Source organism: Archocentrus centrarchus, chromosome 15, assembly GCF_007364275.1.
Source record: "Archocentrus centrarchus isolate MPI-CPG fArcCen1 chromosome 15, fArcCen1, whole genome shotgun sequence".
Classification (NCBI taxonomy): Eukaryota; Metazoa; Chordata; class Actinopteri; order Cichliformes; family Cichlidae; genus Archocentrus; species Archocentrus centrarchus.
The window spans coordinates 1,881,334-2,003,229 of NC_044360.1; the positions used below are offsets into that span (position 1 = coordinate 1,881,334).

The 121,896-nt window shown below is 43.5% G+C and overlaps 1 protein-coding gene across 1 annotated transcript; it reads right to left on the bottom strand.

Annotated features, from left to right (window-relative positions):
- Positions 1-56,310: 56,310 nt before the first annotated feature.
- slc30a6 (solute carrier family 30 member 6) lies at positions 56,311-119,937 on the bottom strand. Its single transcript, XM_030748064.1, has 15 exons — positions 119,754-119,937; positions 118,296-118,342; positions 116,442-116,528; positions 110,252-110,336; positions 91,217-91,259; positions 90,563-90,628; positions 84,228-84,308; positions 80,318-80,353; positions 76,999-77,093; positions 72,627-72,675; positions 61,935-62,054; positions 60,342-60,444; positions 60,191-60,238; positions 59,868-59,936; positions 56,311-57,310 (listed from the first exon to the last, which is right to left on the bottom strand). The coding sequence occupies exons 1-15, from the start codon at positions 119,935-119,937 to the stop codon at positions 56,675-56,677; spliced, it is 1,749 nt and encodes a 582-aa protein (XP_030603924.1). The 3' UTR covers positions 56,311-56,674.
- Between the last annotated feature and the right edge of the window lie 1,959 nt (positions 119,938-121,896).

Below are 121,896 nucleotides of genomic sequence, written 5' to 3' on the forward strand. Positions count from 1 at the left end.
TTCTACTCAACCTGCTCAGGAGAGCAAAGAAAACACAAGTGATCTGGGTCAAACGGACAACCAAAATGAAAGTGACTGTTCAGGAAGACCTGTCAGAGACAGAAAAACCGACTAAAAGACTGACTTATCCTGAGCTAGGAAACCCGTTGGTTACAATAGTTCAGTCCTTATTTCAAACCTTGAGTGATGTGTTTACAGATTCTCTTGAAGAACCTAGCTTTCCAAAAACTCCTAGAGTTATGACAGTATAAATTCAAAATGCACAGGGACGTGCATTAGGTAAAGAGGGGAGGATGTAACCCATGTTAAAATCTGACATAAAAAAGAATAAACAGTTGATTAAAAGTCTGCAGACAGAAAATAACGTCACTGCCCCTTTAAGGAACTAGCGTTACAGACGCAGCACCTGAGTGACGCTGCAGTACACAGACCGGAGGGAGAGAGCAGAGGAGGAGTCGGAGAGAAGAGCGGTGATTAATTAACAGGAAAAAGTTAATATTATGGTGAAAAAAACATAATCTACCTGGTCGGGAACTGACGGGGATTTTATGAGAACTAAGCTACATCGGGTTTGGTCAGGTTTTTTGCTTGGTTGGAAGCTCGGTCGGAGCGAGGATTGGTTTGCCGTGTGCGACGTGCACATTCACAGACGGGATTCAAGATGGCGAGCCAGACCCAGACCTTCAATTCATCTTCTCCATCGCATTAGGGAGGGATTCTCCTGCGTGTGGTAATTCGCTGCCGGAGCGGTAGGAATATCAGGAACTAGTTCGAACTGAACTGACCAGAACTGAGAACTGATTGAATTATTATCCTTTTTGGACTGAGTCAAACTGAAGCTTTTCACTGAACTGAGTACCTGAATTTACATTTTGACTTGAACTTGAATTTAAAGTGCCATACTTTGATTTTCATATGTTTATGTGTCTGAATGTGATTTGAATAGTTGTGGTCCACTTTGATTTAATTGTGTTTGAAGGTATTTTTCTTACCTCTAAAAGAAAGGAGATTGAGTTAACTCAGGAAGAAAAATAGGAATCTTAAAATAGATGCAACCTAGGAAAAAAAGACTGGTTTAACTAACTCAAATTAGTCTTATTAAAATAAGCTAGGTAAACTAAAGAGCAAAAAGAAAGAGTGACATACTCTTTATTTTTTTTCCTTTTCAATTATATTTGCCTCCTTATTAAGAACCTGCAGGGTAATTTTTGTTTCATGTATTGTATTTTATGTGTGTGTTTTTGCATTCAGTAAATTACCGGCCTGTTCCACTTAAAGCAGCGGTCTCTGGTGGTGTTATTCTTGCTCCCCACTCCTTAGAGCCTAGAACTGGTCCAGTGGCGCAGTTAGCGGTGTGACACCGGTGCTACATAGTGTTTACATTTACTGTAACTTTTGATCAATATATAATTTATTTGTTTTGTGTGTGTGAAGGAATCACTGAAAATAGACTGGGGGGGTTGTGAATGAAGGCCTAACAGTTTCCTTCTTTTACAAATTAGGGCAACCTCTGATTTATATGTCTATAATTACAATTAATTTGTACTATCAGTAACTTTGTGTATATCAGAGGATTCCTCAGGGTAGTATCTTTGATTAGAGCCTCATTGATGACTGTATGTTGAAGCATTGATGAGTTACAGCCATTTGAAGTTTGTACAACAAAGGCTGCTCACATGTGGCACTTGGCCATCTCCAAATGGCACAAGCAAGACCACACCTGAGATCAACACACAAAAACCTTTACAAAACAGTAGGTTTTTGTGCTATCTTGATAAAATTTGAAATCCACGGTAAAAAGACTTCATTCTACAGCTTCATTATATTTTCCAATCCATACCTTCTACACTCTGTGTAATTAGATAAAAACTAACAGGAAAAATCCAGCCGAGGTAAAAATTGTCTAATTTTTCTGTGTTCCAAACTTAATAGCTACATACTCATTACAGTTACAGCATTTTTGACTGCAGAAACGAAAAATATAGCTTGTCTTCTTTACAAAGAGACCAAGCTTTTGCATGTACTCCAAAGAGTTCAGGAACAGCAGCTGATTTAATTTGGGTATGCTTTTTCAGGCGTTTTTGCTGATTTATCAGCTGCCAGTTAAGGGGTTAAAGAAAAGAAACTACCCCATTCTATGACCCAAGCAGTTATCACAGTACTACATAAAAAGGGCAAAGATCCCTGTGATTGCGGTTCTTATAGACCAATTAGCCTACTAGACTGTGACTACAAAATACTTACAAAAGTACTGTCCAGACGTCTTGAAGTAATTGTTCCCAAAATTATTGATCCAGATCAAACCGGCTTTATACCCGGTCGACAATCATTCTACAATATGCGACGTTTATTCAACATAGTATACTCTACACACTCCACTCAAGATGCGTAAATTGCAATCTCACTTGATGCTGAGAAAGCGGGTGGAGTGGGAATATCTCTTTACTACTTTGGAAAAATTTTGTTTCGGCCCATCTTTTATCTCTTGGATTAAAATAATCTATTCCTCACCAGTAGCGGCAGTTTGCACTAATTCAATGACATCAAACTACTTCCCATTACACCGTGGCACAAGACAAGGTTGTTGCCTATCTCCTTTCCTTTTTGATCTGGCCATAGAACCGTTAGCCATGACTCTTAGGAAAGATGACAGGATCAGTGGAGTGGTCAGAAATGGGAAAAGACACAAAGTATCTTTATATGCCGACGACCTTCTAATATTGCTATCAAACCCAGGCCAATCCTTACCAGCTCTTATTAACATATTCCAGACCTACAGTAAGATTTCAGGTTACAAATTAAACTTCTCTAAAAGTACTCTTTTCCCCATCAATAACTTAGCATTGTCAACGGATTTTAGCTCCTTCCCCTTTGCTCAGGCGGAAGAACTGACCTACCTAGGAGTTAAAATTACACGTTCCTACACAGATCTTTATAAGCACAACTTTAAAACTGTACTGGATAAAACAAAACAGGATCTGAACAGATGGTCACTTTTGCCCACCTCCCTGGTTGGAAAGGTAAACACAATTAAAATGACGGTATTGCCTCGTTTTCTGTATTTTTTCCAAATGATCCCTTACTTTCTACCTAGGTCTGTATTCAGTGAAATCGACAAACTAATTTCCTCATACATATGGAACAAATCTGTCCCACGAATGAAAAAGAGGTTTCTGGAGGAGCCAAAAGCAACAGGAGGCTTAGGCCTGCCTAGTTTCATTTATTCCTATTGGGCTGCAAACATCAGTAAAACCATGTTTTGGACAACCCTTTGGAAGACTAATCAAGGCCCCCTATGGGCTAGTATGGAAGTTGACAGTGATCCAGTGATCCCCCTTATGTCATTACTGAGTTCATCAATACCTGCAGGCCAACACCCCCCAATATTCAACCCTGTTGTACGTCACACTCTGAAAATATGGTACCAGTTTAGGAGGCACTTTCATCTAAAACAGCTAAGCCTGTTTTCACCCCTAGTAAATAACCATCTTTTCCAGCCTTCCAAAAATAATGTAGCATTCCAACACTGGCATAAAAAAGGTGTGGTCTTTCTTAAAGATTTGTTTGACAAGGATGCGCTCATACCCTTTGATAAGTTGCAGAAATGCAATGGTATCCCAAAATCTCACTTTTTTAGATTCTACAACTCAGAAGTTTTGTCAGTAAGCATTTCTCTCTCTCGCCCCCCCCCATAAAAAATGCAGTGGATGAGATACTTGCATTAAACCCCTATGCAAAGAAAAACATTGCAAAAATATATGCTATAACTCAGAGTATCAATCCATCGCATTGGGAGAACACAAGATTAGCCTGGGAACGAGATCTGGATGAGAGCCTACCGAAAGATTACTGGCAACGCTGTTTAGAAAGTATTCACACTTCCTCCATCTGCATTAGACAGTGCCTAATACAGTTCAAGTTTCTGCACCGTCTGCACTATTCTAATGATAAACTCTCTAGGATATACTTCAACGTGAACCCGGCGTGTCCAAGATGCCATGCGGACCGAGCTACCTTAGGCCATATGTTTTGGAACTGTCAACTATTAAATAGTTTCTGGGTAGGAATCTTCAGGGTTATTTCTCACATGTGCGGGAGAACGCTAACACCTTCTCCCCATGTGGGGGTCTTTGGGATTTTCCCCTCAGAAATTAGAGTCCCTAAAACACAAACTTTAAGCAATAGCTTTTGCCTCTTTAATGGCTCGCAGACTCATTCTTCTCCAGTGGAAGCCTAAGAACCCCCCTTCTTTTGAAAGTTGGATTAAAGAGATGCTATCCACGCTGCAGCTAGAAAAAATTAGGTTACAGTTAAAAGAGATGCCACGAAAAATTCACAGAGACCTGGTCTTCGTTTACTGAGTTTGTAAAAAATACAAACATTTCATAAAACTACAAAAAGTTTTATAAGATAATTTTGCAGTCTCGACTAATTTAGTGGTTGCCCATACCTATGCATGCACTATGGAGGTTCCTGCCCCTTCCCCTCTCCACCCTCCCTTTTTTTCCTTTTTTTTTTCCTCCTTCTCTCTTTAATTACAGCTACATATGTATACACATTTACGTATCTCACTAACTTTGTTTCTTCTGCCTTCTTCCTTTCTACTTGGGTTTCATTCTCTCTCTGAGAGTTTGAATATGGGGTTGCTCTGTTCAAGTTCTGCAAATATGCTGACTGTATTCATTACTTTTCTGTATGTTAAATTGAAATTATACAAATAAAGTTTTAATAAAGTATAAAGTATTAAAAAAAAAAAAAAAAAGCATTGGGAAACTGTAAAGATTTGTAGATTCATGTGACTACCTGACGACCAAAATAACTGTGTGTGCTCAGTAAAGAGATGAAAAGTGTGTTATGAGTTTAGTCTGAGTGTGTCTGCCTATAATGATCAGGTAGATGAAGATCAGATTTCCCAGAAAACTGTCATAAACTTTTTCCTTTAACTGTGGACGAGCTTCAGCAGCCCTGCAGGGATCAAACCGCCTGGAAGCACCAACGGTAAAAATATCTTTTTGTTTACGAATGAGTCGGTGGAAGCAGACCTGTCGCTCAGAAGCTCGCTGCATTAGCGCAGCTCTGAGGGAACATCATATTTTCTGTTTACTCATTAACCTGCAGATTGGCCTGACTCCTGCACACAGGCTCACAGGTCAGCCAGGTTAGGCCCTCCTCAGGGATAATGCTGCCCGATAACAGGAGGCTTTACTGCTCTGCTTAATCCTGTGTACCAACATTAAGAGCTGCGTTTGGCCACAGAGTCCACAGCCAACAGCTGCATTAACACAGTAGAGCTCGAGGGGATGAGTCATATTTTTGTTGATGTATGAAGGATAGCATGACTTTTTGTGTGTGGGATGTGCAGTGGGTACAGGAAGTTAGACTGTTTATGCACCCAGAATTTTTTTTTTTTTGGTGAAATCAGGGACAGATTTGGTCACAAATGACACAAACTAAATCCCCCAGTGGAAACAGGAATGTGGGACAAAGCTAGAATGGGTTGTGTTTAGCATAGCTTAGCATAAAAGCATAGCATAGCATGGGGAAACAGTGACTGATTGAGACAGGTATCTAATGGAATATCGTTCTCTTGGATTAAAAGCACATAAATGCCCTGATATAGTAGACTAAACAGCTTCAGGCCATGACATTTATCTGGTAATTATGTTAAATTACTGAGCTGAAGTGCCAAGATCTGCAGTTCCTCTGATGTCCACTAGAGGCTCCAGCAGTGAGTCAGTCCCCATAGACTCCCATGTTAAAACTTCACAGTAGAAGTATGTTTACAGCCTGATACAAAAACTGTTTTGGGCTCTATGGCTAATTTCCCCCTTCTAAACAACTGCATTTGGATTTTGTTAAGACTTGAAGTCAGGGATGTGGTAGCGTTCAATGGCGACACAGGCGGATGTAGATGCTAGCTGTCTGCTAGGCTTCCCCTCAGCTAACTGGAGTCCCTGAACTGGACCTCTGCACCGTGTTTGTGCTTTTGGAGCATTTTTAATGCAGTTATCTGACCAATAATATGGCTGCTGTGCAGTTAATTGTACTAACAGACAAGGATCAAGGATTTTATTTGGATGTTATTGTTGCTTATTAGCAGGTATTTGCATCTGTGTGATTCTCCCTTACAGTCTGTGGATGCAGCTTGTTAGCTAAGCTTGCAGGCATAATTTAGCACACCACTCCTTGTCCTAATATGGACACATCTAGACAGTGAAGACTTTTGTTAGTCACTACCTGCTAGCATATGCTACCATCAGTGACGTGCAGTCAGGGGAGGCAGGTGAGGCACGGCCTCACCTGTCATCGTGGAAATATAAAATTAAAAAATAAATTAAATGGTTATATTCATTCAGTGATTTGTATTTTAAAGTTCTTTTCCATTTAACTACACCATTTTTAGATTAGTTTTTTCAAAATCGCTGAATTTTCGCATTTGCCGGTCAAATACTAAGAGACGAACGGTGAGGCACCAGCCCGGCGAGCCGCACCACGGATTGCGCAATCCGTGGTGCGGCTCAGTATAGTCATTGCCAATGACTACTAACTGTGCTGGCATGCTATGCAGTGAGACCGGATTACTTTCCCTTTGCATGTGGCTATTAAAATGTTCTAACACTTTTACTATATGAACTAAATTTCTATATTTTAGCTGGTGTATATAATGCACAGTTTTTTTTTTTGTTTTTTTTCATTAACAACTGTATGTGTGTGTAATGCATTCTTGTGTTGAGCGATCATGAAACTGCTGCGAAGAGACACTAGGTGAGGCACGCAGTTCTCGTGCCTCATGGTAGGGGGCGCTGGTGATCCCAGGGACTCTACGACTCCTCGGCGGCAAGCTACCATAAACAGTTAGCAAGGCCAGTTAGTTTTTCCTGTTGCTTGGCCTTATGTTCAACATGGAAGATTACATAACTCAACTGAAAGAATTTTCTAAACTGGACTTTCAATCGAAGCAGAAGATAATAATTAAAGGAAGACCAACACCGGAGCTAAAAGGTTTGCTTCAGACTATGTTAATGTTAAACAAAACAACTGTTGCCAATCAAATGGTGAATAAGCTATATGTTTGTAAATCTGATGTGATGACGTCAGTGCCTCACCAGTCACGACCCTCACCGCACGTCACTGGCTACCATCATACCATACCATCTAGCAATGATGGGCGCATTTTGACCATCACACTGTATTAACCCTTTTCATTATCACCCACGTATTAAGGGGACACCTTTTTTTCATTTTAAGTAACAGTGACCTTGATCTTGACCCCAGTGACCCCATATACAATCCCAAACTTGTTTTGGTCATAAGCTTCCTACCCATGAAGTTTGGTAAATGGAGGCCGACACTTAAGTGGACGCGTATAAAAAAAAGTCATAGTGGCCAAAACACCAACACTGAGGCTTGTATAGTTCAGAACTAATGTGTGCCATCATGGTAGCTACACCCATCTTTTATTTACTGTCTATGCTTTCAGACAGCGGATGAAGTGAGGGGCTTCACTGAGGTAAAGTATAAGATAAATATAGATTACTTTGAGCTGTGAATCATGCAAAGCTGCTTTAGCAGAATCCAAAAATGAAACAATGAGCAGCACAGATCCACTTTAACTGTTGAAATTACAGTTTGTACAGCAGCTGCTGTCCTGGAGCTGATTGGTCCTTGAAATCAAAAGTAAAGTAAAGGAGAGCGCTTCATTTATTCAAAAACAATGATAGAAGAATGATGAGAGCTCATCCCGCCTTACAGACACTCTACAGTTAGACGCATTCAGTGGAGTTTACATGTCACTGATTCTGACAGCGCCTTTGAGACAACACGGAGAAGGAAATGTGAAAGTGCACGTTCATCTTTGCCCAAACTTTTTAACCGAACAAACTTCCTGTTTAAACCCTGGCAGAGGAGAAAGTGGAGATCAGGATTTCACAGGCATTTCCTCCATAGCCAACCATACATTTGGCACAAGGGAAAACCCGTCCAGTCCAAATCCCTGGCGTGCTTGATGACATGTGATGTAATTGAGGTAACGACACGGCGTGGGAAGCGAGAGGAGGAGGGCTTTGTGGGACTGTATGAGAGCGGGAGGGAGCAACAGGAGAGGAGATGGATGAGAAGAACAAGAAGAAGAAGAGGAGGAGGAGGAGGAGTGAGGACGTCCTGCTGGCCTTGACCTCTCCTCAGGGGTTGGGTGAAGAGGTTAAGCAAACAGGTCATGGGCTCTGACAATAATCACGGCTGCTCTGTCGGTGATTATCCCAACGGCGGGCATCCCAACGGCTTTCAGCAGCGCTCTTCAAAGAGTACAGTTGTTGTAAGGACGCGGGGGGGAGCGTGGACGACCTCCTTCACCCCATTACTCCCTCCATCACCACCACATGAACACCGTCAGAGGACTGTTAGCCTCCACTGAACATCTTCCTGTGTGGAATAAAACATTTTGTCCACAGTGGGAGTGTTTCTTTCTGCCACTTCAGATGATAATTGTTATTATTTCAGTTTGTTTTCAGGAAAAGTATCAATTAAATCAAAACCAGTGACCTAAAAGGAAAAGAAAGCTTTTATTTTTATCCACAACACTTTAACCAGTCTCTGCCTTTAAAGTTCAAACTGCTCATTAGCTTTTAGTCCATTCTTTCCACAGTAGCAGCAGTAGTACTAGTAGTACTAGTAGTATTTCCTACAGCAGCAGATCATAGTACAAACCTGTTTCTGAAAAAACCGGGACGTCTGTGCGACATACTAAAAATCAAACAGTCGGTGCTCAAATACTGAAATTATATATTATTTTTAATTATCTGTGCCTTTTTAATTAGAGCTGCACTGATCAAAAAGTTGGTAACAGAGGGTGTTTAATTTTAACTAACAGGTTGACCTCCTAACCTGTTCAGGGACGGGGTCAGGATTATGGAAGTCTGCACGGCCAAAACTCATATAAGAGACTTTATTCGTCAGGTTTTATCTTCTAATTTTTGAAACTGTTATCGGTTAGCATGTGGCTAAAATGCAGCCTAAGCCCATTCACCGCTGATCGGGTGAACGTTGCGATATTAATTATTTGGATGATTGTGGATAAAAACAGCATCCCCAAGACGAGCAAAGACTGTGAAGGGATCAGCCCTGTGAAAGATTATGTGGGGATTTAGTGCAACAATTTAAAAATAAAGTTTTTCAATGTAAACGATTTTTTGGATTGTGTCGTCTGTGCTTCATAATGTCATTAAAAGATTTAGAGAATCCACAGAAATCTCCACACACAAGGGACGGGGCTGAAAACCTGATCGAGGTGTTGTTCGGGCCCTCGGGCGGAGCTGTGTTACAAACAGCTGATTCTGGGGTGGAAATCACTGCTTGGGCTCAGGAACCTGTCTGAAATTCACGGGTGGTGAACGCAGCTCAGGATCCGGGGGTCCTGGACGAAGGGCTTTGAGTTTTTGTAGGTTCGTGATTCTGTTTGATTATTGGGATCATTTGTGTTTCAGTTTTGTTCCTTGTTTCTGTTATATCAGTTATCTCTGGGTCGGGTCTCTCAGCTGGTCACTATTTACTTTTCTATTGATAGAATTGTAGTTTTTATTTCCCTTGTGTTTGCAAGCCTCGTTTATCTTCTAATGTTTTTATGGTTTATTTTCTAGTCTAGATATTTGACTCTTCTGTTTTTAGGTTTAGTTACTGTCAGATAGCATCAGGTTGGTTCTCTTTGGTGTTCCGTTCGGTTCTAGTTCGGTTCTGTGTTCCCCGCCTGTTTCCACGTCCCTCATTACCTCTTGTATATATTGTCTCAGTCTCATTGCCCTTTGTTGCATCAGCTGTGTTCCCTCACTCTGAATTTCCAGTCTTTCCGAGTATTCTTAGAGTTCTCTGATTTTGCATTTCCTGAGGTTTTTGCCTCCTGCAGCTCGGTCTGAAACGTACTTCCACATAGCTAACTCTGAGACAGAAATGCTGTGTTCTTCAGTATAGCTTGTTCTTAGTTCTGAGTTGCTTTAGTTGGATTCTTTCTTCAGTGCATTTGGCTTGTCCCTCATCTCGCGTGCTTCACGTCCAGCTTTCCTTCCTCTCGTCCTGTCTTGTCTAATTACGCCCAGCTGTGTTTCCACCTGTTCCTGATCCTCTCGTTACTGTGTTGGTATTTAAGCCCCGAGTTTCCTCTGCTCGTTGTCGTGTCGTCTGTTGTCGCTGCTGCTGTGTGCGCTCCTGTCTGTAACTAGTTCTGTTCAAGTGAGTTTTCTCATTTGTTATGCTGGCTGGAGTTTTACAGTGAATAAAAGCTGATGTCAAAGTTCAGTCCTGCACTGGGTCCCCAAACCTGCCTGACACAGCGTTTCCCGATGCTGTGGGAGAATTGGGATGGCAGTAGAACCATAACTGTGGGGCAATGGGGCATGAGTGACTTTCACATCTGTGAAGGTCCCATTAATCCTGAATGTCACATGTGCAGGCTTTGGACTAACACACACTGCCCTTCAGATGACGCCTTTTTCAGAGAAAGTCTTGGTGCTAAACCACAGTCTGCAGGTACTCGGCCATCATGACTCCATATTAGAGGAGTCCAGTCACCCACTGAAAACATCTGGCACATTACAAACCAAAAATCCAACAAAAAAAAGGCTCAAAACATTTGAGCAGCTGAGCAAGAAGAGCAAACATTTAGCTTCAAAGCTCTTTTGTTTGGCGCCGTCTTGTTTCCCTAAAGATGCCCAGATGGTCTCTTTACTTCCCAAAGGAAGCGTTTCCCCGTTCCAGCTGTTTTATAACGTGTTGGTGGCATACAACAATTACTGCGTTTGTCTTTGTATTAATTAATTACTAACCACTGCAAATAATAATTAAATATCTTTAAAGGATGCATAAATCATTTCATTCTGGTTTTATGTATTTTTTTACTTTCATAGCAAACATTTGTCAGACTGGAGGAAAAAGTGAATTTGTGTGGAAGTGCAGAGCATGAAGGCCGGTCTGGTGCTCTGCTCTGTATTTCTGACAGTGTGATTCACTCTGTGCTGTTTCTGTGATACAGATCAAAGTCCGTGCACCACCATAAAAAAAGACTTTAAATGCTCGTGAAAGCAAACAAAACCTCATGTGAAAAGATGATGATACATCACTGGATGACACCCAGTTAATCAACACATCAGCTATTCCATAATATAATATTGTGTAAGTGAATCGAAGCATTTCGGCTTTGACTTTTCCGGGTGCTGCCCGCATGGATCCTCTCACCTCCCAGTTCAGGTTTTTCTTCTTCTATGACCTGAAAATGAGCTGTGCCAACATGGCGGGAGCAAAGGCTGAAAGCAGGATTGCAAAACGTGTGAAATGTGAGACGGGAGGCAGATTTTAAATGCGTATCGGTGCTACGCTACACTGACCGGGCCAACTTTGCTAATGGTCTCTCTGGCTTCTCGCCAATACGTCTCCCCTCAGCAAGCTCCTATTTTTCCACTTTTCCTTTAGGTTAGTTACTCTCCAGTCCGAGATGTTTAGCCTGACCTCCGCCTCGTGTCCTTTCACCCCCCCTTTTCCTGTCTCTTAATTTAACTTTATCTACCCACCCTTTTGTTCTTTTCTGAGAATTGCATTGAATTAAGGCTGACCTTTAGTCTCCTTTCTCACTTTGGTCAGCTTCCTTTGTGTAACTTGGTCTGTTTGTCTCTGTGCGGCTGAACAGAGAAGAGGTTTAAGTCTTCCTGGATTAAGGACCCCTGTGGTGCAGTGAAGGCACAAAAGACAGAGGAGAGGATACGCTGATGCTGACACTCCTGGGTTCGTCCTTTACCTCGTCTGAAGATTTACTAAAAGGCAAAAAATCATTTCTTAAAATTTCAGGAACCAACCCAAAGAGATGGCCCCAACCTGAAGCCTGGACTCAGACTTAAACTTGACAGATGGAAAGTAAAGAAAAAGCTGAGCGGGTCTATCGATGTACTGAGTCAGATTAGTGTTTTTTCCTTTGCTGCAGTGTTCTGGGTTCAGATCTCCCTCGGCTCAGTGCTTTCAGTAGTAAATCTGACCTCTGACATGAAAGCCTTGCCGTCCTCGTCCAGTGATCATGATAACTCTGTCAGGAATTCGTCCTGGGCGGAGCGGCGGTCACGCCTGGTCAAACCTCTTTGCTGGTCTTTCTGCTCCCTCTGTCAGTGGCTTCACTGAGCCAAGACGAGCTGTTCAAGGTAGAAAATTGCACACAATTAAGATTTATTCCAGCATCAGCTGCTGGAAGTGCTCGTTGTCAGAAGGTCAAGCTGCAGATATGATGCTAATAAAAACAAATACGGTATAATAAAAGGACTGCGCTAAGTTTAGCTGAACATAAACACATTTATATTCTTAAATGCGGGTAAAATATTAATCTTATCCTCTCCAGTTTGACTTCATACTGCCAACAACAGACTGCCTTTAAAGTGAAGGCTTGTACTGCGTGCTGCAGCAGCGTCAATGTGCTAATCTAACTTTTGTTGTTCTGTTTTGAGCATGTGAAGCTTTCAGGCAGATGCAGCAAAGCCATAAATAACAGAGGTCCAACTTTATGATGCACTGGTTTGGAAACCTACCAATGAAAAACAGAGCAGACGCTACGCCAGGAGCAGACGCAACAAGCAACCGCAACTCAGACGAGCAGCACTCGCACACTAAAGTCAGAATAAGCTCAACAGTTGAGATGCTTATCTGCATCAGTAACATCAAAAAATAAGTAATCATTGTTTTTAAATTGTTTCTCAGGAATGCTCAACAAAGCGACGCATTCATGAGTCACCATCAGTCCACTGTTAGACCACAGTGCTGGACGCACTCATGGCATACAGACAGCTAAAACTAGTTTGGTTTGATCCCTGAACTCACACACGGGCACACTCTGTGCCACTTCAGCTGGTGTCAGTGGGTCTAAGGCTGGTCTGGCCTGCATCCTGCTTCCTCTCATCTTCCTCATTTCCATAAAAGTGACTTCACCTCTGGCTGTGTGTTGATGGTCTGTTAAGAAAAGATGACTCTCTGCATGCTTTGTTTCCAACAGGCACACAATGTGCCGCTTCCAGGGAAAAAACTCCGGGGAACAAACTGTCCAGATAGGATCAGACAGACCTGATGTGTCCGGATCGAACTGATGGCACAGATGTTTTCTTTAGATATAAGATTTAGACTGTGATGGACTGCTTCGTATCATCTGCACTAATTTAAGTCTGTATCCTTGGACTCCTAGGTACGTCTGCTTGGCATTTCTCGTGGTCAGATCATATGACTGCATTGTAAATAGAGGCAGTTGGAGAGGTAATCACCAAGAGTTCATCTGCAGATAATTTGATCAGATCAGATTTCTCAGATTCAGTGGTTTTCAGCCCATCCGAGAGCCTGTGAGGACTGATGCTTTTCAGGCAGCTACTTTTCAAATTATGCAACAGATTTGATGTCCAGAAGATGGAGATGTGCTAAGAAGGCCTCATGATAAGCTAGCTCCACTTGGATTAGAGCAAAACTGGCTGGTGGAGGTGTTACTTCACAGTCAGCGACAGGTTTACTGCTTCAGCTCTGATGTCACAAATCAAGAAATTTTCTTCTGGGTTAACCCTAACCCATTCTGGATAAAATAAAGTTCCAAAAGTCACTTTTAAGGTAACTAAAAATACATTTGTATGTGAATGAAAAGCCAAAATGTACAGAAAACGCTGCCATTTGAAAAATACCTGAGAGCGTCTCTAAAACAAACTGGAGAACACTGCAGTTACTAAAAATGGTTTTATGGTGGACTGAATTATATTTGCCAAATATTTCTAAGCTTTTTTCTCCGACATCACTTTAAATACATTATGGGGCAGAACATTAGGAACACTTAAAGGGAAAACGGGGCTTTAGAGATTTTCTTTGTAGCTTTTTGTCTGAAGAGTTTAAACATTTAGAAAAACTCAGTGTTAGGATATTTATGTGCTTACTGACAGCACTGAAGGGTTTTTTACTGTGAAGCAGTTTGTTACCTATACATCACACTCTTAAAATAATGGCCAAAGTCATTTTTTTTAATGTTATTTTTGCAAAAATCACATTTTCTATATTTGGTTCTGTTTTTTGTCACCTGAAAAAAACAGCTATTATTTTAAGAGGATGATGATCTGCTGGTTTCCAGTAAAAGAAATAAAGAAATTTGAATTTCCCATCTACTTCTATGATTTTTACTTGACTTGAAATAAACTGAAAACACACTTTTTATTCAGGTTGCTGACAAATCCACAAAACAAAGTCCACAAAGTGAGGGCCAAAACCTGGCAGGGAACCCACCAACGACACCACAGAGGCACCAAGACAAAGACTAGAGGGAAGGACAGGACTATTTATACACATGAAGGTAATCAGGGGAGTGTGATGGGACACGGCTGAAGAAAATAAAGGCAATGCAACAATAGGAGGGAAGTAAAATGAAACAATACACAGGAGCTCAGTAACTACCAAAATAAAACAGGAAGTGAGGATGACTAAATGGGGAAACACTGAGGGAATAAATAAACTAAAACAAAAAGAAACTAAGAACCAAAACTCAAGCGGCTAAGAAAAAAAAAATAACCAAGCAAAGAACCAATCAGAGAAAATCTTATAATTAAAAAGAATCAGTAAGAATTAAACTCCCCAAAACTCAAAAAGTGTCAAGGCCGGGGAGGAAACGGGCGAGGAAGGGCAAACATGAAGGACTCCAGAGAATGACATAACTTAAAAGGGTATTTATTTAGGTAGGGGAGGAATCAAATACAAAAAACCCTGGAAGGGAGACGAAGGGCAGACACTGGGAGCACAGGAACACACGGGCACAAAACGTCAACGACGCGACAACAGGCAGAGAAAACGCAGGACTTAAATACACAGAAGGGCTGATGAGGGAAGAGGAAACAGGTGGGAACACAGGTGACACTGATAACTAAGACGAGACCAGAGGGAAGCAAAACTGAATACAACAGACAGGGGCTGGATGGATATCAAAATAAAACAGGAAGTATGACAAGGGAACAGAGATGCAAACCTGACAAAGAATACAGAGAGACACAAGGAACTAGAAATAACTGAAGGCAACTATAACAGATAATAAAACAACCTGAGAAAACGGAAACCATACCAAGAAAACATAAAACACTGGGCCACCGGCCCAGGAGATGACAAAAAGTCTGAGAACAGACCAGCGACCCGACCAGGATTTAGTGTTTTATCTGCTGCCCGCTTTTGTCTCTCTGTAACATCCATCTGATTGAAAGGAGTTTAAAACAGCTTTAAGCTTTAACCCCGCTGACCCGCAGAACGTTCGTGGTGCTGTTGCAGCAGATATACGACCAACGTATCTCACAACTGCTGCGATCAGAAATAATCCAAAGTATTGGGAAACCTCTTAACACAACTGAGGCTGATTTGAATGATAGAAAAACGGAATCACGTTACAGAAACCCACCAAAAACAGTTAACCCTCTGAAAAAGTCCCAGGATATAAAATTTTCCCATCCCACCTGGTTCTCTGTGTAAATGAATGCTTTTCCTCTTGTGTACAAACAGCACAGAGACACATCTGGATTTTTAAAAACATCACGTGTACACGCAGCAATCTCTGCACCCAAACACGTTCTGCCATCAGCTGATTCCTCACGGGAACATTTCGAGCTGTTAGTGGAAAAAAAAAATCATTGTCTCTGGTCTGACTGCAGCCTAAATTTATAGCACAAAAATCATGCAGTCACATTTACTTCATATTAGAAATCTTTCAGAAATAAGATCTGTTCCAACACTAAGACTATTTTACATATTTTTATTGCTTCAGGGCTAGATTACTGCAGCAGCCTTTTTACCTCCTTGAATATGCAGCTGAGAGATGGCATCACATCACCATCATTTTAGTTATTTAATTTTACGATTTCACTGATTACTTTTAAGGCACTTCATGGCCTGCCAGGTACACCTCTGACTTCTTGCACCTGTGCATACTCCTTTGAGGTCCTTTGAGGGCTGTGGTCTGTTCCAGGAGCCTGGCTGAAAGCCTCTGTAATGACCTGCCTGAAGGAATCAGGTCAGCTGCAGTCACTTCCTTTAAGTCGCATTTTAAAACATACTTTGATGAGAAGGCCATCCCTGATTTTATCTGAGCTCATTTTATCACTTTAGTTTTATTCTGTTGCTCCTGAGAAACACTCTGTAACATGTATTTCATGATCCTGAAATGACAGTTTCTTGTTTTTGTTTTGTTTTTGTGATGACTACACAAATTAATCCATAAGCGGAAACCGTGAGGAATGACTGATGTGGGAAATGTGTTTTATGGTACTGCTGATGAACTCTGACATATTTTTCCTGGGCAGGACTGAGACCTTATTTTCCAGCCTGGGCTCCACCAGGCAGTGTACAGGACCATCTGTCCTGCAGGGATTTACTGCGGTTTACTGGTCAGGATTTTACAGGCTGCGTTCAATAAACATGTTCAAACATTTTCAAACAGCACGCAGCGATCTCTGCGTCCCGTGGAAGGCAACTTAATGCATCTGCGGCCTGAACAGGCAGCTTAATGTCGGCGTCTTTCTCAGCTGTAATTACAGTCGTGTTTCCACAGCCATTGTCTCTGGTTACAAAATGCGGCAGGAAGCAAAGCAGCAACTAATCAGCTGTAATGGAGGAAAGAGCTGGGAGATTAAAGGCTGCTCACGATCAATATGGCCGACGTTTTTACATGTCATCACCATCAGGGAAAGCCTTACATGGCAACAGAAACACTTTGAAAATCATCCGAGCAATCGGTTTTCTAAAGGATTAAAACTTAACTGTTTTTATGATGTTTATGATGTAAAGTTGATCTTCTGTAGATAAAGTTGATATTTCTTTAGATAAAGTTGATGTTTCTACAGATGAAGTTGATGTTTCTGTAGATAAAGTAGATGTTTCTTTAGATAAAGTTGATCTTCTGTAGATAAAGTTGATGTTTCTTTAGATAAAGTTGATGTTTCTACAGATGAAGTTGATGTTTCTTTAGATAAAGTTGATGTTTCTGCAGATAAAGTTGATTTTTCTGTAGATAACGTTGATGTTTCTGTTGATAAAGTTGATGTTTATGTAGATAACGTTGATTTTTCTGTAGATAACGATGTTTCTTTAAATAACGTTGATGTTTCTTTAGATAAAGTTGATGTTCCTGCAGATGAAGTTGATGTTTCTGTAGATAACGATGTTTCTTGAGATGAAGTTGATGTTTCTGTAGATAACGATGTTTCTTTAGATAAAGTTGATGTTTCTGTAGATAAAGTAGATGTTTCTTTAGATAATAATGATCTTCTGTAGATAAAGTTGATGTTTCTTTAGATAAAGTTGATGTTTCTACAGATGAAGTTGATGTTTCTTTAGATAAAGTTGATGTTTCTGCAGATAAAGTTGATTTTTCTGTAGATAACGTTGATGTTTCTGTGGATACAGTTGATGTTTCTGTAGATAAAGTTGATCTTCTGTAGATAAAGTTGATTTTTCTGTAGATAACGATGTTTCTGTAGATAAAGTTGATGTTTCTTTAGATAAAGTTGATGTTTCTGTAGATAAAGATGTTTCTTTAGATAAAGTTGATGTTTCTTTAGATAAAGTTGATTTTTCTGTAGATAACGTTGATGTTTCTGTAGATAAAGTTGATGTTTCTTTAGATAAAGTTGATCTTCTGTAGATAAAGTTGATGTTTCTTTAAATAACGTTGATGTTTCTGTAGATAAAGTTGATGTTTCTTTAGATAAAGTTGATCTTCTGTAGATAAAGTTGATGTTTCTGTAGATGAAGTTGTTGTTTCTGTAGATAACACTGATGTTTCTTTAGATAAAGTTGATGTTTCTGTAGATAAAGTTGGTGTTTCCGTAGATAAAGTTGATGTTTCTGTAGATAACGTTGATGTTTCTTTAGATAAAGTTGATGTTTCTGTAAATAAAGTTGGTGTTTCCGTAGATAAAGTTGATGTTTCTGTAGATAACGTTGATGTTTCTTTAGATAAAGTTGATGTTTCTGTAGATAAAGTTGATGTTTCTTTAGATAAAGTTGATGTTTCTTTAGATAAAGTTGATGTTTGTAGATAAAGTTGATGTTTCTGTAGATAAAGTTGATGTTCTTTAGATAAAGTTGATGTTTCTGTAGATAAAGTTGATGTTTCTTTAGATAACATTGATTTTTCTTTAGATAAAGTTGATGTTTCTGTAGATAAAGTTGATGTTTCTGTAGATAAAGTTGATGTTTCTGTAGATAAAGTTGATGTTTCTTTAGGTAAAGATGATGTTTCTGTAGATGAAGTTGATGTTTCCGCAGATGAAGTTGATGTTTTTGTAGATAAAGTTGATGTGCATTTCTTTATGTTGTCACAGCAGACAGTGATACAGCAAAAGGTGCATTTTGTGCAGTGAGTCAGCCTGAAAACCTCTGTTTTGTTTAGTAAGAGGATGATCAGAAGTATCATCTACTACCAGTGATGGTTGATGATCTCATCTACGATCTGGGATCTGCTGAACTCTTTGATAAAATACGGCTGAATGGTCACAAAGTATCTGAATATTGATATCTGCTGACTCCGAACATGGAAACTTTTTAAGCTCTCAAGAAGACACAGGTGGGAAAGTGACTGAAACGCAATGACAAAGAATGGGATAGGATGTCTATTAGGAACATTAAAATAATGTTAAGGGAAACAGTACAACTTATTCAGTTTAAGGCACTGCATCACTTTTATCGGACACCACACAGGTCGTTCAGATTTGGGTTCAAAGATTAACCACCAAACCTCTGGTGATGTAACACCATGTATAATAAAGTTCAGGAGGTTTGGACACAAATATATAGCATGAAAACATTTCTGATATTTTAGAAATATTTTCAGTCCCATGATGATGATGATGATGATGATGATGATGATGGTGCAGAATTAGAGGCAGAAGATAAACTCATTACATCCAAACTATCATCACCAGAGACAGAAGGATTCTCCTTTGAAGGTGGAACTTTGAGGGGGTCCACTTGGTGCAATATTGGACCATAACGGAGCTTGCATGGGATGTAGAATTTGAAAAGATGTCTCACAAATATCTGACAGATTGGATATTTTAGAAAATAATATATATATATATTTTCAGGACTCTTTGCCAGAAGCTATGGAGAGATCTTTGTTATGAAGTAATGGAGACAAAACGTGTCCATCAAGTTAAGTGTGTCCAAACTTTTGACTGATACTATAAACAAAAACTGTTTAATGTCCAAAAATGTCTGGGCTGTATGATTTATGAATCAGATAACCAAACTCCTCCACAGTCATGTGACAGACTGATGAAGTCACACAGGAAACATCACTGCAGCTTATTGCTGCTGAAGGAAGTCCGACAAGCTGCTGCATCACAGCAAGAACTAATGTGAATTGTAGGACACACAGTTGTATTTACTGTACGGCTGCTGAGGCTTACAGTCTGCCTGGTAACTGGCCTGATAATCAGGCATCTGGAAATAATGACAATCAGAGAACAGGAAGAGCTCAATCAATGAGACAGGACCATGTATGATTATAGTGCACATTCAGAAAACATATCAACACACATCGAAGCTCACAGAAGATGGACTTCAGCAGCCACACCTGCTGCTTCATGCAAACACACACAGACGGTACCGTCCTCCAATCACAGCAGGTAATAATCATAACGAGGAGCAGACGATCACAGACAAACCACTTCAACCGGTGACAAATCCGCGGAAACCAGAGCAGGCGAAAGTAAACCTGCAGCCCAAACCGAGGCACCCACTTCATTACGTCAGCTCTAATCGTATCACATCACCACAAATGATTTTTATGCTGGTTTCCCCTCCAATGGGAGGCTAAAATTAGATCTGTGTATTGATTCCACGGGGAAGGTCTGAGGTTTAAACCGGGAACAAAGTGGAGTTTTTTCCAGCACTGAGACGGTTGGAAAAACATGAAGTCGAAACAGAGACGGGCTAAAATGAAACGCGGTCATTAAAGCAGGTAATTAAAGCAGCAATTAGCAAGATCAGGCATTCACAGGGCTATCCTGAGATATTCAGATCATATGACGGAGACATTAATGAAGATGGAGGAGGAAGATTTTTAAAATTCTTCTGTATTTCAGGATGAAGTCGAATATCAGAGGCAGGATCAGAGAGGAAGGATTTTATTATGATTAATATTTTATTTTTGCACTGTGAGAATAAAAGTCAAACTCTCAGTTCCCTGATTCGAAAATAATATACTGTTTTATTTTTATTTTTTTGCATTTTGAGAACAAAAACAGAACTTTGAGGATTATTACCCCGATCAGGAATCTTTTTTTAGCTTTTAATTTTTTTGTTTTTTTATTTAAATTTAAATTTCAAGACTAAAGTTGAACTTCCAGCCATCCATTTATTCTTTTCAGGGTTGCAATGGGAGCTGAAGCCTATCCCAGCAGTTATTTATTTATTTATTTAATTTTGAGATTCAAAAGTCAAACTTTCCATATTTTTAAGAGAAGATCATTTTTTTATATATTTATTTTGGCATTTCAAGAGTAAGCAGGAGCTTTTATTGTTGGGCTTTTTTCTGTATTTTGAGAGTGAAGTTAAAATTTCAGGAATAAAGCTGAATTTGGTCTGTGTTGTGTTCAGTCATCCAGGCCACGGTGGTCTCTGGAGCTTCAGAAAGACTTCACTGAACTGAAGAAGCCTCTTGGATCAACATTCGGTTGGTGAAATGTTTCAAAAACTTAAACAAGTCCAGCTGCTTTTTTCAAGCTCCTGAGACAAAGTTGAAATACTTTTTTTCCCCAAAATACACTTGAAATGTTGAGTTCAATTACTTGACTTTAAGGTCGGGTTCAATCTCAACATTTCAAATTTATTCTCAAACGTTGTCAGTCAGCAGGTAAGCCCACCTGAAGCTCACTCTAACTGGGTCCATCGTTTGCTAAACAGTCTTTATATTTTAGTAACTAAGACTTGAAACTGCGCCCAGAAAGTAAGCAGGAAGGTGTTTCCTGACGTGATGAATCCGATGGGGTAATTTCTCTGCAGACGTCATACAGTCTGAGGATAATCGGAGATGTCGCCTCCTGCTGGCCATCTGATAGAATACAGGTTTAATGCATTTCAGAACTGGCATACGCTGCATCCATCCTTTATATACAGCTTCTTTCTGTGATGCTGTGGGGCCTTTACCTTATATATAAAGCACCTTCACATGACCACAATTATGAACCAGTGCCATATAAATGAAATGAATCTGAAAATGAAGTTCATTTGAGGAAAAAGCAGTTTCACTCCTGGATCAGAAGCTGGTACATCCCTCTTTAGCCTTTTCATAACCCATCGTTTCTTCTTTCCGAGCCGTTCTTGGTAGTTTCGGTGCATTTACAGTACAACTTAAACTTTTGGACAGATGGCCTCACATTATCTTTAGCTCAGAGGGTTTCCCCCAGCGCACTATAAGCCCGGCGACCCACCAAGCCTAGGTCGACCCCCTGTTGGAGTTAAGCATTGGAGGAATATAAGACATAAATAACAACAGTTAAGTAAGCAGTTCATCTCATTGAACTGCTGCAGACCTGTGCAGACTAGACATTAGATATGGATGCATGAGACTACTGATGGAAATGGAGACCATATAATAACTACGGAGCTATTATTGTTAATATAGGATGTAATGGTGATCTAATACAGGACTGTGTGTTTAAATGTGCATATTAAAATCAATCAATTAAACATCAAGAGATATAAGCTACTGAAATAATGGACACACGGGAGTGAGGACGAGTGTGTGTGTGTGTGTGTGTCACTGTAAACAATGCACAGAATTGCAGATGTTCTTTACCCCAGGAAAACACACACAGTTGCTGATTTATGTGCACGCACACGCACACACACACACACACACACACACACACACACACACACACACACACACACACACACACACACACACACACACACTCACACACACACGCAGGCGTGATGACACACAGCACGTCTTATCTAAACAGAAGAACTGTAGGCCAGGAAATAGCAGATGAGTGCTCTGGGGGGGCAAAAACAGGCCAACTCTCGGTGAACCGCACTGCTAAAAATAACCACAATTAATGCAGCTAATGCTACTGCAGCGCTCACCGCCGCAGTCACGGGGTTAAAAAAGAGTCATCTGCTTGTTGTTGAGTGTTTCTGGGCCCAAATTCTTCTTTCAGGTCCCCAGAAACAAACCGTGAGGCACCAACGAGCTAAAAACAGGCCAGCGAAAGGATCGGTGTGGCTGCAGTTTAGCATCCATGAAAAAGAGACTTTTCAAGGTTTGTCCACTTAGAAGCAGGAAGTTAAAGATGGTATACTGTGATCTGACTGAAGCACTTCTAATAAACTAAAATCTGCAGCTCTGCAAGAATTTTGGACGTAAACAAAATGGAAAAATTAAACGTTTGGAGGGTTGGTGAAGTCGGGATAGCTGACTCTGTAGTAGGAACTACAGAGGGATGAAGCTGATGAGCCACACCATGAAGATCTGGGAGAGATGTTGGGTTAAGGAAAGTGATGCTTAGTGAGCAGCAGGATGGCTTCATGCTGAGAAAGAGGATGTGATGTTTGCTTTGAGAAGGTCAGAAGGAGCTTCACTGAGTCTTTGTAGATCCAGAGAAAGCAGATGAGAGGCTGCTGAGAGAGGAACTGTGGGACTGCATGAGGAGGTCATGTGTGAGGGTGGTGCAGGACATGTATGAGGACAGTGGTGAGGTGTGCGGTAGGAGTGACAGATGGTTTGAAGGTGGGGGTGGGATTACATCAGGGATCTGCTCTGAGCCACTTCCTGTTTCAGTGCTGATGGACAGCCTCACAGATGAGGTCAGCAGGCGTCTCTGTGGACCATGATGTTTGCAGACGACACTGTGATCTGCAGTGAGAGCAAGGAGCAGGTGGAGGAGGGCCTGGAGAGGTGGAGGTATGCTCTGGAGAGAAGAAGAATGAAAGTCAGTAGAAGGCAAAAATAGATGTGTGAATGAGAGGGAGACAGGTGGAAACGAGCACAGATAGTGAAGCTGGATGAGTTTAAATATCTGGGGTCACCCATCCAAAGCAATGGATACAAGAGAGGTGAAGACGAGAGAGTAGGCAGGGCGGAGCGGGTGGAGATGAGTGCCAGGGGTGAAAGGGAATGTTTCCAGGATGGTAGTGAGACCTGCTGCAATGGGTGGTTTGGAGGCCCAGCCGGAGGTGATCAGATGTTCACTGGGAGCAGGATGGATAAAAAACGAGTCCATCAGAGGAACAGCTCAGAGTCAGAGAGGCTGAGAGGGTTTAGACATGTGCAGAGGAAGGAGGGTGGAGATGTTGGACAAAAGATGATGAACATGGAGGTTCATGGATGCAGTGAAGGAGGACATGCAGGTTGGTGTGGATAGGGCGAGATGGAGGCAGGTGATCCACTGTGGTGGATCCGCCTGAGGAACCCTCTTTATCATTTCTGCAGGTTTTGAAGTTGGCACGATGGGACTCTCCATCGTGGCAAACATCAGTGCTCCGCCTCTCTGGCTGCAGTCATATCAGCTGCTGCGGGATAACAGCCACAGGAGGAGGTTGGAGGAGCAGTGATGGTTTAATTTCCAGAGTAAAGAGCACACAGATCCTGATTTAACTCCTGCTGGGAACGTTGTGTTTACACGTGCTTTCTCGTTTGCCCAGGGTCTTCCTTTGACTTCCACTCACTGGTTACATTAAGGTTATGAAAGCTGCTCAGTGAAGGTTAGGGAAAGATTGTGGTTTGGGTTAACAATGATTACAATAATAACCCTGCTCGTTCACAAATGATGCACTGGGAGTGACCAATCACAGTCACCTATGCTAGTGAGTCACAGCACATGCACTCCAAAGGTCACCACAGCAGCACCTTTGAGGAAGCGGCACTGACTGACGCCTCAGCGATTAGCACGGCTGGACACAGGCTCCAAGTTTAGGTGTCCTAAATCGGATCCCAATGAGGGCGTGTTCGCTCTGCTGTGCAACTAAAGCCTCGAAGCAGAAACAGAGACCTAACAAACCAAACAGGCTGCGTCTCCAAACCTCACGGACTGATGTCGCTTTGGCTGCTTTAAAGTTAAACCTCATTTTTGAGTCTCAAAAAGCTTAAATCGAACTTGTCTTAAGCTTCAGGAGCCTCCTTTATCACTGCTGCAGTGAACTGCTGTGAACTCAACATTTTAAACATATAATACTCACTAATTCTCTCTCACACACACACACACACACACACACACACACACACACACACACACACACACACACACAGACTTATGGCTCGCTGCCAGAGTCCCGCCGTACCAGTCATTAATGATCAGTGAAGTGCTGACCACCAATGGACTGGTAATGAACCGGCTCAGACAATGGAAGAAGTGTCTACCAGTCTACCAACACACCAGTGCGTGCGCACACACGCATGCACACACACACACACACACACACACACACACACACACACACACACACACACACACACACAGTTACACTGCATTTAAATGGAACAAGATGGCCGATGCTGGAGCATCAACATAGAGGTCACTGGGTATGTTGGGGGAAAGAGGGAGGCTATTGGGGTGATGGTATGGGGGTGCTGGGTGCGCACACACACACACACACACACACACACAGACACACACGCACTCCTGGGGTTTGTTGTCGTGCAGGTGTTGCCCGCTCGCACACAGAGAGGGCAGCGAAGGAGCTGCCTCCAGCTGCGGCTCCAAACCTTATAGATATATTTTTCCAAGCAGCTCAACTGCAACCAAAACAGTTTGCGGACACAAAATGGCGGCAGTGGCTGGCGGTGCTTTAATCCAACTGTAATGCTGCAGAGGTAGGTGACGCTCACACCTCTTTCTTTGTTTATTTTTGCTCCAAAAAGCACTTTTCCTGCTTCACGTCTTCCTGGTGTCGAGCCCGAGCAGATCCAGGGTTTCCCAGCTGTCTTTTTGTTAAAGGCAGTTGCTTCCAGTCAGAGTCTTTGTCTCGGTGTCTCAGTCCGCGAGCCTCTCAGACGTGTCAACATCAGAGCTGCTTTGGTTTTCTTCATGCATTAAAACACAAAAAGTCGCTGTGGCAGTTTCACGTTACTGAAAAATCCTGAAAGCTGAGATAAAATTGTCCAGATTTCGCTCCTGTTCTCACACTAACCAACATTTTACTACATTTATGTGTAATTTACTCGACTGCAGCGCAGCGGCTCGTACGATCCTATCATCTGCTTTTAAAACATCTTCAGATAAAGGGAATTATATCATCCAGCTCTGATTTTAAGAAGAGTATGAAGGTAAAATATAAGATAAACGGAGGGTTTAAATACGGAGGTTTAAATTTACTGTGAGCAGTGCAGCGAATGGATTTCATATTTCTGCTTTTAAATCAAAGCTTTAATGATAAACTACAGTCTGTTAGTTACACTTTAATTAATTTTGAAGACATTTAATCATATGAATATTTAAATGACAAAGACGTTGGCAGAAAGAGCCGAAAGAAATATTAGAAATAATGAAAAATAAATAACAGAGAAATTTATCAAAGTTGTGTATTTGACTCACACACACACAGCGGCACAAACTAAAGAAATAAAATAAAACCAGGTCTAAATGGACATTAAATAAACGCATTAATATTTGTGTATTTTAACGAGGTGGATATTTCAGGAGGTAATTTTTTACTCCAAAAATGAAAAAAAAATGTAAACATTTCCGTCTCGATCGAGTTTTAATAATAAAAAACAGTCTAAAATAAATAAGCCTTTATTTTTTTCTAATGCTTTGGATTAATTAAAAACTATTAATAGAGTGAAAAATATTTCCCAGCTTCTGACAACACTTGACAATTATTTAAAAATATCACAAGTATTAAAAACATGCAGTCACACCTCCATCATCTCAGCTCAAAGCAGCACGTCAGCAGCAGCTCAGCGTGTTTGTGTCCAGGTCAGAGTTAGTTTGGTCAAAGCAAAGTTTTAAAGAATATTGATCTATACAGCAGGTATGTTATGATGTAAGCAGACGTGTGTTACATATTAACACAGTCAATAAATCTGCATTGTTGTTTTTATTGCTCAGTTTCTGCCTGCTTCCTTATTTGCGCGTCACAGGAAAAAATCATTTTATTTTTACTTCACGTTGATTCTTATGTGCATTGTGGCGTTCCCTTTATTCCTGCAGCGATCCTGTATTTGATCTGTGCAGGAATAAAGGAAAAATCCTAATGATGCATAATGAATACTGGGATTTCTGTGGTTTATGATGCAGAAATGTGGCCAAACGCTGGTGAATAAACAAGTAAATCTGCTTTATGAAGGCAGAATTTAAATTGTTTAGTTGAACTGAATTCTGTTGTAAATAATGGAAGTTAACTAACTGTGAAATGGTGCAAATCCAGGAAAGCAGAATGGAAATTACTTCCTAAATCTAATGAACGAGTGACGATGTTAATTCATCTTTTTTAATAGCTCTTAATAACTCAGTATTTGGTGATGATTCTGTGTGTAAACAGTTGCCCCCACGGTCTCGTACCCTCACAGAAAAGCAGAGACGACAGACGAGGCGCCGTTAAAGCGAAGAACTTCCTGTTCGGAGCTGAAGCCCCGCGTTTAGCGGGACGTCTCATCCTGTTTTCAATCCGGTGTTGTTGTATAAACTCATGTCAGGTTATGTCAACATTAAAGTAATGTTCAGCCATCTGCACTTCCCGGAGAGCACCCGTCAATCTCGCCGCAGAGGCGGGCCCAGTGACATCAGCACGCATAGCCCCGCTCCTCACCCAGCACGAGCCAGGCACTGCGACCCTCTGCCGGACAAAGCGGGTACCGCTGGGTGTGTTTGAGTAGCTCAACATGAGCATCACGTATGAAACATGGAGGTTTCATCAGTGATTTCATGTTACTGCTCTGCTCTCAAACCCCAAAAATAAAATCATCCCACCCATCAAAGCACTTTAATCAATCATCCACAATACAAAAGGATTCAAGGGGAATTTTAGTGGGAAAAAGGGAAGTAGGGCAGCTTTGGGAAGCTCCAAGCGACCAAAACCAAAAAAGCAAGAAACTTAAAAAAAATAAAGTAAACATGGAGGCATCATAAAATTTATAAAATGTAATTAATTCACTTTGGTATTAATCCCCCAATGAATTAATAATCTATTAATGTTGTAATGTTGAACGCACAGACAGACAGTGTGTTGGTTTCTGTCCATCCACCTCCTGCTGAAATCATGAAGAATTAAAAGCCTGCAGAGTAAAGCAGAATATATATTTCTAAAAAATGATAAACCTAAGTAATCAAAAGGGAAAATAAATAAACTGGGGGATTAACATGACTTCATTAATGCCTACATGTATTTATTTTATTGCTTGTGAGTCTTTTACATAATGTTGCTCGTTCTGCCGAGGAGCCGGTGGATCTGATCTGTGGATCCGTCCACACTGAGACCAAAGGAGCTGAAGCAAAGGTGCTGCTGCTTTCACAGAAGGCCACAAAGACCAACTTGTGCTTATAAATGTTATAAATAATATTTATCCTTTACATGAGCCGTACCTTTAACAGTTTCTGTGTTTATCTTTGGTCCCAGCCTGAGATTCCCTCTCAGCCTACGTGTCCCACATTCAGTGTGTGAGGATCCGGTCACCCCGTCAGGGAGGTCATGTGACTGCTCTGGTTTGTCTGCTTCGATGGATTTGTATGAATATTTTGTCAAAGGTGGAGCTCGAATCTGCATCCAGGAATTTTAGGAGGGATTCTTTACCCACTGCAGACATTTGGGATTCACTAAAATGAGAAAAGCTGTGAGGATGCTCTCATGAAAATATGTCAGAGCTCATGCTGGTTTCACAGCCTGAGGTCATGCATGGAGTGGATGACGCCTCAGACTGCCTGAATTCCTTTATTTGTTCTTAATTTCGTCAGTTTGGGCCTTCCATACCCTATCCTGACAGCTTCTCTCCTGGCTGTCCTGACCCCCCCGCCCCCTCAGTGGCTCGGTGCCTCACAGCGTTTCACAGCTGTTCTTCACTTTGTTTCAGTTAAAATACTTGATCAGCTGATGTCTCTTTGATCTTCAAAAAAAAACTAGCTCTGTTCTCGTTTTCAGCGAGAGAGAAACGAGAAAAAGGCTCCTCATGAACAGGATCGACTTTCGATCAGGGCCGTTCTAGGAAATAAGACCTGAATACAGAGCTAGTTAGTTCTAAAGATACATCTGGGAAGTTCATTTGTTACAAACTAACAAAATTGAGAAAAAGAAAGAAGAAATGGAAAAATGTATTTTCCCACAGATGGATCAACTAAAGCAGCTCCTTCCTTAAACACACCCGGGTATTTATTCTAAAGCATTATGTTAATAAATCATCATTTCAGCTGATTTTGCCCCAAAATAAAGTTTCAAACTGATTTTCAGCCCATCGCTGACATGAGGACACCATTTTTCTCTGCCTGATTTTATCATAAATCTATGATTTTAATAGCAACCCTTTTTTGTTTTTGTTTTTTAAATTTTTTACTTTTCACCCTTAGAAAAAAAACTTAAAGGTTTTTATTATTTATTTATTTATTCATAACAAATGTTGAAAATGACCTCCTTCCTCGTCTCCTTATTTATAGATTTTTTATTCATTTATTTATGTATTTTTTGTATCTAAAACATGCGGCCGTTCGCATGTGTGAAAGAACCAGCAGAGAGGAGACCACCCCCCCTGCCTCCTGAACCATGGCGCCCCCTGGATGTACCACGGAGAACAAACCTGACCTGGAGTCTGGACTTTGTTCTCATCTCAAACTTCCCGTTCTTCACGTTTCCAGAGACGCTGAAGCTCGGAGCTGGTTTCCACTCTGCTGCACATCCACACTGGGAGCTGCCCAGTACGAGCACACACACAAGCATGGCTTTAACAATTACCATTCCACAGTATTATGATGTTATAGCTGATACGTCAAATTATGGTTGAATAAGAGAATTAATTTTTTAAAGCAGTTATATATAATATTTTATTATCTGGATATAATGTTAATAAATAAAATAATCATTATTGATCTACACTGCATAAATATTCAAAACTTGTTTTATAATAAAAATTAAATTTGAATAATTTCAAACAATATAAATAAAAATAATATTTACACGTATTTATTTCCAGGAGTTTAAAGCAGTCACATAATTAACTAATGTTTCGTTTTTAATCTACAGCAAATTTATAAATTTGTGAGTTTTTACTTTTACAGCCAGTAAAAGATTCACTTTGAACTCTATTTAAAACACAAACACAGTTTAAATGACCAATCAGAAACCCCTGAATTACAGTAATGATGAGCGCTCCTCGTCGGGCCCTCTCAGAGTCCCTGCAGTGTAAGAGCAGACAGACGGCTGCAGACCGTCTGAGCTCAAACTTGATAAAACTGCTCTGGTGTTGGAGGAAACATATACGGTGGTCTAATGGTGCCAAATCAAACTTTGACACTTGCTTCTTCTCCACTGCAGTGAGATGTTCTTCCTGCAGCTGAGTGAGAACATGATACACTTTCTTATTTATCAAAGGATGCTCGTAGCCAAGAATGAGACTCATCCCAAAGAGCCAAACTGGAAATCTTTCCCCATAATTCATTAAAGCAGCAGCTCTGCAGAACCGATTTGAGCCTTCATATCAAACACTTGTGAGATAAACTGTATGCTTAAATCTTAAACTGTGTCGCTCTGGTGTGACTGCAAACACACGCCAGTAACTGATCACCATCACCGACCCGCTCACATTTATCTCCGAGCCCTCTCCGCTCTCCTAATTATGGGATAATGTGATTTTTGCAGCATCATGGATTCAGCCGCAGAGGAACATAAAGCTTCATTTTTCAGTATTTAACTTAAAAATATTTTGTGTTTGGACTCCGCAGCAGTTCAGAGGGAGGATTAAACCTCTGTGTGTTATCAGCTAAATGTGGTCACGCAACAAAACAGACTTCTGAGGAAATGTTACTGAACGCGATGATTTTGTTTGAGGTAAATATATTAGTGTGCACAGAGCCCATAAACGTACATCTGTGAGTCCAAAGCTTTTGGCCACTTTACATAATTTAAGATTAAGAAACATCAGTTAAACTAATATAAAATAAATTTAAATATGTGAAGAAAAGTGTGATCATTATTACAGGTACGTGTATATTTATAAGTAATTTTAATTCTTTCCATTTGTTTCCATGTTAACGCATTACTGCTAAACGTTATCCCCAATAATTAATAATTAATCATTTATACACATTTTGCTTTTAATTGTCCCGAACGTTTCCTTAACGATCCATTCAAAAGTAAAAATACTCGATTACAACACTCAAACTGTTAAAGTAAAAGTATTTCCAGCAAAATGTACTTTACTACATTTCTGCATCTTTATCTAATTTATGCAATAATTATGCAGCAAAAAATGCCTTTTTTTTTTTAAGGAACCTGTCACAGAAATATTGAAATCGTGCACTTTTACAAGTTTTTAAATATGCTAAGCTAAAGTTAGGCTTTTATCAATAATACTATTGATAAACTCAAATATAAAGAGTAATTATCCAGTAATAAATAGATAGACCGATAGATTCAAGTACAGGACATCGAAATGCAGTAAGCATCTACCAGAAGTGCAAATAGTAGCCTTGTGCAAAGGAGTGCAAATATGAAAACTGTGCAGTTACAGAAAGAGTGCAAAAGTAAAAAGTATTGTGCAATTATGGATAAAGTGCAATTATGACAGAAACGTAAATGCAGAGTCAAACACAGCAATGAATTCAGCCTTCATGTTTTTTCTTGCATGTTTCTGTTAATTAATGGCATGGACAAAATAACAGGAACACCACTGAGCATCCACCAGAAGGGTTAAAAGTATAAATGAAAAACGTCCTGACTCTGATATGCTGTAAATGCACGTTTGCTGCTAAAGCTCACCACAAAGAAAACCACAAAAAAGAGACAAATGTAATGATGAGTGTTTGTTTACAAACACACCTTTAATATTTCTGTCTCCTTGTTTCTTAAACTTCCTCTCAAATCTCAAACAATGTCTTAGTGCAACAACGCAGCCCATTATTTCTGTACACGAGTTACAGTTACAGTGTATCACTTCCAAGGAAAACTGATTATATTATAACTGTAACAAAGGTATAATCACTTACAGGAAAGCTGCAGTGGCAGGGTGTGCCTAATAAACTGGCAGCTGAGTTCCACAGCAAGAGGAGAGAGAGAGAGAGAGTGTGTGTGTGTGTGTGTGTGTGTGTGTGCGTGTGTGTGTAGAGTAAAGGGATCGCTGAACTGTTTCTCTGTCCCAGTTCAGGCTACAATAAAAACATGCAACAATATTTAGGGTCTGCAGAGCTTCTGTGATCTCATTAAGTCTGGAAACCAAACCTGCACTCACACGTGTTTGTCTGCAGCTGCTGAACGACCTCAGCTCGGTCTTAATCCTGTGAAACTTCCTGTTATTTCCAGTTCGTGATCCAGTTTCTCTCATTCAGAACCTCAAACAGCAGCAGCCACATGGCTCTTCTGACTTTATTAGGCCTCCACCTCCACGTTTTAGACTCCACCAAACACACAGGCCGAAACAACCTCAGACCCTCCGGTGGTCCAGCAGGGACTCTACTGCCCCCTCATGGACCCCCGACTGAACAGTTCCCACAGCTGCTTGTTTGCTCCTGTGCTGCTCAGTCGGTACATTTGAAATGAAATGAGGCCGTCTCCTGTAGCTTAGCAGATGTCCGCTGATGATATGATCAAATATCCACACGCTAAACCAACAGAAGGCCCGACAGCCACATTCATGTTCCTGTGAGCACTGAAAACCCAGCTCTGCAGGCTACAGTGGCAGGAAGGAGACTAGCAGCAGTTTCAGTGTCATAAACCTGAAACACAGTCAACAGATTTAATTTAGTTTGGCTAATTTTAGACACATGAGGGAGGATTTCAGTCCTGAGGCCTCAGAGATGTCCATCAGTCCGCTGATTGTGTCTCACATGAAAACACGGGATCAAAAACAGGAACTAAATAGAGTTTCTCCAGCATGGTTACAACTTCTAGTCTTATCTCAGAGTCTCCCTAAATCTGTAAGTCTCTCTTTTTGTGTTGGTCTAGTTGTGTTCTTGTGCTTGTGTGTGTTTTTGTGCTTCCTGCTCTTATCTTTGGGTTTCTCTTACCGTCCACCGATGGCATCAGCCTGCAGGGACTGCGGATAACACCGAGTCTGTGCAGCTGAACTGCGCAGACTTTGAGCCACAGAGCGGCTCCAAAGCAGCTGCCGACCTGTAGCACAAACCTGCCAGGACAGCAGTCAGGTGTCCCTTTTTCATGTGGGACTGCAGCCACATTTTGATGGCATCTAGTATTTAAAAGTCAGCATGTCTTCTGGTTCGTGCTGCTTACACTCAGCAACAGAGCAACAACAATCGGGACGATCATCATCAGTGATGGAGCGACAGTAAAGACGTGAAGCCAGCAGGAGGTAATAAAAACTCTGCAGATGCATCTGTTCTGATACTCAAATATGATTCTGAGAGACAATCATTTCTAATATCCAAAGAGGGAATAAATGAGTGTAAGAAGCCTGCTGAGTAATGCATGTTTATTTAATGCTTATCCAGAGACCTTTAACCTGCAGAGCTCCTGTTTAGTTTTTACAAAGGTCAGAGTTCAGTGAACTCTTCCATCCAGCATCAGATCGAGTCTGCCCTGAATCACACCTGAGCTCCATCTAACTGCTCCCATCCTCCACTGCTTTATGTTCAGTGCTGTCATTAAGGTGCATCTGTGTTAAGCAGTGTTTAAATGTTCTGTTAATCAATAATTAATTAAATATGTCTAAATAAACGGCTCTCATCTGTGCATCTTTGTTTTTATGTAAAGCAGGTTTAAGTGTAATAAAATCTGTTATAATAATCGTGTTTCCATTTCATTTTCATTTCATTTATAAAATCTCACATTTACTTTGCAGTTTTTTTTTATTTCTAATCTTTATTTTAATCTAATGTTTCTGAATTAATTTCATTCATTTGATTTTATTCACTGTTTTTATGTCTCGACCTGCAATTTAAAACTGATGGATAATAATAATTATTATTATTATTAGTAGTAGTAGTATTAGTATTATATGAATAATGAATAGAAGCACACACCCTCGTGCTTTGATCAGTACCCACGAAGCCTAATAACTGAAAACAGTTATTAGTGTTTCTATAAACCAGATTTTTAACATGTTTATTAATATTTAAACACCCACTGACGCTGATTTCATTGGTAAGCATGAAATAAATATTAAATATAAAGTAATTTAAAGTTATTAGTGCCCATCATGAGGCTGTCGGTGTGTTTGTGTACTCAGCAGGGGAAACTGTGAGTTCCAGTCAAATGAAGGTCAGCGTGATGGCGTCAGCAAACTCTTTTCACAGAGCTGAATATGAAGCGAATATAACAAAGTCAGTTGTTATTATGACATAAAGCAGGAAGCCAGAAACCAAACAGGGAGGGAGCAGAGTGGGAGATCTCAGGAGTGAAACAAATGATTCAGCAGGAATTTAAAAAAATAACTGATTTTTCAGTTAGTTGTTGGAGATGCTGCGAGCAGTGCTGCAGCATCCTGCCTCCCACAGCCTTGAACAGTAAACGTGTGATCTTGCTGCCTTTGAAACGGTTGTTTCAAAAATGATGACTGCAGTCAGCTGTCTTCTTTAAAGAGACTTTTAGACATCGAGATGGAACGGCAATAAGACGAGTCAGTCTGCTATCAGTCTGCTATCAGTCTGAGACTGAGCGCGGTCAAGTTGGCACTTACATGCAGTCTGTTTGTGAGTTTGCAAACGTGTTCTGCATACATAGAAATGTGCTTTAAAGAGAAATTCACCTCATAGGTCTGAAACATTAGTTCATAAATTCCTCCACACGTAACACAGATGAATATGTCATAATTATGAATAGGAATATAACCAGAATAAAACCAGCTGGCAGCCAGCTGAGTCGAGTCTCCTGTTGCAAAGACTGAGTTATGCTCATCAGCGCAGACTGGCTCTGTGTTTAGAAATTATTTATTAATTAGTTATTTGCAAACTTTTAACAATCTGTGTGAGAGTCGGTCTGAGCTCGACTGTTTGGAGACGGGTCGCCTCCCACCAGGTGACCTGTGCGATCACCTTGCAATCAAAAATGGTTGCTGCATCAACTCGCATTCGGTCTCTGACAGCAAAAAACTTCAATGGGCAACCACTGAAATGGAGAAGTACAGAAAAAATGGGTTGAAAGTTTTCAGGCTGTATTACAAACTGTAAAGCAGAGAGCTGAACGTCGGCTTCTTGGTGCTTTGAAAGTGGACAAAATGAGGACGAGGTGGACGTGGTAGCAACATGTCAATCAGAAGTAGCACACCCCAAAAACACACCCTCTGTGACAATAAACCAGGGTATGAGGTCATAACTTAATAAATAAACTATTGTTCCAGATCCAGATCAACTTTCTCATAATATATGTATATATATATATCCTGTATCCATGTACTGTATATAAAAGATGGAAAAACTCACTGTGACATCACCCACTGAGCAGTTACTTCCTGTTTCTTTTTTCTTGATTGCTGCTGGTGGTTGCAGAGATAACCTGAACTCTTTAGCTGAGTATCAGCTGTCTCTACTTGCAGTTTAATATTAGCACATTCATTTAAAACGGCAAACTAACGTCACAGGTATCCAGTTTTTAAAAGGTAATCCACACCTTCCAGCCAATCAGAATTCAGGATTTTCAGCAGCATAGCAGCACTGAACTTACCAGCCAGACTAAGCTGAGAGTCAACAGCTGCTGTCTACATGTCAACATGAGCCTTACCTTAAAGCTCTCCGTCACCTGAAGGCACGCTCACTGGATGTTTCTGTTTCCAGGCAGCCAATCAGAGCCAATCCGGTGCCGCTCGTTTAGAGCGGGCCAGCCGAGCCAAACTCCCTCCAAATCTGCTGCTGCTGTGCCACGCCAGACTGAAGACCCACAGAGCAGGAAGTCCAGACAGAGACACCCTCCCCTGCCTCACACAGCAGCCTTCAGGAGTGTACGTGTGGCTGAAACACAAAGGAAGAAAGAGGCCCAGGGCCGCGTGAGTGCTTCAGCGTGCAGAGGAATGTCTTAATGACTGTCCGTCTGTGTATCTAACCTCATGTCGGTCGTCCTGCTGCTCTTTTGTGCTCCAAACTGAGTGTGTGATCTCAGTGCGTGTGAATTAGAGCTTAACCAGACATAAATGAGAAAGTCTGACACACACAATCTTGTCCACATTCAACAGAAAACCTGCAAAAGGTAAAAACATGACTTTTATTTTTGTGCAGGCAGAGAAACACACTTACGTTACACCGATGTACAACAACTGCATTTTACAATACACAACTTTCACTGTAAAATTTAACTAACCATTAACAATATGATATAAATAGTAAAGTGTGATAATGTTACCAACAGCTGTTAGCCTAATATTAGCTTTATGTTAGCTAATTTAACCTTTGCCTCCAATTAATGGAAATATTTCTTTGAACCGTGTTCGTATTTACCATGAGGATGAGGGCCACTGACAAAAATACAGGGGTCTTTTTTAAAGTCAGGATCAATTTTAGCTGAGCTTCCCTTCACTTCCAGTTAAAGCAAATATTCAGTCATAAAGTCATAAAACTCTTAACTTATTAAATGCGCTCATATTAATAAAACAAGTATAGAGTGACTGTTTGATGAGATGACCGATGGGGTGAAGCTACATGTGAAACAGCATTTTTAAATTTGACCTTACCTGTCTGATGATGGATTCTTGCTCCCCAGGTGAGGAAAAATCCTCCTTATTGACGTTACATAGGTGCAATAAATCCAGATACACGTGGTTTTGTGTGCCACACTTTTAAAAGACATTAAATTATATATATATATATATATATATATATATATGAGTATTTCCCTTCTACAGTAAACAGTTGCTATAATTTTACTCTATAATACTTCCACTGTAAAACGTTTAAACTTACAGTGTAAATCTATCAACTTAATAATTGTTTTCCATAGTCCACATAAGATTTTTTTATATTTCTATAAAATTATCTTTGAAAACTTTTCTGTAGTAATAAAAACAAACAGGAAAAATATCCACAGCACCAGATATGAAATCTACTATAATACTACGTATGTTACAATCACTGCATGATAGCCTGGCAGCAGAGTCCGAGCTAACCTGTTTGTAGCCTCGGATAATTCGCTGAAGCGGTTTGCTAAAACCCGGCTTTCTGACCAAATGAAGGTGTGGATTTTCCATGATTTTTTTCCTTTAATGTGGGGGGGGCTCCCCCCCTACAGTCTCTTTTTCGATTTTTTTCTTCTGTCAAGTCTTTTGTTTTGAACGGTTGTTTTTCAAAAACCTCACTGAAGTTAACACTGATGGCACATATGGACATCAATTTGGACGTGTAATTTTATGTTTCAACTTAAAACTGTTAAAGTTTCATCAAGTTTTCTTGATCAGAAAGCAGTTTAATAACGTAAAGAAATGTCTGTTGTCAAAGCAACATTCCATGGTGGTCAATCAACAAATGAAAAAAATATTCAGTTTAGACAAAATGAAACTATTGTTTGTTATAAAGCTGTTTTCTCAGCTCTTACATTTTCTGTTTGCCATCCTTCTGCCTCGCTTTCCTGAAAATTTCCTTCAAATATTGATTTAAAGAAAATGCTAACTTTTCTGCGTGTACTGCACTTTTAAGATCACACTTTTCACGGATTATATGGTAACACAGTGCATGCTAATGGAGTAGTTAATCATCATTATTGTTTGTGCCATTGATGTGGTTTTGGTATCAAAATGTAATTTTTTCCATGCTCTTTCTATCTGCATGTGTTTCAGATGTAACTGAAAATAATGAAAATACCTAATAATACTAATACTGCACAGCCAGCCATGTAATTATCATTTAACCCATGAAATGCAAAACAAGAATTCAGGACATCAGCAAAGAAACCAAACTGGATTTTTTTATTAGGCTGATGGGAAAACATCCATGAACAGTCCAAAGAACAGGCTCGATGAGCAAAGGTGAGTCACAAAGGAGGGAAAACTGACCCAAATACTAACGCTTAACAAGCCGTGCAGACACGCAGGCACCAAATCCAATAAACGTCTGACCAGAAACCATGAAGTCAAACAGCCCGAGACTCAGTCTCAAAATAATAATGGAGCCGTGAACACACAGGACTGCAGAACTCAACAGAATCACAAGAAGTCAAACTCACTGTTAGCTTAAAGAAAAAATACAATCAGGAATTCAAAAACTAAAAAAAATCTGAACAGGAACTCAAAGACTTCCAAAATCAGATGCACAGAAACGCTGAGACCATCACTGAAATAAATCAACAAAAATGAGTTCATGTTAACTCGTTTTTATTGGGAACAATCTCCCAGGAAGACTAACAATGGTCGCAGGCATCCGTCAGTCTCAGGAGACTCTGGAGCCTTTCCAGCAGATTCCCCCCGCTCCACATCTCCACATGATCCGTGGAAAGGTGAACGCTGGGTTCCAGTGCTGTCGCGGGAGATGCCAGATCACTGCTGGACGCACGCAACCATGAGCTGCCTCGGGGACTCAAACTTCAGGTTTTTCCTAGAGGCCTTTCCCACGAATTCCCAAGACAGTCGAGGTTTGAAGTTAGTGTTTCCTTCACTCAGACCACCAACGTTAACATCCACGTCCTCCTGTACACGGACTGAGGTTTAATGTCACAGTCAGGACAAAGTCCACTGATTATGTAGATAAATATTAGTTTATCCTCCACTGCTTGTTCTCCCGATGTGGCTTTGTGTGTTGTGTTTTTCAAAGAGTAAAAATACAACAGCACCACAAAACTACAGATTCAAAAGATCCAAGAAAATACTGCATTCAGAGTGACACCACGTATAATTCCCTCACTGCAGCGCGATCCACAGTTATTACTGAGAAAGATGTGCATAACATGCAGCACCTTCAGAAATACAAATACAGGACATGTAGTATTGTGTGTGTGTGTGTGTGTGTGTGTGTGTGTGTGTGTGTGTGTGTGTGTGTGTGTGTGTGTTGTAGGTGTTGGGACAGAGGGGGCGCCATTGTTGCCGCTCCCAGACAGTCTGGCGTTCAGCCTGGACTGATCGGGGCCCTGAGACGTCCCAGAGAGTGACCCAAGACTCCGCTGTCGCTCCGCATGAGCATCACACACACACACGCGCGCGCGCGCACACACACAGAGCAGCCAGTGGAGTTACTCAGGGGCGGCGATACGTGCCTGTGTGTGTGTGTGTGTCTGTGAGCAGTTTGAAAGGTGGGGGGTATCTGAAGGTAAAGGAGGGGTAAACCCCCCCCACCCCTCTCTCTCTCTCTCTCGCTCTCTCTCTCTTGGCTCCCTCTCTTGGACCAATCACAGACCTACAATCTGATGAAGCTTTAATCACAGAACAACAAACTTCTGCTTCAAATAATCCTTTAAAATAATAAAAATCTGGAGACGCGACTGCAGAAACAACATGATGGAGTCACGCTGTAAGGGCATGAATAAAAACTATTTTATTAGATTACAGAGTTATAAACCCAGACTACACCTGATAATTGCAGCATTTATTGATTTCGATGCGAGACCGTGTGCTCTACCTGCTGTGCTCCTCTTCCTGTTTCTCCTCCATCCGTTTCCCTGTGACCTGAAGTCGGTCTGAGTGCTCCACACTGAAGGGTGTCTCCATCCCTAAAAGCCATCAGGAGTAGAGGTGGCTGCACAGGTGCATCCTTTTCAGAGGTGTTTTTACCTGTGAGGTATAAAAGAGGCGTGGCACACCCACAGAGGTACAGTTAAGATCAACAACATTAGGTAACTGGAACATGAGGTCACCTCGCCAAAATAAAAGTTGTAGATATCGCAAATGTCACGAAGGACAAAAACTGCCAAAACCAAGAGTGAATAACTCAAAAGCAAAAAATAATACAAACACACACCAAAACGTCTTACCAGCGCCTCAGCAGCCTGACTGAAGCACATCTTTCATTTCCTGTTACACAATATCCAGTCAAATCTGAGGAAACTCTTGAATTGATGATACTGCCCATGAAAAGTTTAACTTCTGCCTCCATCTTTGCTGCTCTGTTTCTCTCATGAATTCATATTTCTTTCAGTGCCATCTCCCTTTTTTTATAATATCTCTGCTGCCACGCTGGACATAAAGCAGCAGCGACCACGACCATCACAGTCTACTGTGCATCAGTCCAGAACGACCCCACTGTGAACTCTGCAGACTGCCCCCCTCAGTCTACGTTTACTGTCCTTTATACAATAACATCAAATTATTATAATTTAATCTGTTGTCAGAGATTTCTCAGGATTAAAAGTACATCATGTACAGACCCAGTGTTTTAAAAATCTACCGTGAACGTCACACTTAGGCTTTAAATTTATGCTACTTTGAAAATAATGTGTCGTCTTTCTCCGGCTCTGAGAGTAACGTTATCGCACATCAGCCCTTTTTTCTCCCTGGAACAGCAGAACTAGCTACACACTCAAGTACCGCAACCGAAACTTTATTGACATCTACCGTATGAACGTGTGAGAGGCAGTGTTAATTTTGTTGAAAAACTATTTTTGTCGACTGTTTTTTTCACGATGAAAATGAGACGATAACTAAATAAAAACTACCTAAAATGATAAAAACGATGACAAAATTAATTGACACTTTCGTCAACGAATGAAAACGAGACAAAAATGCTTGGTGGGGACGACATCCAATCAGAACTGATTTAATTTTGTGACAGGGCAGGACAAGTTAGGAAAACATCCAATCAAACGCACAGTTGCACAAATTTGCTCTAAACCCGGGAAGACCAAACTAGCCTGTGATTGGTCGTTCCTTCCGATAGAACTAAGTTATGTAACAAATGTCAGCAGGGAGAAAGAGAAGAGCTGATGTATGGACACATTTGTCCTTTGATGCTGTGACAAACAAAACGATGTGTAAACCATGTGGGGCGACTATCTCGGGTAAAAACACGACAAATCTTAAACATCTGCAAACCAGTCACCCAGATCTCCATGCAAAGGTCAGCATTTTAATGTCCTGCAGGGTAAAGTGTTTTTCCCAGTTTGTGTTCAGAGAAAATCTCCACACCGCGGTGGATTAGCCTTTATAATCTTAGTCCTGAACACTGCCCTGTACCTTTCAGAGCGTCCTGCTGTAAAACGCTCTATTATGTCAGTAAGGTGGTGTTAATGATCAGGTGTGTGGGAAGCAGGTGAAACGCTAATGTTAATATTATTAATAATATTCCATAACTTTGAATAAATGTTTAATTTTGTGTAAGTGTGTATAATGACTAATTCAAGGGAACTGAAGAAAAAGCATTTACATTTTACACCCTTTATATTTTAGTGACTAAATCAACTGTAGATTTAGTCGACTGTATTCTTACCATAATTCGTCGACTAAATCTAAAACTATTCAGATGAATAAATTATGACTAAAACTAAATCAAAATTTGCTGTAAACATTAAGACTGGTGAGAGGAGGCCGTGCAGAGGGTGCAGGTGAGCCTGTGACATTGTTTCCTCCAGAAAAATGATCCCACTGAGTGTTATTGTGTCCTGTCAGGGTTAATTATTCCGTGATAACACCGTTCTGGATCATCCCACTTTAACCCCAGAGCTGCACCTCTCACAGCCAAACTTATGTGAGGTGAGAGTTATAATTTTTACAGGTGTGATCCTGGATTATTTCTCTTAAAGATGAAAGTCTTTGAATCTCTGAAGTTTCACCTGACGCCCCGGAGACACAAACCCCTCCATCGTGATGAGGCAGTGCTTCATGTGTGTGCTTTATTCCCGACTGTTCCCATGTGCTCGTTAAAGATCCGCTTTTTCCTCACCTGAGAATAAAAATATATTTGGAAAACAAACATTTTACCATCCTACCTCCAATTTTCTCCGACAAGCCGCCCGATCATCAAACTGGAGATATTGAGGTCACATTTTCACAGTTCTGACCTCTGGGCCTTGTTTACCCCTTCTCTCTCTCTTTTACACAAACTAACACACACACAGACACACACACCATCCCCCCTCTCAAGCCTCTGGCAGTTATCTGTTGTATGGAAACACAGCTAACCCTGCTGCCCTCTGATTGTTCCTGCTAAACCAGCCAACCAACCCATCTGTCCATCCATCCATCAGTTCATCCACAGTCAATACGTTACCTACTGTTAATCACACACACACACACACACACACGCTGACATTTGCAGCTGAAACACGGTGGAAACTCCAGCTGGTATCGACTTGAAATTTGGAGAGATTTGCTCAGTGCAGCAAACTGCATCCACACACTCAGCTGCTCCCATCTCCACCGCCCGGGGCCCAGACGGCGACATTTCATCTCTCCGACGAGTCGCTGCTGAAAAACCTGAGGATCGATTCATCTGCCAACAAGGAATTATCTATCAATACATCTGAGGATTCATATTAAATCAAGCATGAGCGCTGATAATTAATAAGTGCTTCGTATTCTAATTGAATACATTTGAAAGTGTTTTTCCTGCATCATTAAAGGGGGGGGGTATCATTGACCGTCTAGTGGCCACTGTAATCGTGACTGGAGCGAGGTCCCATTGGCTGGACAGACCAATGGAAATGCTAACCATGATTTTAATTGGTTTAATTGACTTTAGTTTCTCTTCACATCATAAAATGGTTAATACACACTCTCGACCACGTTATTAAGCACACATGTTAAAACTGAGCTTCAAAATGAGGACTAAAGGTGATTCACGTGACTTTGACGGTGGCATGATGTGCTGGTGTTTCAGAAACTGCTGACCTGCTGGGATTTTCCCACAAACATCTCAGGTTTACAGGAAGGGGAAATACCCAGTGAGCAGCCGCTCTGGGAGAACATGCCTGGTCTGATGAGCCTCGATTTCAGCCTTCAGATGGTAGGGTCAGAGTTTGGTGTAAACATCCTGAAAGCATGGATCCACGCTGCCTCATATCAGTGCTTCAGGATGCTGGTCCTGTGATGGTGTGGGGGACATTTTCTTCACACAGTTTGGGCCCCTCAGTACCAGCTGAGCATCATTTATGCACCTCAGCCTACCTGAGTGTTGTTGCTGACCATGTCCATCTGTTCCACAGTGTTCCATCTTCTGATGGTGAACGCACCCCGTCACAAAGGTCAGATCATCTCAATCTGGTTTCTTGAACATGTCAGTGAATTCACTGCACTCTTCAATCCAACAGAGCACCTCTGGGACATGGTGGAACCTCATTGTGGATGGATCCAACACATCTGCAGCAGCTGTGTGACGCTGTGATGTCAACATGGACCAACATCTCTGAGGAACGCCATGAACCCTGGTTTCAACTTGGTACCAGTGAGGTGTACCTAATGAAATCAGTGATTTAAAAAGGTTTATAGGAAGAATACCTCCCATTGTGCAGGAAAGAGAAAGTACTGATAGTGCGGTATTACTACAACCAGCAACCTGATAATAGTACTAATACTGGTTTTAATAATAAAGATGGGGAGCAGGAGTGTCACAGTAACTGTAGGATCAAATACTGGAGTCAGCATTCAGAGACACACACACACACACACACACCCACACACACACACACACACACACACACACACACACACACACACACACACACACCATGCATTGTTAATGGGAGTGAAGCACTCAGTGTTTGACTGTGGCTGAGCGAGGAGGCGGCGGCACGTCAAACAGCATCAGCATCAAAATGAGAGTTCAAATTTGGCTCAACGGCGCCGCCCTGCTGCTGCAGCAGGAGCACTGCACCTCAGCTCAGCTGGTCTGTGTGTTCTCTTTAACTGCTGCAGAAAACAGGCTCAGTTTGAGCTTCGCAACAGTTTGATCTGCTTTATAAACACAACAACAGGGCACATTTAATAAACAATGAATGGTAATGAAAGGAAAGCAGTTTATTCTCACGATAACTCTCAGAAACTACACCGAAGGTGGAGCTAAGAGGTGACGTTATGGGCATTTAGCAGGTTGGTAAGCATGATTTCTCCTTTAAAAAGATTTTAAGGAACACAGTCCACAGCTGCAAATGTAAAAACATCAGCTCCCATCAGCCTGCAGCGGTCTGAATGTGAGCTGAGGCTTGAAGACGTCTCACTGCTGAGAACTTTGATTTCTGCAGGAATACACTGTTTGTGTCTGCGACTTTTTGTTCTGTCACAGCTTCAGATCACACAAGAGCATTTCTGAGGTGGAACGTTTCATCTGCAGACTTTTATTTTTAAAACTGACCAGAAAACGATAGAAACTCCACATCACAGCTGGAACGTGATGCAGCTGTGCTCGGAGTGCTTCAGTATTCCTGTCTTTGTCCTTTATAACTGGCTCATCCCACCTTCACATACAGGTTCTGCTTCAAGCCAAACCAGCCTTGTGTGGAGTCTCCACCGATGCTGCTTACTAACCACGCTCTGAACATGCAGCAACTGCAACGATATGGAGGAAAAGCCACATACTTACAGATAAGAGTGTCATGCATACCCTGGATAATCCTTTTTGACACAGATTTTATATAAAATTACCTCAATATTTATTCAATATAACCCGAAATAAGTGACTGAGCCCATAAACTCACTAGGATGAGTTTCCAGAAGTCGACTGCGAGGGCTGTTTTCCCCACAGACTTCTGTAGGACCGGAAGTCTTTTTGCAGCCACAGCTATCGCCCCCCAGTGGCCATTAAAACTAATGCAGATTCAAGCAGCGGTGCCTGTTTAGCACAAGAATGGTACTGGCTTCAAATCCACCGCCGGCCGGGCGCTTTCTGGAGTTTGAGGTTCTCCCCTTGTCTGCTTGGGTTCTCTGTGGGTACTCCAGGTTCCTCCCACAGCCCAAAGACATGCAGTTTGGTTACTGTTATCCTAATTTGGCTGTAGGAGTGAATAATGGTTGTCTGTCTCAATGAAGACCAGTCTAAGATGTACCCTGCTCCAGCTCCATGACAGCTGGGATAGGCTTAACATGGGAGTCTATGGGGATGGCTCCTCTGCTGGAATGCAGAGGAACTGCAGCTTCTGGTTCTTCAGCCCTGCAGGTTGGAGCTCGGTGCAGAATGATGCCCATTGTATTTGTTAAGCGTTTAAAACATGAAGTTCAGTGCATGAATCAGTAAGTCTGAATATTCCACATTCTGTTATTTATATTTTTAGCGCTTTGATGTCATTGAATGTTATTTCTGTGCCTGTGTGCGCAAACTGGAACACGAGTGTCGGAAATCACATAAAACCTTTAAAAGATTTTTGACAGGAAGAAAAGAAATACAGGATTTAAACAAGTTGACAAATCAACTACAAGAAAAACAACTCTGTGTGTGTGTGTGTGTGTGTGTGTGTGTGTGGTGATAAAAAAAGATTTCGGTTGCTTTCAGAGAGGGGCAGCAGCTGTAAAGTGTGTGTGTTAAACAGACACACCATCTCCATGATTATGGCTCTGATTCTAAGTGTTTCTGTTTGACCCCGGGGGATTAGGTCGCTGACTTTAATGTTCCCGCACCGCTCAGCGTTGTGTGTGTGTGTTGCGTCGGATTAGTCTCTATTTGAAGTGTGAGGTCGCATCTAATCTGCAGGTCGCTGTAAACAGATGCAGTGATCCCGCCTGTCTGAACACAGTGTTCACTGCCAGCGTTACACAACACACGCGGGAGATTAACACAGTGATTTCATTCTGATAACACAACTGCTTCCTGTGGAGGGCGGCGCCGGTTTTTTTAAATGAGGCGGCACAGAAGCCAGAACTGTGAAGCAACTTCCTGCCTCGTTAGGGGGCGGAGCTCCCACGTGTTCATACAGCGGCCATGTTGATCCACAGAATTTAGCCTGATCTGAACACCTGATTCATGTTCTCCTTTGGTTAATAAAACAAAAATAAAACCAATTTTACCCTCACTGTCTAGTGCTTTTATTGTGAAAGGCAACGCTGGGAAGAAGCCCTTTTTTGCACGAGTAGAATAAATTGTGTTTCAGTGATGGATCACACAACATCAGGAGTGAACAGAATGCAGTCTGATCTGATCTGGAGCCAGTTTGAGAAGATTTGATTATAAATGATTGGTTCTCAGCTGGGAAGGGTGGCACGCCCGCCCCGGGTCAGGAGTGAGTTGTTGTTCAGAGTGAGGAGAGTGGCTGATTGGTGCGGCGTCTACAGTGATGCAGACACTGTACTGGTCTGTTGAGGTGAAGCGAGCGTCGAGCATGAAGACGAAGCCGTCGATTTACAGGTTGATCTACATCCTGACCCCCACCTGTGGTGGATGACTGCCCCTCCCTGAGCCTGCTGAAGGTTTCTTCCTCTTAAAGGGAGTTTTTCCTTCCTACTGTCACCAAGTGCTGCTCATAGGGGGTCATTTTGATTGCTGGGTTTTCTCTGTGTTATTGTAGGGTCTTTAGCTTACAGTATAAAGCACCTTGAGGCGACTGTTTGTTGTGATTTGTCCATCCATCCATCCATCCATCCATTCTCTTCCACTTATCCTGTTCAGGGTTGCAGGAGCCTATCCCAGCTGTCACAGGTCACCAGCTTGTCGCAGGGCTAACACAGAGAGACAGACAACATTCACGCCGTTAGAGTGACCAATTAACCTAACCCCAGTAACTGCATGTCTTTGGACTGTTGGAGGAAACCCACACAGACAGGGGGAGAACATGCAAGCTCCAGGCCAAGCTGGAATCGAACTCTGACCTTCTAGATGTCATTATAGCTGTGAGGCGAAGTGCTAACCACCACACCACTGTGCTGCCCTTGTTGTGATTTGGTGTTTTATAAATGAAATAAAATTCAAAACGAGCAACAGAAATGAGCTTCCTTTGGAAAGTGTCTGGGATTAATATCCTCAGCAAGGCTTCAAAAGTAGCCCACCTTTGCAGGAAAACTGCAGATCTGGCAACCCAGCAGTTCAGAGAAGGAAGGTGATGGACCAAACCACTGAGACTCAAAAACACACAATTGTTTTTCATTGCTCGCAATTATTCAATGTTATATTTTATTTTATAAACGAGGACATAAAATGCACCCGTAGAAACCGAATACTGTGATAAACCCGAACAATGGAGGAGTCCTTCACTCAGTCGGCCTTCAATACGTGAACAAAGCATCGACTTTTCAACGGCGGCCTCCTCTGTCGTCACCACAAACCGTGTAAACGATGGATGTTCGAACTTCGTTCTTCTCCACGGCTGACGGACCAACAGCAGCACAAGCCAGAGTTTGGCCTCCATCAACGACAGACGCTCTCTGCGGGTGGACGGGCCGTCTACAGGCTGCCAACGAGCAGCAAAGGTCTCCTATGCAGTTATGTTTTTATCTGAAGGGGAAACTCTGGGTTTGAGCCTGTGATGCTCTTTTCCAGGATGCTGGCGCTGCTTTCCACAGGACACGAGATGCCACCGAATTCTTTAATGAGGATGAAAACGATTCAAAGACATCAGATCTCAACTCAGCTGAACACTGATGGGAGATTTTGAATCTCCCTCATCATAAAAACACCAAATGAGGAGAAAGAACTGCGCTGATGCCTCCAGCAGACTTGGAGAACCAAATCTGCAGCGTGAAACGCTTGATGCTGGGTTTTCCTTTAATCTGTCACCCATATAAATGACACGATCGCCTCTGAAAGTCGATTCAAGCAACCAGACGTCGGTGAGGTCACAGGCCCCGCCCTTCCCCTCCAGTTTTTCTGCTCCAGTTGGCGCAGCTGAGGTCAGGAGCTGTGACCTCAGAGGACCTCTGACATCATTATCATCCCCGCGGCTGCTGCTGCCACGACCGCACTGAGCACGAGCATCAGATCTCTGCTCTTCATGCAGATATCCTTACACGCTGTAATCCTTCTTAACCCAACATATTCCTGAAAGACCAGCAGAGCCTCAGTCACCTCCCTGTAGCCAACTTCCACCTCCAGCACTGTGCCCTACATACGCCGCGCTCCTCCTCCTCCTCCTGTCAGCATGATTCAGGTTTTTTTCCTTCATCCTCAGAAATTACACCAGTGTGGATGATCCTGCTGATTAAAACAGGAAATGGCAATAAATATGCTGCAGGTGATAATTTAATTTGAACTTTTTTTTATTTAATATCCTTCTTTAAAAGTTTTTTACTGTTGTGCAGTTCTAACTGTGATTGCAGTGTCTTCACCCCAAACAAGAAGTGAGCTTTCGCCTCAGGTTCCTCTCATGAGCCCACAAATATTTACTCAGCCAGGAGGACGAGGAATCAAACTACAGTGACCCGTTTTCCCAGGCAGAAAAACCGCTCTGGTATCGGACCTCCTCCTCCTGCATCCTTCATGTGTGTCACAGAGGAGTTTAAACTGCTGTGAACAAACACAAACGCTGAGTTATTTAGGAGACATTATATATCCAGTAATCAAGTTTAAAATAAAAAATCTAGCAAAAAAAGCATTTTTTTCTTCCCCTAATAAAACGTAGCTTCCAGTATCTTACTGACTGATACACATTCAGCCACAAATATCTAATCAGCCAATCACGTGGCAGCGACGGTGCAGTTAGGCACGTTGAATATGAGCTGCTGAAGTTCAAACTGAGCATCAGAAAGATGAAGAAAGGTGATTTAAGTGACTTTGAATGCACAGCGTAGGGTCAGAGTTCGTGTGAACATATAAGCATAGATCCATCCTGCCTCGTATCAATGCTTCAGGCTGCTGCTGTGATGGTGGGGGAGAGATTTTCTTCACACTTTGGGCTCCTCAGTACCAGCAGAGCATCGTTTAAACTCCACCGCCTGCCTGAGTGTTGATGCTGACCGCGTCCGTCCCTTTATGACCGTCCTCTGATGGCTGCTTCCAGCATTTTACTGACTGATACACACACTCACCAGCCACAAATAAAGTACCTTCTGATTGCTGCTTCCAGCACGCCACAAAGCTCAGATCATCTCACTCTGGTTTCTTGAACATGTCGGTGAGGTCACTGGACTCTAATGGCCTCCGCAGTCACAGGTCTGAACACCGTCGGGATGTGGTGGAGCCGGAGATTCTCATCATGGATGCGGCCGACACATCTGCAGCAGCTGTGATGCCGTCACATCAACGTGGACCAAAATCTGTGAGGAAGGTTTCCAGCACCGTGTTGATCCTGAGCCATGAGGAATGAAAGCAGCTGTGAAGGAAGAAGGGGGTCCGACCCGGTGTGGGGTCATTACTTAAAGTAATGCACACACATGAGAAGTAATATACAGTACTTTTTATTTAATTACTCGCTGGCAGAGGTGGCAAAAGTACTGACATTCTGTACTTAAGTAGAAGTACAACTACTTGTGTTAAAAAATACTTTGGTAAAAGTCGAAGTACTGGTTCAACTTCTTTACTTAAGTAAAAGTAAAAAAGTACTGGCTCTGAAATGTACTCAAAGTAAGAAAGTAAAAGTAGCTCTTTGGAGGATGTTTCTACCTGCTATTTTTGTGTAAAGCTAACTGAACCTTATTATATATTATTGTAATAATATAAAATAATACATGAGAACACAAACATTATTCCATCTAAATTTTAATTCTAATGAACGCACTCAGCTTGAATCACAAACTGTGAAAGTGAATTTAAACACAGCTCTGTTCTCTGTGTCCTCCATAGTAGAGGGTGACTGTGCCTCCACCTAAACACCAACATGAGGATCCTCAGGGGTTACAGTGGGATTCAGAAGGTGGAGGAACCCTAAGATCAGCTGTAGTGGCTCTGCATGGGGAGAAGAATCACAGCTTTCTATTGTAGCTGCAGTAAATGATGTTGGTGTGCAGGCTGTGATCAGCTGACCTGCTGCTGCTGCTCTGAGGTTTACTGCTCTGTGTGGATGAACTGAACTCACAAAGATGTAACCCAGTATTTCACAGCTATCTGAGCTGATCTCCATCCCCTACACTGACAGCATACAGGCTGTAGAAATGTTGGATTCAGTGAATGAATCTCAGCATCAGCAGCTTTGATTCAGACTCATCTCTGCTGCACTGATGTAACCTGTAACTCTGACCATGAACACAGCCTCTGTGCACCAACACAGAGCTTTACTGTAAATACAGTACAAGATAACCTGTTTATTACACACTAAACTGCAGTATTTTCATACAATCTTTAAATAACACAAAGTCAGCATACTTCAGTTTGTTTTCCAGTCCTTACCTTTAATTCTAGCCTCTCTTCTTCCTCTCCTGTCCTCTTTCTCCATCTCTGAGTGAACTTCTCTCTCTTTGCTCTCCCTGAAATACAGCAGCTCTTCTTTTAGCTAGCAGACACACTGTGTGACAAACTGCACACACTTTGTGTGTTTGCTGATATTTGTTGAGCATTTAGAAACGTTACTGCCACACGTTACTCCCTTCATGCTCGCTCCTCTTCAGTAGTGCTAGCTAAGCTGTTTATGTGCCGCGAGCATAACTTACGGATTCGGTCCGGCCCGCTGTGACCCCTGATTATAGCGCTATAAATGAGACATTAATTACATGGGTTTGCGTATTTAATCCCTTTGTACCCGATAAGCCGGTGATGGAGGATACTCCAGTACGATTGTCTCTTATATGTTAATATTCCTCCGGCTCAGATCGCTTGATGACTGAAGGCGCACTGACCGAAAACGCAAACTTCTCCCTGACTTGTTAAAAAGTAACGAGTCTGTTTTGAAAATGTAAGAAGTAGAAAGTACAGATACTTGTGTAAAAATGTAGGGAGTAAAAGTAAAAAGTACTCAGAAAAATAAATACTCAAGTAAAGTACAGATACCTAAAAAATCTACTTAAGTACAGTAACGAAGTATTTGTACTTCGTTACTTCCCACCTCTGCTCGCTGGAGAAAGTAATTTGTTACACGACTTGTAACTTTCATGTTACTCTGTGACGCGACCTTTAATAAACATAATTACCCTACAGTCCCACACACACACACACACACACACACACACACACACACACACACACACACACACACACACACACACACACACACACACACACACGCCTATCATGATGAGGGCTCACACCTTTCATTCTTTTAGTTAATGTATGAGCACAAAGCCGACAACATGAAGCAAAGATGAAAACCAGCACAAAGCATCATCTGCTGCAGAAACGCACAGGCAGAAACTCAGGCTGATGCTCATCACTGCCTTTGTTACCTGTTGAAGTTCAGACTCTGGCTGCTGCAGTCTGCACATGCTCAGCATCAGGTGGGAGACAGACGGAGGCTACGCCCACAGGTACACCGGTATTTTTTAAAAGGAGGATTTTTCCATGTTCCTGTTGAAGAAGATCTCCGTCCACATGAAAAACAAAAAACTACCTCAAGCTGTCGAGAGCAACCGTGGTGATGTAACCGTGACGGATAGAAGAGTCAGCCAATCAGAAGCCTGCAAACAATAACAGTCTGACAAAATCTCACTTCCCTTTGTCCACATTTAAACGCTGAAACGGAGTTTCTGAAAAATGTCAAACCTGGAAGGAGTTTTTCTAAAGCACATCGAAAAGGCTGCGTTTACCTGTGGACGCAGCATCTAATAATGAAAACACCATTAAATGACAGCTGTGCCCCCAATGGAGGGAAAAGGACAAAGGCAGGAAGTAAAACTGACCAAAAAACAAAATAAAACAGGAAATGACTAAAACTGAGAGACAAACACAAACAACAATAAAAGTTGTTTTTAATAACAATAAAGCTGTTTATAACATTTAAAATGTGATATGTGTGATGATTACTGAATGAATTAAATGGTAAATGGTAAATGGACTAGTTCTTATATAGCGCTTTTCTACTCAGTCAGAGCACTCAAAGCGGAATAAATACATTTTGTAACAATCAAAATGTATTTATTCCAGAGTCCATAGAAACAAAAGTCACCTGCACTGAGTCATCTCCGTCTCTTCAATAATAACATCACGGCATCATTACATGAAGTTTCCGTAAACTGGTTTTCTTATAATTCGTCCACAGGTGAGCAATAACCCGAGCGAGGGAACAGATTTAATCTTTGCTTTAAATCTCGAAGCTTTACTATATCTGATGAGCTTTTTCAAGGTGAGATCCTTACAGTTTCCTCCTGAAACAGCAGCAGAAGTTTCAGAAATCAGTACAGTAAATGTACCTGTTCTTTCCTCATCAGGTTGCACGTGAGCAGTCAGCTGGTGTGACCTGAGCTGACCGCGGTGCAGGAATTGGCGACCTCAGCGGTGTGAAGCGGCTGTGTCAAATTTGACCCAGAAAGCCGGGGCGCCGCACTGATCCCACTCATTTTGCACGGATTTTTGTCACAGATTACAAAGCCTCTACACCATTTGTTTTGTAACAAGCATGTGAAGTCAACACTAATACAAACGCCGCAGCTCTGAACTTCAAAATGCCGCGGGACCTCGTTAGAGGCTTAAGGGCTGTTGAGCACATCCAGCGCTGAGGGAGCAGAAGCCCTTCTAAGCTTTCGAGAGGCAAAGTACTTCTTTGATTGTTTGGGCAAAATCTCCTCCAAAAGCCACAGAACAAAACCAGAGGACAGATTATCCTCTTTGGAGAGGAAATGAAATTCTTCAGACGAGGCACTTAAACAGGTTCCTGCTTCTGTGAGTGCGTGTTGGGGGAAATACGAGCAGTGCTTCACAACTTGTTAGCTCCAACAATTTGAGGCGTCATCCAAACCCTCCTTAATGAGACTAAAAAGGAGGCTGCAAAGCTCAGTAGAACAGCAGAAAATGCAGCTGTTGGCTCAAACCAAACATCAAACAATGAAGTCAATGAGGAAGGAGAAGCTGCAGTTCCTCTGCAGTCCAGCAGAGGCGCCACAGTCAGTCAGTCCCCACACATCGAAACTTTACAGCAGAAATAAATATTTACAGCCTGATACAGAAAATATGGAAGCTTGTTTTTTTGTTTTTTTTTTGCTATCCACAACTTGAAATTTTGCACTAATAAGTTGAAAGTTCGAGTTAGCTCTGCGAATCACAACGCTCCAAGAAAAAGGTCCTTGTTACCAGAAGCAGATGACGTCAACGCATGCGCACTCAAAATCGGGTCACGACAGCACAGACATGCACACGTGGACGCCGCATTGAGCGCCGAAGCGTACGTCAACATCGCCGCCATATTGGATGTGGCAAACAAACAGAGGTGCGTCACTCAGGTGCTGCGTGGCGTTCAAACCGTTTTACAGTTGAAACTGCATCACGTAGGCTTACCTTTCACGGGTGCGAATGAACAATTGTTTTTATTGTATTCGGCCATTACAACATTTTGAAAACATTTAATTTATGCAGCACTTTATTTACAAAAGTTGGAAACAGCTCTTTTTTAATTTACTTTTTGATCATAACATTTTATTCGACGCAATAAAACACGGATCTATAATTTTATGTCTGTGTAGATTCTCAGTCATCCAGGTCATAGTAGTCTCTGGAGCTTGAAAAAGCGACTGGACTGTGGGCACTACGCCCACAGGAGTTTAAATACCTGGGTCTGTCCACCATTTGGTTGAGAACTGAAGAAGCCTTTGGGATGAGAGATGAAACGTCTTCAAGAAACAAAAAGAAGTCCAGTCGCCTTTTTTCAAGCTCCAGAGACATCTATAATTTTAGTTTCACTGCTAACAGAAAATGAAGTAGATCTGTGTCTACTGGAGTGGTTTATTTTAATTTGCAAACTTTGTTCATTTTTTGTGTTAAAGATTGTCATTAATAATACTTAAATTGATAAAAATCACTGACTATATTTTTTAAATTCAGAAACCTGCAGATCTGGTTATTGTAGACATTTATCATCACAGTAACAGAGTTACAAACATCAGCAGCTGTAAACACTCATAAAAACATTAGAAATACATACACTGGTTTGATGCCTGCACCCTAACATACGTGGAGTATTTACGGTTTATAATTAGCAGGGAAAGTTATGTCATTTTTGGTGCCCATCAGTTTCCGAGTGTATATATTAGTGCATATTTGAATGTGTGAATGAGACGCATTAACTTAAAGAACTTTGTAGAAAGGCGCTTTATGAAGTTCAGATCTACCACATCCAATATGGCGGACAGACTGACGTATCACAGCAGTGGGCCGACCCGGTCAATGCGGCCTCTATGTATGTATGTCTTTGTGCGACATCACAGTTAGCTAGCAGTGTTTAGCAAACATGAACAAACTGTCATCAGGTTTTTGACGTACTTTCACAGAGATTGGCAGAGTTAACTCAAAATTTTGTTATTGCTAGCTTGCTAGCATTAGCTGATAACTTAGCACTCCACCTTCTGGTGCTCAATGTGAACACTTTTGGTAGCAGCTAGAACACTTCTTGACACCACTGGGTCAAGAGATTCCTACAAGGATATGTTGTTTGAGCTCCAGAGACAGTCTGTCATGTTGCACATCAAGCTAACTAGCATTAGCAGTTAACTTCCACACTCTCATTAATTTCTGGCTCCAAAAAGCCAACATGTTTGAGGCCAAAATACTAATACTGAGGCTTCAAAATGTGGAACCTAGAAACCAACGAGTGACTTAATTGTGACAGCGTGGGAGCTACATGCCCATCTTTTATATACAGTCTATGTATTGTAATGTAAGTCAGTTTGAGTCCAGTTTGAGTGACAGTAAAGTGCAGATTTGAACTCTTCTCAGTGTTTCTGACAGATTCAGATTCTGTTTTGTGCTGGTAGTGCAAATGAAGGCACACCTGCCCCCCCGCCCAGTGTTTCATTTCTGCTGCTGAAAATAAATAAAGTTTGGGCGGAGTGCTGCGTCCCAGTCCTACATTTATTTTCCTCGGTGAAAATCTGGAGATTTCCCAGTGATCCTTCATGAAACATGAAGCTCAGGGTGAAAAACGTGAATGTTTTATGGTGAGGGAAGTGCTGTTGTCAGTTTGTTTGCGCCTCAGCGATGCACACAATGTGTTTCTGTGAGAAACGAGGGGTGTGAGCGTCACTGTTTACCACAGGAGAAGCGTGAGAGGGGAAAAGGTTTGCTGGTGAACATTTGGCCGTGTTTGGGACAAAGCTTATGAACATGCACCTCGTTAACTGGCTAAACTCCTGGGAAAACGGCGAGCTTCCCTCCGTGCCTAATCTTCTCCCCCTTGTTGGATTTTAACAAACCCAATGATCAATGTGCACTGCACTGGGAAAAAAGGGAAACTCGGGCCTATTAGTGGTTTTTGGAGCCCAGGCGGGTCCCACAGTAACAGGGTCAGGAGTCGGTTGGCCTCCTAACACGTTCTGACTCCGCCGGACTCGAAGCTGTCTCCTCACTTCATTCTCCTTCTGCGGCCTGCAGCATCTCTCACTCATTTGAATATTTTCTGGGCTGATGAGGATGCGAGGGCAGTGAACTGAGGGCCAAAAGGGTAATGTAATTGCAGGGGACAAAATAATGACCAGTTGCAGCAAAGTTGCTAAAGTGTGTCATTCATTATAATACAAGTGTGTGGCTGAGGCAGAACACGAGGAAGGGACGTTGTCGGGTTTGTGGCCAATAAAGACGCGGGCCGACATCTGACCCCGTTTTCCTCTTAATTAAAAGCTCAGAGCAGAAATAAAATGAACTGGTCATCATTTAGATCAGCCAGAGGACGAGGAAAGGACAGACGGGGGGGGGACAAACAGTAAAATGCTCAGTGTTTAACTGTGTTTCATTCCTACAGCAGCTTATTATAGGAAAGCTCAGACCCTCTGAGATCCAGGCCCTTCAAGGGTTTTGAAAAACGTTTCAGGACCTAACAGGTGCCATTTCAAAGCCACAAACTTTATTTTTTATTAATTTTTTAAATTTAAAACTGGTTCTGTGCTAAGAGCCAAGAAGGATGTTTAAGAGTTTCAGAAAGCTGGAGAGCTGTTGCTCAAGAGCACTTTAGAAAAGCCAGGAACGTCCCGCTGCTCTGGAGCAAAATATAAAGAACTGAGGGGTGGCTCAAAACTTTTGCACATCAGCCACCGATCCCACGTGATGATGTGCACTTTGAAAATGTATCCAGAACGCACACACAGCTCAAACATCCCGGCTACCGACGCTCGCTGCGGTTACGCTACGACATGGTGTGTAAAACTGATCTGGGAGCAGTTTTAACTCAGCTTCAACGTGTTTTTCAGCCCTCAAAGGTTCATAAAGTTTCATGTGGATATCTCCTGTAACTTATGAAGTTATGAGGGATAAAATAATTAAAAAGTACCACATTTTGATCAACCCGTGTGTACTTCCTGCAACACTGGAAAGATTCATAGTGTGAAAGTAAAAATTTGTATGGCTTCATTATTTCATACTAAAGTTTTCACTCAGGAAAATCAGCTGATTCTGAGGCGGTCAGGTGAGAACTTCGGTTCAGGAGCCCATAGTTGGAGTAAATCCTTTTATTGAGCACCTGAGTAGATGAACACACCGTCTTACGGTTTCTATAAAGAGAGCGGGGAGGATCGTCTTTGCAACAGATGCTGAGAGGTCAGAAGGTCACCAGCTTCCAACAGGAGATGATGGGCAGATTCCCGACTGTTCCCGCATTAATGAGCATCACCGCTCTCCTTTAAGTGATGCTGAAAACTAACCTAACACTGATGCTGTACTTCAGGTTCAAAATCAGATCAAATCTACCCATGCTGGCAGCTGATCTCGATATTCCCACCTCGACCGCTGAGCAGCACCAAGACCAGGAATCAGGAACGTTTTCAGTCAACTTCCAGCCTCAAAACAATAAATTTAACAGTTCCAGGCACGTCCAGCTCTGACTGAAGAGGCAAAACTGACCAACTTCAATGATTTGTCTTTAATAATGAGCATCAAGGTGGTTTGATGCTGTCCTGGACCCGTGTTTATTGTTAAGTTTTGGTTTCTGGTTGGTTTTACTGTTTAGGCGTCTGCTGTCAGCGCAGTCAGATCCTCGTATCAGCTCTCCTTCAAACCGCGCCTCGCCCTCGTGACGTTTTCCACCGAGTTGGAGGAATGTGAGGAGGACGACCGAGCCTGAAAACTCTGGAACCTGATTTGAATTTGGAGGATTTCCCCTTCGAGGTCGTCTTTTTGCACCTTCAGTTTAGATTCAGGGTTTAAACCATCAGACTCCTTTAAATCTTTCAGGCCTCAAATCCAGCTCACAAACTGTGGAGATCAGTTCTGCTGTTTTTCTGCTCTCTCCCAGTCACTGAGGTCTATCCTGTGAATTGCAGCCAATGACAGGAAGTGTTTTTCATCTGCCGGAAAGTGGAATAGGCTCTCCTTTGACTGCTTGTTTCATGTAATGCTTGAAAACATCAGACTTAAATGATTCAGACTCAATTCACAATTTTATTTTTTTATAAGGAATGTTTGCAGAAAATCTTTTTCCTCCCGTTACAAAGCGCGCTGCTTCTTTACCGTCAAACCTCCCGATCAGTCCCATAACAAAGAAAACACTCAAAGATAACAAATCGAACCGCAGCCGACGGCGTGGTCCCCTCGTCTGCACAATAAATACATCATCACGCCGGCCGTCGCTCCTCCGAGGTCAGCAGAGCACGATGACATTTAACACCAGAAACCGACGGCGTCGTCAACGCCGTGGCGTCGCCGTCCGACCCGATTTTCCCGGGGAGCTGACCTTCACGGATAAACTTCAAGTATCTGAAAGTCCTGAAACCGCTGGGACACAGTCACGGTCGGTACTGTCTGTACTGCGACTGTGAAGCCAGTGGGTTTCCAAAGCGGAGCGGCGCTGTCGACCCCCCAAACGCAGTTCTGTAGCTCTGAGAGGACGGTGCCCCGCTGTCTCCCACGCCCAGTCCAAATCCCCCCCCCAGGCCCTGCACGCCCAGTCCCATCCCCCCACCAGGCCGTGCCAGGCCCTGATTCAGCATCCCTGTGTAGGGGGTCGAGCCATAGGAGAGCCCCAGGCCTGCGTAGGGCCTGTGGGCGTGGTGTCCCGGAGCGGCGAGGAGCACCGGCTGCACGTTCCTCCCCGGAGTGTCGAAGGAGAACTCTGGAGGAGGACTGCTGGGTTGGGAGGGAGGGGAGGTCAGCGGGTCGAGGTCTGCTCCTGAGGACAAGAGCAGAGGAGGCAGCGAGGAGGGTGAGGAGGAGAGGGCGGCGTAGCCTTCAGCAGCACCCAGAGGCAGGGCAGCAGGTGAGGAGGAGGAGGAGAGGGCCCCGGTGAGGAGAGGCCTGGTCCAGTCATCTTTAAACATCTGGACGGTCAGAGTGGAGACGAGCGGCAGCAGCCTGTTGGTGACGTGAGCCAGAACCAGCTGCTCATTGGCGTCGCGGCGGATACGAACGTGGGCGGAGCCAGCCTGAAACAGAGAAAAGAAATCTGTGAGTTTCAGTGACAGCCAACACTCCATTTAAACTATTTCAGTCAAAATGATTACATAAGAAAAACTGGAGATTTATTTTATTAATCCTGAATATGCACCAAAAGCTGCAGTTCCTCTAATGTCCACTAGAGGCCTACTCCAAAAGTGAGCCACTCCCCACAGACTCCCGTCCATACACTGAACCCAAGCAGTCCACCGATGCCCAAATATGGTCACATCTGGCAACAAAATAACAACACGGGGGCGACAAAAATGCTAATGATGAGGCTTCAAAACACAGAAACCAGCGGGTCACGTTTTTATAATTCTGTGACCTCCTTATCAGTGTAATCTAAGCAGACATGAGACCGACTGACTGATCATCTCACTGTCACAAAATCAAGTAAAAAGTGATGGAACATGGAGATGAACAAAGACATCATTTATCTGAAAATGTGAACTGAAACAAGGATCATAAGATTATTAAAAACTTTTCCCTGAATTTAATTAGACTTTAAAAGCTGCTAAATTCAACCTCTGACCTTAAAACATTAAACCGAGTTTGTCATTTTGTCCTCGTTTCCTAAATTTCCCGTCCTCATGGGAATATTCAGACCTCAAAAGGACAGAAACACACACACACACACACACACACACACACACACACACACACACACACACACACACACACACTCAGAGCGAATTGCCCCATGGGGCAGAAGTGCAGTCAGAGGGTCAAATCAGTTTGGACAGCTGCTTTGTTAGCAGTGGGCCAACAACCAACAGTTGTGTAACTGCAGCTGCATCACAAATGACAACAAGAGGGGCGGCAGCATCGATAGCACAAAAACAAACAATAAAAACAGCATCGAGGCAGGGTAAACACGGGGCGCTGCTCCACCCGGAGGCAGCCGGAGGTACAGCAGCTACGCAAACCTGAGGAACAGCAACATCTACACAAGTTCATGTCATGACTTGTTTCACAGATTTATGAGTCCATAAAGGAGACACACACCTAAGACATAAGGTGGGCACGTCCTTAACCTCTTATCATCCGAACCAAAGAACCACTCAGACCTGAGGTGGGCTGCGTGTCTAACATGCATCATTTGAGAAACTAAAAGACCTTCAATGCTTTACAACAGTTTACAACTCTTCTGTTACAAGATTTCCATTTGGTTTGCAAACCCAGATCCAAACCCTCCACAGGTCACAAGCAACCACGTGAAACCCTCGACCAACGGATACCTCGAATTTTAGCAATCACTGATTTCTGAGGCCGCTATAGGGTAGATAAATTTTACTAAATAAAGCTCACTGCCAGGTTAAAAACTGCAGGCGCTCCCATAAAGAAGCATCCAGGTGATAAGTTAGCTTGAACTTAGCCTCTCGGTGCAGAGCTCCTACAGGGAAGCTGCTAATTTAAGACAGCAATAAAGCAGAACTGAACACTGAATCATAAAGTGCATATCAAAGCTTGTGCATTTAACATTTTTGATTTTAGCCGCGTATGAACTTTGTTGCTTTTCATGAGTGTTTGCAGCCTTTTACTACCTCACCTTGTTTTTAGGATGTTTCAAACACACAGGAAGTGGACAGGAAGTAGTTCTCACGTGAACCTTCGAGCTCAGCAAAAGCACAGTTAAATTACCCATAAATTATAATGAGGGTCTGACCCTGACAGAGGAGTGTGTGTCTGCAAAGACACAGAAACAAGTTGGTGTGTGCTCCTCTCTGTTTGCTTCCTGCCCTGAAAGCCAGCCGGACGTGTTAGCCGTCGTAGCAACAGTGTACAACACAAACGACAACAACAACACACAACCAAAAAAAACGAGGAGGGGGGGGTGGCAGAGAGAGAGAGAGAGGGAGGGAGGGAAAGGGAAGGGGGGGGGGGACAGAGAGAGTGAGGGAGAGAGAGGAAAGGAGAGAGAGAGGGGAGGAGGAAAGTCTCCGCATGAACGACTTGTTCCTTCTTTTCGTCTCGTTGAACAAATCCCTGCAGATCATCGCTTCACTCCAACGAATGACGACGGAACGAGACGGAGGAACGAGACAGAGGAACGAGACAGAGGAACGAGACGGAGAAAACGAGACGGAGGAACGAGACGGAGGAACGAGATGGAGGAGGGAGACGGGACAAACACGGAGACGAAGAAAAACAAAGTAACCGGAGCCCAGAAGAACCATCAGAATTAAACCATCAGGGTTTAATTCATAAACAGACCTCAAGGAACCTTCGATGCCTCTCACACTGAGTCAACTGTAACTAAACTGATTTCTTTAGAATATATCATCCACTTCTGCTCATTAATTTATGCCACACATTTATTTACAAAGACACCTGAACCTGCAGTCAGCTGTGCTCATTCAAGAAGAGGAAGGCTCAGCAGCTTCAGGGTCTTTGAGGAGAGACAGCTCAAGCAGACGTTACAGACAATAATATTCTCATTCTAACATCAGCATTCAGACAGAGACGTCATGAAGGTGGCGATCAAGTTAAATCAGAGTTCATCAGTTCAGCTGCAGTCTGAATACAGAGTGATTAGAAACTTACCAGAGATCCAAAACCAACTGTCCAGAAGTGCTCGTTTCGGACCTCCAGCACTCCGTCCAGAGTCGACACCTGATTGGACGCAAGGAGACACCATTAGCTAATCATAATCAGTCCCCCCCCCCCCCCCCCCCCCCCCCCCCCGGTTAATGAAAATTATGGATGAAAACTGAGGAGCAGAGTTTTTTTCTTCTGGTTAACAGAAGAAAAAAACTCTCCCTCTGACTGCAAGAAGCTTCTCAGTGAAACCTAAAAAACTTCCTGAAGTTTCTCTGCTGCTCTAACTGCTGATGTCGCCATAAAGCTGTGATAAAGCGCTGACTCACCTCTCTCAGAAGCTTGTCCAGCTGGCCGATGATGTGGGAGGGCGTGGTCTGTGGGCGGGAGAGGTTAAATATTTATGATCACACTGCTTCTATACCTGCGTCCTCATGTGGGCTTACAGGTTAAACAGGAACACTCTCCGGTCTGTCTCACCTGCAGCAGCACTTTGCCGCTGTAGACGCTCATGGGATACATGGTGCCGAAGGTCATGAGGGCGATGGCGACTGCTGACGCCGTGTCCACCGCGTTGTAGTTACTGAGCGCAGATAATGGAAACAAAAGAAGAAACTTAGACTTGAAGCGAAGTTTTGTGGTGAACTTCCACATTTCCAGCCTCGTTTGAATCTCTGAGAGCGATGAACTCGTTCATAACTCAAATATTCTGGTTTCATGATCTTTAACTTCCACAGCTGACAGTTTTTGGTTTAGCAGGTGATGGACTTGCTGCCTGAACAGGACCCATCACTGATGGAGATCTCCTCCCTCAATTAATGAAGGTATGAAATAAATGTAGATGACATTACAGCCCGGTTTAATAACAGGAACCCTTCAGCAGCCGTCTGATTACCTCCTGCTAAACTATTCTTCCCTAACCTGTGATCCAAATACTTTCACCTGTGCTCACAAAGACGGAAATGAGCTTCATCTAAAGGGCGTCTGGGATCTCCATTAGAGACTCAGCTACTCCTCCACATGATTCAGCATCTGACCACCATCTGGACGCCTCCTAGGTGAGCTCTTTCAAGCCAACTGGGAGGAGACCACAGGGTGGACTCAGGGCACGCTGGAGAGATCACATCTCTCAGCTGTCTTGAGACACCTCACCTGACAGACCTGGTGGAGGAGGAGGAGGAGGAGGAGGAGGAGGAGAAGAAGTCTAGGCATCCCTCCTCAGACTGCTACCTCAAGAATCGAGTGCATTAAATGGCAGAACACACACGCATCAGCCTGAACTTTATTTTGTAATATGAAGAATGATGATAGTGAATGCTTATAAGTACAAACCTCTGCACAGTAATTCAGATGAACAGCAGAGAATATGGAGCGATCTGTGGTCCAGAATGTGCTTCGCTTTCCTCAGTACTGAAAAGCTTCTGAAAACTTTACCTATGTAATTTAAAGAAGGCTTCCAGCTTATTTTAGCATCTATTATCTATTATGTCCACACCACCTATGCGTATCTGCACTTGTGAGTTTCTCTGAACATTCCCAAATAACCGAATTTTAAGTTTTAATTGGATTTAATGACAGTTTGTTCCTGTTAAACCACTTTTTTTACACTGGACTTTTCTGAGCAGATCAAATCCAGCTGCTGCTTTACAGCATTCCAGCTGCACAGGTCGCTTTATTGAGCAAACGTACTGGAAGCTTTCAGTCACTGAGGATTCGTTTTGTTCGTTTTCCAAGGAAAATGCAGAAGATTTGATGGATTTTAGGTTCTCACTTTAGGGATAACTGATAGTAATAATCGTTATTTCTACCCTTAAAATCCTTCGATCCATAGTGACGTGCAGCCTTACAAAGACTTTAAAATAATAAATAATAATGCTCATGCATGTTTTGCCCGCTCCTTGTTGAAGCTGGTGGACATCTTCATCTCTGTGTGCTTTCAGGACACTCTGAGCTCAGCATCAATAAAGATCAGGCAGTAAAAACAGGGATGGAAATACGGCATCAACAAGGACTGTTAAACAGATCGTGGACGGTGAATTTGGGGATTTACGTCCACTGAGATTAAATTCTTACTTGATCTCGATGAGCATGTAGGTGGTGCACAGGGACAGAGCTCCCGCCATGTTGATCAGGACAAAGGGGTTCATACGAGGCAGCAGGACGCTGCTCAGGCCGGGAACGATGCCGCACAAACTGCAGACACACACACACACGCACGCGCACACAGAGGAAAACAAGCACAAACAGGATCAGTGCACATGATCGCCTCCACATCCTCCTGCTAAACCACAGCAATGCATCTTGAAAAAGTCAAACATTTTAAAATGAGTTTATGTTTTATTGTAGGATCCCTTCTCTATAGTTCTTATATCCTAGTTTTCCTTTCATATTAATTATTTACATTTTAGGATTTTTTAACAATTATTTGTATTGTGGTTATTTTTCCTTGTATTCTTTAATCTTCATGGTTATAAAGTCATTGTTTTATGTATTTTTTAAGTAAAATGACCTTTAACTCGTACGCTGGCAGGAGGTGAAGTACCTGAAACCTCTTAGTTTTGACCTTCTATAAGAACCGAAAAGAAACACACAAACTGTCACTGATGTTGCAGCTCAGCATCCATCACACCTCACACGTAATGTGATCAGTACAGGAAGCTCTGCGTGTTCACCGCTGTACTAAAGACACTTAACATCTACTGACCAAGAGAAACATGACCTTTACCCTTTACCTTCAATACAACCTGGGTCAAGGTAAAGGGTAAAGGTCATGGCCAGAAGAAAACCTCACATACGAAGCATCCAGGAGGCATCCTGGTCAGATGGACCACCTCATCAGGAGTGTAGGAGGAGCAGATCTACTCTAAGCTCCTGCAATCGTGTTGGAAACTAATGAATATTCTTCCCTACGTGCAGACGGGATGAGGAGGATCCCACTTTTCTCCATTTTTTCCAGGAAAAGTGAAGTTTGACTCGTTGAGCTCCAGCTGCCTTTAACCAGCACTAATAATCTCCTCCTCCACATCTGGTGTCGGTACAATTCCTGCTGGTGTTTTTGTTTTGATGCAGCCTGAAGCAAAGTTTCAATATTTTGACTCGTTTCCATTCGCCGCCGCACCGACTCTGCACGTAACCAGGCCGTGCAAACTGTGACCTCTCACCTTCAGGGTTCTTGTCTTACTGATGACGACCTCACAGGGTTAAAAAGCCTCGCCTCATTGGCTCATCAGGACACAGAACAGCACAGGTGCTGCTCGAGGTTTAACTCGTCAATAAAAGTTAAAATTCTCGCTCCTCTCGGACTCTTTTTGCTTTGTAGAGACTTTCTGGGGGCCGTGTATTTTAAACAGGTGTGTGAATTAAAAATGAATTCATAATTTTGCAGTGAAAATACTGACAGAAAACAGCAAAGCAGACATTTTGGGACCATCCTCAGGAATTCCTGGGTGTGTTAGGAACACAGCAGGAGGCCCGAGGCGTCCTCTGCCCGCAGCGCTGAATGCTACGGTGTTTATATTTGCCTTTAGGTTTAGGCCTTTAACCCGATCACACCATCATAATGGACTTTAGAGGGATTTGGACTGGACTTGATGGGATCATTCTTGTTTTGTTTCATGTTATGTTAGTCTAAGCTCCAATCGAGCTGCCGCACACCCGGCCTCAGCTTCAGAGAAGGCCCTCACACAAACAATGGAAAACTCCACCGAATTAATGCCAAACGGGAATGCCGATGATCCCCCAGAGCGGTGATCTAAGGAGTGCTGATCCAGACTCATTAATTATCAGACGAAGATAAAACAATTACAGAGAATGAGGTGGAAATATGATTATTTTATCTTGAATTGTTTTTTTAACTGTTGGTTGGATAGAAGAATAATAAATAAACAAATACAATAAAAGTTTACTTCCAGGTGCTTTTACAGCTCTGGATATTTTATTAGTATGATGCATCTTTAATAATGAGCATTTACTCTGAACTCGTCTGCTTTAACTTTCACCTCCATTTAATTTTTTTACTGCTTCGAAGCAGAAAAGTGTCCGTCTAATAAGAGAAGCCCGCTTGTCCTGCACTTAACATGCATTTATTATATTTTCTGATCATTTAGAGATTCAACATTTTACAGACAACATGAAAAAATGACCTGAATTTTATAATGAAGTGAATCTTTAGTTGCAGGTCTAAAGGAGTCAGACTGGTGGTCAGGTGGTCATTACTCTAATTAAAGCTTTTATTTCTGTGTGAAGCAGCAAAGCTTCTAAACAGCATCGTTAAAGTCGATCATCTTCTCGTCTCCTGCAGGTATGTTTTTGCTCTCTGACCTCCCCCCCCCCCCCCTCTCAGTGGAGCTCAAAGGTCACGGTCACATACAAAGCAGCACCTGTGGGGCCGGGAAAGTTTCAGTTTCTTGCTCAAAGGCACTTCAGCGGAAAACGATGCATCTGACAGGACCTAATGTGATGTGACAGCGTGAGGGTGGCGCGACGTGGTGCGGGACGGCATCCTGACGGAGCGCCGCGTGTTGGGGGCGGGTCTGAAGGCGGTGTGGATGCTGCGCCCGAGAAGCAGGTTTAATCTCAAAGACTCGACTGCTGTCGGTTTAACTGAACGAGGTCACAGAGGACGCTCATCGATAACCCGTCATGCGTAAACGGAGACCAAACACAGCCTGTAGATGGTCTTTAAAAAGGCTTGGCATCATTTTGTAACCAGCCAAAGCAACGCTGAGGGCAGAAATGTTCACTTGAGGACACGCTGCCAAAAATCCTCTTCTACAGAAATGAAACATTGTGTAATCTTCAGACAATAACTAGTATTAAAGCATTAAAATAAAGGATGCCACTGGATTAAGAAAAGCGAGTTATGGGTGCTGAGCAGCTGTGCGTCTTGGCTGATTTCTCTCACAGTTTCACCAGCTGTGACACAAGAAAATGACATCCTCAGTCCTAATCCGGCACAAAAAGCTGCGACTTTCTCTTTATTTTCTTATTTAAAAAAAAAAAAAAAAGTTCCTCAAACCAATCGATGATGTCACAGGAGCGATGACACGTCATTGCTGAATTTTGAGCATCCACAGGATCTGAACACCTTCCTCCTGGGTGGAAGTGCTCCAAATACCCACGTCTTTCTTTCTACACCGACTTGCTACAGGCCCAGAGGAGGTCCAGCAGTCTAGATCCCCCTCAGGCCACTCAAATCTGACCACTGAATGCTTTTGTTTAAATCCAGTATCGCCAAAATCATGATGTCTCTCAGGTACCTTAAAAAGATTCTTTAATTTACACATTCCCATCATTGAGCTGCTCTACTGAACTGTACAGGTGTTCCTAATGAAGTGGACACAGAGTACAGTGAGGACGACAGGAAACACCAAACCAGCAGCGCCGCGGCCGGTCTCGAGCATTCGTCCGGTTCCTCTAAAAGCCCGAACTGAGGCGACCCTGCGCGCCGCCTGGCTGACACACCCCGCCCGCTGTTCCTGGAACAGATTAACGGTCAATGAATGCATCCCGGGCGGTTCGACCCCGCACCGCACTGCACGTCAGATTGAATTCCCAATACGTCAAACGCCGGCACTCTGGAGTCGCTGTCTGGGCTCGGCGCCGTAAGGTGTTTGTCATTAGATAATGTTTAGAAACAAAGCAGCAACATGCATGTCAACACGTAATTAATGTCAAACATGTCATTGAGAGAGTCGCGCGTTCGCCGCGGGCAGAACTGAAGGAGGAGACGTGGAGGGGGAGGGTGCAACAGGACCGTCAAAGGACATTAGGAAGCAAAGCTTTCACCTGCTAATTCATCTGTTTAGCACCAACATTAGAAATGCATGTGCTCTAACTTTAATATCTTCAAGGTCAGCTCAAAGAGCGAACGTGGCCCGATGGTGTCATCAGATCCTGCAGCGGCTCCTCAGACGGGGAATAATGGAAGGACGGGCGGGACCGCGGCGATGTTAGCGGGATACACGAGCGCATGCTGTGATTCACCGCAGGGCGCTCCGTGTTCATATCCGACCCACAGATCCTCGGTGTGGAAACCTGAGCTGTGAGTCACGACACGGGAGCCGCCGGGTTCCCCTCGCCACATTTAGGAGGCTTTCTTCTGTCCCTGCAGGACCTTTGGAGGCTCCTCATCATCATCATCATCATCATCACTGCACGTGACTTAAAGACTGAAAAGATTCGTGAGAAACTAATTTATAGATTTTTTTTCTCCCTTTTTCTAAAACTGAGGGTAAAACAGGAAAACCTTTAGATTAGTGACACCAACTGTGAAATTCAGCCAGCACCATTATTTAAAATAATCTTTCCCAGTGCAGATATTTGTTTATTATGTTATTTCTAACCCGTCTTTCCCAGAAAAACAAAGACATGTATATTATAAAAGATGCTACCTCAAAACCCTGCAAAAAGCTGTTATTATAATCTGTGGATCACAACCAGGGTGGTTCATCAAGGCTTTTAGCCTTAATTATGACAGGACAGTTAAGAGTGGGCAGAAAGCTGGAGAAGACATGCAGCAAATGGCCTGAGGCGCATTCGAACCCGGGTCACTCGCTCACTGGGAGCTACACCCCAAACCGTGACACGTGACTTCAAACAGAGACGGTGACGATGAAGACGATCAGAAACCAGGAGACTTGGAGCAGAAAGCACACAAACGAGCAGAAGAAAAAGAGGAGACTCAGAGAGTGTCTGAGGGCCTGACATCCCAGCAATCCCATAATCCTCGCTGATGCATTGATATAATTTGACATGTGACCTTGTGTGTGTTCATCCAGAGCGGATGCAGACAGTGAGCGCAGGATTTAAGCAAAGACGCAAACAAACGCTTGATACTCTGCTCTGCCGGCTCCACACCAACCCGATAGTGAACAGAGAAATGTCAAAACAGCAGATCACCATTAATTTACTCATTTGCTCTTTAGGGGCGGGGCCTGGATCGAGCGCTGCAGGAGGCGGGACGATGTCTCCTCTCGAGACCGTTACCTGTGCAGTTAAAGATGGACTCTGTTCAAACAGTACAGGCAGCACAGGAGCTCTTCACAGATGCAGGAAGAAGTATAAAAATCTAAATCCTGGAAATCTTCCTGGACTCTGTTGATTATATCAGACGCTCTAGCGAAAGGACCCATCAGTAGGTTGGAGTTGCTCACTTCCAGTGGAGCGCAAATCATCATTTCAAATGATAATACCATGCGTGATAATAATGATGCTTTTCCCACCCCATCATATACAACCAGCAGCATCCTTCAGTCCCATCGACAGCAGCTCGATGCTCCAAGACAACATCTGAGACGATCCATCCACAGCATGAGGTGAGTCATTAACACGCTGCTGTGCTGTGGATTACTCACTGTGAAGAAGTCCTGAGCTTAACATTCACACAGAGTGATTCTTTAAAATCTTTGGTGCTCGGGTCACACCAAATATTTACTGAGAGGTTTTTAAAAGGTGAGTTTAAAGACGTGAAGAGAGCGAATAAAAAGCCAGAGAGGCCGAGAGCGACGAATAGCTCTGATGCTGCTGCAGTCAGCTGACACCTGATTTTTCCTCACAGAGAATTACAATCGAGACACCTGTGCAGAAATATTTCATTTCTATTCTGCAGTTCATTACGAGGATAATGCGGGATCTATCGACACAGCGGCTCGGCCTTCTGTGGAGAGTTTGAGCGTCTCAGCAGTTTCAGAGGCTCTTTCTTCGTGACTAACAAAGAAAACATTTGGGAAAAATGCTCCAGATCAACAGAATTCAATACATACTGCTCTCAGCTTCCAACCACAAATATCAGGTGTCCAGAAACTGTCAGCGGGCAGATATTTAGCTTCCTGCAGCCTCACATCTGCACTGAACACCTGCTGAGCAGCACAGGTAGGAGTTTCCAAAACTTGCCCCACACTGACCCTTTAAGGGACTTCATATTTGCACAGATCTGTACACTTTCAGTTATTAAGCCCGTCATTGCTACCAGTCGCTTAATTTCACTGATTTCATACTTCGCTGAGACCCGTGTTGACGCCTCGGGATCAGGACCATGAAGTAATCAGGAAGGAGACTTCTATGCAACCGGAGGCGGTATTTGCACCAGTGTCACTGCCCCCTGCTGGCCATTAAAAAGACAACGTCTCTGTTTGCAACACCTCTCAGACCTGGAAGCTACGTCAGGTTTTTAATACACGTGTGTGGGGGCTGCAGACAGACGGCTCCTGAGGGAAACATCCGCCTTTCAGGCTGCTAAAAGCTTCTCTGCGATCACCAGTGAGGCTCTAACTGAACTGTGTGTTTGCTGCTGAGCAGGTACTCCGCTGAGGCTTTTTAAAGCTTCTCCTCTGAAAACAGACGCCTGCTGCGAGTGAGAACAACGCTACAGGCAACCGCTTTCACACTGTCACAATATTTTCACATCGCTGTTACAAAAAATGTCACTTTAAAAAAAAACCAGACACTTGCTGATACCAGAAGGAGGATCTTTTTTTTTTTTTTAATCTTTAATCCAAACAAATCCTGAAAAATCACAGACAAAAAGATGTCTCAGAAAAGCCTGTACACAGATTAATAACACAAACGACCGCACAGCGAAACAACTCAATAAGTTAAGAATTAAATGTAGTTAATGAATTGATAATCATCTTTAATGTTTCTGTAACGGTTAATCCACCGAGCTCTTTAACTGAAATGATATTTTTAGAATATAATTATTGTTGTTACTCATGATTAAGATGCCAAATTACAGTTACAGTGGTTGAATGTCGGCGTGCCGGCTCAAATATGGGTATAAAAACATGGATTCAGTTTATTTTCAGGGCTCCACGCTGGCTTTGGTTCTGCGTTTATGAGGGTGGACTCAGGTGTCTCCGCGTAAGCGGAGCGTTTCACCCGCATTAGCAGCATTAACGTCCTCCGCCGCTGCGATGGATTTCCGTCATTTGGAAAAAAACGACCCATTAACAGCGAGTGGATCACCACTGACACGTTTTTCCACGCCTCCACGGCTCTCTACACCTTGGCTGTGCTGAGGGTTTCAGCTGTAACTACCAGAACGGATCGCTATCACCGCAGTTTGCTAGCGAGCACCGCTACCACTATTAGCACCAGCGGTCGTTCGGTACCAACAGGACTGTCAATAAGACAAAAATATTTCTTATCTGCTTACTCGATTAACCAATGGAATAATTTATGGAATAATTAACTAAAACTAAAATAATCGATAGTTGCAGCTCTAATGTAAACGTTAAAGGGCCAAAAGGCGCTCAGCAGCTCCAGAAGAAAAAAACAATAATTTGAAAGCTCTCAATGAAATAATCTGAACAGGAAGTTGGCAGAATTATTTTGATTATGGGCAGACTTCCTGCTCCCACAGACAGAAACGCCCCATAAACAAAATGGTGGCATAAGAGCAAACCGGCGAGGTCACGCAGCTAGCAAAACTCTCTTTAGCATAAGATAAATGGTCTTTTGATGAAAGCTAATTATTTCATTTGGATCAGTTTTGACTCCACTAACTTTGTCTGCTTTACACATAAATAAAACGGATCTTTTTTTCTTCCTGCGTCCAATATTTACCCATGGTTCATCAGCAGCTTCTGTTTGTAGTCTGCTTCCAGCGTAAAAATGTCTGAATACGTTTGGTTCTACTGAGCGGTAGAATGTTTTGCTTTTAAGCAGAAAACCTAATAAATAAAACGCAGCGTGCATCTCTCACGCCTCCCTGTGAGACTGACCGCTCCTATTCCTGCTTCATCCCACTGGTTTCCTGTGAAATCTGGAATTCATTTGAAAGTTTGATCAGCTGGATTACAGCCCTGCACGGATGGCCGGGCTCGGGTCTACGCGGCTGCTCTGCTGAGTACTTACGAGGTCTCTTTACTGCTCATGCTCTCCTCTTAAAGCCAGACGCAACCACACTATCAACCAGCTGCCCTCACATCACATCACATGTGCTGAAGGTGATGGAAACAAAAGTCTGGGCCCACCTGAGTCTGCAGGTGAAGACATCTCTGTCCTATTTCACTGTATGTAAATATGGATAAATGATGATATTTTGGGATATGTGTCTTCATCCAAACACTCTGTGTGTGCTTTCACATACACATAAAGTTATTAAAGTAAAAATCTGACGTTTGGATTTGTTGATCCAAATCTGCAAATTTTTTCTTTCTGTCAGAAAACAAGCTTCATTTTTTTTTTTTTAAATCTCTGTCTCTCTTCTCCCCAATGGCAACTTTCTCACACACACACACACACACACACACACACACACACACACACACACACACACACACACACACACACACACACACACACACACACACACACACACAGAGCTCAGGCTTCTGGCTGGTGAGCCCGACCGAGCAGCAGGCTTTAATATAACCCAGTTGGCCCTCAGACCATGCTGGGGTTAAGTGGGGACAGGCTGTGATAACACACACACACACACACACACACACACACGGACGAGCGCCTGCACTAACGCACACAGCATCTCTCTCTGTGTCTCTCCCATACGCAGTCAAAGAGTGGAAACTAGGCTGGGACGTCCTGTTCACTTCTACCCTCTCAGCCATCACAGCGCAGTTTTGTTGCACAACTCTCCAGGCTGTCACCCTGAGTAACCTGCACCGACTGAGCTGCTGACTCTCAGCGCGCGCGCGTGTATGTGTGTGTGTACAATCGTATATTTCACCCACTTCGGATGCTGGAAACGAGCAGCAGCATATAATATTTATCAGAGCGGTCGACATGGAGCAGCAGTCAGTCTCAGAAGCCAGTCAATAGTTTCAAGACAGGAAATTAACTTCAGCTTTTCATCAAACGTGACAACACAATTATCCATCTTTTGTGGGTATTTAGTTTGAAATTGTATAATCTGATATAACGAAGCTGCATCCTGGAAAGTATTTGACGTTTCTGGCTCCACATTTCTATTCTTGGACTCTACTGGAGTAGCTTTGCATGATTCACTGTTCAAAATAATCCACATGTACCTCACCTGCTGGTTAAGAAGCCCTGCCCCCATTTAAAGCGTTGCTCCCATCGTACAGCACCCTACTGCCACCTAGTGGACACTCCAGGCTCTGGTTGCCTACAGTCTGATGTATTTCGCACCCCTCATATCAGTATCTTTCACTCTCAGCAGCGGTCACTTCAGTTGCTCAGCTTGAAATGAGATCGTTCACCTTCAAAGTCAAAGTTTTTGGAGTGTGTTGGTTGGTTTCAAGGCGAACGTGGTCCGTTTCCTGTTTGTGTTGCATTTTTTTCCAAGATTTGCTACAGCTTGGAGAGCACACGGCGAGTGTCTGCAGACAGGACAGCGTCTTTGAAACAAACTACAGGCCACTGCAGCAACCTGCCAGCAGCCAAAGCAACTGCAAGGAGGTGTTTGGTGCACCACCTCTGTGGACCTGATTTGGTCAGCGAGAAACCTCCAGCAACCACTCCCCAACTGCTCGGGGAACACATGGTTTGTCCTCGTGACCTGTGGCGGTCCGACTGGTCTCTAGGCCTGTGCGACTGAGGCCTCATTTCACTTGCCGTCTCTTGAATTTGCTGAATGTCAATGACACTGTGGGCTTTGGTCGCCATGTCGCTGAGAGCCACTTCCTGTGTGGATGCCCCTTGAGGTCATTAGCCACCTTCCAACTCCAAATTCTCCCTCAGCAACAAACACTGAAGCACGGCTGAGCCTGAAGCCTCCAAATTCCTTCAGTTCAAATTAAATGATCAGTGTGGTTGTTCTCCTGGATGTTACAATAAAGTCCTTGAAAAGCGCCGTGGTGGCTCAATCACCAGCTAGCTGCAGAGCTGTGGGCAGGCTAATATGAACACATGAGCACAGGGATGGTGGAGGATGAGGGTTAAAATTCATGTTGAGGGTCCCTGATGGGCAGACACAAATGCCATCATACGGCAGGAAGAAGACGCCAAGAGAACGTCTGAGATGATCCATCCACAGCACGAGGTCAGTCATTAACCTGCTGCTGCGTGGTTTGGGTTACTCGCTGTGAAGAAGTCCTGACCCTCAGTAGCGTCCACACTGAGAGGGATGCTGTCCGGGACACCGTGGGCCCGCGGGCTGCGGCTTACAGACGTGCTGCAAACGAACAGAGCTGAGAAACTGCTGCAGAGGCCGAGAACGGCCGCCGAGCAGTTTTGATGACGCTGCAGAAGACACAGCTGTTGTTGCTGACATCTCATTCAGCAACGATTGATCGGCCATACAAAGAATTATAGTTAGAATACTGTTCATTAAACTCACGCAGTTTTCCGTGGACAGTTTTATCATCTCAGTGCAGTTTCAGAAGCTTTTTCTTTTGCAGTTCCTTTGCTGGAAAATACTCCAGATCAACAGAATTTAAGACAAACTCTATTTTGGTGCAAAGAATCAGCTTCCAACCACAAATATCAGGTGACCAGAAACTGTCAGCGGGGGGATATTTAGCTCCCTGCAGATGTGAGGCTGCAGGGAGCTAAATACCCCCCCCACACACACTGACAGCGAGAGCGAAACTGATTCTCTGTGAAGAAAACTGATCTAACAGCTGTTAGATATGAGAAGCTAATACTGACTGAGGGTAACCTTTGACCTCAGAGGATATACACCTGGGCACACACAGGGTGAGCAGTGGCATACAGGCTGTGTGTGTGTGTGTGTGTGTGTGTGTTGAGTCAGTGTAAGCAGATCCTTCCTGTTCCTACCTGAGATCTGCTGATGATGGAGAAAAACAGTGAAAAGAGAGACAGAGGCAGATGAGACGTTCTTACCTTCGACTTAAATCTGCAACATGTTCCTGAAGCCAACTGCTGCTGGCCGCTGAGGAGAGACAGAGAAATATCGGTTAATCCAACAAAGACATCCTCCCCGGTATCTCTCAGGGCCTAAAGGTGGAGCAGCGCACGTATATGATGACCCCAGTTTACTTCTCTCACCCTGCTCCCAGATTCTGATTTCTCAAACTTCTCAACTGGTTTGTTTCCTGGAAGAAAATGCTGGATGCAAACATGATTGGTCAGTAACCGCGACAGTCCTGAAGCAACGTCACAAACCTCTCAGGTGCCCTCTCACCTGTGCCATGTGGATAAGATAGGACCAACGGTGAAGTATAAATGAGTATATTTACGTAAATACTTTACTGTATTATAGTTTGTATTAGTATTTCTATATTATGTTGCTGTCTGTCTCTTCTAATGTACCTTGGATAAAAATACTCAACTTTGTACCACATGCCATGAATTTTAAACCTTTAGGTCCTCCTTATTTTAAACATATGATGCTAAAGATGAAGTTAATAGTGGTCAAAGTGACATTAGAGCATCTTAGATTATCACTCAGGTGTAAAGGAAGTCGTGCAGGTATGCCAAACACACACTGAAGTGCTTAATAAAGTCCATTCCTGGCCTGGTTACTTGAGGGTTAAAGATAACTTTCAGATACAGCCATGCTTGTGTGGAGGAACAGGGAAGCTCGAGATGGAGAACACGTTTCTAGTTCAATGCTGCATGAAATATTAAGTGCCAGCTGTTTCATTTCACAGCTGTCTCCGTCAGCTCCGCCCTATAGATCTGAGCAGAGGGTGGGGGGGCTGCAGCCTTCACACCAAGTGACCTCACAGAGAGCGGCTTCACGAGCCCCTGCCTCCCAAAACTCAACATCGCAAATTTCGAGATTTCGTCTCCTTCTAACTTCTCTCTCTACTTCTTCCTTTTTTTTAAGGGGGGGGGGGGGGGGGGGGGGGGGGGGGGGGGGGGGGGGGGGGGGGGGCGGGGGGGGGGGGGGGGGGGGGGGGGGGGGGGGTTACAGTCTTTAAAGCTGAGAGGAGGTCGCAAGCCGCCTCATGATGAGGGATAAAAATACCGCCCACTCATCTTAAAAAAAAAGAATAAGCGCTCTCGCTCGACTGCGCCGTCCCACACCTTAATGTCTGACGACAACCGCGAGGCCCGAAGGCGCTGTGTCGGGTCAAAGGGCCCTTCACTTCCCATCGCTGCTCAAAAGCCATGGGGGTGTTGTGTGTGTGTGGTGTGTGTCTGTGTGTGTGTGCTTTGTTTGTTTTGCTAGCAGGGGTGAGTCAGTCCTAAACAAACATTTTAATGGGAGTGACTTATTTACTGATCCGTGTGCACGAGGACGGCGTGCAGTGTGTGTGTGTGTGTGTGTGTTGGCATGTCTTTCTGCTCACATGCCCCCCCGGCACACTACATTACCACTGTCTGGAACATGGTTGCGTAATGCACTTTTAGTCTCGCTCCGTCAGAGACAGTGAGCGTGTGCGCACACGCACACGGGCGTGTGTGTATGAGTGAGAGATACTGTGCGCTTCAGCAAAGTTAAGTGCCCGTGTGTGTTTGTGTGCGAGTGTGTGCAGTTTCATGCCCCTCCCGTTCCAAAATGTCAGATGTTAAGAGATGTTGAGACTGCTCCGAACGCAAGAGCAGACAGCTGACACACACACACACACACACACACACACACACACACACACACACACACACACACACACACATGCACACACAAACAGACACACACAAACTCTGACCTCATTCATTGGTAGACTGTTCATGCAGTGAGTCAGCCGGAAAGGAGGGGAGGGGAAAACAGGAGAGGAAAGGAGGAGAGGATCTGTCAATCTTCTCCCTTTCTTATTCTCAAGCTTCATCCTCATCTCCTCGCCTTCATCAGCTCCTTACATCTTTTCATTTCTCCACACAGTGTCTCCACAATTTGATTTTTTTTTTTTAGGAGAAATGATGGTAAGAAAGGGGGCTGAGGTGAAGGAATGAAAGGAGCAAAGAAGGGGTAAATGACTCACCCTGCCGCTTTGAGGCCTGTGGCTGGTTGTTATTGCACCTTTCAGGCTCCACCTACCTCCCACACTGCCTGCCCAGGTATATCTGGAGATTTATTTTTACTTTTTCATCAATTTACCATTAGGTAATCCTGGTGGTCATTATCTGAAAGTTCAGTTACTGCTACAGAACAAGCTCGGGTCTTTGTTTACGAGCAGCCGTGTCTGAAGTCTGCCGTCCTACAGTTGGACTAACTCCAACTCCACCATTAGTCCTTTTCTGCTCTGGAGAATTTGAATTTCAGTCCAACAGTCGGGATCTGGAGACAGGTGGGGAAGGTGGAACACGCAAGGAGCAGAGGTAGTGAAGGTAGATGAGTTTACACACCTGGGGTCAACCATCCAAAGCAATGGACAAGAGAAGAAGAGGAGAGTGCAGGCAGGGTGGAGACGAGTGTCAGGAGTGATGCACGACAGAAGGACAGCAGCAAGTGAAAGGGAAGGTTTCCAAGATGGTAGTGAGACCTGCTTGATGTATGGTTTGAACACAAAGACAGGAGGCCAAGCTGGAGGTGGCTGAAGATGTTCAGATCTTCACTGGGATGTGCAGGATGGACAGGATTAGAAATGAAGTCCATCAGAGGGACAGCTCGCTGTTGGAGATGAAGTTAGAGGGGCTGAGATGGTTTGGGACATGTGCAGAGGAGGGAGGGTGGAGATACTGGACAAAGGATGATGAAGACTGAGCTGGCAGGCGGAGGAAAAGAGGAAGACCTCAGAGAAGATTCATGGATGTAGTGAAGGAGGGCATGCAGAGGGTTGGTGTGACAGAGGAGGATGCTGGGATAGGGTGAGATGGAGGCAGATGAGCTGCTGTGCTGACCCTAAAGTGAGCAGCCAGAAGAGGAAAACAGTTGGGATTTTCAAGTGATTCAAATTCACCCTTTTTCTTTACAAAGGTGAGGTTATGCTCTGCCCTGAAAGGTAAGCCTAACCTCTAAACCTTAACCTGTCACCCTGAGTTGGATGAGTGGAAGAAGAGGATGGATGGATGGATGGATGGATGGGAACCATAAAATCTGGTGTAGCTGTGACTACCAGTGAGCTCGGGCAGATTTGTTTTCTTTGCTGCTGCTCGCTGAGGTTTCCTGCTTTTTGTGGACTTAGCCAACTGCCCCCTGCTGTTCATAAGAGGAAACTGCATAAGCTTTCATTGCCACTTTCCAACCCGTAGCTGTGCAAAAACCAATATATTCTCTTTAGTATCATCGTACATTCAAACTCATCTCTGCTACCTGTGAAGCACATAAGCGTGACCATCAACATCAGCCCAGCATGGTCCATCACTGGAAACTGCAACCACAATACTGCAAACTAACCACTTGGTGACTTGAATGAGCAAATTTTAAACTCTTTCTCACGTCGTTCTCCGTCTTTCAGACCGTGTCAAACAGCACAGAAGCAGTTTGTGTCTTGATGCTGAAATACTTTATTGTCATTTGGCTGCATATCAGGAAAGGTGGGACTTTGGGGTGATACTGCTGAACAAGCGGGTTGGCCTTTCTTGCCATTCAATGACGTGATTCTCAGGAAACTGCAGCTGGAAAAGAGAAAACGGTCCTGCAGGAAAAACACGACTGATGTTTCTCCTGTTTTGACTTCTTTAATTTCTGAACCAGCGCTGATGCGATGCTTTTTACGCCTGCTGTTCATTAAAAGACTGCAGGTGACTCCGGGGGCACCTGTACTGATGTTACATTTCATTTGAGGGAATGGCCGACATGTCAGCTGTAGCTGCTGAAGATATTTGTGGTTATCCCATTTTATTTCTCATATTTCTTGGTGCTGTCACGTCTATTCTGCAGGTTTTTCTATTTAGATGTGCTTTGTGTGGACTCCTGATGTTTTTAAATGTTCTTTACAAATAAAACTGACTTTAAAGTCATGCATGTTGTCTGGTTTAGATCACTGTAAATCTTTCAGATATGTGCTGTTGGCTAGTTTAAAGCCTAACAGAGGCATTCATTTCCAATCTTTGGGGGATGTTCATCTCAGAAACATGTAAATATCTCAGTGATTGGCACATTCACATTCACTTAAACCATTTTTTGATTTTCTACAGACAAAACAGTGAGCAAGCATTTCATTTTCTTTCAATAATCCCCCCAAAAATATAACAAAAGCCAAACTGTTCTGTTCCCCTGCAGAGGTCGAGGATTAGCAAAACCTCAAAGGTCTGACGGGTAGCTAGAAACGCAAAAACTACATGTGAATCCACCCACACACAGTGAAACCACACAGCAGGCATGGACGTGAACTGGTGTAACTGGGAGGAAGAGGGTAGACTGTACCTTCGGAGACGTAGGCGAATGGTTTGTTCCTGACTGACAGTAAAGTCAGCAGGTTGAAGAAGAGGGCGACGAAGGTCCCGACCAACAGACGACCACTGCAGACACACAGAGAGAGAGGTATGTTCAAAACCTTCAGCATGCAGCATGTCGATAATCACAAACATTCAGTTAGGTCGCACTTTTTTCCTTTGCAGGCGCTCACAATAGATTTGAAATCAAGGGGAAACATAAAAATCCAGCATGCCACAAAGAACTGCAGAAATTATAAATTAGATAAATCCTGATTATCTAAATAAAAACGCCAAAGTGCCACAGTGTGTCGAAGGTCAGAGAGCCAAAGCAGGCAGAACCAGAGACAAAGGTACCGAGGGAAACCTCAAGAGTTTCACTTAAATAAAAACTGAAGTGACAAAGTGAATCAAACACTGAACTATTGGCAGACCTGCACATATGAAGCTCCACATTCCTGCCTCCTGTGACCTTATTCCACTTTTTGGCCTTCCCGATCAGCTAATCAGGGTCTTTTGGCTGTTCTGCGCTCTTATTTTAAGTCCAGAGGCTTTTGAGGTTGTAGCACCTAAACTTTGGAACAGCCTCCATCAGCGGATTTAAACGAGTGCTGAAAACTCGTTTTCATAGCTTAACATTTCTTTAATCTTTCAGCCTTTACTTTTTGGCTATGGCTGTGAACAAATTTATGAACGTACGCTCGGCTGTGTGTTTGTGTACTGCAGTGTTTCTCAAACTGTGGGGCGCTCCCCACTGTGGTGCACAGGGTCATGACAGGTGGGACGCGAAGCGGAACAAATGTTGAGCATTGGATTAATTTTCACAGCGAAACAAGGAAGCGTTAACAGGTATGTTAGCTTAGCGGCTAGTGAAGTTCTCCACCGTCACCGTCTTGTGTGATGCCGCTTCGTTGAACCTTGCTTCGCTACGAAGGGGGGACGTGAAACGATTTCATCATCCGGCTAAGTGGGGCGTGATGGAAGAAGTTTGAGAACCACTGGTGCACTGGGATACGCGCGCCTCCTCAGTGTTTGTTTTATCCAAACTGTGAAGCACTTTGTGTGTTAAGTTTCAATTATTAATCACCAACAAAACACTAATGACTTTAAAATGGAAGCCAGTGACCTATGATCTTTACCCAACTAAAGGTCAAATCCCTGTAAAAACTATGGTAGGAAACGTGTTTATAATTAAAAATCTTTAAAAAGTCCTCGCTGTTCAAGGCAGTAATTACTGCCTGGTTCAATAAGTTAGATATACACATTTTAAATTAACGTCCTTGTAATAAAAGCCCATTAATAGATGCTTAATAAAATAATATGTAATGAGACTTAATAAACACACCACAACACACACACACACCACACACAGTGGTGCCATTCTTGTATAAAACAGTTCCAGGACACATTAACATCTGTGAGCTCGACAGGCTGTTCAAGTGATTAAAATTTAATGCTTAATGTTTTTAAGCTTTGTCTTTTTGTCCCCAGAAGAAGTCGAGTCACTATGCAATATGACCACAGATTTATATCCCCACACACACACACACACACACACAACTGGACTCTTCAATACACTAATCACACAGGACAATCCATTTAAGAGCCTAAAAAAAATTTGGTCCAAACAATCAGCGGGAGGCGAAGCGCTGCTCGACAGTGAGCCAGAATAACTGGATGATAACCCACCACCTCCACCACCTCCTCCCTTTAAAAGGGAGATTAAAGAGAGAGAGAGTGTGCGTGAATGTCTCTCACTCAGCGGACACCTTTCATGCCGTCCAATCACATCTAGTCAGAGAGGAGAGAGAGCGAGGGGGGTAATCTCGTCACAAGAGACAGGTTTAAATCTCGCTGTTTCAGTTTATAAAAGCCGTCACTAATCTGCTTTATAACGGAGAGATGGACAAAGATGGAGAGGGGAAGAGCGAGGAGAGCAGAAATTATATTGCAGAAAACAATAATCATGATTGTTTTGGTCAATATCATTCTGGCTCAGAGGGTTACCTATAGATCCTGGAATAGCAACTGCCACATGCAAAACTATGCATGCAAATTCAATTTCATATATATACTTATATAGCGCCAATTCAGAACAAGAGTTATGAATCAGTGTGTATGAGGAAGGCACATCACTAGCAGGTGTTCTGACTGTGAAGGCCAGCCTGAAACCTCCACTGTGGGATGTATGCCAGGGCAGATGGGGGCAACAAGGAGCTCAGGCAGCATCTGATTATCCCCCTGGGTCCAACCTGGGGTCTCCTCTCAGTTGGGAATGCCTGGAATAACGCCAAAAGGACGCATCCAGGAGGGATCCTGATCCAATGCCTGAACAACCTCGAATGACTCCTTTTAAAGTGAAAGGACTCAGCTCAGCTATGTTATCGTGATGGTCCAGTACAACACTCGCATCACTGTGGATGCAGCACCAACCTGCCAGTCAACCTCCCGCTCCACCTTCCCATCACCTGTGAACAAATCCCATCTCATCTCAACTCTTGCTTTGCCTGCAGTTTCACATGCAGCTCCACCTCTCGCTCATCATCACTTCTGGTTTCAAAACCCAAGACGGCAACTCAAGGTGCTCGTGGCATCACAACACGGTGGCTTCGTCCATCTTTGATACTGTCTGTGCTGAAGAGACTTGAGCAGATGTAGTGACCATGTCAGAGAAACTCGTGACTCTGAGCGATGACTTGACTTAAATTTCTTTGAGGTTTAGCTCCATCTTCACCCCAGAGGTTCAGTAAAATGCCACAAATATCCTGAGATATCTCAACTCGACTGCTTGGGAAAGAGCTCCTCCCCAGCACAGAGGAAGGTGCACACTTATTTTCATTTCAGACTTTTAAGACATTTGAATGAACCACGGAAAACCCTGGTAACGTGCCCAGTAGGTAAAGAAATAACCGATACCACCCAGTTCTAATCTACATATGCAGGCAGTGAAATTAAGGACAAATTTTATTTGTCTGTTTTTGTTTTCTCTTGTTGTTAAACGCAGATTGGAGGAGGTGAGGCTTCAGTGTGTTCAATATCTGCTGGTGTGGACAAACATCCAGCCTGAGTCCGAGTGTCCGTCAGTCCCTCAGTCCCAATCCCATTGTGTAATTGTGTTTGTTGGTCTGTCTGACCCAGTTGTTTGGGATGTTCTGTTCTGACAACAGCTGGCAGTCTGTGTGTGTGTGTGTGTAGTTAAAGAGACACACAATGGGGTATCATGCTGTGACTGTTTATTTTACAATGTGATGTGAGAATTTTGTATCTGCATGTGTGTGTGTGTGTGTGAGTGTGGGGAGGGTAATACTTACGTATGGACCTCAGGCTGCTCCATGAAGCGCTCCACACTAACAAAACAGAAACAAACACTGTCAACAACAGCGGTCAGGTGGGACTATGCTGAGCCTGTGTGTGTGTGTGTGTGTGTGTGTGTGTGTGTGTGTGTGTGTGTGGTGTGTGTGTGTGAGTGAGAGAGAGAGAGAGCTAGAGGCAGAGTGATTGAGACAAATGAAATGAATGAAAGGAGACAAGGGGTGAACAAACAGAGAAAACAGGAAATACATTAACACACATGCACGCACATCAGCACACACAACACACACACAGACACATACATGAATGGTTTAAGCTGGCTCCGCCCTCTGTGCTGCTGCCCTACTGAGCCGTTCACAGCGTGCACAGAGCCGCACACACGTGCAGCTTCTCTTGCTGCCTCGCTCATAAAGAGGAGCAGAAAATAAATCAAAGACCGTTCAATTCAGATGCTGTTTAACCCCGACTAATCAATCAAAAACATTAACACCACCAGCAGCAAATATAACGATGTTTAACCCCCGAGTGGGCAGTCTGGTTTAGTGACTACAGTGACCAAGTTATACAGGAACACATGAAATAGTCACGACTTTTAATCTCTTAATTTGGGTTTCTACTCATGAATTATCATCTGTTCTGTTTCCAAGTGCAGGAAATGCAGGTTCTCCACTTTCAAAGGTTGAAAAAGTCACATTTGGAGGCTGGAGAGGTTTGTGGTGATGTGAAACCGTGCTTAAATGCTACACAGGACAGATTTTTACCCACCCGGGTATTGTTACCCCCTCCTGGAGGGAGAACGGGGCAAAAAATTCCTATCTTTGTATAGGGAGTTGATAGAAACACCAGCGTGTCCAAACGGCATCACTGATTTAGGGTGATGTAGCAGCAGGACGCTGCCTCGCTGAGTCTCCAATTTAATGTGTCGAAAGAGCCGACTTCAAACTATGTACCAGTTTTAAACTGCGTTCATAGGCCAAGTAAAACCAGAGTTATGATCAATAATTTATGCCATGCTTTTCCGGTATATTGTCCTCAGGTGTGATGTGTGTTTGGTGCATGAAGAAAGGGTAAAAGTAGGATATTCTCTAGCAGGAAATGCTCATAAGCAAGCAAACAAGCAAAAAAATAAAATAAAATAAAAATCACGACATCCCCTTTCCTATTGGTGGAAAAATGCACCACATCAACCAATTAAAAAAATGATATGGCTGCATGTGGCCTTTGGCTGCTGAGGAACAGGTGAAAGTTGTGGGAATGACCGGGCAGAAGACAGACAGTGATATCGATGGCGAGTTTAGAAATCTGAAAGATTTGTGTGTTTGGAGTCTATCGTTATTGTGTAGTGTAGTGTGTTTAGTGTGTAGTGTAGTAATGGACAGGCAGATGCTGCCAAAAAGCCACCAAAGACAGACTCAAATTATCTCCAGGTGTACAACAGGAGGACAGACACACCTGGAAGTGTCAGGCCTGTGATGGCGCCCTCTGTCTGTGGTGAACAGGAACTGTTTTGTAGCCCTTTGTGTAACTGTCTTTAAATGCCGGTGGAATTGCAACCACATAGTTCTACTTTATGCAATGATTCTTTTTGCATAAAGTAGTAGTTACTATGGATTTCTTCATACATATTAAAATTGGGGTTCTGCAGATTCTATTGATGTATTATAGTCAGTTGAAATACTCCACAAAATGGTACTACAGCATGTATAAATGTACAGATATGGTCTGGCGGACTTGTTTACAATCAGGCATCTTATTGTGACACCTGATTGTAAACAGTTGTACAGAAATGCCTGAGGCACTGCCTGCATTTGTATATAACTCTGTTAGCTAAATTGGTACATAAGTATTTATATTTGTATTTGAAATATTTGTGTTGTAAGTTAGAGACATATTAAACGTGTTTGTGGTTTTCATAATCCATCACTCGGTTCCCTTGTTATCGCCCACCTGACAAATCGCACATTTTCTCTTTATAAGAGACAGATTTTTACAAAAAATGAAAATGATCATAAAATAAAACTTTTTAAACCTTGGAAAATGATGGGCATGGACAACAGGACCTCTGTGTTATCAGCTAAAACGTCTGCTGGGGCGGGGCTTGTTGTGCCCGGCACCACTTCTTGTTTTCATATATGTTATTTCAGGATCTGCCCACCGGCCTTCCTCCCCCTGACTCTGTGTGAAAAACCTCCAAAGGTGTCCAGGAGGTTTCCTGATAAGATGCCCAAACCACCTCAACCTGAAGGAGCTGTGCTCCAAGCTGCCTTCAGATTTCTGCGACTCTTGTTTTCCTCCGACAAAAAGCACTAAGGCCCAGTTTTATAAAACCCCTCCTCTGTGGTGTTTAGGTGGTCAGTTTTAGTTAGTCAAGCACTGATGCTCCTATTATTACCTGCAGGTTCGAATATGCTGAGCTCAAATTCAGAAAGAGCTTAAAATGAGGCCAATATTTTCCAAACACACACACACACACACACACACTGCAGACGAAAGTGTTAACAGGCAGCTGCTTGACCTCTGTGTGTGTGTGTGTGTTTTCTGGAAAACGAAAAATCCCCCCTCCCTTCCCTGAGAACTGACCGCAGGACAACCTCACACAGTTCACCTGAAGGTGTGAGTGTGTGTGCTGCACTGACAGACACAGCCAGGCAGTGACATTCCCACAGTCCTAAAAACATCAGCAGTTCACACACACACACACACACACACACACACACAGCTCTCCTTCCACAGTAAATCCACAACTGCCCATTTATAAAGCTTTACTTCGCTCTCAGATGAGTGCACACAAAGTTGTGAGCTGATTTTAACAGACACACACTCCCTCACACACACTACGGCAGGTAACTTGGCCAAAAAGTGTTTATGTTTTAGATTTTAGTAAATTTTAAACATTTTAACAGAAAACCTATTTTGAAACACCCATTTTTCTCCAGTTTCATCTCAGTTTGTAAAATACACAACTTCTATCTTCTGATTTGCGCCCCTGAACACAACTTTTCATCAGTTTGTGAGCCCTGCTGTGATGTATGGCTTGCAGACAGTGGCCGAGCCGAAGATGTTCAGATCTTCACTGGGAATGACCGGGATGGACAGGATTAGAGATGAGGAACAGCTCAGAGCCAGAGGCCGAGATGGTGCAGAGGAGGGAGGGTGGAGATACTGGACAGAGGATGATGAAGATGGAGCTGCCAGGGAGGACCTGAAGGCAGCTGCACTTCTTTCAGGTCCATGAAGAGGTTTCAGCCCTCATCAGAAAGGTTTCTACAGCTCCGGACACCTCCAGACACCTTTCTGATGAAAGCTGAAACCTCTTCATGGACCTAAAAGAAGTGCAGCTGCCTTCAACTCGAGCATTTAAAGGTTTAAGAGCGTCACTGCTTTCCAAATTTACACCTATCAATATATGTATTAACACTCACAACAGAGCAAACAGATCATTAACAGAGGTTTTGGACCCCAAGACAATCACCCTGCATCAAAGTCCTCATTGACTCATGTAGTTTATGATAAACTACAGCTGTGAACTGCATGCAGCAAAGTTCACCTAGTTCAATTTTCCAAATTGTTTAACATCAATGTGAAGTTGAGAAATATGCATTGCAAAAGAGTTAAAAAAAAAAAAGCAGCTGTTTTTTTTGTTGTTGTTTTTTAGGCAATGACAATAATTATGATTGAGCGGCGAGTCCAATTTTAACAAGTGAGCCCAGAATGAGACGTGGACTGAAACTCGTCTTTAACGTTTTAGGCTTTTGGGAAAAAAAGCTCGTCTTTTCCTCGTCTGCGCTTTACTGCGACAGAAATTTTGATCAAAGTTCACAAACTTTTGCATGTTGCTACAAGTGGATTTAAAGTGTGTGTGCTTTGTTTTTCAGTGTGTGTGCGTGTGTGTTTAAGAGACATACACACCTTTCCTTCAGGATGAACAAAGCTCCCAGCTGGACGAGGACGGTGGAGGCAAAAACTGCCAAAACCTCCAGTCTTTCAAACCTGGAGACAAATGTGAAGGAAAAAAAAACTGTGAGAGATCCACATGGGACACACCAACGCGCCGATTTAGAGAAGTCCTCTGGGAGAGATCTGAAAGCTTTCTTCCATAGGGTCTGTGCTGGGAGACGCTTTTGGCTCGTCAGGTGAAGCAATGCAGAAGTGCATTATGTCCAGCAGGGGGCGACTCCTGGCTTGTTCATTTTGTGCAACAAAGCCCTTTACGACCTAAGTAATTTTGGGTTTTTGAGTGCTAAATTGGTGTTTACTGCAGCAGCTTCAGTGGGCTGAGGGGGGTAACGGATGTTCACTATCTACAGGTTTGGAGATTCGGTTCAGATCCTGCAGCACTCTGTAAAACTTTCCCTCCCACACAAGATCACAGCTGACCGATGATGGCTGTTCTCTGTCAGTTAAAACTGTAAAGGCAGTAAATTAAGAATAAAGAAAGAAGCTTATGCAATGAAAATAGCCAAATGTCTGTTCTTCCAGGGCGGCACAAACCCGAGCACGAAGCCCGAGGTCGGCTCCAAGCCTCGGGACGTGTCCCTGCTTTGGGTTCAGACTTTAATGTTCATACACAGAAACACAGCCTGATATAACCCCTCCACAGGGAGAGAAATGACCCACTTCAAATTCTAACCACCACTTTACTCTGCCCCAAAGATACAATAATGACCGCGAGGTCGCAATGAGAGCAAACCGCTGACGCCTCTGAGGTCTGAACAGTCTTATCTAAATTTACTCAAATATAAATGACATCTCACTGCAGTAACCTGAACCAAGATGTTCCATAGCTGCAGATTCGTGTCAAATCAAACCAAAGCGAGCATCAGCCTCTGGGCTGAAAGATGAAGCCACAACTCAAGAGCCAAAACCTGCAGTTCCTCTGATGTCCACTAGAGGCTCCAGCAGTGAGTCGGTCCCCAACCAGCAAAATAAACATGTTTACAGCCTGCTGCAAAAATCTGCTGGTCTCTATAACAACTGTACAGGGGATGGATTTAAGTTACATGCACTTTATATAACAATACTTTAGTAACTTTTAATAAATAAGCTCAGAAGATTTCCCTATAAATGGCTTAGATTTACTATTACAACACAATAAACAATACTTGCATTGTGTGTGAGGAGACAGCGATCGCAGCTTGTGTGAAAAGAAACCAAATCACAGGAAAAAGCTGCAAGTTTCCAATCAGCTGATTCAGACCAGAGTAAACGAAGCACAGGTGTGAAACCGCCCTTAAACAAAGCACTGCAGGAAAATGTGACCAATAACCATTTTGACCTTCTTGTCAGATGAAGACACATTTTTTGAGCTCGACACCTAAAATTCGTAGAGGAACTCTTTGATTTCCAGGTGCCTCTTTAGCCCCCTCCTAAAAACTGATGCACTTGGGCTGAAGGCAGTAGCTTCTCCTGACCCTGTGTGTCTTTAGTAAATCCCAACAGTGGGCTTTTCCCAACAGAAGAGGTTTTGGTGCTGTGCACACAGTAAATCTGGCCCTAAGACTTCCTGGAACCAGGTGTACACAGAGAGTAAAGGCGGTGACGTGAATAGATACAAAGACACTGCACTACGAACAGACTCAGTCACAACTCTGAAGGAGAAAAGGCCGAACTTGGCTGTGCAGTTTGAGACTCGGCTGCTTAAGCTGGGGTCCTCCTAAGCCTTTATGTCTGAGTCCAATCGCTCGGACCGTTTCTAAAAATCTCTGAACTTTTCAGACAGACGCCGGCGTCGTCACCCCGCTCGCTCTGGCAGCCGATCATGTGGGCGGGACTCGTCACCAAGGAAAACGGGGCTGTCTATTTCCGAGCTGATAAGCCAGACAGAGACAGAAACGGGGCGACGCGAGTCCATCACACAACGGTGGCGAGAGCGGTGATGTGTTGTCAGGATACTGTTGCCATAGAGACAGAAACCACAGATGTGGATGAAGTGATTAGATTTGTCCAGCGCCCTTCAGTCAGGGAAAAACTGAACATTTTTGGATGTTGTGTTATTTCATCACTCCTACAAATAATTCTATTTTAATTCTTTTGTTTTAATCAATCATTATTGTGTCATAGAAAGTTTCAACATTTCCAAACATGACTTTAAACTGCTCATTTTGCCTGACCAACAAAATCTAATTACATGAAATGCATTAAAGTTCAAAAACAAGAAAAACCCTAAAAAGAATCCGGTGTTTTCATGTGACTCTGCAGTCCTGTAAACACTGACTCCTCCCCCTGACTCAGCAGCAATAAGCTGCAGCGATGTTTCCTGTGTGACGTCATCAGTCCGTCACATGACTGTGGAGGAGTTTGGTCCGCTCTCCTTCACAGCGTAGCTTTAGCTCAGTGAGGTTTGCAGCATTCATTCCTGCACAGCTCTCTGAAGGCCCCCCCACAGCAGTCAGCAGGCTGAGGTCTGGACTCTGGGGGCCGCTGCAGCAGCTTCGGTCTCGCTGCTGTGCTCGGATCGTCGTCCTGTTGGTGACCCGGTTTGGTCCCAGCTTCAGCTGTGGGACGGACGGCCTCACGTGAGCCTCTAGAAGACTTTGGTCTACAGAGGAGTTCGTGGTCCACTCAGAGACTGCAGGGAGCCCAGATCCTCCGCCCTCCTCCACCGTGCCGACAGCTGCTCTGAGGTGTTGGTGCTGACGTGCTGAGTTTGGTTTCCTCCAAACGTGCTGCTGTGCATGATGGACAAACATCTGCACTTTGGTCTGTTTGTTCCAGAAGTCTTTGTTCAGATGCAGCTTTGCAGACCTGAGCTGTGCTGCCATGTTCTCTTTAGAGAGAAGAGGCTTTCTCCTGGAAACACTTCCAAACAGCCAGACCTGTTCAGTTTGTTTCTAATTGGACTGTGATGAACTTTAACCTTTAACATGCTGACCGAGGCCTGTAGAGTCTGAGATGGAGCTCTGGGGTTTTCCTCAGAGTGAATTTGCTGTGACGTCCACTCCTGACAATACTGTAACACACCTGAATGCTCCAGAGCAGCAAACTGCCCAAACCTCTGTGTTTATAGAGGTCACCACACTGCTGATGATCAGTTAATCAATGCATTTGATCAGCAGCACCTGACTGCTTCGCCCTTTCTTAACTCCTGTGGAAGCAGTAAGGGTGGAGTGAGTTTTTCAAAGAACTGCACAGAGTCACATGACTGTAAGCTATAATAAAACAATAACAAATACATACGTGTGTGTGTGTGTGTGTGTGTGGTTATTGTTCAGACATGGCGTTCTTTATGTTTAAGTGTGTGTGAAAGACTCCATTCAGTGCCATTAGTCCAACCAATGACCCGATGAAGGACACCTTCAGGTTACAGGTTGTCCCTCTCTACTGGGACGGCAGAGTGGGGAAACCCACAGACGACTCCTAAATAAAATCCCACATAGTTCCCACTGCCGCCGGTTCAAAGGTCGGCGGTTAATCTATACAGGCACCAGCTGCTGTCTGCCAGTTAGACATCCTCATGTGTGCCTCTCGTCCTAATTAAAGATTAAATCACTGATTTATTCATTTGAGTCAGGATGCGTTATTACCAGACGACACGTCGCTGACTTCGAGAAGTGACTCACTGCTCATCCTGGAAATGTCCTTAACACTAATTAATCAACACCGTGTTGTCGGGTGCTGATGGTGCTGATGCTGATGATGTTTTGGGGAAAACAGAATTAGAAGCTGCCTCCGCCGATTCGGTTTGACAGTCCTGTCACAGCGCAGAGCCGCTCTGATCACACGGCACTGACAGCTGTGCTATTCAGGGTTTATGATTGTTTCGAAACATTTTGGCCTGTCTGAACATTCATTCAGCTATTTTACTCCATACATCCACTTTATTCTATTGTATTCAACTCGTTCCAGTCACACTTTAATGTAATATATTCAACTTTTAGTTACTTTTACCTTTATTGCATCTATATTTTTACTGAAGACATTTTATTGTTATTCTATTTGGCTTAAGCTTTTGTTTTTAGTAGTCTGTATTTATTGTTTGAGATAATTAAAGGACAGCTTAATAAAACTATTATGCTGCTAATTTTGACATGTTTGCGTGCTTTCTTCAGAGTTAAACTTACTCGTGCATGGAGCAGAAAACCAATCAAATTTATATGATAACGTCAGGTCGCCATCATCAGGTTAATGTTTAGGATATTATTTTTTGTTTGATTTCCTTTATGATATTGTAGATTTACTGGTTTGTGTTTTTTATACAGTACGGTTTTATTTTACTCACTGACTGCAGCTTATTGAGTATTTCAAACTGTTTATCCAGCATTATTTCATTGTTTATTTTCTAAAAATATTCTAAACATACTTCGAGCATACTTACAGGTCATTGATCATTTCAGGCACAGACGCTCCGCCCACCCGCTGTTCAAACCTTCGGTTCGTAACGGGCACCCAATCAGAGAAATCTTGGTTTAAAGGAGGAGTCGCTAAAACAGTTTGAGGCTGATCTTAGAGACTACAACAGGGCCCAGCATAAGTTAAATAAAGATTATTTTGAGCTGTGAATCATGCAAAGCAGCTCTAGTAGAATCCAATAATAAAATATGGAGCTGGAAATGAGGAGAATAGATGCACTTTAAATAAAGTGCTATAGTTTCCTTGACAAACCACCTGTGGTCCAATGAACCTGCAGCCTGAGGTCCTCAGACATGGATCAGCTAATTTCTGAAAAGACAAGTTGGTTAAAGTGGGCTGTAAGCCATTCACTTACTGAAAGTCCACGAAGGGACACACACACACACGCACCAACAAAAGGCTCAGATAAACAAACACACACATATACAACCACAGATAAACATGAACACACACACACACACACACACACACACACACAACACACACACCACACACAGTATTATGGGTGTCAACTGAAGCTGAAAAGCAGATTTCCACACAATCACCACTCTCTTACACCTCAAGGTCAGAGGTCACCTGTCAGCTGCAAAAGCCCTGTTTAGCCAGCTCACTGACACACACCCACGCACAAACGCATACACCCCCCCCCACACACACACACACATACATACAGTCAGACTGCTGTGTGTGTGTGTGTTGATGATTAATTTAGCCAAATTGCGTCGACAGTAACAGAAGCTTCACCATAGATGTTACATTTGTGTGTGTGTGTGTGTGTGTGTGTTTGCATTTATGTGCAGTGTGACACTGCCAAATGAGAGAACATAAACAAATACAGATGGAGCATTAACCAAAGGAGAGAGTTGATACTGATTATATTCTTGTCAGTAGAGACTGTGGGAAATATAAACCAGCAGGTAGCTAAAATAAAACACAGGTTTGGACCTGGAAAATGAATCTACAGCAAAACCTGAGCTGAAATACAACTACAGAAGGTTTCTACTAATTTTACTTTTTATTCCAGAAAGGATTTCAAACTTCTGTCTGTATCAAAGGCTGACATTTACCAAATAAGATCCCACAGAGCTGCATGGAAATCCTAGAACATAACTATAAAATAATACTTGGTCAAACTTAAGACTTAAGAAAAAAGTACAGCAAACTATAGACTGTATATAAAAGATAGACATAGCCACCGTGCCATCACTCATTGCTTTGCGATGTCCCATTTTTCGGCCTCAACTTTAGCATTTTACACAGGTACAGATAACTGCTAATAAGCACTCAGCAACATCCCCAAAAAAATGCTACAATTTCAGCAGCAGTTCCACCTTCTTGGACGGTCTGTTAGTCCAATGAAGCCACAGCAGCCATATTATTGGTCAGTTCAGGGACTCCAGTTAGCTCAGGTGAAGCCTAGCAGACAGCTAACAACTACAGCCACCTGTGTCGCCATCCACCTGTCAGTCAGAGAGGTCACGCCCCTAATAATTCAAACTTTAAACAGGTGAGTTATAGAAACATCCTCCCCCGTACAGCTGTTACGAAGGGGGGAAATTATCTACAGAGACCAAAACAGTTTCTGCATCAGCTGTAAACATGTTGATTTCTGCTGGAAAGTTTAACATGGGAGTCTATGAGGACTGACTCACTGTGGCGCCTCTGCTGGACAGCAGAAGAACTGCAGGTTTTTGGACTTCACTTTTCAGCCTGGAGGTTGCTTGCTCTAAACCAAGCAGTATTTACTCATATATGAACCTTTTTAATGCAGATGTGAATATTTTATTTAAAGATCCTGCATATTTTTAACAGGATAAATTGTTTTTGAAGTATGTTTTTTACTAGGACTGTGAGAGTGCTGTAAAATATGCTCTGAATTATTATGGTGGACTCACCCAAATGAGTAGACCTGACTGGGTTTCTTCATGGTCACCCAGGAGCTGATGAGACAGGTGATTAAACTGCAGGTCAGAGGAAGGAGAAGAGGAGGAGGAGGATGAGAGGAAGGAAGGGTGATGGCAGGGAAAGAGAAAAATCAGTGATTGATGGAGGGATGGAGGAGGACAGATGAGAGATGGGCAGATAGGCAGAGTCAGTGAGAGACAAGTGGCAGACAAAAGAAACAAACACGACACAGAGGTCGGACGAAGTTCACCTCCTCTTCGTTTATCGTTCATTCATAATCTCAGAAATTATTTTTCATGAGGAGGAGAACGTCATCATGAAAACAAAGTATAGGCACACCTCCGGTTGTGTATTTAGCAATTAATTTCATAGCAAGTGCCGGCAACCTCCAGCAACCAGTCGCCGGTCTTAATTTAATCTGGGAACACACATTTTCCCTCATGAGCGGTGGTTGATGGACAGGCACCGACTAGTATTTGTGTTTATCAATTATCTAATACTATAATTATCTAATACTATACTGCCACTTTTAAATTAACTATTTCAACTCTAATGCATTAATAGAAACAGAGGGAAACTTGAGGACTTTTTAAAAATATTTGATACAAACAGTGATATGAAGTAACAGAGCAGGACGCACTCACCTGAACAGGTCGAAGATGGTGAGGTAAGTGTAGGCAGTTAAAGCTGAAATGAAGAACCAAAGACACTGAGTTAGTGTTTTTAAACCACTGAATTCAATATTTTACCAGCATCACAGGTTCATATTCTGGATGTATTTTTTTTATTATTTGACTGTTTGCTGAAGCTTGTCTGCACAAAAAAATGGTAATTAGAATAATGACACCATTGTTACAATTAGCCAATAAGATTTTTTCCCTTTCAAAAAAAAAAAAACATTTAAATTATCCCCTTTAAGTGAACATATCATAAATATGACTTACTAATATAGTATAAGGGAGTACAATTAAACAGCAGAATCAACACGTCTCCAACACTTTTCTAAACTCTCCATGACTGAGTTTGAAAAACAGCACAGTGATAGTTTTTGAAGTTTGACCTGCTGACCTGTCGTCATTATTCGGTGGTTACAGCTACAGCAGAGGCTGAGAAACCAATGATCAATATTTTCCACTGTCGTTCTAAAGGTGCTAGAATCAGTCTGCTGGCAACAAACTGAAAAATGCCCAAATGCTTGAATGAGGAGGGACACACAACCAATACGGCGAAGAGAACAGAACAAAGTTTGTATCAGCTGCTGAACCTGAGCACAAGCGTGCAGAAAACCCCCTCTTTAGGAGGAAGCACTATAAAATGATAAATTCACTATATAGCAGCGGCATCCTGTCAGGACAAGCAAGGCAAGCAGTGCTTACCCAGTGAAATCTAGAAATAAACTTCAATTAAAACCAAAGTAAAAATGAAATTCCAAATTGCTGCCTCTCATTTCTTCAGATATATTCAGCTTCGCAGTTTTCTCTCTTCCTAGTTCAGTCACTTTTCCTTACTACTACTGAGCTCCTGAAACTATTCTTGTTTTAGGCCCTCACTCTAAAGGACCCATTGGCAAAATTTATAGTGCAATCTATTCTGATAACATGGAACCTCTGGCTGATACTAAAAGAAAGTGGGAGGAAGAACTGATGATATCTCTCCTTACTTCTCAAACAGCATTCTATCCTATTAGCTTCTCTCATTGCCTGTTTGCATCTATCCTTTAAATGTCTCTGGAAGCAGGCGTAACTCTGCTCGACTTTGATTTGTGTTTCTGTTCCCGTTAGCAATGGCCTGAGCGCGTCAAGGGAGATGCTAGACAAACTGCCGCTGCTGGTTCTGCTTTCACTGCCCTGAGATCAGTTACCATCTGCATGTTACGTGGAAACAGACCTAGCATTAGCAAGTAAACGGCTTCTTTGATTTACCATCTTAACAATTACGTTTTCTCTTACTAACCACTTTGGCCAACGTGTAATATTGAGGAGTTAAGAGTGTAGTGTGAAGAAGTTTTTATTAACTCCTTTAGCACGTTAGCAAAGAAAGCTTTGAAGACATAGAGGGGACACTCCGTACAGCAAACTGAACAGGTGCAGACTTTACCAGCATTTTTGAATTAGTAACTACATTTAAATAGTGCTTTTCTGGTCTTATTTACAACTCAAGGCACCTCACACTACAAGCCACATTTACACCCACACATTAATACAGCAATCTGTCTATCACAAACACACATATAGACTGATGAATGCATTTGGGACAATTTGGGGTTCTGTATTTGGACCTTCCAAGCCACTGCAGATTATTTTAGGATGCTAAAATAATCCCCAGGCTTAGTGAAATCTAATATTTTTACCCAGTTTAGGGCATTTTGTTAGCATTTCATCCCTGAATTGTATATTGTGAGGTTTACTGTTCATAAATTAACTTCCATGTAATCCAGTAGTTGTCTGTACAATCATGGGAACACATGAACAGCTGAGTTATGACTGTGCCAAATAAAGTGGGCTGGGTTATACAGATTGTTTACTACTAGGGTTTAATATTTTTCCCGAAAATGACATGAATCAAATCCCGGGAAATGACGAGCCATTTCCCGGGAATCCCGGGAAAAAGTTTATTTATTTTTTTATTTTAATTAGGCCTTCTGTAGCCTGTGTCGGCCTTAACCTATTGTGATATTGTAGAGGTAGCTTTCCAGCTATGTCCTGTTATGCCCAGTAGGGGGCAACGTCGGCTTGATTAACGCAATAAAACCTACATCTCGACATTCGAGTGCTCGAGCTATGCGGTGTTGTATCGTTCCTCAACACTCCCTTAACAAATATAATTCGAATATTCCTCCATTGTACATGGAATTATACCAAGATATTTTACAACTGCTGGTGCAAAACAATACGGTTCATCTCCACAGCATTGATAAAGGCTCAGCCACGCTGTCGTGGCGACATCTGTTGCACTATATCTCCACCAGTGGAACGCTGTAATAGTCATTGAAAAGTTAACTACCGTACTTCACTACAATATGACATAACACAGGGCCTTGAGTAATGCACTACGACTTGGTCATTGCCATTCTGGCAACAGCAAATTTATAACACCGTGTCTGAGGGTTAAAGTAGGTTCGCTGTGTTAATCTCAAAAACTGGCCAATCCTTATAGCCTAAAAATATACATTTTACTCAACTCCATTTTAAAAGCGAATATGTTAAAGCAATCTATTTCATGATAATTTCTTCACACATTAGGCCCGTATCCTAATTCATGATTGTTAGTAAGCGGCTGCAAACGAGGAAAAGAAACACTCGAAGTTAAACAGATATTTCTTTATTGTTCAGGGCAGGCATATTTTATAGGCTATATAATGCAATATAACAATATATAATAATATAAAATTATATAATACAAATACCTTAGGGTAAACACATTGCCTACGATTTCAACAAATTAAAGAGGAAAAAAGTACAACTGTGTAATACCTCTATTAAAACGCTTGAGATGAAGGCTGAAGCCTTAAACGGAGGCTGAATGTGCCTGAAATGAAGAGTAATGCTTTTCGCATTAAACAAACCCTTCTCTCAATATTTCCTTAAATTTAACATTCTGAAGCTTTCTTTTCTTTCTGAAAGTCAAATCGACGCGCGCGACTTTTTTCCCGGTTTCCCGTCTAACGTTTCCCGGGAAACGGGAAATGGTTCTGATCGCATTTCCCGGGAATCCCGGATCCCGGGATTAAACCCTATTTACTACAAGCTTATCTGCTAGCCACTAAATCAGTCACTGAGTTAACAAGTCAGTAAATCATGCGGGCAGACAGTCAGCCAGGCTTTCACCGAGTTAATCACCCAGACTAATTACCTGGCTTGCTTCCAGCCAGGTAAGCTGAAGCGGCAGTTAGCCAGTTAGTAGACCAATTAGGCAGTCAGCCACAAAGTAATCAGTCGGTTAACCAGCCAGATACAAAGACTGGCCTGGTTTAAACCCTGCCAACCTGCCAGTTTGTCTGTCAATCTTTCAGTCAGTCTGTCCTAATGCCTGCCAACCAGCTTCCTGTAATCAGGCTGTGCTGTGGGGGATGAGGAGAGCGGATTAGAGCGGCTTTGTGCTGAGAGGAACATTTGTTTCCCCACCAACGCCATCCATGTTGGCCAACCTGACGCCCTGTAATCCTGACAGAGAGGCCCCGCGGCAAAAACCCAGAGAGAGGCAGACGGACAGACAGGGAGACGGGCGGGAGGGCTGAGTGACAGATCGACAGGCTGGGAGAGGGAGGCAGAGGAAGACTGGATGGATCGAGGCAGGAAGACGGGCAGAGAGAGGGAGGTGAGAAGGCGGATAGACAGCATGATGGACGTGTAGACAGACGGGTGCAAAGAGGGAAAGTGAAAGAGTGAGAAAGAGTGAGAGACAATCCCTAAATGTGGTGAAAATAGACTAAAAAAGGAGAGAATGGACTGAAGAAAGCATTTTATAACCAAATAAACTTGATTAATTCAACCATGTGAGTACATTTTGGATTCAAACTGTCAACATGGATTGATTTTATCCTCGTGGAGTGATTACACGTACAGGTACGACCAGTCTGCAACCAAATAAGGCAGTGAGTTTGTACTAATAGCATTTTAAACTTTCATGATCACAAAGTTGTAATAAATAGTTCATGGAAAAAGATTTCAGTCCCCACTTTAAGGCCTTCTGACCTCAGAGCTGTAAGAACTACTCACATCCTTTAGATTTGTGGCTAACAGGTGCGGCTCTAATAAACCATTGATAAATTATTTATATTTGGATGTGTAGGAACCTCCTCAGTACTCTGGATCAATAACCCACATTTAATACATTTTATTAAAATCTAAGTTAAAGATGCAGGTCCCACTGGAACCCTACGGCCCCTCCAGCAGGACGGTAACCCTATCCTACTCTGGCCCCTCACCCAGGACCAATCTGTCCCACAAAATGGCTCCTGGGATCACTTGGGCTCACAAAGCCCTCGGCTCACAAAGCCCTCCACCACAACAAGGTGATGCTCCACGGAGGAGTTCCTGCTGCCACCTTGCACTGATTTTCTTCATAACGTCTCTGGACAGGCGGTGCCACGGAGCGCAGTGTGTCGGGTTCGATGGTTGATTGTGTTAGATTCAGGAAGCCTCCAGTTCAGATCGTGGCAGTTTGAAACTAAGTGTGGAGCAGCAGAAATGAGGACTGTCACTTCTGAGTCTGAGGCTATGGTTCTCTTAGATAAAAAGGACACATTTCATATGCCATAACTTTGAGCTGCCACCTATCCCAGATGGTGATATGAGCCTGAAAGTTTACCCAGAATGCACTTTTTTGAAGTTTTATCCGGTGGATTATCAGAAACAGATCAAACCTCGAGCTTACCGACGCTTGTGTCTGATCCTCTACGTCAGAGGCATTAAACTGCCTCAGTTTGCTAACGAAACTATGACATATCCCATGATGCTGACGCTCAAAGGTGGCCACAGGACCCAGAATTTGCCTTCAGACTGTGACTCTTGGAGTGGGTGTAAACAGTTTTTAACAGAGTTCTCAGGCCTGAAGGTTTCGTGTGGATATCTCCTGTACTTATGAAGTCATGAGGCTCAAAAATGATGACAAAAAAACACCAAATTTGAACCCACCCTCCTATGAACTCTGAAGGCCTTTCACAGTATGAAAATAAATTTAGCCTCATTACATATACTCAACGAAAAGTCTCAAAGAAAATCAGCTGATGGATTTTATATGGAACGACCCACAATAACAACACAGTGGAGTGAAATATACATAGTTTTCAAAACTGAGGACGGTACCGTTCACCTTTCTTTTGCTGCACCCTGATTTTATTTTGATATGCAGCAGCTCATCTCTCCACAGGGATCAATGAGGGTTGATGTCATTGTGTTGAATTAAAAGCTGCAGACAATAAAAGCAATAATAATACAAACGCTGACATCACAGTGACCCTGAAACAGGCCGCAGCAAATCAATACCTGGGCTGAAATTTCCCCTTGCTGTGCTCAGATAGGTTTACATGTACACCGCAGCACAAACACACACACAAACACACACACACACACACTTATAGAGAGGAAAGCCGGTTCAGTTCCTCTCCTAGTCTCCTGCTTACAAACACTGACACCCAGAGGACGTGTGGATGTGATACCAGAGCTGCAAACAGAGCAGACGGGACATTATTCATCTGTAACACACACTCACTAAAAGGAACAGATGGAGAACATCACACACACACACACACACACACACACATATATTAGCACATGTACAGACATAAAGGCCCCAGAGGACCTGAACTCAATACTCAGAAGAGAACGAGAGGATTAAGATCCCTGTGTTTGTTTTCAGAAATGATCGATGGATGTGAGGGGAGCAAATCTGTCACAACCACTTCTCTCTTCTTTTTTTTTTTTTTTTGGGGGGGGGGGGGGGGGGGGGGGGTGGGGGGGGGGGGGGGGGGGGGGGGGGGGGGGGGGGGGGGGGGGGGGTTGGGGGGGGGTAATTCTTCCACTCTACATCTTTCTCACTTTTCTTTGTACTCAAACAGCAAAGAAAGAAGTAAGGAAAGCAAAGATGTTAAGAGAAGAAGTAAGCAGCCAGGGGTGGATGGACAGATGAGAGAGGAGAAATACGAGCAGGAGAATGAATATTTAATGCTGTCTGCAGAGGAGCAGCCCAAACACACAACACACACACACACACCACACACACACAACACACAAACACACACACCACACATCAGTCAGAATTAAAAGTATAAGCACTTAGAGATGCAGCACCTTCATTATGTGGATACGTAACTCATGCGGCTCTCAACAGGTGTACATTTAAAGCAGAGCTCAGGATCCATGTGGCCCTTTTTCTAAGAAAGTTTCTACAACTGCAGCCGTGTTTCCCGCAGATCCTGATTCCGATCTGTCACAGGAGGGCATCCAAATCAGCTGCCTCTCCCGTAAGGGTCGCATCCCGATGACAGTCTAAGACTGCAGCTGGAAGTCCTGTTCTGCTTTCACCTAATCAGTGCTAATAAAAGACTAATAAATACCAATGAAACTGGAGCTCAGCGTTCTTGGATGGTCCGTCAGTACAATGAAGTGCACAGCCCGCCATATTATTCTACATCAGGCTGTAAACATATTTATTTCTGCTGTAAAGTTGGACATTTAACATGGGAGTCTATGGGGACTAACTGACTCCTGGAGCCTCCAGTGGGCATTAGAGAACTGCAGTTTTTGGAAGCGTTAGCGCCGCGGTTGCCTCTTGGTCTACTTAACCTCCTGAGACCCTGCGTCCACATATGGGGGACATACATTTTGGCTTTGCTGCACCTTATACTTCATTGTGCTCAAGGGTATTTTATACTTTGTTAAGTCATGTTTTTGTTGTGTTATGCTATAAATAATCCCAGTGTCCACATCTGAGGACATCTTTTTTCTCACCAAAGTATGTAACAACCATGTAACAAAATACAACTTCCTGTTCAAAGCGGAAGCTTAGTATATACACATTTCAGGTCCATCTAATCACAAATATCTAGGAGAACTGAAAAATGCAGTCGCAACAGGAGCTCTCAGGAGGTTAAACAAAAGCAGCCTGAGAAGACTGCTGCTTTGAATTGAAGCTATTTAAACCAACTGGCTTCACCAAAATGATTACCACACTGAAGACCCCAAAACCTACAGCAGTAAACAGGCCTCCATCCTGCTGTGTAAAGTCACACCCAGGGCAGTGTCTCGATTTCTTGGACAATGTGAAATCCTGAGGCTGAGGCGCCCAAAGCAAAATAGATCAAATGAAAAGCTGTCAGTCTTTTTTTTATGCCACACGAGGCTGCAGCTCCAGGTAATAACGTACAACTCCCACCTCAGGGCTTTGTGTTAGGCCATAAAAAGGTCCAGATAATCTTAAAAAGAAAGAAAAACTCAGATTATATCGTCATTTTTTGCTGGCCTCAAACAAACTCACGAGAAACACACACACACACACACACAACACCACACACACACACACCATAAGGATGTGCTAACCACAGCAGATAACAGCTTAGTGTCACTGGTTCCGGCAACCAGTAAACTGAGATGTAGAAGCACACACACACACACACACACACACACACCACACACACACACCCACACAACAACACACACACACCACACACACACACACACACACACACACACACAGAGCGTGGGTCGGGTGTCAGGTCAGCTCTTATGTGCAGATGTAAACTAAAGCTTCTATCGAGCGCCTCAACTGCTGCGGCGAGGAGGAGGATCCCCGGGGACGAGGGGGGGGAGACGAGGAGGAGGCAGAGGAGACAGCTGGGACACGGACAGACGAGTGAATGAGAGGAAGAGCAGCGCTGCTGACCACTGAAGAGGAAACATTAAACTGGAGAAGGCAACGCACACACGAGATGACACACGCCACACAAACGAGTGATCACAACACTGCTTATGAATATCAGCACGCAAAACCCATAAACACACACATCCTAATCAATAAATACACAAACACAGTCTACATCAGCTTTATGTGAGAATATGAGGTGGAAAGGAAATTTTTTAAACAATCATTAAATTAAGAATGTGAAGAGTCGTCCACAACTTTCATATTGAATAATTTTATTGGTCGAATGTTGACTGAAACCCTGAGACGCGCTTCACTCGGTTCAAACCCATCATCCTCTGATGGGACAGGCGGCTTCGGTCGATATCAGACCAGACCGACGCTCCTCTGAAGCAGACTCTCGGGTCTCCACGTGGGATCTCAGAGGCAGCTGCTCTGATACGTTAAACCACACAGCCTTCATGCCCCTGCGCTCTGACCCCCCCCGGCCCCTCCCCTGCCACGGCTGACCAAGAAAATCAATATAACATGATGGAGCTCAGCAGCAGGATGGTGTTGAGGCTGTTTCTGTTGCCCCCCCACCAAGAATAAAATTTGACCCTCACACTATGAATATTTTCTGAGTTACAGGCCACTGAAGTAAATAAAAATAGGTTGAATTTGGTGCTTTTGTAATCATTTTTTCCAGCATTTTTGAGCCCTTGTGACTTCATAAAGTACCGGGGATACTCGCATTAAATTTTCAGGGCTAAAAAGACATTTAAGCTCAGTTTAAAACTGCAACCAAATCAATTTTATATCAATGCTGTGAGCATCAGTATGATGGGATCTATCATAGTTTTAATAAACTGCAACCAGTTCCACGTCTCACAAACAGTAACTTGTTACCCCGCAGGTCTGATCTGTTTTCTGATCATTCAGTGCATTGTGGGTAAACTTTCCGGGGCCGTGCTGTAAATCAAGCGAGACAGGTCGTCATTGCTCCATTTAAGAGTCGCCCCGGTGATGATCTGCCTCCACCTCCCCTTATCCCAGCATCCTCCTCTGTCACACAACCAACTCTCTGCATCCATGAACCTCCTCTGAGGTCCTCCTCTTTCCTCCTGCCCAGCAGCTCCACCTTCAAATCCTTTGTCCGATATATCCACTATCCCTCCTCTGCTTTGTCTCCAACCACGTGGGATTGACGGCTGCTTAAACACGTTGTAGCACATTAAAAGGTCTCCTGTATTTGACACCAGGCTCATCGTGCAGCTGTGACTCTTTCTGGGTTAAAGTGAGTTTCTAAAACAGTCATTTTATTAAATTAATGTTTAAGTTCTACTGGATCATACTCTGAATCAGCAGATAGCCAAAGAGAAGGCGTCTGTATGGAAAGAGGAACAGTCGGCTCGGTCTACTCCTACTCCTGCAGTCTGGACCCAACAATACATCAAATTATAATTAATACGAATGAAATCACTGCAGTGTTTTGCAGCGGGCTGTCCCTTTAAAGGTGGGATCCCTCAGGAGCAAATTCAGACATCATCAGTGTGTTTAGGAGATCGAGTCATACAAAAGAGCCAGAAGCACATGTGGTGGCTGTTTGGGGAGTAAGAACAGTGGATCTCTCACAGACAGACAGACACACACACACACCACACACCACACACACACACACACACACACACACACACTACAGCAAGTGTGTGTTGGCTGTGTTGGAGGCCCCGTGGGACGAACTGCTTCACCAGCTGTGTTCTGACACACAGGAACCCGAGGGCCTGGGGACAACACACACACACACACTCACACACACACAAACACAGATCACATGTGTGCACTCAAGCGTCTCTGAATGAGAACAAACAAACAAACTCATGGATATGACCACAAACACTACACGAACCGAAAACATGACTGAAATATTCCAAATTCTAATGTTAGCGTCTATTTTTTTTTATGTTCTACTCTAATTGAAAACAAATTAAGTCCAGAAAACTCTGATTCCTTTCTTTTATGTATCTTGAGTTCGGATATGAAGCCCTGAAGAAAATCTGCACATTAACACCACATCAGAAATACCAGAGTTCAGGTCTTTTATTCTGAAATCCAATAGCAGCGCTCCTTCATTGTGCTATGGTGGAAAATGTGAACACAAATCAAACACACACCTTTCTCAGTCTTCATCTGTCCCGAGGAGGAAGAGGAGGAGGAGGATGTGTGTTTATTCGTCTGTGGAACAGACACTTGACCTGGTTTCTCTGAGCTGCTCTGGGCCGACAAACAGCTGGAGACACCACACACAAATCTAAATTTTTAAATATACAGTGAGCCTGGTGATATGTTATATGATTTTAGAATTGTTTATTAGTTAAATATTTTTGAGAAGAGCCGGTATTTAGTGATAAATTAGATATTTCATCTGTTCAGCGAGGCACCGCTGAGAGTTAAAAACGGTCCAAATTATCTGAGTGCCAATAAAACGATCAGAGCTTAAAGGCGCGCTACTAAAAAGCTGGAAACTAAAGAACTGTTGCACGTTACGAGACAGAGCCTCATCCAACCCAGGAGCTGCTGCGGGGAACAACCTGACCGAGTTTATTCTGTCTGCGAAGCCTCGGAGCAAACGCTGATGTGCACATTCGGTTAGGTTTTCCTTTTAGCCGCAAGAGGAGCAGGAAACCTGAAGACACTCAAAGACGAAAGACAGTCCGGTGCAGCATCCATGAGCTGGGGGGAGGCAGGAGGGCGGGGTCAGGTGGTTGAGACAGACGGAGGTGAGAGAGAGAAAGAGGTGAGTTCAGGTAAAAGACAGTGCTCAGGTGTGTGTGTGTGTTTGTCAGGAGAGAGGGAAGAGATGGATCTCTGCGTGTGTTAGTCAGGAAAAAAAAGGAAACACTGATGGACAAACACACCAAACTGTGTGTGAGAGAGGGAGAGTGTGTGTGCGTGTGTGTGTGTGTGTGTGTTTGTGTGTGTGTGTGTGGGTGGTGGGTGGGGTGGGGTGGGTCTGGTGAGACAAAAGCTGAGGTCCTTCATTTTGTAGAAAGCTGAAAACTGATCCAGTAGTCCACTGCACAATTTGATATGGACTCACTCTCTCTCTCTCACACACACACCACACACACACAGATCTGAAGAATCATCAGATTAAGTTTCAGCAACAATGCAACAACGACTGCTTAAACAGCACCAACACACACACACAGACACACACACTCTCTTTGAGTTCACTCAGCAGCTGGCTGTACCACAGGAGGCAAATCTCACAGATTTAAAGGAGCTTTCGTAGTTTCCCCCTGCAGACTGTGACTCAAACTTTCACCACCAGGGGCAGAGTTTTACCAGTCAGTGTGGTGAGATGTTTTGTGTGCTGCTGTTTATTTTTTTTTTAATTTTTCTTTAAAGTCCAGATGTCCCACAAAGGGTTTATAGTTTTAAATTGTAAATGAGGATTTTACGTTTTATGTTTGTTTTTGTTTTTTTGTTGTTTTTTTTTTTTGGGGGGGGGGGGGGGGGGGGGGGGGGGGGGGGGGGGGGGGGGCTGCTGCATTTAATCGAGGAAACGCAGGTTTTTATCCAGAGGTCAGCTCCCAAACATTCAGATTATGTCACACATTTACAAGCTCCCTCTTAATGTAACATACCAGTTTCACTGGCACTAGATTACTGACTTCGTCTTCCTTCAGGTCTAAAACTCCTAAAAATCCTCAGACTTCAGTTATTCAAGATCTTATTGTTATCAAGCAAACAAATGTATTTACAGGTAATTGCAAGTGTACATTTTAGATATTTTTTCATTAATCTAATTTATGTGATCTATATTTATAATTTGTACATCACTTTATATTTTCTGTGCAATCCTGCAGTGCCGCTGGTGCACTCGCACCTGCGTTAACTGTGCTTGTTAACAATGGCCGTCTGTTATGTTACTGTTTTATATTTCCTATACGTTTTATCTGCGTCACCGTTTACGTTACACACAATGTGAGGTCAGCACTGACCGTCATTTCTTTTTGCTTTCACAGAGACAACAGTGTGTGTAACATTGTGTGTTAGAAAGCTCCTGATTTACCTTTAAATACCTGCTCCACCTTTAAATACCTGCTCCTGGCTCAAACCTGTTCACAGTTTTGCTCGTTTTTCTTTTTTCCTTAATTATTTATGAGACTTGTATTGTACGAGGCTCTCACTTTATTGCTGCTTTATTGCTATTAATTTTGTACTGTGCAAAGGTTTTGAGCCACCCCTCATTTCTTCTTTTTTTTGGCAGATGTGATTTAGGTTAGGATAAAAATGAGCTGATTGTGGTTGAAGTCTTGAGTGAATCAAAGTCCTGATGTCCTGAACACAGACTGTGGTGTTCGTAAGCTACAGTGTGTATTTAAACGTCTACAGCCTACAGGAGAGAGGTCTCCCGCCTGGAGAACTGGTGCCAGGAGAACCACCTCCTGCTCAACGTCAGCAAAACGAAGGAACTGATCGTGGACTTCAGCAGGAAGCAGCAGAGGGACTACCATCCACTTGTCATCAGTGGTGCTGAGGTGGAAAGAGTGGACACTTTCAAATACCTGGGAGTGACCATCTCACAGGACCTGGCCTGGACTCATCACATAAACATCACTGTGAAGAAGGCCAGACAGCGTCTCTACCTCCTCAGGCGGCTGAGAGACTTCAAGCTCCACTCAAGGTGCTCAGGAACTTTTAACCTGCACCATTGAGAGCATCATGCGTGGGAGCATCACCACCTGGATGGGAAACTGCACCAAGCAGGACTTCATGGCCCTAAAAAGGGTGGTTCGTTCAGCTGAACGGACCATCAGAACCACCCTCCCCAACCTGCAGGACATTTACACCAAGCAGTGCAGGCTGAGGGCCATGAAGATCCTAAACAGCCCAGCCACCCCGGACACTCTCTCTTCTCCCTGCTCCATCAGGCCGGCGTTACCGCTGCCTGAGGACTAAGACTGAAAGGTTGAAGAAGAGTTTTTACCCACAAGCCATCCGTCTGCTCAACTCTGAGCCCTAACTGGACCATTATTGCACAATGTAAATATTATAATTTATAATCTATAATTCCACGTAAAAGTGTGTATAGTGTATAGTATATAGAGTATAGTGTGAATTAATTATTTTTATTTTTATTCTCCTTATTTATACGGTGTGTATATATGGTTGCAGGTACAAAATACATTTCACTGTGCACTGTACTGTGTATAACTGTGCATGTGACGAATAAACACCTATCTTATCTTATCTTATCTTATTAGGCTGTTAGTCATTAGCTAAAGAGTGTCTGCAACAGGAGGTCAATGGGGACATGTCTGTCTGTGTGTCTGTCTGTGTGTGCGGGGAGTGACATGTACGTGTCTTATGCTTCATTTAAATGAAAGGCTGAAATGCACCAGAGGCGCTGGATGTACACATTTTATTTCAAATGCAACCAGAAAACACCAGCAGCTGCAGCGATTAAAAGAAATTAATCTGAATTATTCCAAGTAAAACAGTAAAAATAATGATATGCCTGCAAATGAGGCGTTTAATTTTGTCTTCGAGCGTGCAATCAGTCTGAATGTTGGCTTAGAAGTGAACATAATTTAATGGAGCCGGAAGTCTGCAGACATGTGATACTCCTGAAAACACGGACTCATCAGTGGAAATAAACACCAGATATGACGGCTGGGTCCTTCCTGCTCTTCCTCAGGTTGTTCAAGACAAAATCTAAATCTCTCTGCTGAACATAAACAATCAAAAATGTAAATAACTGAAGGTGTGTGTAGGTGTGAACCTGTGAGGATCTTTGCATCCACGGCTCATACATGTGTGTGCGTATGTTGGCCTCAAACTAATGAGGTGGAAGATAAACAGTGAACGCTCCACATCATCAAGGATCGCTAGCCAACAGCAAAGGAGGAGATGTCATTGGATCTGACACACACACACACACACACACACACACACACACACACACACACACACACACACACACACCACACACACACACACACACACACACACACACACACACACAGTCAGTACACGGCGTTCAGAGCGGAGTGAAAATGAAAATAATGGGATGGTCCCTCAGTTCAGACTCTTATAACCCGTCTCTCACACATCATCAGGAAGCAGAAGCAGAGCAGAAACTAAAGATGGTGCAGCACAGACAGCAAACACAGCCTATAACAAATCAGCAGAATCACTCAGTAAAATTAAATATGACAAAAACATCTCAAATTGAAAAAACTGTTAAATAAAGGAAATAAATGAAAGAAGCTCAATAAATCAAATTCTAAATAAAATATCTTTTTTTAGCTGCTCCCTTTAGGGGGCGCCACAGTGGATCATCTGCCTCCATCTCACCCTATCCCAGCATCCTCCTCTGTCACACCCACCCTCTGCATGACCTCCTTCACTACATCCATGAACCTCCTCTGAGGTCTTCCTCTTCTGCTCCTGCCTGCAGCTCCAGCATCTCCATCTCCACCCTCCCTCCTCAGCCTCTCTGACTCTGAGCGGAGATCTTCAGCTCGGCCTCCCGTCTTTGTGTTAGTGTCACCGTCTCCAGACATTAGGGATGTTCCTGGTGACCAATTTCTTAATTAGACTGACTAGTCTAAAACTAAGAAACACTCAGATATCAAATTACATTTTATGCCCATTTAATGGACAATGTCAAAAGCTGTCTAAACAAAGGCCTCTGAAACCATTACTCACATTCTTGTATGATGATCACACTTTAAATGCTGCTTAACTGTGCAGCACCGAACATCGCGCGTTATGAACGCTGCACGTTACACTCCAACCGAAGAATAAAAATATAAAATCAATTGATGCCAAATATATGAAAACGCGTTACTGCAAACGATATTCATGCATCACTGGAGATGAGAAAATAACATCTGAAAGACGAATAAATTGTGACTTAGATGGCGCCAGGGTGGTGAAGCTGGTGACCACATACATATGCCGCGTTGCGGTGCGGGCGGCGCGGGTTCGAGTCCCGGTCTGTCACCAATTTTCCCCCATGTCTTCCCCTGTATCTTTCCCCCATTTCCTGTCTCTCTCCACTGCCCATAAAAGCCGCTGTGGCCAAAAATGCAACAACAAAAAAAAAAAAAAAATTGCGACCTCGAGCTTACCCCTGATTCAGACTTCAGCTGCTACGACGTAACCTACGTAAGTGGCTGATGTTGATGCCGGCATTTATACCTGTGCAGGTGCCTTGTGTGTTAATTACCTTTCGGTCGTGTCCAGTGTTTTACGTGCGGTGTCGGCCGACAGAAACACAAAATGCTGGCACTTTTTCCCCTCCTGGGTCCATTTTTAAAAAATTATTTTGGTCAGTTTTTTTTTAAAGGTGCAAACACATCTGTCCCGCTAGTTTTTTAGCTTCGTTGTACAAAGGAAGGGTGTTTCTCAGGAGGTGCGCTTCAGGTTACGTTATGGCATTTTTCTATAACGATGTAAGGGCTGCAGCTCCATCTGGTGGCAGATGGCTGCATAACATTTAGGACAGCACTTTGTTAATTAAAACCTTAATTAAGCTAACCGACTAGTATGTCTGGTACCGACTAGTAACAACAGAGACAATTAGTCGTCTAGTCGAGTAATTGCACACATCCCTACCAGACATCCATCACAGCAGGTCTCACTACCATCATAAACCTTCCCTTTCACTCTTGCTGCTCTCCTTCTGTTACAATCACCCCTGACACTCGTCTCCACTAGGGTTTAATCCCGGGATCCGGGATTCCCGGGAAATGCGATCAGAACCATTTCCCGTTTCCCGGGAAACGTTAGACGGGAAACCGGGAAAAAAGTCGCGCGCGTCGATTTGACTTTCAGAAAGAAAAGAAAGCTTCAGAATGTTAAATTTAAGGAAATATTGAGAGAAGGGTTTGTTTAATGCGAAAAGCATTACTCTTCATTTCAGGCACATTCAGCCTCCGTTTAAGGCTTCAGCCTTCATCTCAAGCGTTTTAATAGAGGTATTACACAGTTGTACTTTTTTCCTCTTTAATTTGTTGAAATCGTAGGCAATGTGTTTACCCTAAGGTATTTTGTATTATATAATTTTATATTATTATATATTGTTATATTGCATTATATAGCCTATAAAATATGGCTGCCCTGAACAATAAAGAAATATCTGTTTAACTTCGAGTGTTTCTTTTCCTCGTTTGCAGCCGCTTACTAACAATCATGAATTAGGATACGGGCCTAATGTGTGAAGAAATTATCATGAAATAGATTGCTTTAACATATTTCGCTTTTAAAATGGAGTTGAGTAAAATGTATATTTTTTAGGCTATAAGGATTGGCCAGTTTTTCAAAAGACGATTCACAGCGAACCTACTTTAACCCTCAGACACGGTGTTATAAATTTGCTGTTGCCAGAATGGCAATGACCAAGTCGTAGTGCATTACTCAAGGCCCTGTGTTATGTCATATTGTAGTGAAGTACGGTAGTTAACTTTTCAATGACTATTACAGCGTTCCACTGGTGGAGATATAGTGCAACAGATGTCGCCACGACAGCGTGGCTGAGCCTTTATCAATGCTGTGGAGATGAACCGTATTGTTTTGCACCAGCAGTTGTAAAATATCTTGGTATAATTCCATGTACAATGGAGGAATATTCGAATTATATTTGTTAAGGGAGTGTTGAGGAACGATACAACACCGCATAGCTCGAGCACTCGAATGTCGAGATGTAGGTTTTATTGCGTTAATCAAGCCGACGTTGCCCCCTACTGGGCATAACAGGACATAGCTGGAAAGCTACCTCTACAATATCACAATAGGTTAAGGCCGACACAGGCTACAGAAGGCCTAATTAAAATAAAAAAATAAATAAACTTTTTCCCGGGATTCCCGGGAAATGGCTCGTCATTTCCCGGGATTTGATTCATGTCATTTTCGGGAAAAATATTAAACCCTAGTCTCCACCCTGCCTGCACTCTCTCATGCATTGTCCATTGCTTTGGATGGTTGACCCCCAGGTATTTAAACTCATCTATCTCTGCTCCTTACATCTGCACCTTTCACCTGTCTCCCTCTCATTCACACACATGTATTCTGTCTTGTTTCTCCTGACTTTCATTCCTCTTCTCTCCAGAGCATACCTCCACCTGCTCCCTCCTCTACAGATCATAATGTGGTCTGCAAACATCATCGGACTCCTGCCTGACCTCACCTGTTAACCTGTCCATCACCACTGCTTGTAAAAAATTGAATATAATAAAATATAAGGAAAAGTCAAAAGTCTGTGTCAGGTCCAGCTACATCTTCATTGTTTTTAATAATAGTGGCAAGTACTGATGGAGTGTGATTACTTTGCTTATTACATCTAAATCTGGCTCCATGTTCTCTAAGCTAACACACACACACACACACACGCACGCACGCACGCACACGCACACACACACGCACACACACACACACACACACACAGTTAAAACAATCAGAGCAGGTATTCCTATCTAATTTTTTTATTCTGTCAGTTTTATAAGTACACAAAATCACTTCTGAGTTTTTATTCCCTAAACTAAAATGTTTTTTCCACAGTTTTTAGATCAGTTTTAGTTCAATGTAACAACCTTGGTTCTTAATTTACTTTTATGACACAAAGAAAGCACTGAGTCAATAAGCAGTACTGGCAACAGTATTAGGTAGTAGTACTGCTAAAATCTCAACAATAGCCACTTCAAACCTCCTCTGCACGTCCAATAAAGCACGAACAGAGTCTATGAGGCTGGAACAAATTAGAGATCTTTCTAGAAAAATACTTGAATATTCACGCCATAAAAAGGGGCGGATCCTGGGCTGAAAACCACTGAACTGCACAAATGTAGTTCAACGAAGAGATAAGAAGCGCTGCAGTGTGAGAGCTGCTGGCTTTTTCTGAAAGTCTGCATCACGTAAACACAAACACAGGCAGAGTCTTCCTTATAAACTGCTAAAGTTGTGTTTGCTGCTCCTGAGGTTGGAGGAGACTTCATCCGTGAAGAGGACTGTCTGACAGTATTGAGACCGGCCCGCTGTCTGCTCCTGCTGTTCTCCTCGGGGCCGAGTATCGACAGCGGTGTCGCCTTCCCGTTTGTTCGATACCTCTGTTCTCTGCTTCCTGTCTGCGCGACACCTGACGCCACCCGCCCCGTGTGTGCGTGTGTGTGTGTGTGTGTGCCCGATGCCGCAGTATTTGCAGGCAGAGCGGGGATAAAGTTGCATGTTGTTCTTTTCAGGGCGGCGTTTTCCTGAGCGATGGAATCCCTGACAGGATTTAATGATGGTGGCAGACACGAGCCTCGCTGACCATAAACACGCCGTCTCACTGCACAGCTGCATGCGGGACTCTCGCCCGCTTTGTTCGTGAGACAGGCGGCGCTGATACGAGCACGCACAAACACAACAATCAAACCTATCTTTTCATTCTGGGTCCTAAATTTGAGCTCGGCTCAGCCGAGGCAGAGAAACAGTTTGAGACGCTGCAGCTCAGCATGCTAGATAACACAAACACACACTCACACACATTTAAGACCAACACCGACTTTCATGGAAGCTGCTGACAACCAATATTTCATTTAAAGTCTCCAAAGCCCCAAATTCTCCAAGCTTCTGAAATGTTTCTGGCTCCTCAGTAACTCTATTTTACTGCAGACTAACATTCAGCTGCATCCCATTGATCTGAACTGCAACGCTGCATGAATTAATCTGTTAGCAAACCTTTCCTTTCCATCTGCACTATTCTGAGGCCAGTTTACCCTGCTCAGTAAACCTGGCTCTATAATATCCTGTAACAAAATGCCACGCAGTTATCAAGCAGAACGATTCTTCCTTCTGCTCTGCGGTGCTGCTGTGTTTGGAGAGGACAGACCAAAGCGTGCCCGTCAATATGAACGATGCGTTCTCTGTATTGTAGCGCCGGAGGGTGAAAGCGGACGCTGTGAAGGACTGCTTCTTCAACGTGCCCTTTAAAGCGCAGTATTTTGACTGAGGTGACCCCCCCCGCTGCCTCAGACACACGCATACAGCAGCATCAGGATCGGTCTGACCCCCCGCGGTGAGACGACTCTGCTCACACACGTCCTGAAGATTCGTTCACAGTGCGTATTTACACACACACACACGTGTATGTGTGTGTGTCCATCTGTGTTTACAGTGTGTCGACAGGTATCTGCTGAGACTCTGAGTGTGTCAGTTTGAATGTGTCGAAGTGCATCTCCCTCTGTCACTGTTTTGTTTTTTTTTTTTATATGAGTGTGTGTGTGTGTGTGTGTCACCTTGTTGCTGACTGAGACACGTGTGTGTGTGTGTTGCGTGTGCATACTCACCCATGCTGTTGGTGGAGCTGCACCACATCAGCAGACAGCCGGTGCACAGCAGGTTGAGCGCCCCGAACAGCAGGATCCTCCACGACTGCAAACGACAACAAACAAACAAGAAAGTCGTCAGAGAACGGAGAGGCTCAAGCTCCGGGTCGCGGCCCCGCAGAGGCCCCATCATACTGACAAACCCTTCTTTAATTATTATTATATCTACAAGAGCCGTTAGGGACTCTGTTTCACTCGCACAAATTCATTATTTTTGATCAAAGTAATTCTATGAAATTCCCAAAAGCTTTTTGCTGACAGATCCATCAGGACGGTTAATCGGGCGATCACAGGCACATCAGCTGATATCTGTACATCCAATGGTCAAGGACCAACATCAGCTTTCTCTTAAAGTCAGGCTTGGATCAGCTGACACACTGATTAACTTGAGCAAACATATAGTTTAAAAATCAAAGTTATGTTTTGATCTCTGTGCTACACATTTGTAAAAAGCATAAATAATCCAATTGATAATGCTACCGAGACATCTGCTGTAAATAACACCTCCCTTTAAGGGCGCCCCCAACCATCAGTTAGCACCTGCAGCAGACTCTCCTCCAACAGGTGATCAGCCAACATCTAACCTAAAGCCTGAGCTCCGATCTAACTGGGAGCTGCCGGTGTTGACAGAGAGGGTGAGTTTCCCGCCCTGTGGTCCTGCCACTCCGAGGTCGGTGGGAATGAAGTAAATGGTCTGAGTGAATGAGGCTTGGCCGTGTGACTGAACACGCTCGCTGAGGTCTGAGTCAGAAACACCGGCCCAGAGGAAGGTCACACACACACACATGTGAGAGCAGGAAACGGGCTCGGCGATGACAAAGAGCAGCTCTGCCCATCAGTGATGTCTCCAGGTCTGACAAAGTCTGCTGCTCTGTTTCCAAGCGCCGAAACAGAGAAATGCATGAACCAAACCAGAGGAAACAGAGCACCTTCAAAATACCACTGCCAATGAGTATACGGCACTGTGCAAAAGTCTTGAGCCACCCCTCATTTCTTTATATTTTGCTTCCAAGGAGCCAGGCTTTCCTAATGTTTAAAATGGTCCTGATCAGTCATGGATGGGCCTCCACAGAGCCCGGACCTCAACGGTACTGAAGCAGTGTGGGATCATCTTGACAGAGGATGGGAGGAAAGGCAGCACCGCCCGAAAAAGAGCTTAAAGAAATGAGAGAAAGCTGCCTCGGAGAGTTCAGGCTGTATTAAAGAATAAAAGGTGGTCACACCAAATATCGACTTTCAAGCTCGTTAGAATCGTCCAAACTGTTTTCGTCTTATTTGCTATACTTTCATGTGTTTGTGTTGCTGCACCTATTTCCTGTTTTCCTAACAGAACGTAAAGAACTGAACTCTTGACTCTCAGTGAGGAGCTATAGCATGAACCTTAGCCAGTATTAACCAATGTAGCAGATAGCTGGCTAGCCTTAGCTCTACCTAAATCCTCTGTGAAGCTACATCAGCGACGGTTTTTGTTAAGTGATGCTAGACTCCATGCCCAACATCACACCCTCAGGATTTTTGTGGAAAATCCAACCTGAGTCCTTCACACAGAAATCATGCTGTAACACCAGGGTAGCTAAAGCACATTTAAATCTTTGTGGGCTTTATGGGACACATGAAGGTGACCCCACTCCCTCAGAGCAATGAGTACGACAAACGTCTTTGGTCTGTTGGTGCAGTCCGTCCCCCGGTCTGTGTGCCTGGATGTAAAATCAGCAGAAATTTCAATGAAGAGAAAAAACCTTGAGTCCAAGCTCTGAGTGTGCGTGTGTGTGTGTGCGTGTCTCAGAGGGGAGAGAAACAAGAAATGGAACGAGGCGGGCGAGCGGCTGTGTGTTTGTGTGTGTTTGTGTCCTGGCCTGTCACTTCGTGTTGGAGTCATATGCCGCGGTGGGGAGCGCCGAGTGCTGTGAAATCTACAATTACTGTGGTGTGCTGTGTTATGACAGCATTGGGGCGTCTGGGGACAGCACTAGCCAGCGACAGGCATGGGAGACCTTCAGTGCGCGTCTGTGTGTGAGCGTGTGTGTGCAAACACAGAGACAACGCTCGGGCCAAAACATTCCCAACCCCCTCCTCTTCTCTTCACTTCACTTCACGTACGTGCACAGAGCGCCCGGAGGAGAGCGCACGGCGGTCGCATTGCGACGCTCTGCTGCCCCCGTTCGTCCATCGGCGGCCTCGCCCGGTGCTCCGGCGGCGTGACGGTGTGCCAGCATATTGAGGTTACATGTGACATCGGAGTGACAGAGCCGCGGAGGCTCAGTCGCCAGGTACTGTATTAAAAATCAGGAGCCGCTGCTGATGCCAGGCCGATTACATCATCAGCGAGCGCCGTGGCACGCTGCAGCATCGCTGCGTGGGGCCAGGCACATGTGTGTCATCGTGGTGAGCAGAGGTGTGACTCATATCAGCCTTGGGTCTGTGTGCAGAGGAGGATTATGGGACTTTTTTGTGGTGAAACCTGCTGCGTGACGCCGCAGAAACCTGCCGAGGCTCGCTTTTGGTGGCAATTAAAACACAAGGAATGACCTCTGCTGCCCTCGGTGCGCCGCTCAGACCCGAGCTGTCAGGCCTCGCTGTCTCCAGGGTGGCTGTGTTCTCCTCTCAAAATAAACCTACTTACATAATGAAGCGGCGGCAGCGGCTGCAGACGAGTTTTCCCGCTCGTTTGAAGCAGCAGAAATGAGACGACGCCTGCCGGTATCGTCCTCTCTCTCTCTCTGCTGTCCTGCAGTCGTGTCCTTCCTCGTGTCCCCCTTCAGCTTCATCAGGACATTTCGTTGCTGCAACACTGACTGATGACCTGCAGCTCCACACACATGCGCTGAAGCTGAACTGGGAGAACCTTTCCACTTCAGTTTTCCGGGTCTAAACGCTTCCTCCTGCGTTGGATGAGGTTCTCGTCACGAGCCCCCATAAACTCGTTCTCGGCCTCTGCAGCTGTTCATGTGCAGCACGTCTTTAAGCGCAGCGTTTAAACCTCTCGGTGTAACTGCAGCTCACGGTGTTTCAGGCTGACTCAGCTGAGGATCAGGACTTTTTCGCAGTGAGTAATCCAAAACATGTGGATGGATCATCTCAGATGTTCTCTTGGCTGAAGTTTGGTCCGTTTGCAGCGTCTTCTTCCTGCCATATGACAGCATTTATCTCCACCCATCAGGGACCCTCAACATGAACTTTTAGGAACACCTGAACCCTGATCCTCGATCTTCCCTCTGCTAATGTGTTAACACAGCATGAGCCTGCCCACACTGCTGTGCCAGTCCGCCAGGTAGCACATCATTTTTGTTATTTCATTTTTCCTTCTTTGCTCACAGCTGTAGCAGAGCTCTACTTTTAGAAATCCTTCAGTCGGAGCTCTTCTAATTTCCCGATAACTTCGACACCTTTTAAATCAGCTCGGAGAACAGCCACACCGATCGTTTTATGGGAGCTGAAAGAATTTGGACCGTTTGATGTTGGAAACTGAAGGAAACCAGTGAAACAGAGACAGATACAGCAGGACGAGATAGACCTGCAGTTTAGTATCCCACCTAACCTGTAAATCACACTCACAGAACCATTTCAGCTGGGACTCGCCCCAATTTTGGGCTATGAATTTAAACCATTGGATAAGTCTAATAACTGGCACAGTCACAACTTTTCTTGGCTTTAAATAAACTTTATTTATATGTTCTAGTTCAAACATATTTGACAGGGCTTTTTTCTTTCCCTGTTATTACACACAGTCGCACACTGCTGTCTGCCAGTCGACCGCTCCATGTTTTGCCGGTTTTGTGTGAACTTGCTCGCAGCCGGACTGGGAGAAACTGAGCTTTGTGTCAGCTGATATCTGGGAACGTTATCCTGGGTATGCTGAGCTTAGTCTGCAGAGCAGGCCCTTGAACCTGAAGGTTTCCCCAGGTAAACACCCGGCCCTCTGCCTTCTAGGCAGTGCATATACTTTAAGGCATATTCAGGCCCTGAGAGTCTGACGGCTTTATTTCACAGGCTCACTGTGAAAGCTGCAGATTTAAAGGTGACACAAGCACAAAACACGAGCGATCAGCATCTATACTGTAAAAAAAATCTGCATCAGGCTGTTAAACCCTGAAATCAGATGTTGAAAAGCTTTATTTCACAAACACGAGCGGTAAGCGGAGCGCGGAGATGAGGCGCTGAGGAAGCACGTCTCAACTTTCGCTGCTTTGAACCGTGTTTGCTCCCTAAGCCGTGTACGACACCGCGTAATCCAATCCCGGGCTCTACGGGGAGGCCAGACCCCCCGCCGGTGTATAGTCAAAGTGGATTATAGCACAATAATGCTGACACACACACACACACACATAATCCTTTCACATTCATTACCATGCCTTCAGTGTTTTTTCTTTTTTTGGTCTTGTTCTGGAGCATTTTTAGCTCCACATCTGTCCCTGTTTTGTTTTGGCTCCACTATTTTTTAAATGCACTCTAATTGTATTTTTAGCTATTACCAGAAATCAGGACAAACTCTGCTTCTGTTTCCTGTTTTGAAGGCGGCGAGTTTAATAATGTTGTTGTGGAATATTTTATGTATCTTTATTGGGGGGGGGGGGGGGGGGGGGGGGTACCCTACAGCAGGCGGCGTGAATGGGAGGGTGTTTATGGAAAAAAAACCCATACTTGTATCTGTGGTGCACGCTGGGACAGACTTGAAGTGTCCTCACTCAGATTTAGGAGCTTTTAGAGGACGATCTGAGCCAGAATGGCGGCACTTCAGTGAGAATTAAGTGAGGAATCCCTGCAACTCAATCAATCAATGAACCAAAGGATCATTCAGCGTTTCTATTTTGTCTCACAGACTGGAAACACTCTGCGTGTCAGCCCACAAAGGTCCGGGCCCAAATATCTGACTCTGTTTTGTTTTGTGTGTCTTATTCTTTCAGCCCTACAGCACCTGCTGTTTTTACTCACACAACCAAATGGTTTTGACTCATTAATTATTAATAAGTATTTATTATTTAACAAATTACTAAGAATTACATTTGGTCCCTCGAGCAGTGATCTCTCTCTCTCTCCTTTTGTGGTGGAAACCAGCGTTAATCAGTCGGAGGTGGTGGGAAACTCCCTGGGGTGTAGAGCTGTGGTGATGGAGGGTCGGTTTCCAGGCTTGGAGTCTGGTGTGGACCCAGACTGAGCACGGACACCGACCTATGACCTTTTAAATGCGCTGTCGGGGGGCTGACAGGCTGAGGACGGTCACCCAGAGAGACTGGCCACCTCCTGGGGTGGGTGACACTGGTGAGTGCGTGCCATTTGCATTTAAAGCCTGTGATCTGGTAATTCGGGGGGTGAGTGTGTGGGGGGGGTGCGACACAGAAGAGATTTTGAATGAAAAGGTGTGATTAAATCCACACAGGCAGATATATGCTGTCTTTTTTTTTTTTTTCAGGAGCATCCAGGTTATCATGCTGTGTGTTTGGAGGCTTCCTGTTCAGCTCATCGGTGCCTGTTTATGAATGCAGATGAATTTAAACACCGTTTCCCTCTCCACACAGACCGTTCACCTACACGCAACCAAAGCCGGCTCAAACGTGACAGGAAATACGGCTCAGATGGAGGAGAAACAGAAACCAGAAGGTTTCAGGTACCAAGAATCTCATCCTGAAATCCTACCAGAAATAAACCTTCATTTTCTGACCTCTATGATCAGCTGTGTCCATCACTATTTCCACATGCTTGGCATTACTAACCCTAAAACAACCTTTATTAAATCACTTAAAGGGACCTCTGCTATTTTTGCTTGTTACCTGTCATATACCATGATGGCAGTTTGAAATAAGAAAAGCTCAGTTAAACTTGGTGGTTTTTCTGGATTTAATCTTCTAATCAGAGCGAATCCTCTAAACTTTGACCTGAAAGCGAGGATGAAACAGAAGACAGCAGAAAGCAGGTGAACGTTGGCTCTGATGCCACTTTAACGAGACAAAGAACGTGTTTTCCTCTGAGGGCTTCATCCCGGCTGGAACACGGTGACCTTATAGGAAAACAGGATTACAGGAGGTGTTTGGGCTGGGCTCCGTGTATGACACACAGCATCTAACCAGCTTAACGGGATTATAATGTGGGAATCCTTCACATGATCACCACCGAGTGAAAACAAGAGGAGGCCATACAGCACATCATCACTTACTCGTCTGTCTGAGGCCACCAGCCTGAATTCCTGCAGAAGCTTCCCAAAGACGGATCTGTGCGTCTTCCTGAACGGGTGAATCGTCCCCTGAAAATCAGAAACAGGCGAGGAAGAGACATCAGAAGCAAAATAAGACACTCGGTGCAGCTGTCAGTTAAACTACAATCAGGTCCACAAAGTCTGGGACAGATGAGCCGAGCAGCAGGCAAACACTGACCTACACTGCCACCATGTGGTCAGGTGTGGTAGCACATTAATTTCAGCTTCACAGGAACCTGCAGAATAACATTACTAAAACTCTGGGGACACAGTTTAAAGGAGACAACAGGAGGACAGTTACTGTAACTCAGATGAAGATTGTTTTCACTGGGGGGGGGGGGGGGGGGGGGGGGGGGGGCGACTTCAAGCAACTTTAACCAGGTACAGAGAATCAGATCGGGATTTTTATTCAAGTTAATTTAATCCCTGTGCCTGGAAACTTTTAAGATACACTGTAATACTTCTCACAAAATGTGTTTTTTTGCTTTAATAAAACTAAAACAGAAAAAACTTGAGGTACGTTTGAATTATGTATTACAGTTTGGTAGCAGCATGTTAAGATGCAGATGAACTGCTGGCTCTGGGACAGTGAAGTCAGGCTCAGTTTGTGGCGTTGACGCAGCCTGCAGCGTCTGTGATTGGCCCGTTTGGTGCCGTCATTCCCTCCTACGTGTTTTTCTTCTGTCTCAGTTTTCAGAAACAACTGGAAGCAAAAAACTCCAACATCTCCATCTAGCTGTGCGGTGGAAAGACTGCAGGCACGTCACATTTATCAAAGCTGGTACCGGCATCAGGTTGTTCAGCTTCAAAGCAGAAGCATAAATTAATCTTAATGTTTCTGTTTCAAACTGAAACATCACGATGTAACGATCAGAGTCAAAGCCTATAAAGTTACAGGAGGTCAAACGTATCTGTCACACAGCTTTCCACTGGCCTGCTGCACCAGGGCACACATTCCTGTAAAAAATGAGAGGCTGTACAGAGTGTAGGCTCACAGACTCATGTTAAAGACAGAGAAACTAAGAGGCCGTCTGACCAGGATTTCACTGTTTCTGCACATGAATATGATCCAGCGTGTGCTTTGATAAACTGGTTTAAGTCAGCTCTTAATAGGACCCCGGTCTATGCCGGGCAAACTAAACGACCCCATAAGCATAAAACAGCAAGCAAATCATGTTTGAGCCTCCTCATTAAAACTCTGCAGGACTGGAAAGGTTTTAAAGACACTGATCCTGAGACAGAAATGTTCTCACACGACACCAACTTAATTCAGTTTTCAGCTTTTCGATGTTCCTGCCGTTAATATATGAAAACCCAGACATAACTCCTTAAAGCCATAAAAGTCCAAATTTATGCTTAAATACAGCTGAAACCCAGAAAAAATACACACAACGCTGCAGAAACTTTAATTTTGCAATTTTTTTAACTTTAAAATATTACATTTTCCCTACAAAGGACTGCTCTGTATCACACACTAAAGACTTCATTAAAGCTTTGTCCAGCTTCCTTCTACAAACTCCCACTAATCCTAAAAACGTACTCCCAATCAGTCTCTGAAGACGCGAACAGAAACGAAAGCACAGGCGTCATAACGAAGCACTGCAGCTAAGGCCTCGTTAACAAAGCTGTGTTTAAATTTATGATCCTCAACGGGACTCTCAGCACTCTAAAGTCTTCCTGTCACAGTGTCTCCATTTGCTCAACTCACCACTGCTCAGCTTCAGTGTCAGCTTAGTCTGGCTGTGTGCAAGTCTATGTGAACTACTGCAGGCATAAAAGAGGAAACACTGACTGAAACCTTCAGAGGAAACTCACCAGGATGTAGGTGTCGTGCTCGTGCTTCTTCCTGTGCATCGGGATGTCTGTGGACGACAGAAATCACAGTCAGTGTGTCACAGCACAAGAAAACAGACTCACAATCACCAACTTAGGCCTCTGAGTGTGATTACATGATGTCAGTAAATATTCCTCTACGCAGGAAATATTTTCAAAAGGTTTAGTCACTGGTGACCAGCTAGTCCTGTCCCATGTTTCCTCGTCTTTGTATCGGCCACTGCTGACGGGGTCCTTGATGTCATCCAGCCGTCACTCCAATGGCTCACACTGGGTTTCAGTTGGTATTTGGCAGTAGCTAGACTGGGCAAGTGTGTGTGTGTGTGTGTGTGTGTGTGTGTGTGTGTGTGTGTGTGTGTGTGTGTGTGTGTAAAATGGAAAAACTAGAGGGACAAATATGTTTGCACCCAAATCAGGCCTGAGAGGTGCAGTCATGGCATGCATTGGACTGACCTGTGTTTTGTTTACATGCAGATTGTGATAAGGAGCACTGCAGGCAGTCTTTGAGTGAAGTCTTTCAAGGTGTTAAAATTCTGCGTATTCAGTGGTTTAGTACAGGCCTGTTTCTGCGAGCTTCTCCCAAGCATGTTGACAGAAAACCGCTTCCACCATTTCTACTAAATTTATATAGCAAGCAGGGAATGCCCACAGATGCTGGATAATCACTGGAGATTAAAGCTATCTGAAAAGCCAAAATGCTGCAGCTAGAGTACTGACAGGGACTAGAAAGAGAGAGCAGATTTCTCCCATATTGGCTTCTCTTCATTGGCTCCCTGTTAAATCTAGAATAGAATTTAAAATCCTTCTCCTCACATACAAGGTCTTGAATAATCAGGCCCCATCTTATCTCAAAGACCTCATAGTCCCATATCACCCCAACAGAGCACTTCGCTCTCAGACTGCTGGCTTACTTGTGGTTCCTAGGATACTTAAGAGTAGAATGGGAGGCAGAGCCTTCAGCTTTCAGGCCCCTCTTCTGTGGAACCAGCTCCCAGCTTGGAGACAGACACCCTCTCTATTTTTAAGATTAGGCTTAAAACTTTCCTTTATGATCAAGCTTATAGTTAGGGCTGGATCAGGTGACCCTGAACCCTCCCTTAGTTATGCTGCTATAGGCCTAGGCTGCTGGGGGGTTCCCATGATGCACTGTTTCTTTTCATTCACCTCTTTTTACACCGTTTACACTCCACATTAGTTATTATTAATCTCTGTCTCTCTCCCAACCGGTCGCAGCAGATATCTGCTGGAAAGTGGAGGAGTGTGAACACACGCCGCCTTCTACTCACTGATTATCCGGATACTATCCTCAGCAAAAAATAAAACAACCGCTCTAACGGGCTTAAACCGGCCGTGAAACACGCTGCGCGTATCGTTACAGCCGGCAAACAGCAGAGCAGCTGATTACGTGTTGTTAGCTGTTAGCCTGTTAGCATAACAAACCTGAATCCTTGATGTTCAGGACATCCACCGACACCATGTCCGGTTTATCCAGCGGCCCCACCTTCCTCTCCGTCACCCCAGACGGCACCACGTCCGGCTTCGGGCCGAACTTTCTGGGGTAAAAGTCCCCGGCATTGTGGTAGGACAGACCCGAGGACGTGGACATCATTCCGTCCATCGCCATTTTGGATTTCCTGTTCCCATCAGCCTGTTCTCTTTGGTTGCGCCGCGCATGCGCCACGCCACAGATCTATTGAATACCAATCAGTGAGCGCGCTGAAGAAACGAGCCGCTCGTATGATATAGAGATCTGCTGTTCGCCCGAGCTAAAGACGAAGTATGGAAGACCATTCAGACCAAGATTCTTACTTTTTTTTCTTTTTCTTTTTTTTTTTTTTTTTTAAGAAAAAAAAAAACAACATGCAACATATGAATTGCAAAAATCTGAATAAATTACAAATCGCTCAGGGCATGACTTAACAACAACCAGTGACCAGCCTGATGAGTTTTTGATCTGGTGTCAAAAGTCATGGCAAGTGCATTATGCAGAATGTTCTCACCTTGTTCACGGGAGATGCCTGCAGCATTAGCTATCTGATTAACGGTTTAAACATTTGTCATCCATCACCATGTGGAGAACATCAGGACCTTGGGTCACTTTGAAGGCTTCAAGGTTACCTTCAAAGTTAGCCATCACCAGTTTGTCCGTCTGAGTCTGGAAGTCCCACAGGATCTTAGCTCAGAGCTTGTTTCTGTGCTGCCATGATCAGTGTCTCTGTGCTGTGTGTCAGTCTGGCTTTGTCCAGCCATTGGTAGGATTTTTCAGTATCAGCCACTTCTTCGATCTGCCGGTGGTACACGCTGTGCAGAGGCCTGTCCTTCCATGATGGTTCCTGATCTTCCTCCTCTTCTTTCTCAGGTTTCTGCTGCCTGAGTATTCACTAAGCACATGATCCTTTGTGGCCATCTTCCTGATGTACTCGTGGATCTTTGTTGTTTCATCCAGGAAATTGAACTATACACCCTATAATTAATTTTCTGATTTATAAAATACGACAGACACGCCCCTGACTAAAAGCCCCGAGCCACATTTGTGATTCAGCTTTCTCCGTTTGCTTGAAGCCTTTTTAAAATAAGGACACAATATAACCAAAGCTTTCACCACCAGTGGTGTACCGGTGGGTGTCCATCCATGTATCCTAGCAGCCACCCACCAGTTCAGGGTCACCATGAGGTCAGAGCACTTATGTTGAAATATTTTCTTTTTTTAATTCTTGATATCATGTTTTAGATATTCAGAATTTTCTCAGGCTGGTACTCACAGTAAGAATTTTCTCGGTGATCTGCCTGGTTAAATGAAAGTTTCACTGCACTGTCCTGAGGTATTTGTACTACATGAAAGTACAGCCAGGCCCCAGCTCAGCCTTTCTGAGACATGTTGGTGCCATCAAAGTCAAAATGTGCTCCTATTTTTCAATAAATGAACAAGAAACTGATCATACTTCTTTATCTGAAATCTAGACATAAGTGTTGCTGTTCGATTATAACATGTAAAAAGTGTTGGTTTAATAAACTCCAGCCTGCAGCTTTTCTCTCAACAATTTGTGTTCTTTCCATTTTATTCAGACATTTGCTGCCTTTTATTTACATTTCAATGCTGATTATCATTAAACTCAGGAACAGGTCGTACTCAGAGTCCTGGCAGCTCTGATGGACTTTTCTTGGCTCCAAAGTTAAAACCCTCACAGCAGAAACAATAACATCTTTGTAGGTGTTTGCAGCTCTGAAACACCAGCAGCAAAAATCAGCAGGGTGTGAAAATCATTCATTAATTAAAGACTTTATGAGAAAGAAGAGGGAGCGTGACAGATTCAGCTGTGGAAATGTGTGTGTGTTTCACTTGAAGCCGAGTGTGTGTTGAATATGTGGTTGCTCATTTGTGTGGTGCTGAATGGAGTTTTTTGTTTGGGACAGTTTGTAAATGGCACCGTGGGGCCCCGAATGCCACCGTAGCCGAGAGGGGCCCTGGGCGACCGACAATGAAATGTAAGGAAGGAAAGAGAACGAGGGAGCGAGAGAGAGGGTGAAGAGGAGAGGGGAAAGTGAGTTATCTGAGGACAGCTTGGAAGCAGCCAGAGAAAAA

Coding starts and splice junctions, on each gene's coding strand:
- slc30a6 (XM_030748064.1), bottom strand. CDS start 119,937: ATGGCGATGGACGGAATGATGTCCACGTCCTCGGGTCTGTCCTACCAC. Junction 116,529..118,295: donor AGCACGACACCTACATCCTG/GTGAGTTTCCTC, acceptor TCTGATTTTCAG/GGGACGATTCACCCGTTCAG. Junction 84,309..90,562: donor AGTCAGGTCTACTCATTTGG/GTGAGTCCACCA, acceptor ATTTGTCTCCAG/GTTTGAAAGACTGGAGGTTT.